At 44.1% G+C, this 132,693-nt stretch overlaps 1 protein-coding gene across 2 annotated transcripts; it reads left to right on the top strand.

Moving 5' to 3' along the window:
* The first annotated feature begins 16,542 nt into the window (after window positions 1–16,542).
* On the top strand, window positions 16,543–125,244 carry ATF7 (activating transcription factor 7). 2 transcript variants are annotated; one of them, XM_084610077.1, is made up of 12 exons: window positions 16,543–16,656; window positions 47,382–47,450; window positions 85,073–85,169; window positions 88,821–88,939; window positions 92,200–92,334; window positions 93,609–93,766; window positions 96,953–97,052; window positions 98,309–98,422; window positions 99,765–99,917; window positions 101,688–101,885; window positions 104,955–105,063; window positions 111,160–125,244. In XM_084610077.1, the coding sequence occupies exons 2-12, from the start codon at window positions 47,403–47,405 to the stop codon at window positions 111,375–111,377; spliced, it is 1,449 nt and encodes a 482-aa protein (XP_084466203.1). In that variant the 5' UTR covers window positions 16,543–16,656; window positions 47,382–47,402; the 3' UTR covers window positions 111,378–125,244. The 2 variants fall into 2 exon arrangements, with proteins under 2 accessions (XP_084466203.1, XP_084466204.1); XM_084610078.1 differs by lacking the exon at window positions 111,160–125,244 and adding an exon at window positions 110,508–110,554.
* The last annotated feature ends 7,449 nt before the right edge of the window (window positions 125,245–132,693 follow it).

The following is a 132,693-nucleotide window of genomic DNA, read 5'->3' as shown; positions in this document are numbered from 1 at the left end:
GGGGAGCTTTTAGGTGCTGCAGGACTTGGGATGGGTGACTCAATAGGGGACGTGCTCTCTTCTCAGAGTGGTGGGAGGTGCTGGTGAGCTTCAGGAAATAACATCTGAGGTTCTGACCATCTATGGTCAAGTTCCCAGGCTACTTTCCCACTAGAATCGGGGTGTCTAATCCTTGTGTCCTGGCCAAATTCCAGCTCTAGTCTTTCTTCAGGCTGACTCCCTTGTAATGGCACTTGGACACAGCAATCCCTTCAGTCCCAGGCACCTCCCCCCACCCCGCAGTCCAGAACAATCAGCATCAACAAAGATGTTCATTATTCTTGCTAAGAAGTGCCCATTAGGGAAGGAAGGGCATTCCCAGACTCTGGCCCCTCACAACACTTGGGCTCTGAAAGCCAAGCTGGGTTTTCTCTTCCTCTGACGACATAGTGGATAAGAAAGGATCCACAGTGAGAATGGCGGGGCGAGGGTGATGCTGCTCTGAATCTGTGCATGCTCCTGATGCCAATAGGTGCCAGTCTGTGGAAACCTAGTGAAATACCTCGGTCTAGGGAAGGGTCTCCATAACTGGTGCAGAGAGGCCTTTGCCTAAAACACCCCTGGCAAGAATGGAATACAAAGCAGGGATGCTAGGAATTGCAGGTGCTCTAGCTCAGGTGCTCCAGTTCTACCATAAGCTACTGGGTTCAGTGCAGAACTCCCTGGGCTATGTTCTGTGTCATGAGGCTCCCTCTGTCTCTGGGGTCTTCGCAGCACCTAAATGTTGGGGAAAGGCAACTCAGCCTCTTAACCTGCTTCAAAGAAGCAGCCACTCTGCTATGAACTGAAATGGAATCCATCTGCATGGCCACAGGGACTGTCTGACAGCATAAGCCCAGGGCTATAGCCTTGGGGACACTCAAAGCTTGAATCAAGTTAGCTGTAGAGAGGGTGTATTCAAAATGCCTAGCCAGAGGGCACTGGCATAACTCATTGGCTGTGCTGTGATAGTCCACCCTGGGGCACTGGAATGCTTAAGGTTATGTCTACACTGGCAATTGAATGACAAAACTTTTGTCTTTCAGTGGTGTTAACCCTTTTCCCCCCAACCCACCCCCCAAAAGACAAAAGTTTTGCCACAACAAGTGCCAGTGTGAAGAGATATCGGAGTGGTAGCCGTGTTAGTCTGTATCAGCAGAAAGAACGAGGAGTCCTTGTGGCACCTCAGACACGAACAAATTTATTTGAGCATAAGCTTTTGTGGGCTAAAGCTTCATCCGATGAAGTGAGCTGTAGCTCACGAAAGCTTATGCTCAAATAAATTTGTTCGTCTCTAAGGTGCCACAAGTACTCCTTGTTCTTTCAATGTGAACAGAACGTTGTTGGCAGGGGAGCGCTGTCAAACGCTGCTCGTTGGGGGTAGAAGTTTTTTGTCAGCAGGTGAGCTGACAAACAGGGCTACGATGGGTGACTTTTAGCAGCACAGCGGTGGTGACACAGGCGTGTCGCTAAAAGCTGTGTAGTGCAGTCATAGCCAAAGACTGGGCATCAGGCAGAGTTGGGGATGAACCCTGGCCCCAAACTTGATGCTTTCCAAACACACACACACAAGCAAGCTTTCTGTCTCTGAAGAGCTTGTCTTGATGTGACACAAAGCAGCAAACAGGACAAGATCGGTCCAAAAATCCACAGCGAAGGAGTATCTATGGGAGGCTGTTCCCACTGTGGGAGCTGCAGTGAAGTAGGTAGGAGAGTATCTGGGGTGATGTCAGACAGCAAAAGAAGACCGTGAGACTAGTCTTTCCTGGGCCCTGTGTGGGGAGCTATGCCTGGCTGCTGCCTGCCATCATACAGCTGGAGCTATGGATCTGCTCAGGGATAATCCAGTGCTGTGCTAGTAGGAGGAAAATGAGTCGGGGGAGCTAGCAGAGGAGCTGGGAGAGTCTTGCCTCCCATTTAGCCCCTGTCCAGGCTCGTTTAGGTTATAAATGGGAAGGGCAGCTTCCCAAGGTGTGTTTGCTGGGCAAATCCAGGCTCTGAGTTCAGCAGTCCAAATACTTCCAGGGTGGTTGGCAGCTGCTGAGACAATTCCAGCTGGAACCAGCCTAGCTGCACATTCCTTCGTGGCTGCCTTGTGCAGTCTGCGCTGGTCAGTCTTCAACCAGCAGCGTGGGAGGGAGACAAGTTGGAAGCAAGAGGATTTGCTAGCCCTCAAAGGTAGGGGCCTACCTCCCCAGAACCAGAACCGAGTCAGTAATTAGTGAATTAGCTATGCAGTGCCAATCCTGTGCTAGCTGCTAATGACACCTTGTACTTAGAACCCTGCCTGGGAAGCATCTCCCCCTCTCCCTGTGGCAGATAATGTGCTACACTTGCACTGTAGTGGGGAAAGTGAGGCAAAGAGTGGAAGAGACGTGCCCTAAGGTCTCCAAGGGAGGAGAAGCCAGCTCTCCTGCCTTGTGGGCCTGTGTCTCAACCTTCCCCCTGGCAGCAGGCTGGTGCCCTCTATGAGTCTGTGCAGGACGTGGTCTCAGTCGGTACATGAATGCCTCTGTCACACAAGCTGCCCTACTCACTGGCTTCCTCGCTGATGGGATCAGTGTGACTTGAATGAACCACAGGGCCGGTTTGCCCCTCACATAGACCCCCACCCCAGTGCACCCCCAATACAGGCTTGAGGCACGTTGGCTGGGTGCTGAGAAGCCGCCTACTGCCTCAGATGCACCTAGTGGGGATGGGGAACCCAGGCCCCCGCTGTGCTAAGCAGGCATCTTTCATCATCCCTCTGTCTTGTCTTTGCCAGTGGCTGATGCTTTGAAGGCCGCTCTGGGCATGCTATTTAGGTGTCAGTATTGTGTTAATTTGCACCTGGTCAGTGCTGATGTTGGAGGGGAAGGACGGCTGCACTTTGACCTCACTCTGCTTGGAGCACCCGCAGCTCAAAGGGAAATGGCCATTGCAACAAAGCTGTGGCCACCTTGACTTGGCATGGCTCATCATGGTACATGCAACAGCCACTGGAAACTTCGCAGCTAGTGCAGGCAAGGGGCAGTCTGTCTTTCAATTCTGTTTGTACACTGCTTAGCACAGAGGGGTCGTGGTCCAGGATTGGGGGTGCTAAGGCACTATAGTAATACAAATAACTCAGAGGTGGCCTTGACCAGGAACCACTTGTGAACCACTGTTAGTAGTGCAGGGCCTGTGACACACAGGCAAGTACATGTGATTCCTCTCAAAGGCCGTGGGGCATATGTAAGTCAGGATTTTAGAACTGATCATGCCTGCTGCACTCTGAACCCATTTCTCCTCCCTGCTACTGACTTGTCTTACATCTACCTGCCTGATTTTTATCTAGGTATTTACACAGCCCTCACTGCTGTGGTATCTGATCAATGGGTTTTTCCTCACTACCAATGCTGTGAGGTAGTAAAGAATTAGCTCCATTAAACAGATGGGGAACTGAGGCACAGGGTAGATTAAGTGATTTACCCAAGATCACACCAGGCATAGGGAACAGAAGCCAGGTGTCCTCAGTCCTAGCGCAGTACCCTTTCTGTTGGGCCATCCTCCCTACTCATCCCTGCCTCAACACAGAATCATAGATATTAGGGTTGGAAGAGACCTCAGGAGGTCATCTAGTCTAATCTCCTGCTCAAAGCAGGACCAACACCAACCAATCATCTCAGCCAGGGCTTTGTCAAGCTGGGCCTTAAAAACCTCTATGGATGGAGATTCCACCACCTCCCTAGGTAACCTATTCCAGTGCTTCACCAGCCTCCTAGTGAAAGAGAGTTTCCTAATATCCAACCTAGACCTCCCTCACTGCAACTTGAGACTATTGCTTCTTGTTCTGTCATCTGCCACCACTGAGAACAGTTGAGCTCCATCCTCTTTGGAACCCCCCTTCAGGTAGTTGAAGGCTGCTATCAAATCCCCCCCTCACTCTTCTCTTCTGCAGAGTAAATAACCCCAGTTCCCTCAACCTCTCCTTGTAAGTCATGTGCCCCAGCCCCCTGATCATTTTCGTTGCCCTCCGCTGGACTCTCTCCAATTTGCCTACATCCCTTCTGTAGTGGGGGGGACCATAACTGGACACATACTCCAGATGTGGCCTCATCAGTGCCAAATAGAGGGGAATAACCACTTCCCTTGATCTGCTGGCAATGCTCCTGCTAATACAGCCCAATATGCCATTAGCCTTCTTGGCACCAAGGGCACACTGCTGACTCATATCCAGCTTCTCATCCACTGTAATCCCCAGATCCTTTTCTGCAGAACTGCTGCTTAGCCAGTCAGTCCCCAGCTTGTAATGGTGCATGGGATTCTTCCTTCCTAAGTGCAGGACCCTGCGCTTATCCTTGTTGAACCTCATCAGATTTCTTTTGGCCCAATCCTCCAATTTGTCTAGGTCACTCTGGACGCAATCCCTACCCTACAGCTTTCTACAGCAGGAGTAAACTGAGCTAAGATACCTCTTACACACACCCGGGCTGCAATTAGAGCCGCAGGGAGTACCTCCTGCTGTTGTAAACCCCACAGCTGGTCCTGAAAGCCTGGTGTTGATGTTGCTAGGGAACCAGGCTGCCTGGGTGTTTATGACAGCTTTGCCTGTGTTTTGGAAACCCACCCTCGATACTGAAGCAAGCCAGCCCAGCGGTTGATAAAACCCCAGGCAAGAGGTGTTAAATGACTTAGCAAATGCTAAGTAGCTTGTATCTGTGCTGCATGGACGTCAAGGCTGAGCAAGTACTTCTTTCATCAACAGGGCCCAGAAGGGCCAAGGCCTGGAAAAGAGACAATTAGTGCTGGTAAGTCCCCGGAGGGGAGCCATCAGCTTGGTATAAATATACTCCATGGATTAGAGAGAGGTGTATCACACAGATAAAATACAAGCTGACAGCTGGAGTCTCTTACAGCAGGTGGGGTCAATACATACAAATTGAGATTAAACTTCCATTATCATTCCCTTCCCTGCTCAGGTTACTTTATAACTTTCGGAACCAGATTCCTTTGGGGATAAATTTTTCCAGGCTTTGGCTCAGCCCAGCTGTGATTGTTGGATTTTTTTAAGTTTGAGCAAGATTTGTTCGGCCATTTGGAGTTCTTTCTGCATGTGAAAAAGAGAACAAGGCAGGAAAATCCTCTTTCTCTTGTGTTCTGATCAGAAATGTCCTTGCAAAAGTTCAAAAGGCCTGACTAAATTTTGTTCCACCATGGCTTACTTTGTAGATCTTGGTGAGACCTAAGGAATAAGTCAAGTTTGAAAGTAATCACTGGTGTTGAGAAAGTATTTTTTTTTTAACAACAAAAATACATGTAGAATTTGTTGGGAGGTCTTTTAAAGTGCTGTCTGTCTAATGGGGTAACGTTGCCATAGTATCCAATCACCTCACCTTCTTCAATACCCTACTTCCCCCACATACATATCCTGTGAGGTAGGGTAGTGCTATTATTCCCATTTTACAGATGAGGGAGCTGGGGCCCAGAGAGACCAAGTTACTTGTCCAAGGGCCTAGACTCTCTAATCTATAGAGTGGATTTATCATAAGGCTGCAGCAAAGCAGGGAACTGAATGCAGGTCTTCCAAGTCTGAGCCCTGGTCTATACCAGTGGTTCTCATCCAGGGGTTCAGGGCCCCCTGGGGGGCTGCCAGCAGGTTTCAGGGAGTCCTCCAAGCAGGGACAGCGTTAGACTTGCTGGGGCCCAGGGCAGAAAGCCAAAGCCCCAAGGCATGGGGCTGAAGCCCAGGGCCCTGAGCCCTGTCTCCTGGGGCTGAAGCCAAAGCCTGACCAACTTAGCTTCGCAGGGGCCCCTGTGGCCGACCCTGGCTTTTATATGCAGAAAACCAGTTATTATGGCATGGGGGGGCATGGAGTTTTTATATCATGTTGTGGGGGCCTCAGAAAGAAAAAAGTTGAGGACCCCAGTCTACACTACAGAGTTAGGTCAAAGTAAAGCAGCTTACGTTGACCTAATTATGTCAGTGTACTACTCCAGGAGAGGAGTAGGGCTTATGTTGGTCTAGTTAGGGCTATCATCTGTGTCAATTTCATGGCTCCATGCTGGATCCATTTTCCCCCTTCCTGACTCTTGTATTGCTAAGTGGGATTTAAATTTCTCTCAGTGCAGGTCAGAGAAGTGACATTTGGGCTCTGTCACTTTGCAGACCTCCCATTTGCTTGAGGGATCATTTTGTCTTCACAGGCCTTGTAGAAATAAACTCATATGGGGGTTCCATGTTTATTCCCTGTCAGCTCTGTTATCAGTCTCTCCTGAAACATTGATGCCTCTCACAACACTTGGGCTCTGAAAGCCAAGCCAGGTTTTCTCTGCCTCTGACATCACAGTGGATAAGAAAGGGTCCACAGTGAGAATTCACCTGGATGATACTGTTGACCCCCCCCCGCCCCCGACAAAAGGGAGAAGTGCCAGAGACTTCATAACATCCCCTAGGGAATGGAGCGGGGGGGGGGGGGGAATCCCTCAGGGAATTCTGACATCTCAGAATTTGTTTTCCTTCTAAATCAGAATGAAAAGTCAAAAACATTTCTATTCGGAATCTAAACATTCTGTTTCAATAATGTAAAAAGATTAGAATAAAAAAAGATTAAATAACTATATATTATATATAATATAGATATGTTCAAATTAATATTTTAATGTACAAGTAGAAACAAAATTCATAAAAATATAAAGTTGAAAGAAAACATTTTTACTTTATCAAAATGAAACTTTAACATTATTGAAACTAAATGAGAAAGTTAAAATTGTTTTGACTTTTTCCCCAGTGAAAAATTTCACTGAAATTTACACATTCCTGTAAAGCTTGTCAAATTTGATGAAACTGCATATCCATCTGTTGTCTCTTGACTTAAACTCAAATTTGGAAGCTCTTTGGGGCGGGAACCATCTTGTGTTCTGTGTTTGTACTGCACCTAACACAATGGGGTCCTGGTCCAGGCCAGAGACTCCTAAGCACTATCACTATACAAATAATTTTGTATAACTGAACAACAACTGAAAACTGTTCCATCTACAACATTTTTAACTAGTTCTACTACAGATTTTGCTATCACTAAGGATTTTATGTGGAAAGTGCCCAGATATTGTAGTGATGGGCAGCAGGACACAATCTCCAGATCTGATAGATCCACAAGGCTCCAGTGTGCTGCCCCATAGCTGAGCTGGCTCTGCAGGGCCAAACACTTGGTTTTGTCAGTAAAATGAGTGCTATGGAATTAAAGGCTGTATAAACAAACACTGTAATTTAAGCAGATCTGACACACAGGGAGCCTCCCTGCTGAGTAACAAGGGGCTTTCTTTACACAGCAAACTTCTTTGGCTCTACCCTAAGCCTCCAGGCCATCTCCAGCTGCAATTAGAGAGGAGCTGGGCGAAACTATTGTAGGAAATTCTTAGTATTTTGAAACGTGTTTTTGTCTCCAATCAGGACAAAATGACAAAATATTGGCCTTTTTGCAGAACAGAAAGTTCTGAAAACTTTTGATTTGGAAATGTCAAAGTGGTCGGGGGGGGTTTGGGGGGAGGGGGGAAAGGCAGTCAGTCTGATATTAATCTGTGTCTGTCTCAACTGCCGCAATGCATCCTGGGAGCTGTAGTTCAGGTCCCCCTCTATGGTCTGGGCTCCCTGGCTGGACTACATCTCTCATGATGCACCATGGTTTCCCCTCTGGTTAACCAGCCACAGTACATTATGGGAGTCACATGATCACAGTGCTTCATGGGAGATGTAGTCCAGCCATAAAAATAGTGGCATGAAGCATCCGAACTACAGCACCCAGGAGGTACCAAGGCAGCTCGGGCATACATAGATTATGGTTGAACAGACTCAGAATACAACATTTTGATTTGGTTTGACGAACTGAAATATTTTGATTTGTCTTGACCCAAAATGAAATATTTTGATTAGATTTTCCAGGCAGAATATCAAAACATTTGAGGAAAAACACAATTTTCCCACAGAAAATTTTGATATTTGTTGAAAAAATAGATGGAAAGTTCCTGACCTCCCATAAATTAGAACAAATCCTCCTTAAGCATTTGCTCAGAGGAATGACATGTCCTAAACAGAGTTCCACTCAGATCTCAGTTATCCATTCATTTGTATAACCCTTAAAAAGAGCTGCCTGGCACAAAGGAAGGGTCTTGAGTAACTCCATTAATCCGAGTTTATCTGCTCAAAAACTTAAATTAATGTGAGAGGCAAAGATGTTGAGGTTTTTGGCCTGGAGCATGGAGCTCTCCCTAGAGTCATCTGGGTATATCTCACCAAATCAATTCCATACCTTTTCAGGGGTCTAGGACATTGGTACACCTTGCTCCCTCCTATTCTCTGCCTGTCACACACCAGTTCAGTCTGCAGAGGGCTGTAATACAGTCTAATCCAGGTTATTTGGGCTCTACACAGCAGTAACTGGGTGGGGTTTTGATGCCTGTGATGTGCAGCAGTCTAGACTAGGTGATCCGCTGTGGTCCCTTCTGACCTTCGAGGCTGGGATTCTACGACAATAGAAAGAATCTTGTGCATGGTCTTAGGGCTTTGACCTGGAAGATTTGGAGCACTCTAGCTTGATCCAACAAAGACACAGAAGTACCATTGCAGGACACCTCACTAACTACCTGACCTCCGCTCTGTAGTGGTCAATAGTGGCCATGCTCAGACATGTACCAGCCTGTATGAAGCAAGTTCACGATTTTCAGCCTAGTGGACCGGTGGTCACAACACACAAACACCACAACCGCTGACTGCTGTTCTAAGCACCTTGCCAATGGGTTAATCCCCACCGTGAGACAGGTCCGCATTACTGCCCCTACTTTACAGATGGGGAAACTCAGGCACAGAGAGATTGAAATGACTGGCCCACACCTTGTGGCAAATTGACGTCAGAGCCCAGATTAGAACCCAATTCCCTTTCACTGGACCCATCCACGTGTATAGCTTCATATTTAATCCGGAGAGTTCTTGCTCTGATTATTAAAGCAGGTTAGATTCAGGGGAGGCAGTATGATCTAGCACATGGGGCATGTCACTGGCAGTCAGTACACTGGGTTCTAATCTTGGCTCTGCTGTGTGACTCTGGACAAGTCACGTCCCTTCTCTGTGCCTCAGTTTCCCTTCCCACCCTTTATTTCTTTAGACTGTGAACTCTTTGAGATAGAGATTGTCCCTCACTCTGTGCCTGGGCAGTGCCCAGCACATTGGGGCCCCAATAATTAAATAATGGACTCAGATAATTAATTATAATTTATTTGTATTGCAGTAGCACCTGGGAGCCCCAATTATGGATCAGGATGCCATTGCTCTAGGCGCTGTACAAACACAGGACAAAAAGACAGTTCCTGCCCCAAAGACCTTACAATCTAAATGTACCCCTGGCCATAGGAATGGCACCACTTTCCAATAAGATGGGGGCTGTCAGCCAAGAACATGTCCATACTTAACCTTAGGGTGCTCAGATAGCAAGTGTGAAAAATCGGGACACTTTTTTTTGGGGGGGAGGGGTATAAGTTGCGTATATAAGACAAGGCCCTAATATCACCCTAGTTAACCTTAAGCATCCAAAGACAATTTCCCAATCCATCTGTTCCCTCCCTTGTTACTAGAGCCTGGGGAAGGCTGTATTGAGCCCAAAGGGCGTGCTGTTGCTTTCCCTTGGAGCACACAGAAAGCAGGCACATAATTTAAATAGCGGCATGGCTCATTAATTTAATTAATGGAAAGGATAGCAAGTAGCATTTAGCCCACTTACCTATCATTTGCTTAATCTTCCTCAATTTGGAGCCTATTATTCCTGATGACACTTTCTATTGTTAACAAGGCAATTACTGCTTTATAGTCAGTGCAGCTCATACCCAGGGCTCCTGCTCAGGTTAGGTATCCCTTTGCTTCCCCCCCTCTTGTAATTACCTGACACCAAATCCCAGTGCCCTCAGGCAGCTCTGGGCTATGATCAATTGCAGCTTGAAGCAGGGGACTGTGAGAGAAAAGAGGAGCAAATCTTTCACGTTTCCAATGGGTAAACAGGCTGCTTTGGCAAAAGATCTGATGTTTGGGAAGCAAAGAAAGGCCCTTTGTTTTTTCTGGGCTGGACACAGAGCATGTAGAGTTGTTTGGTTTGGCAAGTCCTCCCCACTTTAAAGGACTCCCCTCTTCTCCTGTATCTCTCTGAGGCACTTTTGCTTTGCTTTTTTTTGTTTCGCTTCCCCCTTCTCTCCTTCATTTTAGCATCTGCTTGACCACATCAGGATATGAAATACCCAGTGTTATTTCAAAACCACCCTCCCAGAGGCTTGCAATCATTAAAGAACCCATGGCACTTATGCAAACATCAGGGCATCCTGGATAAATTCCAGGCCAGGTTATTCCATTCTGGCTCCCCCAAGGTATCAGCTGAGTAAATCAGACTGTACCTTCCTGCCCTAAACTGTTGTGCTGAATGGCTGGTGCTAAATCATATGGTAACATTTCCCCTCAGAAATTTTCTTTCTTAGAAAGCTGTAGTGGTAAAAGTTTGGCTGGCATAGTGGTATTAAGCCATGCCTCTGAGGGGGTTTTGGACAATGGAGATTGAACCTGGGCCCTCGCCTGTTTGAGCTAAAAGATCCAGCTCTGAAGGGCCAAGACGGTAGCAGGCTAATCAACCTCTGCATGTGGCTCAGGCACCGCTAAAGGGGGGACAGAGTGGCGCACTGAGTTGCTCTGGATTACAGTGACCCCAGAAAACTATTTCAGTGAAGACCATTTGTATTTGGCTGCTTGTGACAGCATTTTCTGTCCATAGGGCACCAAGCTGTAATGGTGAAAGGCGCGGTGCACTGTGGGTAGGCATCCCACTGTCCTCTGTGAGGCCTTCAGACACACCCCTTGTGGAAACTGTCCCTCTGCATTGGAGGATACCCAGGCGCGTCTCAGAGAATTGTGGGGATCCGGTACCAAATGCCCACAATTCCCTCTGCTCCATCCCATAATTAGCCACTCGTGTGTACCATTTTCCAACTCGCAGCTGCAAACATGGATGTGGCAAAGGCACCGCAGTGCTCTTCTGCACTCTAAGGTCAGGGCATACAATTTCTCTTGTGTTTACAAGCACACAGCGCTCAGACAAAGCCAACTGAGGACAATTGGTCAGGGATTGCAGAGGAATTTGTTTAACTCATAAGGGGTTTTATAGTCAGCATGGATTGTTCCTTCCTGCTGGATTCTCTCCTGCCTTTCATCTGAACAAAATATTCCCTCAGTTGTTAGTTTACTCCAGTAACTGCTCAGTTAAGTCAAATCAGTGTAAAACATAGGACTAGTCTGGAAGGGACCTCCTGGATCACAGAGTGCAGTCCCTTGCTATTGCAAGCAACCCCTTCATATCATCCTATTCAGACATTCATCAAGCTCCATCTTAAAACTAGTCAACTGGTTTGCTCCCCCTGCTCCTCCTGGGAAACTGTTCCAGAACATCACTCCTCTGACAGTTACAAACCTTCTATTTTCCAGCCCTGTGAGAGAAACTCTGCACAATTCTCCATTGGCAATTTGCACTGCGGTAGTTACATTGATGCATATTTCTCTAATGCACACAGGGTAAGAAGGGTGCTCTGGTAAAAAAGACACTGGATCTGGGTTAAATTCCCAATTTAGTCACAGATGTCCTGCATGGCCTTAGGCAAGTCATTTAACCACTGTAAGCTTCAGTTTTCCCGGCTGTAGAATGGGAATAATACTTCCTTACCCTGACAGGGCTCCTGTGAGGATCAAAGCCATTAATGGCTGCCCAGATGTTACAGTGAGAGGGCCACACAATTACCTTGATAATCCCTTATTGCTCTATATTTTGTACACTTGTTTACAACAGTGGAAAACATCACCACTCTGATCTGCTAGCATTTTACCCCCATTTTGTATTAAGTCAGGAGAACAGTGAATCAGACCCTAATAGAATATTAACCCACTCTTGGGAGCTAACCATTTATCTCTTTTCTCCTGGTGTGGGTGTGTTCTAGGTGGGACAAAACTGTTAGCTCCACCTCTGATGCTTCCCTGTATAAATGGAGTTTTAAAGTAGACTTGTCTGAGGTTACTTAGGATTCCCAGATTTATTCTGCCCCAAAGACAGGCCTAATTTTCTGGTTCTGCTTAGAACAAGATTTTCCCTTGTCTCAGATAAGCAATTTCTGGTAGCTCCTGACATGCAGTAAGATATCCCATCTACATTCAGGGGTGCCCAACCTACGGCCTGCGGGTCATGCGTGGCCCACCAAAGCATTTCATAAGGCCCACAGCCTGCTTCAACACAATATACTAACAGGCAATTCATTAGTGTTTTGTCATCATGTTTACATCATTTTAGTTTACACAAGTGTGTAAATAGACAATACTGTACATAGAAACAACCTATCTAAATACATACAAAACAAGCTGAACTTAAAATATAAATCAATACAGGTGACTTTAAATCTTATTAAAATATAGAATCTGTTTGGCCCACACAAGGTTGTGCTTAGGTTTATGTGGCCCTCCAATATAATAAAGTTAGGCACCACCTGATTAAACGACTGAGTTTCACAGTATGCAGTGTTGTAGCCGTGTAGGTACCACAATATTAAAGAAGAGCTCAGTGTAAGCTTGAAAGCTTGTCTCTCTCACCAACAGAAGTTGCTCCAATAAAAGATATTACCTCACCCATCTTCTCTGTCTGAGTTTCACTGGTGTGTTTGAGAAATGTGTGGTTTAATTGATCAGTCCAAATTAGGCCTACCTGGGTCAGAATTTAGCTCTTGTCAAGGTAAACTTGTGGTCTTCTCTTTTGTTGTACCTATCTTTAATATTTTTAATTTTAAAAGGCAGTGGAGTGATCCTGGGAATTTCAGTACTAGGTTAAAATTGGCTGAACCAATGATTACAAGTAGAATAATAAAACCTCTAGGACAATGTGATATGTTGGGAATTAGTGTGTGGCTTCTGCAAAGGAAAATCATGGCTCTGTAATCTGTTAGAATTGTTTGAGCATGTCAGTACCGTATTAGATAAAAGGCAACTGGTTGCTCAATCTTTGTTTGGCCTTTGACAAAGTCCCTTGCAAGAGGCTATTTTAAGGAATCTTGAGATGCAAACTACAATCATGGATCAGAAACTGTCTAAGGCTGTGTCTACACTACAGAAGTCTGCCATGCAGATGCTCTATGCCAGTGGGAGAGAGCTCTCCCATTGACATAAAGAAACCACCCCCAACAAGCAGCAGTAGCTATATTGGCAGGAGAGTGTCTTCTGACATAGCACTGTCTACACCGGCACGTATGTCAGTCAGGGGGGTATTTTTTTCACACCCTGACTGACAAAAGTTTTACCAACAAAAGTGCTAGTGTAGACATAGCCTAAGAGACAGAAAACAGAGAAGGAATAAACAGCTTTCAAGGTGGCAAAAAGTTAAAAGCTGGGTGCCACAAGGTTCTGTACTAGCATTGGTCTGTATCTGCCTGTTTGTCTCGTCTTACACTGAGACAGCCAGCTCTTGGGGGTAGAGACTGTCTTCTTGTTTCTGTGTTTGTACAGCACCTAGCACTATGGGGGTCTGAGTCCATGAGTGGGGCTCCCAGGCACTTCTACAATACAAATAATAATATATTAGTTCTTTACAACAAAACCTACACTAAAAGAACCTAGTTAAAGTTGCAACATCAAACATTGAGAAGTTGCCCACACAGCATAATGTTGCTCCCTTGGGTATATGCATTAGGACAGTCTTTCTTTACACGATCACCTATCTTTTTCCACAGGACCCCTGCCATATACACTGCATGGGACAGATTTGTAACTGAGGAATTCAGAAGAAAGTGCATCCTGTGTGCTGGTTATTCCCCAAGTGTCCATCATGGGATTTCTTGCATGTAAATCTTCTAAAGCAGCTTGTACTGGCAACTGATACTGGGGCCATGTCTACACTACGAGGATTACAGTGGCATAGCTACAGAAGTGTAGCTATGTTTCTGTAGTGTAAATGCTTCCTACATTGATGGAAGGGGGTTTTCCATCGATGTAGGTAATACTCTACCTGAGTGGCAGCAGCTAGGTTGACAGAACAATTCTTTCACTGACCTAGCTGGGCCTACGTTGGTGCTTACGTTGGTTTAACTATCAGGTGCTCAGGGGAGTTCATAATCTAATTAGACAAAACAAAGGGTGGGAGGGGAAACAGAGTCATGGAGGGGAAGTTATTTGACCAAAGTCACCCAGCAGGTCAGAGACAGAACCAAGAAAAGAACCCATGTCTCCTGATTCCCAGTCTAATACCTGATCCACTGGATCATGCTGCTTCTCAAGAGGTCCCAGTGCTCAGCTTTCACACTGCAAGTTCCTAAAATGCTGAGATTATTATTTATTTGTATAGCAGTAGTGCCTAGGAGCCCCAGTCAGGGACCAGGATCCCATTGTGCTCGGCACTGTACAAACACAGACCAATAAAACTGTCCCTGGCCCAAAATGCATATCTGCTACATCATTGCCTTTTCCATGTTTTATGGTGGAAGGTGTTAATGGCTGCCATCAAGAGGGTCCTTCATATACAGACAATCACAGACCTGGTCAAAGCCAGTGGGTATGCAAAGCACTCTTCATTCAGTTTAAATGGAAGGAGCAATTAAGTCCCTTTATGTAGTGATATCTATCTAGAAACAATACCAGGCTACTGCCCAAGACACTGGGTCACAGAGTTGAGTTACTGGTTGGTGGGGGGCCCGGAGTTCCCTGGTTACATATCCAGGAGCAACTGGCAAGCTGTGTGCGAGGCAAAAAGCCTTGGGGCACAGGACTGTCTGGAGAGTCAAGCTTGGAAACTGCCTGCTGTTATTTATTGCTACTCTGTTCAGCAAAGAAGGACTTAGTTCAAACCTGTTTAGTTACAAAGAATATACACAGAGAATAGACCTGACTCACTTTATTCATTTGTCCTCCTAATGGGAGCAACCTGGCAAAATCCCAAATGGTGGTAACTACTCAGGGGCAAACATACATTTATGCATCTTGGGTGGCTTAGTTTTCAAATATCTCTTTTGCAAGGAGGGGTTGCTTTGAATAACCAGCAAGTTACATGGTGCTGTATTGTTATTATTGGTATCCAAAGGAATTAGAGTAATTGGCAAAGAACAAATCTTCTCAAAGCAAGCATTGTAACAAACCTAAGACTTCATGGATATCAGGTTTGGTGCTCACCATGGACACTGTAGCAAGGGGAACAGAATCCAGATCTTCATACTCCAAAAACACAAGCCTCTACCACTTCTGCCAAGAGCGAATCAATAGTAGCAGTATAGGGCTGATGACACACAGCTAAACAGGTTGATTTCCAGCTAGTAGAGAGTGGAGGTAGTTCAAAAAAACATGTACGCTAGCTAGCTCTTTATAGTTGGACAAAGGAAACGTAGTCATTATCTCTAAAAGTATCTACAAAGTGGGGTGTGTGAAGGGTGCTGGTGTGAAGACACACACTGTGCATGTACTGGGAGTTTGCTGTCCTCTCTTTGAAATCTGGGGGAGAGAGAGCAGTGGGGTCACCTGCCATCCCGCTGTGGGAGTTGGGGGTCGGTAGGTTGCCTCCATGAGAAGAATGTGGCCTTGGAGGGTTTGAGAACTGGTTGTTCCCCTTTGTGGGAGGCAGGATGATCATCTGCCCTCTATGGGGTATGGAAGGGGGGTGTCAGTGGCTTTTCCCATCCCACAGAGAGGTGCATGCCACCCACTCACCATGGGGTGGCGGTGAGGGGGGCTATCTCATTGTCCCTTTGTGGGGGGTTGTTGATGGGGGTCTCTTACTGTCCCTCAGTGGTGGGGGGTGACAGCACTGTCATCCTCTGTCAATGTCCCCTCTGGAGGGCAGGTGTCGGGGGGGCTCTGTCAATGTCCCCTCAGTGGTGGGGGGTGGTGGGGGTCTCTCTCAAAGTCCCCTCAGTGGTGGGGGGTGGTGGGGGTCTCTGTCAATGTCCCCTCTGGAGGGCAGGTGTCAGGGGGGCTCTGTCAATGTCCCCTCAGTGGTGGGGGGTGGTGGGGGTCTCTCTCAAAGTCCCCTCAGTGGTGGGGGGTGGTGGGGGTCTCTGTCAATGTCCCCTCTGGAGGGCAGGTGTCGGGGGGGCTCTGTCAATGTCCCCTCAGTGGTGGGGGGTGGTGGGGGTCTCTCTCAAAGTCCCCTCAGTGGTGGGGGGTGGTGGGGGTCTCTGTCAATGTCCCCTCAGTGGTGGGGGGTGGTGGGGGTCTCTGTCAATGTCCCCTCTGGAGGGCAGGTGTCGGGGGACTCTGTCACTGTCCCCTCAGTGATGGGAATGGGAGACTGTCGCTGCCTTTTCTGTGGGGGATCCCACCTAGAGGGCCCCGACCAGTAACGCCCCCTCATCTGAGGAAGGCAGACAGGGCGTGCACCCTCCACCCACTGCCTCTTGCGGGCAACGCCCACCCCTCCGCTTTGGCCCCCATCCCGGGCTGATGATTGGTTCTCCCTGATCCATGCCCCGCCCTTCTGGACGTCTCGCGAGAATCTCGCGCGTAGGGAGGGAGGGGGCACCCAGCGCGAGACCCAGGGACAGCTCGAGAGGGACGGAGTCAGCGCGAGATTCCGTGGCCAGCGCGAGGCAGAGGTGCGGACCTGAGGCAACCCAAGTGTTCCCCCCGGTCTCGAGGTGAGCGAGGCCCCCCGCTGTCCCACCAGAGTAGGCTATGGGCCCCCCCTCACCTCCCCGAGTTTTCGTGAGAGTACCGGCCCCTTCCGTGAGTGACAAGCCTCGTCGGCCAATCGGTACACCGGGCATCTTGGAGTGATGGGCGCCGCAACCAACAGCGTCCGGGAATGGTGTGGTCACACCCCTTTAGGGATGGGCGGGGCTCAGGGTTGCTGGAGGCTCCGAGGGGCCCGGGCGGTGGCTGGTTGGGGGGGGGGCCCGGCCACGGACAGCTGGTTGGGGGCGTGCAAATGTCTGCTCGTGAGGGGTCCTGGGCTCCTTAGTGGCGGGCTCTGAGTGCTTTGGTTTGGGGGGTTATGAGGGGACCCGTGATGAGAAGGGGTTCTGGGCTGTGCCGTTGGGGGTTCTGGGGGTCCCTATGCAGCAGGGCTGTTCTGGGTCAGCAGGTGGCTATGGGGCGGGTCCTCGTGCAGTAGGGAGATCCTGGCCTGCGTAAGGGCTTGGGGCTCTCTAGTGAAAATGAGTGAGTTAGGGAGATGGCAGGCTTGGGGGTAGAGGGGGCTCATGGGATTGGTAGATTGGGGGTGTCAGAAAAGCAACTTGATGGGGTTCTAGGATAATGCTGAGACTAGATATAGTGGGAATAACCCTTTAGCAGCCCCCCTCTTGGGAAGTGTATTGGAAGGGGTTGACTTCCCCCATCCCCAGGCAAGTTACATCAGTTACTCTAAATATCAGTAGGGTAAAAACTTAATATTTAAATTGCACAATCTTTGTGTGTGTGTATATATAACTACAGTTATTTAAGAAAATATATATATATTGTGCAATTTAAACATTAAGTTTTTACCCTACTGATATTTAGAATAACTGATGTAACTTGCCTGGGGATGGGAGGAGTCAACCCCTTCCAGTACACTTCCCAGGAGGGGGGAGTGTGTGTGTATGTATGTATGTATGTATGTATGTATCTATCTCACTGTTAAAGTTTGGGCTTCCAAAGTCTATGAGAACTTGTTGAAGCAATGAGTGTTTAATCCATTACTGCACAATTGCTTCTCTTTCACTTACATACTGTGGTAGACTAGGTGACAGTTTCTAGTAAATTAGAACTATTAAACAAACTGGCTCATTTGTCAAAAGGGTTTCATCTTTATTGCTAAAATTAATTGGGCCCCATTTTCTTTCCTTACCCTAAAAGAAAAAGACCAACAGGTTAGACTTTTCTTACATGAAATATTACATGAAAATAAAAATACTTGTTGATGCATAGAAAATCAGCATAGATTAATCAAATAAACTTGATTTTTTAAGACCAGACTCTGCTGTAATTTACACACTTCCACTGCGATCCTTCATAACCTCTTTCCATTCTCCTATCTGTACCTTTTTCTATGCTGCTTTCTATGCATGGAATGCCATCTCTATCCCGGTTCTGCAGGTAGTTACTGTCTCCATATTCAGGTCCCTTCTAAATACTAAATTTTTCTATGAATGAATTAATAAAATTACATGCATACTTTCTCTTGGCTCTTCAGCATGTCTTGTTTCATCATTGTGTTTTGTGGGGTAGGGACTTTTTTCAGTTTGTCTGGTACAGCATCAAGCACATTGTTAACCATAACCAATAGCACTATGCAAAGGGATTGTATGGTGCTTTACAAACTATATTTTAGTGAACGGGCAATAATTATATTTATATAGTCACTTGTGGTGTGGAATGCAGCAGCTATTCTGAATCACAAATTCTATAAAACAGTTATTTGACACAAATTAAGAATAACTTCACTGGAACAAAGGGGATTTTATGGGGGTAGAATATAATTGCCCAAGTTGGAATCTTGTTATTAGCAGGGTTAACATCCCTTTTTAAAAAAAAAAAAATTGTATTTGGCTGCTTTCATATGAATACATATTAACCGTTTATCATTCTGGCCAACCATAATCAGTTTCATGGCTGTAGTTTAACCATCACTGAAGTAAAAGAAGGTTGAACTGATGGAAGTTACAGGCCATAAATGTAGATGTAAAGTTTGTTGAAGTATGGTTAACTGTACTTGTATCTGCAGTAGCCTCTTTAGAGAGAGGGTTCTTCATTTGGACCAATTATTTCTAATCCCAGAATCTGATTGGGAGTAGAGAGGTGGAAAACCAGTCTTTCTGTTTCAGAACTGTGAACAAACAGGTATTGGATGAAGCTATCTTGTTCACAGAATCCTAGTTTACAAAACCTGAAGGGCCATTGAATTATACAAATTTGTTCCATTTTCACAGTTGTACTCAAGCAAAGACATTTGGGAAATGTCAAATTTTCTCTATATTTCAGGTGATAAATTTAGAGCGAGAAAATGTATGTTGTTTAATCATAGCGTTAGAGCAGGAAAATACCTTTCAGGATATCTGGTCCATCTCACTGGCCAGTGCAGGATTAATCCATTCTATATTTTCTTGAGACAATCCAGTTGTAAATGTCTCAAGCAAGAGGGTTTCTTTGTGGAGACTATTCCTGCATCTAACAGATTTAACTTTTGACAACTTTATTTGTACTTAGCCAAGTTTTGCGTTAAATTTATGCCATTATTCTTGGTTATACTTGTACAATGCTCCTTCTCCCTCACTGGCATTCACTCTTCAAATAATTGTAGACAGTTTGTGTCCATCTTAGTTGTCATTAGCCAAATTACACATGTAGCTACTTTAATGTTTCTTCATAAATCAGTCCCTTAAGTGACTTTATTGCTCCCCCCCCCCAATGTCCTCCAGTTTGTCAGTAGTAAGTGCTGATATTGGGTTGCTTAGAGCTGAATAAAGTTCACATCAGAGGTTTAGAGATGAGGACATAACCTTTTTGCTCTGGGTCACATTTTTTCCCCTTCCTTATCACATTACAAACTCCTGTCTAATTTACTGTCCACTATCACCTCAAGTATCTTCTTCCTTCCACCTATGATCTAGCTTACATTTCCCAGAGTATTAAATGCATTTATTTCAAGTTGAATTTCTTTTTGTGCATGCCCTTATTTCTAATGTTTCTAGATTTCTTACTGTTTCTTAGTTCTCCCTGGTGTTTGCAACACCTCCCAGTTTAGGGGTATCTGAATTTCTCTAATGCTCTGATTTTTCTCTTCTTGCCCCATCATCCACATTCTACATAGTGTACAAAGATGTCAAATGAAAATGAACTTCATCTTGACTCAGCAGTGCTCTTCCTGGTGCTGCATCCAGCTTGGTAAATTGCAATTATCATTAACCTTTTTAAAATCTGGTTGAAGGACTGCAGTTAGTCTGTGTGACAATGTTCTTATGAAGCTAATTTGGAATTGCTGTAAAATCCATGTGGCGTGACTCCTACTGTGATGGGGATTGCAAAGGTATGCAGTGCACAAAGTATTGGATAGCAACATATTGAACTGATTTGTATTGTCAATTTAATTATAGTGGTTTACAGTGAACTTAGTTCTTGTGACACATGGTTATAAATTCAAAAATGTAAGCATGATATGGGAGGGAGTGTTTAGCAGTTGGGATTCCTGGGTTCTCTTTACTGGCTTTGTCACTCTAGCCATGTGATACTGGGCAATTCACTTAAGCTCCCTGTGCCTCAGTTTTCCATAGGTAAATTAGTTCTAATACTCATCTTTGTAAAGTGCCTTGTGAGCCTTTTGTCGGGTGAAAGGTGCAATAAGTGCAGATTTGACATTGGAAATGTTGCTTTTAAAAGTTTTTAAATGGAAAAATAAAACAATCTCATTTAAAAATCAAACTTTTTTGATTGGATTTCTTTATTTTCAGATCTCTTCTTAATAAGGGTCATAGTGGTGGTTGGGAAGGCTGAGGAGGATAACCCCAGAATGGGCAAAGTGAGTTGACTAGAGTCTGAGGTTCTCAGACTGATGTATAGGGAAGTTATTAACTCTCCCCCTACTTGTTGCTCAACTTAAGAGATGAAGTGCTAACGGATATCAGGGAACAGTTGTGTGAAGGAAACTAGATCTCTGTTCCCAACCTCCTTTGGGATGTAGAAGGTAGGTTGTGAATCTTACCTGTTGTGGGTGATGGGGGTAGGGGATACGAGCAATCAACAGTAGAGTTCTTATGGAAATATGTAGCAGTGATTGGAGTTTGCTACCATTTGGGACATTTCCTTGTTCACATTCAGTAGTTGGCTCTTCATGGTAAAAAGTTTTAAAATTCCTCAGTAAAACTTCTTAGAGAGTATCATTCTACAGGTCTCCTGGTGTGGCAGGTATGTGCAGCATGTTCATCTGAGGACTGCAGTATTTGGATTCCATATTGGAATGATGTGTAGAATCGTATTTCTATGTGATATTTTGCTTTACGTGCTACTTAGCACTTGAACTTTTCCAGGGCAAGACACTTAAGGCCATATTTTCAGAACTGCTCCTATCCCATTTAGGCACTTAAATGAAATGGACATATTTTCAAGCGTGACTCCCAGTGGGAGCTGCTGGGTGGTGAGTTCTTTTGACAGTCTGGCCTCATGAACCTAATTTTTCAAAGATGTTGCGTCCCTTCTGCTCTCACTGACTTTTTAAACGTAGAGCAATTCCTTTTCTTGTTTTTTTGCTTTGAAGAAACTCCTAATATGGTGAGTCGACTAATTTTTCAACATTTTAAACTTCAATTAATAGTCTCATTTCCTTTTGAATTAATTGCTAACCTCAACTTCCAGCATTTTATGTTTGTTGCTGAAATGTTAGATCATAACATCTGTGTTGAACTTTTGTCTTGCTGACATATTTCCCATGATGTGTCAGTTAAACAATTGCCAGTGAATCAGTGGCCCCTTTGTTCTGCTCTTCCCCATTTCCCTTGATATAGCAAACTAGGTCTGAAATAATTAAGGCTAGTCTATGCACAGAATTGCTCTGGTTTAATAAAGACGTTCTTATTTATTGATTTTATTTTATTTTTTTTAACAGATTTAGTTAAACCAGTACAAAGGCTGTGTGGACAGCATAAATTGCTTCAGAACAGGTTGAACTAAACAGAAATAAGGTTAAGTCCACACTGTGGCAGCACAACTGCTGCTGTGTTGCTGCAGCACCGCAATATAGGTGCTTCTTATATTCATGGAAGAGGGTTTTTTTTTTGTTTTTTTTTTCCCCACTGATGTAGTTAACCCACCTCTCCAAGAGGTATTAGCTAAGTCGACGCAAGAATGATTCCTTTGACCTAGCTGCGCCTACAGTGGGGATTAGGTTGACTGCACATGAGAGACAGGTTTTCACACCCCTAAGCAACGTAGCTAGGTGGATTAAAGTTTTAGGTATAGACCAGGCCTAAATGTCTATGTAGAGGATTGTGCCAGTTTAACAAAAGAGGTGCAAACGTGTGTGGGGCCAACCCCTTAGCAGCAGCATTTTTGCAGAGGGGAAATAATTCACTCTAGAAGACAATGTGTTTTACAGGTGCTAGCTTCACAACTATTAGAGCTTCTGGCATCAAAGTCTCATCTCTAAAGTAGTGGATTAAAGTTCATGCCCTAGGGTGACTCCTCATTTTTAAATGCATGGAGATGGGATGGTTCTTAAATGTTAATAGGTAACAATTTGCTTTTGCTGTAGTTCTTTTGAGAGAAAAGGAGGACTTGTGGCACCTTAGAGACTAACCAATTTATTAGAGCATAAGCTTTCGTGAGCTACAGCTCACTTCCTCAGATGCATATCGTGGAAACTGCAGCAGGCTTTATATATACACAGAGAATATGAAACAATACCTATTCCCACCCCACTGTCCTGCTGGTAATAGCTTATCTAAAGTGATTTCCAGCACAAATCCAGGTTTTCTCACCCTCCACCCCCCCACACAAATTCACTCTCCTGCTGGTGATAGCCCATCCAAAGTGACAACTCTTTACACAATGTGCATGACAATCAAGCTGGGCTATTTCCTGCACAAATCCAGGTTTTCTCACCCTCCACCCCCACAGGAGAGTGAATTTGTGTGCGGGGGTGGAGGGTGAGAAAACCTGGATTTGTGCTGGAAATCACTTTAGATAAGCTATTACCAGCAGGACAGTGGGGTGGGAATAGGTATTGTTTCATATTCTCTGTGTATATATAAAGCCTGCTGCAGTTTCCACGATATGCATCTGAGGAAGTGAGCTGTAGCTCACGAAAGCTTATGCTCTAATAAATTGGTTAGTCTCTAAGGTGCCACAAGTCCTCCTTTTCTTTTTGCGAATACAGACTAACACGGCTGCTACTCTGAAACCTGTTCTTTTGAGAGAGAAATTTAGCTTAATTCTTTCTACAAGTTCATATTTTTCCCTCTTCCGTAACTGTTCATCATGGAGTTTCTTGCATTGTTCTCTGAAGCATGTATTCTGTCCATTGTTGGACAGAACACTGGTCTGCACTGCAGTCCCAAATGGGCTGTCATAAGCTAGAGAAGGAGCAACACGGAATTGAACCCCCAGTATGTAGTGAAGTTCCCTAAAGAAGGCAACGTGGTATGATTACGGATTGCAGATAGCAAGTAGTGCTTCAGCTCATGTTTCATAAAGGGAGATGCAGCTCTGTTAGGAAAGCGCTGCAGTAGTCTGGAATGTAACTCTCTGCTGTCCCACCCTTATGTGAAAGAATAAACTGGTGGCAAAGTACTGCTGCCAGCCATTACAAGCTGATTCATGAGAGTAAACAAAGTCTCTCTACCAGTTACAGGCCACATTAGCCACTGGTATTACCTTCTTATTCATGATAAACTTACAGTGCATCTCTTCCAGATATTTTCTGTGTACTTTTTGTGAGGCAAGAGAGGTATTATAGTATTGAACTGTGCTGAAGAAAAGTTTTTAGGTTCCTTTTATCTGAAATGCCAGTTATGAATGGAGCGTCAAGAAGTGTTGTCGTGAGGCTCCCACTTTCAGTGCATTGTGAGGGTGTGCTCCCACAGAACCAGGATTTGCTATGTCATTGAAAGTTAGTTCCTCGGATTTTGCTAGCCTGCCATGCTCACAAAGAATATTTTTCAGCTCTGTGTTGGCAAGGGTAAGGAGAGGAAATGATTCTGTTCTGAATACCACTGTTACTTTTTTTTTTAAAAGCTGCTTAAGGCCTAGTCTGCACTTAAAACTTATAATGGCATGGCTATGTTGATCAGGGATGTGAATAAAAACACAACCCCTGGTGACAGAGCTAAGCCGACAAAACCCCCAGTGTAGGCGCAGCTATGCTGACAGAAGAGGACTTCTGTTGGCATAGCTAATATCATTTAGGGTGATGGTGTTCCTACACTGGCAGAAAAACTCCTCCTGTTGGTGTACGCGGCATCTGTACTAGAGAGTATGGTGGAATAGACTCTGTAGTGTAGACATAGTTTAAGGTGGAACATAAGCTTTTTGTCTGATAGCAAAAGCTTTCACTTATGGTGGCAAAAAATAAAAACCTACCACAGTACAACCTTAATTATCTTACTATACTGGGGGATATTGAATAATTTCAGATAACTGAGGCATTGAATATTTGGGAGGATTTCCACTATAGTTGATGAGACATAATTCTGTTTTGGGTATTTGAGGGTCAGATAATCAGGGTTACACTGTAGAAGTACTTAATGGTACTGTTTTGGGGATTCTCTTCAGGGGTAATGTTTCACTGTCACCTTCCCTGCCCTCAAGTTGAAATATAACACATTTGGGCAGGAAAAACTTGAGTAACTAATCTGCTTCTAATAAATTTAAAAGTTTGTCCTTGCTGCATTACTTATTGCACTGGAATCTGAAGGTCAAGTCTACTCAACATCTCCTATTTGGGATGTATAGTCTAGATCAGATATAGAAAGATGGTTGTTTTAAAATTGTCAACATTGTGACAAATTTAATTAGAAGGAGAAGAGAGGCAGGTGAAGTCCAAATATAGTACTAAGTACGTCACTGGTAGTATCTAGGTAGATGTACGTTTCACTAATTTAAACTGCTTAATTCTTGACTTGTGAAATCTGACTCCTTTATAGGGGGTGCACAGATAGTTTAGGTCCAGGATTTAGTATTTAAATCCAGGCATGGTGAGTGTCACAAACCAAATAAAAATAAAAGTATTTTACACTTCCATAAACTTCAGTGAAGTTTTTCCCATGCACTATTGCAAATCTAAACAGAACTAGATTCACCAGTCTAGTTTTAAACTAAACAATGTTCAAAAAGTAAACAGTGAAGCATAAACTAAAACTTAAATTCCATCAGTTTTAATAATCTGAGGTAGTTCTAATAACCCAATATGCTATTTAGTACAGGTGTGGATATTTTTCATAATAATAGCATGACAGTTGATAACTTTATTCATTCCTCTTCAACCAGAAGTTCACTGCACAATGTACTTTGGTGAAGAAATGCATATAATCTTTGTTTTATTTCTTTGTTTTGAATCTCTGCAATTATAACACAATTGTGGAATATGTAAACTTTGATAATCCATAGGATGCTGTTATCTAACTTACATAGTGCCTTTCATCCGTAAGGATTCCAGATCCCCTCTATAGGTAATCACTTTGCTCCCTGCTAAAAGGTAGCTCCTTCTTAGGTAAACTGCAGCAGTTGTTTAACACATGCAGCAACAAACCTGGTCTCTAGACATTGTCTTGTTTATAAATGGAGCATCTCTTGCACTCCTCTGTGAGCACTATAGCATCACTTTAGCTCCCCATGCATCAAATAATCCACACTGTAGAATTTGAAGCTGAATACATATAAATGCCCACATATGTTATAAATAAAAACAGGCAATGTTTTAGGTGGGTGCGGGGACATATTTTCACTTAATGTTCACACGCATACAACTGCCTTATGGCTTCACTTAACTCCAACTCTCACACTGTGCAGTCAGGTCTAACGTTTAACAGTAGTTTTGTCCACAAGTCACTTAAAACTGGTTCTTATGGTAATATGCTATTTTCAACTTGGGAGAGCCTCTACTATTTAGCAAGACCCTGCCTTTACCCTTCTTAGCAGTTGTCTAAGGCACAGATAGTGATTTCAATCTAAAGGCCAGAGTCCAGGGGTAACATTTTCAAAAGCTTTTAAGGATATGTCTGCACAGCAACTAGATGCCTGTGACTGGCCCATGCCAGCCAACTTGGTCTTGCGTGGCTTGGGATGCGGGGCTGTTTCATTGCTGTGTAGACTTTTAGGCTTGGGCTGGAGCCTGGGCTTTAGGGCCATGTGAAGTGGGAGGGGCCTAGAGCCTGGTTCTCCAGCCCAACCATGGAAGTCTACATAGCAATGAAAGAGCCCCTCAGCCTGAACCCTACAAGCCTGAGTCAACTGGCATAGGTTAACTGAGGGTGTCTAGTTACTGTCTAGACATACCTTAAGTGACTTAGGAATCAAAGTCCTGTTTTCAAAGGTTGCTTAGGAGACTCACTCTAAGTCTACACTAGAGAGCTTACAGCGGCACAGCTGGACCAATGCAGCAAGAACTCTCCTGTAGCTGCTCTATGCCAAAGGGAGAGAGCTCTCCCATGGACATAATTAACACCTCCTCCCCCCCCCAACGAGCAGCGATCGCTATGTTGGCGGGAGAAGCTCTCCTGCTGACATAGTGCTGTACACACTACCATTTGTGCTGGCGTAACTTATGTCGTGCAGGGATGTGGGTTTGTTGTTTTTTGTTTTTCTTCACACCTCTGAGCGACATAAGTTTTGCTGACATAAGTGGTAGTGTAGACGTGGCCTCAGTCCTGTTGACTTACATTGAGACTTAGGTTCCTAAGTGCCTATAAGTCAACAGGACTGAGGCCACGTCTACACTACCACTTATGTCAGCAAAACTTTTTTGTCGCTCGGGTGTGTGACACAGCCCCTCCCAACAAGTGACTCAAGTTTTGCCTGCATAAGCGCTTGTGTGCACAGCACTATGTCTGCAGGAGATGCTTGCCCACCGATGTAGTTACCGTCACTCATTGAGCTGGTGGTATTCCGTTGATGGGAGAGCTCTCTTCCGTCGGCATAACGTGGCTACATGAGCGCTCTTCCAGCGATACTGCTGTATCGGCACAGCTGTAAGCTTGTAAGTGTAGACATGGCCTAAATGACTTGTGAAAGTGGGATGCAGGCTCCTAAGTCGTTCAGGCACTTCTCATAGTTATCTCTGTAATAATCAGTAGGCAGCACTGGGTCTCTTACATTATTTTTCTCCATTGTTCTTGCAGTTGTAATATAACTGCATGTGAATCATTTCTGCCCCAAATATTCTAGATGTCTTTCAATAGATGAACTTTAGTGTACATAAGGACATGCCACAGCTAATGACATAATCTCAGCCTTCCCCTGTATTTGTTCAAGACCAGGGTGTTGCTTAGGTGGTTATGAGTTCATTTTGAAATACCCTTTTTTAAAATGTATTTGTCTAGTCTGCAGGAAGCAGTGCCAAAGTTTCTAACTCTGTGACCTCTATATAGAGCACCTTCTGCAAAGGGTTACAAGGAGTCAGTGGGTCAGCATGCTCAACAGTTGCAGTCTAGTCTTAATACATCAAAATCAGTAATATGAGAAGCAGGTAAGCCACTAACTTTAGATTTTTAGTGAAGCCTTGTGCAGTGTCATTTTGGTTTGATGTTGGATGGCTAGATGCCTTGGATCTCCTTGACTTTTGTCAGCCTGGATTCAGACCTGAGTTCAGCACAGTCTGGTTATAAAAAGATCTGGGGTCCATGCTCATAATGTTAGATCTAATCAGCTTGTTTGATACCATTGATTATGAGGTGGTTTTGACTTGGCTGTGACTTCAATCAGAGTTCATTTGGGCAACTACTTTTCAGACCTGTATCCTTCACCTGTTACTTGAGTTCACTGTAACATAGAGATTGTACTACTGCAAGGCATGCTACATAGTGGTACTCCTTCAATCAATGTGGAAACGAGCTAGTGGGTTGCTTCTTCAATAGAGGTTTCTTCTATGAGTGCTTGACGCCAGTGTTCTGTGAATTGTACTTTCTGGGGAGGGAGGCAGGAATTTTGGAGTTGAGTATTGTCCCCCACTGATAAGTGCACTAGAGGTGGTCTTTCTAATTCTTCTGGTTTGGGAAATTGATGACTTGCTGTTGTGGTTAGGTTAGATTTATTTATTTATTTATTTGGTTTATCAGAAATATAAATAAATGACACTAGGCAATTAATAATCCTTACCTAACCCAAGTTAGGTTTGTAGGCATTTGGAAAGCAGTAATTGTTATAACTTACTGGATTTTTGCAGTTGGGATCCATGCTTTCAACATAAAACCAGGTTGGAATGCCTTTGGCTTTAAAACATTGAACTTATGAGGTACATGTAGGACACCTTGCAAACTGTTTAGCCATGTACCTGCATTGCAGGTGAGTTCCTTATTGACTATATGATTAGCACTTATGTCCCCTGGAGACTGTGGTTGTTCCAGATCATTCTAGCTTGCACATATGCTCAATGGCTTTACAGACACTTGTTCCTTTTGTATCTTTTTGTCAATTTCTTTCATTACTAAATCTTTTTAAAAAGAGAAACTTAGATCTTATGTCTTTCAGTGTCCTTACTCTGTGCTGATTATATACCTGATTCATTATCCCTTATCTTACGCTGATGCCCAGGTGCACCCATAAGGCTTCCACTGATGCTTCAAATGCCTTGCTCTGTCTCTAGCATTGAAGTTTCAACTCATGTCCACATTATAATCTTTTTGTGGTTGGGGTGTAATTTCTTCTTATGACGTTTTTATCTTGGTAAGTCCTAGGATAGAGGCAGCTTTAGTGGCAAAGAAGTGCTTTTGCCAGCATAACTTATTTCATTCAGGGAACTGGTTAGAAGTTCTACAGGCAAAAGCACTCTTGCCTGTTTAAATTGTGTCTATGCTAGGAAGATTTGCTGGTAGAGCTACTGGCAAAGCTTTTCTAGTGTAAACTAGGCCTCGTGTGACTGGTGCATTGGGTCTGGAGGCCATATTATTCCTTTCACTGGAGCTTGTTTTGTTCTTGGCTGAAATATGCTATTGATGCTTCTCTCTCATCATCCTGCCATAAATATGTTAAAAGAAAAAGGAGGACTTGTGGCACCTTAGAGACTAACCAATTTATTTGAGCATGAGCTTTCGTGAGCTACATCGTATCCGATGAAGTGAGCTGTAGCTCACGAAAGCTTGTGCTCAAATAAATTGGTTAGTCTCTAAGGTGCCACAAGTACTCCTTTTCTTTTTTTTTTCTTTTTTTTTCTTTTTTTTTTTTTTTGCAAATACAGACTAACATGGCTGCTACTCTGAAACCTGTCATAAATATGTTGAATGTCTTTGCAGCTCATAGTTAACAAAGGTGTATGTGAGGGTTGATAAACTTTAACATTTCACTTCCCTTCAACCCTCATTAAATAGGACCCAGTTTGTGCTCTGGATATTTAATTTGTTACATTATAAGCTTCCTTTAAGCCACTTTATAACTGTGAATTATTTTGCTGACGTGGAAGGTCTTTCTCCCGATGGCAGTGATTTTAGTATAGCATGAGTGAACACCAGCCCCTCTTCTAAATTTTAGAAGGGCAAGGTTTTCAAGGTCCTCAGGCCCATGCTGGGGAGGAGACGGCATTAGCACTGTACGCCAGAGCTTCTGGGCACCAATTTCTGTGCATGCACACAGAAAGGCATAATTTAATGGGAAGTCGTTGGACTTTGCTTTCACCCTGCATTATAGGGTAACTTGGAATAATTTGTTAAATACCATGTGGCTGTTGGAGATTTACCTCAAGTAAGTTTCTTGCCAATATTCCAGTTTATACAGTTGGGTTTGCTTTATCAAGTTTATAAAGTGTCAGAGTGTTGTGCCTCTAAAGCAGATTTTATAGCATTAGCTTTTGGTTTTCTTTCCCAGATGACAATTTAAAGCTTTCTTGCAGCTTTTCTGTTACAAAGCAAACATTCCCACTCCTTCCCCCACACCCCAAAATAACTTTAAATTCAAAGCATACTGCTAGCAATAGTCTATGCATATTTACCTTAGGTTCTGAAGTAGACTCTTTCCCAGAAAAACTTAAAAACTGTATGAGGATGTCTCTTGGTGTGTAACATTTAATGATGAATGGTCAGACTTCCAAAGATACTTCATGAGATTTTCAAAAGCACCTAAGCAGGTTAGGCACTGTCTCCGATCCAGAGGGTCTGGTCCATGCCCAGCATGTAACCAGTCCTTTGGGTGGGACCCCGTTAGTGTGCTAGGCCATTGTCTTTCATTTGTTGTGTTCTGTTCCAGGCCTGAAGCCTAGTGTCTCTAGTCTCAAATACTTAGCCTGATCTCCCATGTCCTAGGGAGAGAAGAAACTCTGTGTCTCTGTCTCCCCCCGTGCCCCCTCCCCAATCCCCTAATGTGTAGCTATGCCAAGGTGGTAGGTACAGAGTCATAAAAATACTTCAGGAAATTCCTGTGTTTGTCACAGGCACCTAATTCCACAAAGTACCTAATCTGCATGTTTAGGTGCCTAAAATACCTTTTGGTAAATCTGGCCTGAAGAGATCATGGGTGAAATCTTCAAAACTAAGTCTCATTTTAAAAAGTGACTTCAGTACTTAGGAGCCGAAGTCCTATTAACTTTCAGTGAGAGTTAGGCTCCTAAGTGCCAAAATCACTTTTGAAAATGAGACTTAGGTGTCTTTGAAAATTTTACCCTATATCGTGATGAGCTACAGTGCTTTTGAGTATTATTGTAGAATAATACAATATTAACCCACGGCAATGTGGTGATGTAGACAGGGCTGAGAACTGAACTATGGGCAAATCCCGAGGAAGGGTTGGCAGTCACTTATCCTATATTTTGTTTGTGGATCCTTGCATGTTGCCATTCTAATCTCCCAACCTGCCACCAACATATTCAGTGCATTATGCACTGAATGTTCATTTTGGTCAGAAAGCTTCAGGCAGAGATCTGCTAATCAGTATATTTAAATAAACAAAAACAAAAAGTACTTCTGGAACTCTCTCAAAGCAACAGGTTTCCTTCCTTGCGTTGTAGTGGGAAATCTTTTACTATTTTCGACACTTCCCCTAGCTTTCAATCTTACACTTCCTCCTTTTTTGGATAGCGACGTAGAAATGTCTGTTTTATTTTTTTGTCTCACTTATCACAGAGTAATTCCTCCTTAATTATAGTAAGTACTACACTTTCCACATTCTAGCTCCTGTTGGTGATCATGGGTTCTGCATTTGCTACCAGTTTACCTACATTTTTGTATATTCCATTGTAAGATATGTGCCGAAGTAAAGATTCTGTGTAGCCGTCTATAACAATCCAGTTTGTTTGTGGTTTTATCTGTTTTTCACAGTACCAGTGTATTGTCTTTTCTTAGGGATTGGCCTAAGAAAAACATCATTAGCATTTCTATAGGCTTGTTTTTATCATGGGTTTTAATGTTGTTGGCATGACTCCCAGGTCCCAGCAAAATAACTGGGATGGCCTTGCTACTCAGTGTGAGAATCAATCCCATATAACTTTTTATGAGATTTAACTAACTCCTATCTCCATTTTTAGGCTTCTGGCATGCAGTAATACAGTAGTGAGCCATAGGCCCAAAGCACCATATTCTGAGAACATGATTTATCAGAAAGATAAAATAGAAATTTAGACTTATTATAGTATCCATGTTACATCTTATAAAAATCACATGAATGTACCTTGGGTGGGCTGTTTTTTATATAGGTAGGCAGCGTTGTAGCCATGTCAGTCCCAGGATTTTAGAGAGACACGGTGGGGGAAGTTGGGTCAATAAAAAAAAAAAAAAAAAATTACCTCACCCACCTTGTCCCTTTTATGTAGGTAGTATTGTAAGAACACTATTTCTAGCTCAGCTTTCCTGACAGTCAAGTTTTGTTGTGCCTCTGCTCTTGCAATAGTTCAAGTCAGGCTCCTATATTTTATAAAAGCGGTTTTTAAGAAAACCCTTAAACCCCTTTATCTGAAAGAGTTGCCTATTTAAAGTGCTTGGGACAACTGCAAACAGGTTCTCTGCTGAACTGCATATCAATGTAAGGATTTTTTTTTTTTTTTACCTGTAACTTTCTCATTTGCTTGCTATGAAGCTCTTTGTTTGATCTAAGCGTACTCCTTTTCTCTGAGCCTGTTCCTGCCTGTCTAAGTCTGATGTCCACAATGGATTTCAGCCTTGACTGCAACTGCTCCGTTCTATAGAGTACTTTTTATTTAACATAATCCTTTGTTCATACTAGTACATGTCCTGCAGTAATTCAGGAAAGAGTAATCCCATTGTACAGTTTGGACTTCCTCAGGCTAAAGTCTCCTCTGTATTTGCTTGCTACTAGCGCTAATCCTCTGGTTGTTCTCCCAGTATGTATCTGTGTGTCTCTTTCTGCCTCCACCTCCCCAGCCATTCCCTAATCCCTGTTTCTTAAAATTTAATTAAATGTTTAATATCTTGTCTGCACATAGTGCCTTTCATTTATGAAGGTTCCCCAGATGCTGTTTATGCACAACACAAGTGATAGATATATACAGCCTCTGTGGGAGGGAGGCCAGTAGCCAGTTGGTTCATAGCACCCCTGGATAAGAGTATGAGGAGGGGAAATTTTGACCAAGGACATCTGGGCAACTCCCTACTTCTAGAAAAAGTGCCTAAGGATCTCTAAAGTCCCTGCTGAGGACACACAACTGGAGTTTCTAGTCTCCTCCTCAAATACAGTTCTTTGGAAGGGTGAAGGGCTAAGCCAGCCCTCCTAAGATATAAAATTGTAGTCTTAGGCCTGGTCTAAATCTAAAAATTAGATCAACCTAGCTATGTCACTCAGGACTGTGAAAAATTTCACACTGTGGTTAGGTCAACCTAACCCGTGGTGTAGATGCAGGTAGGTTGATAGAGGAATTCTTTCATTGACCTAGCTACTGCCCCTTGGAGAGGTGGATTAACTACATTGACAGAAGTGTTTTTTCCATCAATGTAGGCAGTGTCTATAGTACAGTGTTATCGCAGCATAGCTGCAGCACTTGAGCGGTTCCACTGTAGCGCTTGTAATGTAGACATGGCCTGAATGTCCCTCGTTAGGTGTCTCAAAGCCAGTGCTTAAACCTTCTAAACTGTCCTTTCCATAAATACAGTGTTTAAGCAGTTACATTTGTTCTTGACTCCCCTCAGTTCTCCAACTTTCTAGAATTGTATGCTGCAATTAGAATAATAAATTCACATTAAAATACCTGTTTTGCATCATTGATTCACAAAAATGAAACCAACTTTTTATTGAGGAAAAAAAACATTGCTAAAACTGCCTCAAATAAATATGATATACAGGGAATGAAGTTTATAATTGTACCTGTATTAATTCAAAACAAACTCTCAACCCAGTCATACCTGCAGCATGCCCTAATTTGAAGGGCTTAGTTTAATTTATGGCCAGATTTCACTCTTAGCACATTCTTCCTTCCCACATTCACATAGGAAAAAGAAAGTTGTTAGAAGTATATCTTACAGTTCATTCTTCTGTTTCTTTCAGCTTTTCCCCACTGATTAAATCCCACTGGGTCTTGCTCACACATTTAGGGTTAAAGTGATTTCCATACTCGGGATTGGATTTCCTCCAGGTCAGACTGGCATGACCCTTTGGAATTTTTCACCTTCCTCTGGAGCAGGGGTGGCCAACCTGAGCCTGAGAAGGAGCCAGAACTTATCAATGTGCCTTGCCAAAGAGCCACAGTAACACGTCAGCAGCCCCCCATCAGCTCCTAGCGCCTCCCACACACCAGCAGCTCTGCTGATCAACGCCTACCCCTCCCTCCCCGCACCTCCTGATCAGCTGCTTCCTGGCGTGTAGGAGGCTCGGGGGCGGGGGAGGAGCGAGGACGTGGCAGGCTCAGGGGAAGGGGTGGAGTGGGGGCAGGGCCTGTGACAGACCCAGGGGTTGAGCAGTGAGCCCCCCCAGCACACTGGAAAGTTGGTGCCTAGACAAGGAGCCGCATATTAACTTCTGGAGAGCCCCATGTGTCTCTGGAGTCACACATTAGCCACCCCTGCTCTAGAGCATGGGGTGCAGATCACATGGTAGGATCACCTGCATATATCTCACCTAATCAGTTCCCTGCCATTGTGCAGGCCTCTGGCATTGGTACAGCTTGGTCTTTCCTGTTCTTTGCCCGTAGCACACAATAGTTGAATCTCCGGAGAGCTGTACTACTTTGGTCTATTTCTGATTGTTGGAGTTGGTGTGGGGGTGGCTGTGTGGCGGTTAGCAGCCTGTGACATACAGGCAGTCAGACTAGATAATCTGGTGATCCCTTCTGGCATTAAACTGGTGATAAAGCTTCCAGCAAGCAGGTCTCTAAGGCCTGGTCTGCAGTTTTATATTGATATAACAATTTCAGTTAAGGGTGTGTGATGATTGCTTTACTGACATAGTTAAATTGGTTCAGCACAGACATGTTTGTACTGGTGTAAAAGGTGCCTTCTGTATCTTCTAAATGTACAGGAATAAGTTATACCAGTGTCTATAACTGTGTCCACACTTGGGAAGGATTGTACTGATGTAGTTAAAACCCAAAAATTTTTGTGTGTAGAAAAGCACTTGTTGAGATCTAGGCTGTTAAGACTAATGGGCCCCAGGCATTCTTGTAATAACAGTAGTCACTGGCAGTGTACAGTGCAACAATATAGCGATATTTTTAGAGCATTTTTCATGCAAACAGTGTTGCCCAACATTCTACAGCGATAAATCATGACCAGAGCATTTCCATCCTGGTACTGAGGCATGAGAGGGAGAAGGATGTTCTTAGCGAAGATTTGATGAGATGGAGAGATACAAGGAAGCTTTTCTAAGTGGCAGGAGTTGTGTAGGTTCTTGTATTGTGCTCATCACCATAGTATCTGAGGGCCTTCCAGTAGTAGATTAAGTAATGTGACTAAAATGTTTGTTCTCTTATCCTTTCTCCAGGCGGGAGAAGTATGTGCAGTTGAGTGTTCTGTTCTGGAAAGTTTTAAACACCCACCCACCCTCCTTAGAGAAGGCAAGGTCAAAGATCTGCCTGGTATTTAGAGTGGAAGGTGGTGAGGTTTGTGATGGTCTTTAGTTCCTGTGAGAATTCATTCCACAGTCTAGAGCTGGCTCCCAAGAAAGCTCTGTCTCCTGCAAATTCAGGCTTTATCTTTAATGTTAAAAGAAAAGGAGTACTTGTGGCACCTTAGAGACTAACCAATTTATTTGAGCATGAGCTTTTGTGAGCTATAGCTCACTTCATCGGATGCATACCGTGGAAACTGCAGCAGACTTTATATACACACAGAGAATATGAAACAATATCTCCTCCCACCCCACTGTCCTGCTGGTAATAGCTTATCTAAAGTGATCATCAAGTTGGGCCATTTCCAGCACAAATCCAGGTTTTCTCACCCTCCACCCCCCCCACACAAATTCACTCTCCTGCTGGTGATAGCCCATCCAAAGTGACAACTCTCTACACAATGTGCATGATAATCAAGTTGGGCCATTTCCTGCACAAATCCAGGTTCTCTCACCCCCCTCCCAAAAACCACACACACAAACTCACTATCCTGCTGGTAATAGCTCATCCAAAGTGACCACTCTCCCTACAATGTGCATGATAATCAAGGTGGGCCATGTCCAGCACAAATTCAGGTTTTCTCACCCCCCCACCCCCATACACACACAAACTCACTCTCCTGCTGGAAATAGCTCATCCAAACTGACCACTCTCCAAGTTTAAATCCAAGTTAAACCAGAACATCTGGGGGGGGGGGGTAGGAAAAAACAAGGGGAAATAGGCTACCTTGCATAATGACTTAGCCACTCCCAGTCTCTATTTAAGCCTAAATTAATAGTATCCAATTTGCAAATGAATTCCAATTCAGCAGTTTCTCGCTGGAGTCTGGATTTGAAGTTTTTTTGTTTTAAGATAGTGACCTTCATGTCTGTGATCGCGTGACCAGAGAGATTGAAGTGTTCTCCGACTGGTTTATGAATGTTATAATTCTTGACATCTGATTTGTGTCCATTTATTCTTTTACGTAGAGACTGTCCAGTTTGACCAATGTAAATGGCAGAGGGGCATTGCTGGCACATGATGGCATAGATCACATTGGTGGATGTGCAGGTGAACGAGCATCTGATAGTGTGGCTGATGTTATGTGGCCCTGTGATGGTGTCCCCTGAATAGATATGTGGGCACCGTTGGCAACGGGCTTTGTTGCAAGGATAAGTTCCTGGGTTAGTGGTTCTGTTGTGTGGTATGTGGTTGTTGGTGAGTATTTGCTTCAGGTTGTGGGGCTGTCTGTAGGCAAGGACTGGCCTGTCTCCCAAGATTTGTGAGAGTGTTGGGTCATCCTTTAGGATAGGTTGTAGATCCTTAATAATGCGTTGGAGGGGTTTTAGTTGGGGGCTGAAGGTGACGGCTAGTGGCGTTCTGTTATTTTCTTTTAGGCATGTCCTGTAGTAGGTAACTTCTGTGCCAGAGAACAAAGTTGTTGACTAGTCTTCATTACAGATATAACCAATTAGTTCATTTTATCATCCATTTATCATTGTGTCAACAGACTTAGGCTGTAGTGTAGACATAGCCTATGTCAGCATAATTTATGTCACTTAGATGTGAATAAACCACCCCCCTGAGTGTCGTAAGTTACACCTACATAAGCTCTCGTGTGCACAGCTCCTGTGTTGTCAGGAGAGCTTCTCCTGCCGACATAGCTTCTGCCACTCGCAGAGGTGGGTTTTTTATGCCAACGGGAGAGTTCTCTCCCTTCCGCATACAGCGTCTTCACCAGATGCGGTGCAGCTGTATCTGTACAGCTATAGCACTGTACGTTATAGACATGGCCTTAGTCATTGCATGCATTTTTATGATTTATGTATGCATGGGTAATTGTAACTTTACTTATTGCTTTTAATAAAATTTGTAGTACAGATAAGTCATTGTACATGGATAGCGACCCCACACATACTTGGACTTCGTGTGTTCCTAGAGTCTCCAAATTTGAAAAAAGCACCAGAGGTAATGTTCTCTCTGAGCTTGAAACTGTAGCAAGAAGAGCTGAACCCATGGTGGTAGTTAACAAATTACTAAATTCAATTTAAATACAATAAAAAAGCTACATGGAGCTGTCGGCTATCGTTTCGCTACCCTGACCCCAGACCACTGAAAATAAGGACACAGCGTAGACATTACCTTATTTTGTTGATTTGAGGTGATACTCTGAGAACTTGATTTGATACTCACTGGGAAGCCAGCGGAGGACAGGGTTGATGTGTTTGCAGTATCCCGTGTTGCTGAAAGTGCTTCAGCGTTCTGTACCATTGGAGTTCTGTAGCACTGAAGACTTCATGCCCAGATCTATTGTATAGCTGTAGTCCAGCCAAGAGGTGATGAAGGTGTGACTAAATGAAGCCAGATGGAGTCTTCTAGACAATGAGAGAGAGCAGAAAAGAGACAATATTGTGTCTGCAAACTCTTCAAAAAGTTTTCATCTGCCCACCAGCATTACCTCTGTCTTCCTCAGGTTCAGTTTCAACCAGCTGTTCTTCATCCATGAGCTGATCTTGTTCAAACTCTGGGCTATCTGGTCTCGGTAATGGAGTGGTCATATGTGATGACAGGTAGAGTTCTGTCATCTGCCTATTCTTGGTATGACAGGTAGTCCAAGTCCTCTGACCAGTTCATCTAGTGGCTGCATGTAGATGTTGAATAAGACCAGAGAAAGAATTAATTCTTATGGGACTCCACAAGTGAGGGGTCTAGTAGTGGAACTGCTGTTTCCCATCATCACTTGTTGGGTGCTTCCCTCCAGGAAGAATTCAAACATTTTAGCGTATTATCCTGGACCTCTGCCACACCTCTCATGGTTGACAGTGTTGAGAGCTGCAGAGAGGTCCAGGAGGATGAGAATGACCATCTGCCCTCTGTCCGTTAACAGGAGACCATCTGTTAAGCCACCAGTTCCAGGTCCTGGACTGAATCCAGATTTTCTGGTCTAGGATTTTAACTTCAATTAAATGAGCTTGAAGTTGGCCTTTGGGTAGCTTCTCTGAGCTTGCTCAGGAATGGAATTTGATACTGGGCGGTCGTTGGCCAGAATCAATGTATCCAGGATTGGTTTCTTCATTGTTGGTCATGCTATTGTGTGCTTAAAGGAGAAAGGGAAGATTCCTTCCTTGAATGGCGCATTAGGTATTTTGATCATGAGTGGCTCCGGTTGCTCATGATTCTCCTTCACAAGCCAGGAAGGGCATGGGTCAGATGCACAAGCCCTGGGCTGAGAATCCTATAGATTGGGGAGTCAAAGGAGTGCTTCAGGGTTGGGGGTATGTGGCATTTGTACATATGAAAAGAAAGTTGTCTTCTGTACAACTATCCACCAAGAATTAGATCGTAGTCCCCCTCACAACAACTATGATGTTGCCAACAAAAACCACTGACTCGCTCTGTGACTGTGGGCAAATGACTTAAACTCCCTGCCTTGGTTTTCCCATCTGTAAAACCTGGATATATATTGAAAGCACTTTATAGATCCCATATTCGGAGAGGCTCAGTTATTTCACACTTACAAGAAAAATAAAAAAAATACAGAAACCATGATATATGAGAAACTGTTCCCACATAGAACAGCTTCTGAAATGGTTTCCATGAGATGCCAGCATGTTTTTAGGGGGTGAATTTTCCTTGTGGCAGACTGGCCTTTCATTCCTGTTGTCAATAAGTTCTATACATCTAATTTCCTGTGAAGCCCTGTTTAAATTTTTCCCGTAAGGGACTGTCTAGAGTAGGATAAAATGTTTTGTTTTTGTGTTTTAATGAGTTAGCGAACGCATTTTGCGACTACTTCAGTCTGTGGTCTGAAATAAAGTGGGAAATTTAGCACTTGGTTGTGCTAATGTCCAAATTCATGACTGATTAGCAGCACTTCCTGTAGACCTAGAATCATACAGTTGTAGGACTGGAATGGAACTCGAGGTCATCTAGTCCAGTCTCCTGCACTCGTGGCAGGACTAAGTATTATCTCTAGACTATCCCTGACAGGTGTTTGTCTAACCTGCTCTTAGAAATCTCCAATGATGGAGATTTCACAACCTCCCTAGGCAACTTATTCCAGTGCTTAACCACTCTGACGGGAAGTTTTTCCTAATCCAACCTGAACTGTCCTTACTGCAATTTAAGCCCATTGCTTCTTGTCCTATCCTCTGAGCTTAAGGAGAATAATTTTTCTCCCTACTCCTTGTAACAGCCTTTTAATGTACTTGAAAACTGTTGTGTCCCCTCTTTTCCAGGCTAAACAAACACATTTTTTTTCAATCTTCCCTCATAGGTCCTGTTTTCTAGATCTTTAATCTTTTTGTTGCTCTTCTCTGGACTTCCTCCAATATGTCAACATCTTTCCTGAAATGTGGCACTTAAAACTGGACACACTACTCCAGTTGAGGCCTATTCATTGCAGCATTAACCTTATTTAAAAATAATTGTTTGAACTTTTGATTATTGAAATAAGCAAAAATGACTCCTCACATCAGTCTCCCAAATAGGATTCTCATCACAAGTAAGTAACGTGATAAGCACTTCAGTTTGCCATATAACTACAGCCATGTCTACACTGACGAGCTTACAGCATCACATCTCTACCACTGTAAGATCGCTTATGTAGCCGCTCTATGCCAACAGGAGAGAACTCTCCTGTCAAAATAATGAAACCACCTAAATGAGCGGCGATAGCTATGTCTGCCAGATATACTCTCCTGCTGACATAGTGCTTTGCACATGAGCGCTTATGCCGGCAAAACTTATGTCACTCAGGGGTGTTTTGTTTTTTTTCCCCACACCCCAAGCAACATAAGTTTTGCTAACATAATTGAAGGTAGACCTGGCCTAAACTTGTGTAGTAAGGGGAGATGTCATTTTATATCACACCTCTCCCTCCCTGCCACCTTTTCCCTTTCATTTGTTCTGAGAGACATATAAAGCCCTGTCTACAGGGGCAAAAATGCTTATTTTTCAATTAAATTAGCTGAAATTAACCCTCCCCCCATTCCAAACAGCTGTGTAGACCAGTGGCTCTCAACCTTTCCAGACTACTGTACCCCTTTCAGAAGCAAAAAGAAAAAGAGTACTTGTGGCACCTTAGAGACTAACCAATTTATTTGAGCATGAGCTTTCGTGAGCTACAGCTCACTTCATCGGATGCATATGAAGTGAGCTATAGCTCACGAAAGCTCATGCTCAAATAAATTGGTTAGTCTCTAAGGTGCCACAAGTACTCCTTTTCTTTTTGCGAATACAGACTAACACGGCTGTTACTCTGAAACCTTTCAGAAGCCTGACTTTCGTCATGCGTATCTCACTTAAATTGCTTGCTTACAAAATCAAAGTGTCACAGCACACTATTACTGAAAAACTGCTTACTGTATCATTTTTACCATATAATTATAAAATAAATCAATTGGAAATATTGTACTTACTTTTTTCAGTATATAATATATAGAGAGCAGTATAAACAAGTAATTGTATGAAATTTAACTTTGTACTGACTTCGCTAGTGCTTTTTACGTAGCCTGTTGTAAAACTAGGCAAATATCTAGATGAGTTGATGTACCCCCGGAAGACCTATGTACCCCCAGGGGTACATGAACTACTGGTGTAAACAATGTTCGACAAGATTGTTTTGGTTAATTGTGCTCTAGCTTAAGCAGAGTCTAGCAACAATGTAAATTGATTTATTCAGTTTTAAAGGTGTTAAATTCTGTCTGCACAGGTATTGGAGTGCTTAATCCTTTAAAGCTAACTTAATTGAAAAACACACACCTTTTTTGGCCAATGTAGACAAGGACAAAAGTACTTTTTTCTTTAACTTCACATATGGTGGTTTGTATATAGTTAGCTTCACTGTTTCCTAAATTTTTGTGTGAGTGTTTCACAGCAAAATGGTAAAGAATTATTTTTTTAGATTAAAATCATGGTTGTAAAACCACTGAAACAACTACTAAGGGAACTCAGCACCTGGGGTTTTATCTGAAACAGCTTTCAACTACTTGGAAGTGAGTCGGATGTGCAGGGTGGCAGGGGAATTCACTGATCGCATTGTGGGAGGCCAGGGATGTACATGGGACGGGGGCAAGTTATGTGCAGGGGATCCTGTGTGGGGAGACAGGCTGTGGCCTTGAATAGGGAGCACCCAATCCTTATTCCTCTGACTCCCTTGCATCGTGACTCAACCCCATTTCCTCTTCACAGAACCTACCATTTCCCCACTTTCCCATTTCTGTCTGCCTTCATTGTGAGGCATACAGACATTTCTTTTCTTTGGGGCAAAAACAATTAACACAACAACCTCTGAAGCAACGTAGGAAGCAAAGCAGACATCTGAAAAACCTGTGTAGTCTATGTTCTCAGAACTATATAATTTTACTCAACCCCCACCTAAAAATTGTATTGATGTAGCAATCAGTGGCCATGTCTACACTACTGGCTAAATGAGCACTGCTGTAATGTTGATTTAGTGGGTCTGGTGAGGACACACTGAGTCGATGGGAGAGTGCTCTGCTGTTGACTTCTGTACTTCACCTCCTAAAGAGGCAGAAGCTATGTTGATGGAAGAGTGTCTCCCATCAACATAGCGTGTTGTAGCGACCACTGTAAGTCGACCTAAGTTATGTCTACTTCAGTTACGTAATTTATGTAACTGAACTAGCGTAACTTAGATCGACTTACAGTATTAGTGTATACCAGCCCTGAAATATAGACAAGGTGAACAATGAGAAGAGTTGTCTAGAGCCAACCAAGGCTAGCCGCAGCTGTGTTTTAAAAAGACCTACCTCTTCCCTTGTTCATGAGTATTGGGAGATAAAGTGGGGACCTGAGCACGGGACCCGGAGTAGAATTCTAATTCCTTGGGCAAAACTCTTAACCTCTCTGCCTTTCCCCCTCCCCCAATAAAGGCTTGTCTACACTAGGATTCGTCGCAGCCAGGTAACATGTTAACATGCAGCTTGCCCTGTCTACACAAGTTTTCAAACACATTAGTTAAAATGTTTTAGCTAACATTTTTTTACAAATATACCTTTGCATCCTAGTTTAGACATGTTCCTTAAAATGGGAGAACACATTCCTCACGTGGGTGTTGCTAGGATTAACACATTTCTTTAAAGTGCTTTGAAGATACAAAAGTGCTAAGCATGAGAGTTTGTTTAGCTACTGTCAAGCTATATCAAAGCCTTTAGGACTGTTAATGTCACTTATGTGAGGGAATTTCCTCCCTCCAAGGCTGTCTCGCAGGTTCTTGTGCTGCATTTGCTGTGTCTGTCTGTCCTACTGTAGATTTTCAGGGGTGGGATGTCAAATGCTTCAGAAGTGATCCAGTTCCAAAGCAAGTCTGTGTGGTGGTATAGGTATGTCCTATTGTGATTCACGATCTGATACTTCGATTTGGTTTGAATTTTTTGGATGAACCATTCTAGAGAAGGGTGAGGTATTATACTGTTGTCTACACTCCTCTTGTGAAAAGAAAAGGAGTACTTGTGGCATCTTAGAGACTAACCAATTTATTTCATCGGATGCATCCGATGAAGTGAGCTGTAGCTCACGAAAGCTCATGCTCAAATAAATTGGTTAGTCTCTAAGGTGCCACAAGTACTCCTTTTCTTTTTGCGAATACAGACTAACACGGCTGTTACTCTGAAACTCCTTTTGTGAAGATTCATAAATCCTTTTGTGACACTGTAATGGTCTTGCTCTAGAAATGATGATATTTAAGTTGTTGACTGTCAGTGGGGGAATAAGCACCTTTAAGGAACAGGAAAAACTCAGAAACAAAGCCATTGTTTTCATATACTACTTAAGGATCTGAGGGGTGGGAATAGGAAAATATACAGGCTCTGGAAGCAGAAGCTTTTTCTCAGTAGAATGTTGGGGTCCCCCCCCAAACTTTCCATGAGGTAGCAGATGCTCTTCAGAAGTGCACTGACAGAATTTTAAAGAATGATTCAATAATCTAATTCTTTGCTTTACGTTGCATTTTCAAACATGCTAAAAATAATCAAAACAGCAAAATATGGTCCTGGGGTTGTGGGAAAAGAAATAAAAATGCTGTTCTCCCAGTATCCAATCATTTGATTGTTCTGCCTTTTTTCTTAAGAATAGAGTTTATTGAAGCAATTTATCCTGACTAAGTGTGATATAAATCTCTGTACATGTATTTACATGCCGGTTATTGTTCTTAGTGAGTGAGCAGTTAATAGTTTTTGAGGGACAAAATGAATCCTCCTAATATCTTGCAAGATCAGTTAACTGCAATTCTCATAGCGCACAAGTCTCAAATTTTTAAACAGAGCTGCTTGTTACACTGTCAGAAGTGTCTGGGGGGGAAACCTGAAATGTTGTTTTTTTGTTTTGTTATTTTTTGGCGCCCCCCCCCCCCAGTTTTGATTAGTTTTATCAAGCCCCAAGAGTGTCTGCTGATCCATTTTTTAAAATGTCTTAAACAGCTTTTACGTGAACTGGAAGCATAAATACCAAATGAAGAGAGAACCAAAATCTTAAGTATTGGTGGAAGAAACAAGCTGTTTGTGACAGATGTTTGACATTACATTAATTAAAAGTAAGGATTTTTGCCTTGTAAATTAGAGCAGCCCTTCCTATTATCCTGCAAATATAATAGAATTTATTAGAAAAAATAAAATCACTTCTCCTCCTAGCTAAGTATACCATGCCGCTCCATTTAAAACCCCAAACTGTGTTAAAGTTTTGACTTTATAACCATCTTCACCCTTTCACCAATCAGTAGCTTCACCATTTTTTAAGGAGGATTTTTGCAAAACTTGAAAGATAACTAATGCCACCTTTCATCCATTCCTTGTCTGCCATTCACCTGTTATCACAACATGATTGTTCTTTCTTCAATGGTTTAATAGCTCCAAAACCTGCTGTTTAAAATTGCTGATGAAATTCACCACTGGACTGACAGAGGACTTCATTCCCCGTGGCTGTCTTGACAATGCAATCTCCCCTCGTACACTGCCTCACCAGTGTACCTAACCCCTAGCTCTCTATGTGAGGGGAGCATAGTCTCCATAGGCATACAATCCTTGGTACTGAGATTGACAGCTTGAAGATTTGGCAATCATAGCAGTTTACATCTTCAAAGTGCTGTTTTAAACATTAATTATTAACCACCCTTGCTTCACAGAGTGTATCTCCTTTTACAAATGGAGAAATTGAGGCATGAAGATGGGAATCAACTTGTCAAAGACCACACAAGTCATTGTCTACCCAGGGATTAGAAATCTGGAATACTTGACATGCAGTTTTGGGTTGAGTCTTATAGACCACACTAAAATGGTTACTGACCTAATGTCTGGAGGTACTGAGGGGTCTTAGGACCAACATGCAGTCCAATGTCCTTTCTGTTTGTAAAAACCAGCTGGATATACTGGGACTATGCTTGGTGGATACCATTACATCCTTTTGGGAGAACAGGGTATCCGCTTCCTTTGAATAGACAATTGTTAGGTCTTGTCTTGGTATACTATCTTTTGATACTGATAGTCCTGCCAAATTACCATCCTGTTCCAAACTTTACCCTCTTCTGGGAAAGGTGGTGACAAAGCAATTCTAGCAAGATTTGGAGGGAGTCTTAACTTTTCCTTCACTCCAGTTAGATTTCCAATCTGGTTATGGTACAGAAACAGCATCCGTTGCATTACCCATCTAAAGGAAGAAATCAAAGATAAATTTACAATGTTGGCTCTTTTAGATCCATCTACTTCCTTTGATACAGCTGACTGCAAGGTTCTGGGGTGATGGTTCTGGTCCTTAGCTGGGGCTGATGGAGTTTGTCTGGTCACTTTGCTCCTTTCTTTCTAGATTTCAGAGAATTGTTTTGAGTGAATGAGCATGGGGCAGACATGCATGTTACTGCAGCATCTGACCTTGACATTCCTCCTGTTTGAAGACTTTGTATACACGTTAGTTCTTAAAGAAGCATGGACTTACCCTGCTTTCAATATGCTGTTGATAACACCCATATCTATATCTCTGTTTTGTGGGGTCATCTGATGCATATGAGTGATTTTACCCAATGCCTGAATGAGATTAGGCGTAGAATGAGGGCTAGATGGTTGAAGATCAGTCTGGAAAAGATTGTGGTGATGTTTCTACGCTTTGGTTAGCAACTCAAAGAAGTGGCGGAGATCAGCCCCCTTGATTTGAGGGAGTTCACTTGCCTTTTGGTTTCTCAAGTTAACAATTTGAGGTCTGAGTTGGAAGCTTAGACAGATGTGGCCGAGACTGGTTTGTCGTCTTCTCCTCCCCCCCCCCCCCAAAAACTGCGCTTGTTGAGGCTTTTGACATATTTTAGATACTCCTCTTGCTGTTATCTACTATGCCTTTGCCATGTCGAGATTAGATCACTGTCAGGAGCTCTCTAGGCCATAATCTTCAGATCCATGAGAAAACTCCTGCTTCGTGCTGTGATGGGGCTCCAGGATCTATATTAATTTACAGGTACAATTTAAGATGTTACTGTTGATTTATAAAGTCCTAAGCGTTTGTGTTCCAGCTGCGTCTCTTGTGGGGGTTTTCTGATCAGTAGATGCCTCTGAGCTGATAGTCCTGTGGTTTCTGAGGGAGGGATTGCTAGCAGGGCATTTTCTGTGAGGGGCCATTGCATTGGAACTGTTCTCCTTCCCCAACCACAAACGAAATCCCAAGCCAGTTTGCTTCTTCTAGGATCTTTGGAGCTTGTTAACCTTCAGTGCACTCTGCAAGGCCCATTTAACTTTCTCTGAGTTTTCTGGGAGGTGTGTGGGGGCTAATATTTGTGGTTAGCCTTATTTAGGTGCAAATTATGAAGCACCCTTGTTGTCAGTCCATTATATTTTTGTTTGGAGGCTATTTACCCATTGTTTTTTCATGTTTATATAGGGCATAGAGTTCATTTGCTTAATAAATCTAAACATGGTCCAAATTGTGATAGAAGACTTTGTAGATACCCTTTAGAAAGATCAGAATTGCAATCCACTCATTTCACATGGGCTGCTAAACAGCTATTGATGGGAACAGTTTTTAGCCAGGACCAACTTGGGCCAGATTTGATCAAGCACTCTAGGGAGAGAAAAGCACCACATCTCATCAGTCCTTTCAGATATGCTATTACTTTACACCCCTAAGCCATCTTTAGCTCCAATTAAAATGCAAACTTCTCCCCCAACCCACCACATCCCCCCCCCCCCCGTCTTGTTTTGTTGCACCACTAGAGTACTTTCCATATAGTTCCAAAAAATAACTCTCTCCACCCTCTCAGTGCTACTGAGGTGTTTTTACATGGTTAGAAATTTTAAAATCTAAACAAAAAAGTGTGGTTTTTTTTTATGAACTAATTTTGGCTGCATCCTGGTTCCATTTCTGTTCTTGGCTCCAGTGATGCATGTCGGCTTTCTACAGCCAAGAGCGTAACTGAGAGAGAGAGAGAGGCTAGAAGCAACATGAACAGTCAGGACACGTTCACACAGTAAACCCCCTGAAGAGATAACATTTTCTTTATTATAGCTTTTTAAAATCTAGCTATAAAAATATCAGTGGGTGGATGGAACCATTATTTCTAGAATTTGAGGTGGTGGGGGTTACTTTATTTACTCTTATTTTTTATTAATAAGAATAGCTTCACTTGTAGCGTAATAGGACAGAGTGCTTTGTTATCCTTGGCTATAATCTGTGATAAACTACCCTTGCCATCAGCCATGTAGTTTACCCACTAGGGAGCCAGATTATTGCCTTGTAAAATGGAGGCACCACTCCTATAATCCCTTAATTAATTAAATGACAAATTTTAGTTCTCTCCCATTGAAAATATAACTTGTATGTAGAACAGACTCGATTTATCTGACTGCTTCTGGGTTACACATTTTTCTGTAGAATGTTACTGTGTGTGTGTGTGTGTGTGTGTGTGTTGTGCACGTGCGTGCTTTGTATACTGTATTAAAAATCAATGAAGAAAATAAAGAATTTGATTAATACTTTGCTTTCTCTAGTACCTTCCATCTGAGGATACAGGAGTGTTTTGCAAATGTTTATTATTTCTTACAGTCCTACTGTGAGACATGTCGGTACTGTCTCCATTTCCAGGTGGGGGTTTGGGGTGAATACTGAGGGTATGTTTACACTGCAGCTGGGAAAGTTTCTTCCCAGTGCGGGTAGACAAACATGCATTAGCACAGGGAGGCAGCTTGAGATAGCCAGGGGTCCAGGTAGGTTTGTACTCAGGTGGCTAGCCCGAGTGGCAGCCTGTGCTGCCCCTGGCTACTCTGCTACTTTCAGTGTACTTATTTGAGCAGAGCTACCATGTCTGCCTACCCATGCTGGGAAGCATGCTCCCAGCTGCAGGGTAGACATACCCTGAAATGGAGAGAGCAGGAAGTCTCTTGCTGAGGCCAGGCCATGAAAGAACCAGGAATGGAACCCTGGAGTGCTGACTACATGTCCCTTATTCTGACCAGTAGACTAGGCTGTCATGGCTCCTCCTTTAACTATTAGACAAAATTTCCTCTTTGCAAATGCAAAAATTACTGGGTCACATTAATTAAGACTTTAACTGAGACTGGATTAATTCCTTCTTCTGTACATGTAATCTAAGGGGCACAGAAAGCCCCTTCTTCCCCATATCAGCAGTCTTACTTAATTATATTCCTTTAAAGAGCTTCTGCTCCTGATATTTTGAATTTTTTTAGCTTATTTAACAATTTCCATCCCTCTTTCCTTTCTCCTCAGCTTTGCCCAGCTATATAAGATATGGGAGACGACAGGCCGTTTGTGTGCAATGCCCCCGGCTGTGGACAGGTACTTTTACAGTATACTTTATTGTGAATGTGTTGTTGTGAATCAAAGTGTCTGTTTTTATCACTGAGGCAAAGAGTTTAGAGCCAGCATTTTACATGATCACTGAAGGTAATCAGATCGGAGGATTTGCAGTGTGTAAATCCAAGTTATGAGCAAGTGCAGGCACTACAAAGTAATGAAATCTGCCTTGCTTTGTGCCATATTGTTATTCTGCTGGTGTCTTTCATAAGACCCACACAGCCCAGAAACAACACGCTGATCTCCAGTTAACGTTTTCTGATAGCGTTACACACATTCATTCAAGGCTATTTAGCCAAAGGACAGATATTCCTTCTCTGTCAGGATGAGTTAGCTGTGATAGCATATTCCGTAAGGCAGCTGAGAATGTGACAGTTGATGGTTTGCTGCTATGTGAACCCCAAACTGCTAGATTCTATTTTGAGCTTTAAAAAAAAAAAATTTTTTTTTCCTCCATAGGTTACCTGCTAGTGTTAGTTGCAGCCTTGCAAAACTCTTTTTGCTCACTCACCTGGGTTGAGTGTTTGTTCGTTTTTTATGAATGAGTAAAATACCTCTTTTCATGTGATAAAGGTCAGGTGAGTAGACTTTTGTGCCTGGGCTGGTAAATGTCCATGACAAGTCTGTCTCCTCCCCCCCACCCCCCTTAGTGTTTCCTTGAAGTCTGACTTAATACAAAACAAACCTCTAAGAACAGACAGTGTCGTTTTCCCTTCATTAAAACACTAGTGCCTCCTGATCCTTTATAGCGCCCATTGCCCATACCATCTGGGCAACTCTCACTTTTCCTTTAAAAAACAAAACATATGAACTATTGAGCCATTCAAGTGGGGACTTGGTAAAATCCTACATAAATTCCTTACCGTAGTTACTGTTGGCTAATGAATTAAAAGCCTATGTGTTATGGTTCAAAAATTTCAGAAGGGGTGAACAGGCATGCCCCTAAATGGTTTGTGGCTTTTAACCAGATCTTCAGTGATTCATATCCACTTTGTTACATAATGGTCACAGTCAGGGAAATGGGTTGCCAAACTATTATGATTGACACACTTGGGAGCCATAACTAATTCCCTGGATGAACCCCCACAGCATAATTTAGGGTTTTTTTTTTAAAAAAAAATATTTTAATGCCTCTTCGGGTCTTTCATGATGAACATTGAAAGGGATAATTCTGTACCCTTGAGGCATGTGCTTTAAGACATGATAATATTTTGATACAGCTACTTGATTAGTGGATTAGATTTTTCTGCTACACAAAGTACTTTGCCTTTTCTAAAAACAAATGCAGTTGCTGTGTTTTAGTCTTTTTTTGCTTAAGAACATTTCTAGTATCAGTCTAATCTGATGCATTTTTTATTCTGCCCTTATGTGGACTTGATTTTGTAGCCTGTTTTCTCTCTCCTTTGTTCCTGAAATTGTGCAAGTCATCATAAACTGTACTTGCTGTATCTGAGCACTGACATGAAGACTTCAGTTATTTAACTCTAAAATCAGATTCATAAGCAAATGAGGCAACCCAAAACTTATTTAAATAATTTAAAAAAACCTACCCAAATGAGATATAAGGGTGGCTGCTTTTCTCTTTCATTGCTCAAGGAGAATCCTCCTCCTCCTTGTGTGTAATTCTGTCAATTCTTGATTTTTAATGTTGAAATGTTAACTTTACACCAATTATTATTATTTTTTTGTTATGGCAGTGCGTAAGGGCCAATCAAGAATGCAGCCCCATTGTGCTGGCTGCTGTACAAACACAGTAGTAGACAGCCTGTGCCCAACAGAATGATGCATACTCTATAAGGCTAGAAGGGACCATTGTGGTCATGTAGTTTGATCATGTGTATAACACAAGTCATAGGACTTCCCTGAATTTAATTCTGTTTGAAGTAGAGCATATCTTTTAAAAAAACATCCAGTCTTGATTGAAAATTTTCTAGTAATAAAAAATCCACCATAGCCTTTAGTAAATTGTTCCAATAGTTAATTACCCTCATTATTAAAAATGTGCACCTTATGTCTAGTTTAAACTTGTCCACTTCAACTTCTGGCAATTGGATCTTGTTGATCTATTTCTCAGCTAGATTAAAGAGCCCTTTATTATTCTTGCTGTTCCCAATGTAGATACATATAGACTCTGATCAAGTCATCTTTGTGTTCAGCTAAATAGATCGAGTTCATGAATCTTTTGCTGTAAGGCATGTTTTCCGATCCTTTAATCATTTTTCGGTTGTGCACTTCACGCTGAAGGTTTTCAAGCCATAAGCATGGCATTCACCGCTAAAATGCAACCACCTCTGCAGTGAAATGCAGCTGTTGAATAGCACAGAGAAACAGTAGACAACAGTCTGGGACTGGATGTGGAGGTGAATATCCAACTTTGAATGCATTTAGGGAGGCCATAATGTCAGCTGAAGTTCATTTCTCCATAGACAACCTTTTAATCAATGCAAACAAGGAAATACAGGGCCAGCAGTCTTCCACTTCCCCGGCTGTATATAAGATTGGTTGGTAGCTTTTAATAACTTGATTTTTATAGTAGAAATTGAGGGACCATTCTTTTAGGCAGACTGTTTTCAGTGGTCAAATTCTGACGACATGTGCTGCCATTTCTGGCACCAGACCCTGACCTTTGACAAGCTACCTAGATTCCTTCTATCAAAAGGGTTTCCTTCAGGTAAACATATAATCAAATATGGAGGGTCAGTTCAACTGTGGCTTCCATTATGATTGCACTCACTTATTCCATGGGTGAATTTGTCCCCAAGTTGCCTAAGAATCGGGACCACTGTTTCCAAATGTGGTTGGCTAAAGATAGACACCTAAATCTTTGTGTAGGCAGCTAGGTAAGTGGCATGACCTTTCAAAGGTCCTGAGCACCTACAACTCCTGATACAATCAGTGGGAGCTGTGGGGGTGGGGGGGAAGCAGCTTTTGAAAATCAGGCTTCTTTTTATTTCGATGCCCAACTTTAAGTTTGAAAACATGGGTCCAAGATTCTATTAATAACATGATTATATTGCTTACAGTGTTGTACTAACTAGTCCTTTTCCAAGGAAATAGAGACAATTCCTGCCCCCAAAGAACTTGCAACTCAAAATATTGAAGCTAATAACTACATTCAATATCCTATATGAAATAAGTCTCAGTCCAGCTCCCAATAGAAAGGTTATAGAAGTCACCATCACAGTATGACAGCGATCCTCCCTTTATTGCCAGTTGCAGCAGAGGCCAACGATTGGATGGATGGATGTGAGGGAGGGCTCTTCTCTCCACTATGGAGGACTGTCCCTTCAGGTCAGGGGTGAGGGACATTGGAAGATGAGGCTTTTCTTGCTGCAGTTCATACTTTCTAAACATCAGGCACCTGTCAGAGACCCTGGTACACTTACCTGCAGTGTGCCAGGTTACAGCCTCTCTTTCTGGCTCCTCCAGAGCCCCCAGCTGCACTTTACCCCCACATCTTTTCTTATGCACACACCCAGTCTGTGATCTCCAAAAGCCATGAGTTTGCCTCATTAGTGCCCTCTGGACAGTGTCCAAAACTGTCCCTCTGTCATACCAGAAGGGGGAAGCTTGACAGGGAGCCTCTGTGACTGTGGGGTCCCTATATGTGACTCTCTTGCATAGCTGGTCGTCGTTCCTTTGGATAGCGTCCTCTGACTCCTTTGCAGAGTGGTAGGTGCTGCCTGGAGTTCTCTGTTTACATGCCCCAGTCTTTTCCCTTGTTTTAAATCTTTGAATCATGCTCCCATTCCTGTGGTTTGTTTTTTTGTTTTTGATTTGTCCCATGGAATCAGTTGATCTTTCGTCCTGTGACCCATTTCTCAACTGAGGGGGTGAGTTAGGGTGACAAGATAGCAAGTGTGAAAAATTGGAACATTCCCCCCTTGCCCCTGGAGTGGTGGTATAGTTACATATATGACACAGCCCCTAATATTGGGACATCTGGCCAACCTAGGATGGGCCCTTAGGTGTAGGTGGGCTCTGCCCACCATTCATGAATAGCAAATAGGCTGGCACCTTTCACCACCATTGTATTTATATGTTTGGTCTTTAAAATAGTATGTATATACTATTTTAAAGACCAAACATAAATATAATGGTGGTGAAAGGTGCCAACCTATACTGACCAAACAGGTTAAAACTTTCATTATCCATGCATGTGCACAAATATGACCCTGGGCAGACAGCCACAAGCTATGTCTCGTGTTCTTATTTGCAGTTCAGAACTCATTTATGATCTTCAGTGACCCACCATTTGGAAACACTGCATTAAAGAGCATATGAGCAGGAGAAAGCAGAACAACGCAAATAGCTCTGAAAAGCAGACTTGGAACAACTGTTATGAAGCCAGTCACAAATTTTTTTTTGCTAAAGGGAGAAGTCCATCACTTCCTTATATGAGTTGTCAGTTGGCTCTTCTTTTCCTATGTGGTTGTGACTAGCCTCTCACTTTACTTCCTTTCTTGCTCCTTTTCCCTTCCCCTCCACTGCTTCTGTATAGAAATTCGAAAAATGCTGTGGTAAGGGCAGGTGAAGGGAGTGGATACCTAAAATAGATTAGAAGATCTTACAATACTCACCATATCATCAAAACTTGTGAGCTTGCAGTGGGTATGTAAACATGTTTTGGTTGCTAGGTCTTTAATGGCTGTTATTTTTGGATTCTGTACATGATTACTTCCCAACAGTGAGTTTGATGTGACCCAGCTGAGTGCTAAATGTGCTGCATATACTTTTTAAAAAAAAGATTCTGCTCAAGGTCGTTTATCTGGTTGGTTTGTTTTTTGTTTTTGTTTCTCTTGTTTAAGAGGACAGATGACACTCTCCCCCCCCCGCACCCCGTTACCCTCTCCCTCATTGCCAGAAAGAGGAGCTCTTGAACAAACAAGAATGTGTCCCTTGGCTGCAACATTCTCTGAAGGAAATGAAGAAAATAAAGCAGCATGTTAGTCTCTGTATTGATTATAGTAGATGCAAAGCTGTGCCTTGAGTAAGGCTTTTGTTGTGTGTAATGTGAAACGGATCCAGAAGGTCCTGTTGGGGAAGGTGTCATGCACTAGCTAATGATTATTAAAATAGTCTTCTAACCGCATTTAAAATACACTCTCTGTGATTAACTACACCCTTTGGAACTAAATGTTAGCAATAAACTTTAATGTTGTCGTTACAGTGGAAAGGTATTGACTAAAAATGTATAATGATACAGCACTGACTCATTAATAAAAAGGAAGATTTTAGCAGGTTTAAGCATCTTAGACATCTAGGGCAAAGGTCTGAGAGGAAGGCATGGATTCTGCTCACAATTCTGCCACTGATTTAGTGTGACCTGAGACAAGTCACTTAATTTCTGTGCCTGTTTTCACCTTCTATAAAAATATGTAAAAATACTTAGCTACCTATTAAAAGCACTTCCAAGATTCAGGATTAAAAGTGGAATTGAATCATTGATGGTGCAAAATGGTATGTGTTGGAATGGTTGGGGGGAGGGTGTGTGTGTGTTTTGATAATGGAATGTACCTCCCTCTACTTCCACCTGCTTTATAATGATATCTGTGAAGGTTGCACAGTTTTTGGATTTTTAGGAAGGGTTATAACGGAAAGAAGATCATTATTAATATGCTTCATCCATAACAGTTGCCTAAACTAGAGAGCTGTTTTAGTGGAGGTGTGATAATGTTGAATATATTCCACAAGAAGGAGGACTTTGGTCTGTTACCACCCCGAAAAACGGAATGTTTTATTTTTAAGTGACACACCGCTTACAGAATCTCATCACATCATATTTATACAAGCCATTTCCTCAAACCATCGTTTGGGTCTTAAATTCTTAAATTAAGGGTGGGTTTATTCCCCTCTAAGCCCATGCCATTGGGGTGATGTCCCTGGAAAGTCCAAGAAACTAGAAGCCCAGAACTTTCATGAGGGCAGAAAAATGATTTTTCTTTTTTGTCGCTTGTTGTATCCTCTTATCTTGTCATATAATAGAAATAATGTTTATGGCATTGAAGCCACAGCATCACTTGGCATTTAACCAACCTCAAAAGCAGTTTATTGCTTTGTATACTCTGCCACTATGACCATTATCCCTTAAATCTCTATTGCTTTGTAATATACGAGGCAACAAATGGCTTCTGTGATTGGCTAAATGTGGAACTGAAGCTAAGGTGTGTTTTATTGCCTGTATAATACAAATGAATATAGATTATTCCTGTTATACGAGCTCTGATATTAAAGAGAAAAAAGGTTCTCTTCTCTCTCTGTGTGAGGCTTTCTAGTGGCAGGCTGTCCTCTCCATGCTTCAGCATTTCCAGTGGCATAGAATATGTAGTTTGCTAAAGCCTTGCCTGCACTGGAGATGTGCTGTTTCCAGCCACCATGACAGCCACTGGTGTAAACCATCACTGTAGACAGTGTAAACAACGGTCTGCACCAGCACATTTTATCCCAATTCTGAGTAGGGGGTGAACTGCACCAATGCAAAGAACGGCTTTGCCTGCCTACAGTAGGATTTGTACTGGTGCAGGTACATCAATGGCTGGAAATCTCCAGTGTAGGGAAATCTTAAGACTAACTATACAGAAAAAACTCCATTGTGAAGCAGTTGTACACAACAACATGGAGGAAGAGAGGGTAAATACTACTACATGGCTTAATTTTTCAGTTCTGTGTTTGTGTGGGTTTGTGTTAGGCATAGTGTGTGTGAGTGACAAGCCTGAACAATGAAGTGTTTTGTAGATTAATTTCCTTGGGTTTTTTGAAGTGTTTAACTGGAGAAGGCGGGGGGCAGACCTGTGGTAGTAGAGTACAATAGGAGAATACCTTACCCATCAGCAACTGTGGATAGAATAAAACATGAGACACATGCTCCTCATGGTGAAGGTTGTATGTGCCTGGGCTCATCAATAAGGCCTCTGTGCAACTGGCCCCAATCAACTAATCAGGCATGTGTGCACAGCACATAGCAGCATTCAATTACAGGCTGAACCTCTCTTGTCTGGCACCCTCGGGACCTGACCGGTGCCGAACCTGAGAATTTGCCGAACCACGGGAGGTCAATACGGTATTATAGTGAGCAGGTTTCGTTTTATTTTTATTTTGCTGAGGTGAATAAACAGAACAACGTACTGATGTGCCCTTTTCCAATTTCTGCAACAATTCTACCTTTTGCTGTATCGATATTGACACATGCTTATGCTTAGCAGCATTACCAGCACTTCCACTGCTTACTGGTGTCTTAGAAGACATATTAAGGGGTAAATAGAGCTAAATAACAGCACAGAACACTGAGAGCCAGGACTGACAGCTGTAAACAAACTTTGCCGGACCGCGGGAAACTTGGCCCCACCCAAGATAAGCGGACATTCAGCTAACTAAAATCATGCTGGGCCATGGATGTTGCCAGACCAGAGTGCCGGACTAGAGAGGTTCAATCTGTGTAACTTTAATAACTAAAAATATCCCAGAATCCAGATTTTTTTTAAAAACAGCTTCCCATTATACCGGTTCTCCTCAGGGTCCACCTCTCTACCAGATTTTGTGTAGACTGGCAATTTTAAGAGGTCTCTATCTACAATAAAAATTTATGAAGATAAAGCAAACAGAAATTACAAAGAAAATTCTAAGGACATAAAAACTAACTCTCTGTGACTCTTCACTCCAGTTGTCCACCTACTTTTATTGAAAACAGGAGTTTACTCCCATTTGTAACCCAGCCCTAACTGTGGAGTCATTACCATGCATCTCTATAACAGAGCAGGACTGGAGTTAAAATAAAGATACACTGATCAAGGAGAGTGGCTTATGTGGAGAGGAGACTGAGGCTTTGTCTGCACTACAGAGTTTTGTTGATATAAATTTACCCGACAGTCAAAAACTGGTATAATTACATGTGCATGTTCACACAACGCTCCTTCTGTCAGCAGAGTGCGTCCACAATTAGTGCTCTAGCATTGACAGAGAGCAGTGCACTGTGGGTAGCTATCCCACTGTGCTACTCGCCACCTTCTGCCTCTAGGAGTTGTGGGAAGGCAAAGTGGATCTCAGTGCATTGTGGTTGCAGGCTCAGTGTTCCACGGTGAAGTTCTTTCCATCCCAGCATTCCATGGATTTCTGACTGCATTTTGTGGCATTTTTCAATGGCCACTGTTTTTATTGTGTGCCTGCCATCTCTGTCTGAAAGGATAGATTCCACACTGCTCTCTACTGTTGTGGTCATGTAGTATATCATGAGCACCCAATCTGAACAGGAATCAGAGTTGCTTGACCTGCTATGTGCCATGGAAAGAAACAACACCAGATTACTTTTAGCATTCACGGAGCAGCTGAACACAGTGGACCATCATTTTTGGGCTTGGGAAACAAGCACTGAGTGGTAGGATCACATCATTATGCAGGTCTGGGATGATGAGCAGTGGCTGCAGAACTTTAGGATGTGGAAAGCCATGATCCTGGAACGGTGTGTGGAGCTCTCCCCAGCATTGCGGAGCAGGGACACCAACATGAAAGCTGCCATCTCGGTGGAGAAGCATGTGGCGATCACTGTTTAGAAGCTGGCGACTCCAGACTGCTACCAGTCGGTCGTGAATCAGTTTGGAGTCAGGAAGTCTAGCATGGGGGCTGCGGTAATGCAAATGTGCAGGGCCATTAATTGCATCCTGCTACAAAGGACTGTGACTCTTGGCAATGTGTGTGAAATATTGGATGGCTTTGTAGCAATGGGATTCCCTAACTGGCGATAGATGGCATGCATATTCCAATTTTGGCCTCAGACCATCTTGCAACATAGTACATCAAGAGAAAGGTACTTCTCTCTGGTATTGCAGGTGCTTGTGGATCACCAGGGGCATTTAATTGACATCAATTCAGGGTGGTCCAGGAAGATGCATGATGCACGCCTCCTCAGAAACCATGGCCTATACAGAATGTACCTACCAGGGACTTTCTTACCTGACCAGAAGATTCCAGTGGGGGGGATGTTGAAATGCCCATAGTGATCTTGGGAGACCCAGCATACCACTTGCTCCAGTGGCTCATGGAAGCCTGACACAAGAAATCTGGACAGCAGCAAGGAGCGCTTCAACAATAGGCTGAGCAGGTGCAGAATGACCGTAAAATGTGCCTTTGGCAGATTAAAAGCGCGCTGGTGTTGCTTTTATGGTAGGTTAGCCCTAAAAGAGGAAAATATTTCTGTGGTCATAGCAGCCTGCTGCACACTCCATCATACTTGTGAGGCTTAGGGTGAAAAGTTTCCCCCAGGTGGAGCATGGAGGCGGATCGTCTGGCTGCTGAATTTGACCAGCCAGATACCAGGGCTATTAAAGAGGCACAATGGGGGGCTATTGGAATCAGGGAGGCCTTGAGGCACCATTTTGACAATGAGCCCCAGTAATGTGTTTTTTCTATACAGCAGTGGTTCCCAAACTTGTTCCGCCGCTTGTGCAGGGCCAGTTTGTTTACCTGCTGCATCCGCAGGTTCGGCCGATTGCTGCTCCAGGCCAGTGGGAGCCGCTGGAAGCTGCAGCCAGTACGTCCCTCGGCCCGCACCGCTTCCAGCAGCTCCCATTGGCCTGGAGCAGCGAACCGCAGCCAGTGGGAGCCGCAGTCGGCCGAACCTGCGGATGCGGCAGGTAAACAAACTGGCCTGGCCCTCCAGGGGCTTTCCCCGCACAAGCGGCGGAACAAGTTTGGGAACCACTGCTATACAGCACTCTGCCATGCTTTGTTAACTTGCTGCCTTGCATGAAAATTGTGGTGGTTCCTGACCAGGATTTGCAGGGAGCAAATGATCAAATTGACACTGTGTATTACTACCAGCAGCATCAACCACATGTAGGAGACACAAATAAAGATTGCTTATCTCTCAGACAGTTAGTTTGTTTTTATTAAATACCAATTAACAACACACCCTGCACAAGTGATTGCCGATTGGCACGGGAAAATTTCCTAGAATGGGGAAAGGAACAAAGCAGCACTGCCAAGGAATCTTCGGCAGAGGATTGGCAAGTACCTCCAGGAAAGTTTTTCCTAGAGAACTCTCTGGAGGATTCCCATGAAATCTGTGTGCATTAACACTGTTTAGCTGTACAGAGGAATGTGAAGGACATGCAAAAACAGCTAGTCTTGTACATTTCTACCCCTTCACCCTCTTCTAGAATATACAAAGCAAAGGTCAGCTCTACCTCATATAACTGAACAGCATCAGCTCAAAAAAGATCCCTTATCAGAGCTCTCATCTTCCATATCATGCACACCAGAGGCTGACTGCTTGGACTGGCTAGACCAGGGGTGAGCAATAATTTTTGCAGGGAGGCCACTCTATGAATTTTGGTATGTTGTCACGGGCCGCACATTTCTATTATATTAATGGAGAGGGTGTGGGTCTGGGAGGGAGTTTGGGTGCAGGAGGGGGTTGTGGCGCGGGAGGGGGTGTGAAGTGCAGGTTCTGGCCGGGAGGCGATTACCACAGGCGGTTCCCGGCCAGTGGCGCAGCAGGGCTCAGGCAGGCTGCCTGTATGCCATAGCCCCACGCCGCTTCCGGAAGCGGCTGCAGCCAGCACATCTCTGCGTGCCCCTTTGGAGGAGGGGGGCAGTGGGTCTCTGTGCGCTACACACACCTGCAAGCATTGCCCCCGCAGCTCCCATTGGCCAGTTTCCGGCCAATGGAAACTGTGAAGATGGTGCTGGGAGCAGAGGCAGTGTATGGAGCCACCCCCTGCCAGGGGCGCGCAGAGACATGCCGGGTGCGGTGTGGGGCTATGGCAGGCAAGCAGCCTGCCTGAGTGCCCTGCTGTGCCGTGGGACTTTTAGTGGGCCAGGGATCACCAGGGGGCAGCCAAAGAGCCTGGCAGGCCGACACAAATGTTAGATGGGCCGGATCCAGCCCACGGGCCGTATTTTGCGCATCCCTGGGCTAGACCCTTCTCGAGTGGAAAAGAGGTCTCAATTTGCCATGCTACTGGACGACCCTGCTGTGTGCGTTACATCGTCCTCCAACTCGACCTATTTATCCACGACTTGGTCCTCAGGCCTTTAAAAGGGAAGGGATGGATGCCTGTGTATTTGGGTGCAGGGCTGACCAGAGTGCTGGTCGAACTGCTGACCAGAGTGGTCAAGATGGGCGTTGTGGGATGCCTCCTGGAGGCCAATTATAGAGACGTAACCAAGCGCGGCGTCTACACTGACGCTTTGTCAATATTACTTTGCCGCAAAAAGCTCTAAGCCTCTCATGGAGGTGGTTTTATTTCGTCGGCAAAGCAGGAGAGTTTTGTCCGCAGAAGAAGCATTGCAGTGTGCAGACTTCCCCTGTTTTTTCAACAAAAGCTGACTTTTTTGTTGACAAAACTGTGTGATGTAGACAAGGCCTAAGTGTCAATAAGCCTGTTGGAATGATGTTCGCTAACTAAAATCTTTATTTGGCTGACAGTCCCCTCGTCAGAATTCTGGATATTAATGGTCAAAATTGAATAAAACATATGACCAGTTTAGAGGCAAAACTTCATTCCATTTTCAAGCTTTCATTCTTTTGCATGGGTTTTGTTGCCCAGTGCATGTATAGTATAGTTGATCATGAGCTCTTCTTGTATTGCTGCTGCACCTAAATGACTTAAAGATCTGAACCATAAATTGTAATTTCATTGCTAGCATTTAAAAAAACAAATTCTTCAAGGAAGCATCCGAGGATACCTTGAGAGATTCCTAGCAGGATAAATTCGGTCTTCCTCCCACCTCACTTATCCTTGTTTGAAACTGCCATAGCTGAATAAAACTAAAGAAATACAATTCTACAGAGAAACATCTTGGTTAAAATCCTTCTAGTATCTTACTGGAATGCAGGTTTACAGAAGTATTTTCTTTCAGATTAAGACCCCTACTACTTCCAGTTCACACATACCAAGCACAAAGTGGTCGATGGTACATTTGTATACTGTTAACGCTTGGAGACTTGAGAGCTCGTAGTAAGAGTAGTTCTTTTCTTTTAGTTTTTCAGTATTGCATTGATATTTTTTTTTTTTTTTTTTTAGACGTGGAACTCTTGTATTGTCAATGCAGTGAAATAACATGTCCCACCTCTCACTGAAAATTTATTTTTGGAAGTGGGCAGGTGGAAGCTAAAATTTTGAATAATAAGCTGAAAAAGGCATCTGAAACCAGTAAACTTATTTTTACACACCTATAACTTAACAGCCAAACCAATTTAAACCAAATTGGATAATAAAAAAAAAAAAATTGCTTCTAGGCTGAGTCCCTGTATGCCAAGTTCCAACCTAGAATGAATTTTTATGACCACATTATAAACCCCCTAGAAATGAAGGTTTAAAATGGAAATGTTGACAGACCTTTAACTACAAAGCACTATAATAGAACTACTTTTTATAAAATGCCTGTTTTAAAGTATAATTAAAGACTTAAATAATATTTAATAGCAACATTTCCTGTATTTTGTGAAACTTAATCATTCCTATGGTTAGTATTCATTGCAAATTTTAAGAATACTATTCTGGCTTTACATTTAAAGCATGCTTGCTGTACTGGCAGAGATGCTTGTCTGTCAAATGGAAGTGGGTCTGAAAAACTGCCTGAATTCCCCTTTTCTAAATGAGAACATAGATACCAATGTGCTTAATGGGATTCTACCGTGGGCATGTCAAGAAACTTCAATGTCAATCACCGCCTGAAAAAGTCAGCTTTTAATAACAAAAACAAACTATAAAAAATAACCAGAAATAGGATGTTCTTGCTAGGAGAACAAGTCTCTTTCCCTTCTCCTTATTGAGGTTTTAATCAGGGACTGCACTTTAATATGGTGGCTGCCATCTTCTCATCAGGACATGCTTCTAGGAATTTTGGGCAGTAACTGCACTTCAGAATAATTTATTAGATAGCAAGCCTACTAGTATTTAAAAAAAATTTTTTTTTAAATCATGGGTCTCCAGCCTGCTGCTCATAACATGCAGAACTCTCATTGACATTAGTGGGAGTTAAGTGCTCCAGACTGTTTGCAGGATGGTGGTGGTCAGGTTGTATATTGCAAAATCCCTAAAAAGGTCTGTGTGACTTTGACACCCCTAGAATTTGCTATCTCTTCCCCTTCTACATTCCTGCCTAAAGTTGGCAAAAGCCAGCTCTGATAGACTGTGTAAAATTACTCCCCCGTTCCGTATACAAAGGATATTGGCTTCCCCAACTTTGCGGTGTTTTCTGTAAGGATTTTTGCACCATTGCAATAATGATGCATTAAAGTAGGTGGAACCCTGAGATTTCTGTAATGTAGTACTGATCTTACTGTACAGTTACAGATGGGAAAGTGAATCTCTGTGTCACCTTCTTACACACCATACTGGATCTACTTTTGAGTCCTTGAGCCCTTATCTGCTGTCCTATTGACAAAAACAAGTTAAGATTGAGCTGGATTCCATTCTGCCTTTGGCATGGTCCACTGCTGCCAAATATGTACTGTGAGAGAAGCTTTTTGTTACTGATGATGATGGAGGTAGAGAGAATGCCGTTTGACCTTTGCCCTACATTTCAGAGTGCATTTGCAGCTCTAGCAGTAAGAGAACTTGTCTGTGAGCTAATTTGCTATGGAAACTTAAATATAACAATATAGTAAAATATATGGAACTCGATGACACTGAAAGGGCCTCTCCGCCCCGCCCCTCCTTCCTACAGAGACCCAGGGCAGGGATCACTTCCTCCTCAACCCACTTATGAAGGGCTGAGTGAAGAGGCCTACTATAGGGGCGGCTGCAGCACCAGTGACCAGAGGCCACTTTTGAAAGTACAGGAATAGGCTGATGGGTGTGCCAAGCACACCACAGTCCAGCAAAACTGGCTTTTTTAACACAGTCAAAAAACATCCTTTTAAAGAAGTTTTATAGTGAAGAAACATTCTAGTCTGTCAACTAAGGCATGATGTACACAAATCCCAGTTGTTCTACTCTTCAGTCATTTGTCACCCATTTTGATGGCTTGTCACATTGGCAGGTTTGAAGGTCGAGAGCTGTGATTTTATAAGAATGGAGTCTTCTTTTCTGAGCATATCTGCGCTGTGTGTGCGCGTAAAGCATGTTGATTTTCCCTGAAAGGTGCTTCAGAAATGTAATTTTATTTATATCTTTAGCTACTGTGTTACTGAAGACATCATGTCTGCCCAGTCTGTGTGGTCACACACATGGCACCATAAATCTTGGTGCCCCAAACAAAGGGGCTCATGGAGACTGCTGCAGACACATCACTGATGTAGCTGTAGAGAGTGTTAACTTTATAACACTATCAGAACAGCTACATTTTGAACTAGAAGTCAGTTCTGTAGCCTCCTCCTCCTGGTGGCATGAAGTAAATATTTATAGACACACAAGGAGTTAAGTAGTTTAAAAGAAATCACATTGCATTCCTGTCTAGCTATTAATTCAAGGAATATTCTTAGAAATGGATAAGTGGGATATATGTTTGCAGTGCTGTTGTATTGGGATGTGATCTTACTACCAAATTTCAATGAGTGAGGAGGTAACTGCAGAGATGAGTGAGGAGGGAACTAAAAGCCTTTCTGATGATGATTCTCTTTATAACATGGCTATCCATTCTGGTAAACTGTTATTCCAAAGTAATCCTTTATCAGGTTTTTCCAGCCATACTAGTTGCTTAAGATGCCTTAGCAATTAAAATCAGTAAAGTATTGACTTTGGCTCCAAACAAACCATTGCTTGGATTTTCTTCACACACACCAGCAATATTGGAAATGTTATGCTGAGGTTGTAGACCACCTCTTGAGGCTTTAAAATCGAGAGATCATCTTTAAATTTAAGTCCTGCCAACAGAACTGATGTAGAAAGATGATGTATATGTTGGGACATTTTCTAAAGCCACATCAGGTATGTGTCCTGCAATCAAACTCCCGGATACCTGGCGTCAAGTACAAGGCCACACCAGGGGTGAAAGTAACTTAAAGGACTTACTAGTACCCCGGAGTCTTGACCGGAAGAGGCGGGCTGGGCCCTTTAAAACACCCCCAGAGCTACCCGCTGCAGAGGCGGCTGGGAGCCCCAGGGCTCAGGGGCGATTTAAAGGGCCCCAGGCTCCGGCCGCTGCTAGTACAGCGGAGCTTCGGGCCCTTTAAATCACTGCTGGAGCCCTGCTGCTGCTACCCCGGGGCTCCGGCAGCAGGGCTCGGGGGGCACTTTAAAAGACCCAGGGGACCCCGCAGCGTTTTCCGTGACAGTATAGTTGGGAGGTATATTTTTGGCTATCTACACCAAGGCAACACCCCACCATTGCGCTTTTTATTGACCTCTTTGTTTTTACAGAGCAGAGAGAGATCTTCAAAAGTTCTTCTTAGAACTTATTCCTTTGTCTGTCCAAAAGAAGTATACAGAATCTAATGCTGCTGGAGTTTGAACCTCCGCTTCCAGGGAAGTGTTCATGTAGACTGTTAAGCCATTCACTTCTCATTGGGCAGCTGTGAAGGAGAAAGTTGTAGGTTTTGTATATACAGTAATGCTTTGGAGTTTGTTTTATCTGTTAACTGCTATAGAGTAGGTTCTCATTAAGAATTGTGCTTTCTCTGCGGTTTCTGATGCCATATCTATCTCAGAGGGGAGTGGGGAATGAAAACCTGCTGCAGTAATGTAATTAGTTTGGATACTGGTCAAGTAGATTGTACCCCTGCTTGGAAACTGGGCTTTCCACAATGCATTGGGATGCAGATTTAGCAGGAGTATTAGTTGATATGTGCTTTACTCAGGGCTTAATATTTAAAAGCGGGTATTAACATTCTTCCCTCTTATGGGGTACTGACTGTGAGCGGTCCCACTGCACGCATTTCACACCTGCAATGCCAGTTGGTTGTGCTGCAAGCAGAGTTTTGCAGGCCAGCACAGCTAATAGAACCAGGTCAGGAATATCTCATGTGGTGCCAGATTTCTAATGATTTTTAAATTTTTTGTTTTTGCTGAGTGTACCAAGATAATCATGAGCGCCTGCCTTGTTCTGATTACTGTTTCTGGTTATTCCTGATCCACAACAGTTGAGCATCCTTTCTCTTCGGAACCAGAATCAGTGCTGTAGGGAAAACATAGTAGTTTCACTTTCTAAGCCTTTGTAATGTTTGTCAGTTCTGATTTGAGTGGGTTGCTGTGAACAAACCCAGTGAAAACCCTACAGAGTTTCCTCTGGTTCTGTATCAGACCTGCAAACTTTATATGCTGTCGTTGTGAAGCCACAAATTGAGCCAAAGTCTGTCTTAACAACTTGACTGAATTGCTCTAAAAACATGCTCTGATTCTTGTTTGTGACAAAACGAGACAGTTTTCGCATGATTTCTGGTTTTTGTACACATTCTCACAGCTCTACTCAAAATACTGCATGTGGCTAACACATCAGTATTGATCACTACTCGCAAGTTCATTAACCTCATGTGATTTTCCCCCCCCTGTTTTTGATCTTTCCTATATGGATCTACCATTGCTATTTTGATCTACTACGACAGGGGTCGGCAACCTTCAGCACACAGCCCATCAGAGTAATCTGCTGGTGGGTCGTGAGACATTTTGTTTATGTTGGCCATCAGCAGGCACAGCCCCCTGCAGCTCAAAGTAGCCGCCAGCAAGTCCCTGCGGCTTCCCGCAGCTCCTGTTGCCTGGGAACAGCGAACCATGGCTACTGGGAGCTGTGGGGGGGCCGTGCCTGCAGACGGTCAGCGTAAACAAAATGTCTCATGGCCTGCCAGTGGATTACCCTGATGGGCCACGTGCAGAAGACATCTCAAATACCTGGAGTGGTTCCAGCAACGCTGCCTGAGGAGGATTCTCAGGATCAGCTGGGAGGACCAACGCATTAACATCAGCGTTCTCTCTGCAGCCAACATCAGCAGTATGGAAGTGCAAGTTGTGAAACACCAACTCTGCTGGGCTGCCCACAGTGTATGTATGCCTGACACTTGCCTCCCAAAGCAAGTTCTCTTTTCTCTCAGTTAAGTCAGGGAAGAAGGGCTCGCGGAGGGCAGCAGAAGTGCTTCAAAGACATACTGAAAGTACACCTTAAAAAGGGAGGCATCCACCCAACAGAGTGAGAGGACTCAGCACGAAATAGAACACAGCGGCACCACCCCATACACCAAGCCACAGCTCACTTTGAGGAGAACAGACATGCTCATGAGACAGAGAAGCAACAAAGGAGGAAAGAAAGCGTACAACAGTCCAGCCAACAACTGTCTCCTCCAAGATTACACCTGTCACTTCTTTGGGAAAATCTGCAGGGCACGAATTGGGCTCCTCAGCCACTTAAAAACCCACCAATGAACCCCTTTGGCAGACATCATTCTTGCATAGAGGGATAGCCAAAAACTATGAGCCAGTCCTAAAATATGTCACTAGTTCCTGAGGTTTAGAAGGGAGAAGGTTTGTAGTGGGGTCTAATTGCTTTCTATATTGAGATTTTGGCAGTCTGTCAGCCTTTAATTACTGCTAATATACAGTTGAGGAAGCTTGGGCCTTATCTTCACATTAGGAATCTTCCTCACATTAGCTAGTGAAGATAGGGCTGTTCGTAGTTTGCACAGGTTAGGTGAGGAAGTCTCAACCTGCTAACATTGTTTTCACGCAGTTTTACTGGGTTAGCTGACACCTTTTTTCCTAGGGTATGTCTACTTCAAAGCACTGCCACAGGAACGCTCCCACAGTAGCGCTTTGAAGCACGAGTGTGGTCATGCGCGAGCGCTAGGAGAGAGGTCTCCCAGCGCTCTTGGTAATCCACCTCCATGAGGGGATTAGCTCCGAGCACTGGGAGCCTGTCTACACTAGCGCTTTAAAACGCTCAGACTTGCTGTGCTCAGGGGGGGTGAATTTTCACACCCCTGAGCCAGCAAGTTAGAGCTCTATAAAATGTAAGTGTAGACAAGCCCCTAGTGTGGATACACCCTCAGTTTGGTCAGTGCCTTCTCAGCCCATAAAAGGTATCCCTACCTGGGGAGAAAAAGTATATTTTTATGTGATAGCTAGGATGTGTAGACAGGACAAATTGTCATTTTATCTCAGTGTAGCTGATTGAGATGGCCCTAGGCTTCTCCTAACACTGCTTTTTTCTCTACCAAAGAGACCGTACCAAAGAGACCCGCATTACTTCCCCGAAAACTTCCATTCTCTTCTGATTCAGAGTTTTGATCATATCTTTTCTGTTGGTCTCTCCAGTGACTGCATGCTAATTGTCACTGTCTACCAGAAGACTGTTAATGGTTTTTTAACAGTGGTGTTCTGCCCCTGCCTGTATTTTTAGGAGGATGTCTGTCTGCGTGCTTCCCTTTTAAGTTGGCTGCTTAGCCCCATAATACATTGTAAAGGTCAGAGAAGGACCCTTTAGAACTGTTCCTAGCAAACAGAAATGCAGTTTGAATCCATCTCTGTTCCCAAATTGACTCTCTCCCAAGGGGAGGTGGATAATGTGATGAAGTGGGAATATTTTGTAATATTTTTGAGTCCTATTTGTGCCTCAGTTTCCCCTATGTGCTGCATTGTTACCCAGTGACTGGAAGGGGTCTGTTTGCTCTCAAGGCAAGGAAAGAGACAAGTATGGATGTTGCCTAACTCTCTGGGCCTTAGTCTCTATGTCAGTGGAGCATTTGAGAAGACAATAGTGAATCCAGTCACCGGGATATTGGCACCTAGCAACCAACAACACAGAGGGATATGAACGTCTCAGCCTCTACTTAAGGAGGCTGAACAACAACCCACCTGCTCACGATCAAAGAACTGAAGAGAGATGAGGTGGGGGACAGGAGTTGGCCCCCGGAAGGAATCGTGGCTCTCACCTGGAGTCTGACAAAGGGTGTCTGATAGAGACAGAGCTAGAACCAAGGGGTTCGCTACAGCTTGGCTGGGCTCTGAGCTATCAGAATGGACTATGCTTTAACCGTCAGTTCTCTGTGCTAACCTAAAGATTTCCTGTGCTGCGTTCCAGTTAACGAATAAACCCTTCTGTTTTCACAATGCTGTTTGAGTGTCACTGCAAATGCTTGGTGAGGTGCATTAATCCCTGAAGATTGTACAAATTTGTTAGTCTCTAAGGTTCCACAAGTACTCCTTTTCTTTTTGCGAATACAGATTAACAGAGCTGCTACTCTGAAATCTCCATCAGAGTCTGTCTCCGTTGGACTTGCTGAACGGAGCTCACAGTGTGAAGCAGGAGTGCTGAAGGCCCTGAGGCTCAGTCTAAGGAGGTGGTGAAGCTGTGTGATATACCCCGAAGGAAGACTGAGACCAGTAGCAGGTCTGGCACACTGAAAGGGTTCCTCCTAGACACTGATCCTGGAAATCCCTGACAAGTATTGGGGAAGTATTTAAATTGATCTGTCTGGACTGATGATTTGCAGTGTGCAAGGTTGGAGACTCAAGTTTTGATTCCATGTCTGACTTTCTCTTCAGCCCAGCAATTACTAGGTATCTCTAAAGTAGCATGTTTAACAATTGATTGATCCATGTTTGCAGATGGTTTAGTACTGTCAAATGTGACCTTCCAAGTGAGGAGGAAAAAACAAGTCTTTTGTCCTTTTATGCTTAATTAAAAAAAGCCCTGAAAGACTTTCAGTGTGTTTATGTAAGTATTTTTTCCACCTTTTTTTCCCCATCTTTTTTTTTTTTTATTTATTAAATAGTATTTCAGGTTCTGGCAAGGCTGGAAGTGTCTAGATGGTGGGAGAGCTCATGTATCTGATAAGATCACAAAACGTAAAAATGAAAGAGCAATTCCGAGAAGGAATTTATAGGGACTGCTTTAAACTTTGGAGTGCTTTTGGTAGCACCTATCTAACCAATGGCTAAAGAAAACCTTTGTAAAAGGTTCAGCAGCTTCATCCCTTCGACTGAAGTGTTAAGAGCTCACAATAAACATCCCTTACTTCCTAGGGGTCTCCTTAAACAGTCCTGAGATTTCTAAGGGATTGTCTATACTTAAAATGCTGCAGCTGCGCTGGGGCAGGTGTGCTGCTGTAGCACTCAGTGAAGATGCTGCTTACGTCCACAGGAGAGTTTCTCCTGTAGGAGTAGGGACTCCACATTCCGAACATGCAACGCAACATGCTATGTTGAAGGGAGAAGCCCTCTGGTTGGCATAGCGCTGTCTACACTGGGGGTTAGGTTGGTATAACTCTGTCGCTTTTCCCCACACCTGAGCGATGTAGTTATACCAACATAAATTGGTAGTGTAGCCCAAACCTAAATGTTTATGTACATCAGGGTGTGTCACACCTGGGCTAGCCCAGCGTTATACCCGTGCAGTACGTCTATGTAGGGGAGTTTGCATTGGTATCTAGCTACAAGGATGCAGAAAGTACTGTTGTAGACACACCCAGGAGTTTAAAAAAACAAAACATTCAGGCCCTCTTCATCATAAAGAAACAGACAAGAGCACAAAGCCAGATTTTAGTATTCTCCAGAAGTCACCTTTGAAAACTCTTTTTCTGCTAGAATTTGGTGGCATACAGGGTGGGATATGAAAATATAGGATAAATGAGGTATTGGAGTTTCAACAGGGATACAAAGGGCCCATGCAGTTGGTTCATTTATGCTGTTCTGAAAAGATTCCCCGAGAACCTCTAGTGAGGGTGAATTTTATGAGGAGCATGGCATTGTCTTTATTTAACACCTGCTTAATGATGCAAGCTGAGAAACTGTACCACCACTTTGCAAGCACTTGTACCAGCTGTTTCTTTTTAGTGTTTGTTTAATGTTTTTACTGTTTTAATCCAGCATATAAAGTCCTAAAATTCCCCCTGAGTAAACATCTAGACAATAAAGAATTTTGTGTGTGTGTATGTGTATAAGGAATGACAGTGGAAGAATCCTGCAGCAGATCAAAACAAGCTGTAAATTAATCTCAGTGGTAAAGCTTGCTAAATTAGAACAGTTCATAAAGTGAAGCTAGTGCAAGATGTAATAGTCTGTCTTTCAAATGGTTAAAGTTTCTGCCTTTTGAACTTCTTCAAGTTATTTATAAATGGTAAATCTGTCTTGTGTAGTTTGTGCTACTTACTCATCTTGGTCATATAAGCAAGGTTTATTTTTGGGAGTAGACAGGTGAAGGTTTTATGGTTGCTAGTATAATTGACTAGGATTCAGAACATCACCTGTTGCCTTTTATCCACTTACTTGCTGAGAGGATTTAGTTCAGACTTTCTGGGCAGTCAAAGAGCATGCTTTTGAGGCAGTACAACAGAGGCAGGACTCTGTATGGAACAAACAGGTTCATAGTAATAAAGGAACAGCAAGGGACAGAGATTTAGCAGTCCAAACTTGATTGTAATCTAAAAACATGGTACCACATATTGCAATAGGGAGGCTAAAGTCTTGGTGTCTTGTTTTTGTTCATTGTGTGTGGCGTTTGCTGAACCTGGGTCTGAGCCCTGGGTTAGTGTGATTTGTGTGTAGACAGAAAGGGGGAGGGAGGTTAGGTTTTAGTCTGCATTTGAATCCTTTGTTTACATTGCAGTGTAGACATACTGTGACTGGATACTCTGAGTCCCAAAGATACAGGTGCAGTCTCTTCATTATGAAATCTCTTCTGTTGACACCTTAACTCTTTGCTTCTGCATTTATTTGTTAGCAATTTTTACATTAGGGGATTAATATGATCTTTCAGTTTGGCAGTCAGGAGAAAACATTTTACTGCATGTTTTGGTATTAGTTAAAAATAAATTGAGTGCTGTGTTATATTGGCTCCATCTTTTAAGAGAGTTGCATTATCTTTATTATAAATCTTAAACATTTGTACAACCTACAATAAAATTGAGGCACTCCCCTTTTACAGCAAGTGCATTTGTATCATAACTTGCATCTGATAAAATAGAAAAACAGCTGTTCAAGGTTTTCTGAGAACACCAGCAAAATAACTGGTGACCTGTATTTTTCTACATCACAAAAACAGTACATAGGTGGCACCTCAGATGTGTAATCTCTACTCAAGTGGGGTTTAGAATTATAAGCGTGGAAGGGAAGGAAAGCTGTAGATCAAAACCAAAGTGCAATTGGCAAAGCTATGTGGAGAAAAGCTTATACAAAGCCTTCTTGCATTGTGCTGGGCTCTATCAATTCTAATTTCTCTAGCACTTACAGTTTATCCACTTAATTTTTATTCAGGGGTTGCAGCTGGAAAGTAAAATGTTAAAAGGCTTTACCATTAGTCAGGAGTAGCTAAGAAGGCAATTAGAACTGCACATTAGTAAAGCACCAGACCCAGTTGAATGGCATCTGGGGATTTTGGAACAACAGAAAGAGGCTTTTTGTGGGATTTCACCGGCCTTCTAAGTACACAGATAATACAGAGGATTGGGAGCTCGCTAATATACTTCCCAAACTTAATCCTTTTGTGCAGGCAGTTGAAATCTCCCAGTTGTGAACTTATGAAAACTGAAAACATTCTAAGGAGTTAAGAAAAGAACACGAGAGGAGCAAAGAAACACTAGTTTACACATGTAAACCTGACTTGACTTGTAGTGAAGAAATTGGCAGCTTTTGAAAGAGCAGATTGCATAACAATTATAGATGACTAATGCAAGGGACAGCCAGACTGGATCAAGATATGGAAAACTGACTCGCACATTCTAATTTTGGGTATTTCACTGAATCCATTTATAAGGTGGAGCGGGTGAGGCTTTGAGGGGGACCAGAGTACGATGCAGAATGATTTGCACAGTCATAAAGCTTAAGATGCAGAATGGAAACTGTTGAGAGATCAGGGATTCTCAGACCTCTTCAGGGTCTGAGAATTTTTCTTTAGTGAACCTTTAATGGAAAGATTGTCCAATGTCCAGTCATTCATGATCTCCAGAACAACTTCCCCTTCCATGTGTGATCACATAATGCCCCTGTAGCAACTATAGTAATTCCTTACATGGGAAAATATTAGGAAAGTATCTAAGATTTGTAGCTGGCCTTCAGTATAATTTAGTAGCTGGAAATTAACTAGCACCATTTTACCAAGTCAGTTCTTTATACACTATCAGTGGTTCACAGATCACTGTTGATCAAGATTAAGAATTCACTTGGAGTCAGTGAATGGAAGTATCTCAAGCTCTACTTGAAATTCTCTTGGATTCATAAACAGGGGACTCTCAAGTAGGAGTAAAGAGGATATTTTTTCTCTGTATTTGGCACTGGTGTGAATACTGTGTCCTAGTGCTGGTGTCCATAATTCAAGAGGAATGTTGATAAATTGGAGAGAGTTAGGAGAAGAGCCACAAGAATGATAAAAGGATTAAAAATCAGGCCTTATAGTGATAGACTCAGGGACATTAATCTATTTAGTTTAACAGTGAGGAAGTTTGAGGGGTGACTTGATTAGTCTATAAGTACCTACATGGGGAAGAAATATGTAATGGTCTCTTCAGTCTAGCAGAGAAAGGTATAACACAATCCAATGGCTGAAAGTTGAAGCTAGACAAATTCAGAGTGTAAATAAGGCATACATTTTTAAGAGTAACTAGCCATTGGAATAACTTATCAAGGGTTGTGTTGGATTCTCCAACACTGACCATTTTTAAATCGAGTAGCTGGTTTTTCTGAAAGGTCTGTTCTAGGAATTCTTTTGGGGAAGTTCTGTGATCTGTGTAATTTAGGAGGTCAGTGTTCCCTTCTGGCCTTGGAATCTATGAAGATGGGAAATGATTAGTGAATGGGACGATGAGACAAAAGGGACAGCATTAGGGCCTCTCATTTATCTTGTATATGTTGCTACTTGAAGAGTAGCACAACCTGCTGGTAACAGAGAAAGAGGGGACAGAAAAGAAAGATATCCTGAAGAATCCCCACTCTAACACACCTTTAGTAGGAGAGATGGTCACAGCAACCAAGGTGCACCAACTGAGCCAACACCAACGTTTTAGTACAGCCAGATGCAAGTTAATTCATTTAGGAGCATAGGATATAGGCAAAGGGTGGCCAAACTTACTGATCTTCCAAGCCGCATACGACAATCTTCACAAGTTCAAGAGCTGGCTGTACCTGTCAGGGCTCGGGGCTTCAGTCGCATGGGAGGAACTTGCTGGGGTTTGGGGCTTCAGCCCTGCTCCTGTTTAAGCCCTGAGCACTGGCAGGTGCCCCCTGCTGGGCAGAAGCCCTGAGAGACAACTCTCACCCCCACCCCTGCTGGGCAGAAGCCTCTACCCCACCACCGTGCTGCAAGGCAGAGTCCTGAGCTCCATCCCTACCCCAGTCTGGTAGGTGGGGAATGGGAGGGACATGGAAGGCTCCCCGAGCCTCACTTTAACTGTAAAAGAGCCACATGTGGCTCGCAAGCCACAGTTTGGGCATCCCTGATATAGGCTATACTTACAACCCCACAATCCCCAATCTGGTGTCTGTATCCTGGAAATCAGTGACTCTGAAAAGGAATTAAGGACCATTGTGGATAATAAATTGACCCTGAGCTCCCATTGTATCTCAGGATATGTAAACAGGAATATTGAGTAAGAGTAGGGAGGTGTCAGAGTAACAGCCGTGTTAGTCTGTATTCGCAAAAAGAAAAGGAGTACTTGTGGCACCTTTGAGGAGCCCATCCAAAGTGACAACTCTTCAAGTTAAAATCCAAGTTAAACCAGAACATCTGGGGGGGGGGGGTAGGAAAAAACAAGAGGAAACAGGCTACCTTGCATAATGACTTAGCCACTCCAAGTCTCTATTTAAGCCTAAATTAATAGTATCCAATTTGCAAATGAATTCCAATTCAGCAGTTTCTCGCTGGAGTCTGGATTTGAAGTTTTTTTGTTTTAAGATAGTGACCTTCATGTCTGTGATCGCGTGACCAGAGAGATTGAAGTGTTCTCCGACTGGTTTATGACTATTAATTTAGGCTTAAATAGAGACTTGGAGTGGCTAAGTCATTATGCAAGGTAGCCTGTTTCCTCTTGTTTTTTCCTACCCCCCCCCCCCCCAGATGTTCTGGTTTAACTTGGATTTTAACTTGAAGAGTGGTCAGTTTGGATGAGCTATTACCAGCAGGAGAGTGAGTTTGTGTGTGTATGGGGGTGGGGGGGATGTGAGAAAACCTGGATTTGTGCAGGAAATAGCCCAGCTTGATTGTCATGCACATTGTGTAAAGAGTTGTCACTTTGGATGGGCTATCACCAGCAGGAGAGTGAATTTGTGTGGGGGGGTGGAGGGTGAGAAAACCTGGATTTGTGCTGGAAATGGCCCACCTGATGATCACTTTAGATAAGCTATTACCAGCAGGACAGCGGGGTGGGAATAGGTATTGTTTCATATTCTCTGTGTATATATAAAGCCTGCTGCAGTTTCCACGATATGCATCTGAGGAAGTGAGCTGTAGCTCACGAAAGCTTATGCTCTAATAAATTGGTTAGTCTCTAAGGTGCCACAAGTACTCCTTTTCTTTTTTAGTAGGGAGGTGATAATACTTCTGTATATGGCGTTGGTGAGACCACTGCTGGAATGTTGTCTAGTTCTGCTGTCTGTTTTAAAAAGGATGCACAACTTGGAGAGGGTTCAGAGAAGAGCTACAGAAATGATTAAAGGTCTGAAAAACATGCTTACTATGAGACTTGGGAGCTCACTATTTAGTTTATCAGAAAGAATGTAAACAGGTGATTTGATCGTGGTCTAAAAGCACCTGCATAGGGAGAAAAAAATCTGACATTTTGAGTGGTGCCTTCAATTTGATAGACATAACAGGATCCAAGCTGGGAAGGTGAAATTAGAAAAGTTTAAATTGGAGTGCAGTTGTAACTCCTTAACCGTGTGAGTAATTAACCATTGGAACTGCTTGCCATGGGATGTGGTAAATTCATCATCACTTTCACTCTTTAAATGACGTTGGATGCCTTTCTAATAGATATGCTCTATTTCAGCCATAATTTATTTGGCTTGTGTTTATAGTAGAAAAGAATTCCTTCCACTGCTGGGATTACAGAGGGAGATTCTTTACCCGTTACTATGTAAGAGGTCAGACTTGCTGATCATATTGGTTTCTTTTGGCCATAGTCTATTAAATCAGTGAAAACCTGAGAACTAGTTTCATCCCTTGGATGGATGGAAAGGGTGGCCAGGTGGGGAATCCAAGGGTGGAAATTGTCCTGTGGTATGAATGGATTAATTATATGGGCTGATAAATCACTTGTGTTGTCTTTGGTCTCTAATTTCATTTTAGACTAGGACAACTGTGGAAATTCAAGAGAGCCTAATAGCTTTTTTCTAAGCCAAAGATCTCTTCCATTTCTTAATTTCTATGATTATTAAGCCATCAAGCCCTTCCTGCTCCCTCCTGGAGCTAGTGCAGGACTGTTCTCTACAATATGTTATGTACTGTTTTGTCCAGTGTAGTTTTAAACGTCCCAAACAATGGGGCATCTATTATCTCTCTTGGTAGAGTGCTACTAACCTAAATTTTCCCTTTATCTCACCCTATAGCTCCAAGTTGTACCCCTGTGTGCCATACTGCCTTTAATAATTGCTCTCCCTCCTTGACATTTAGACCCTTCAATAATTATGCGCTCTCATATTCTGTCCACATATCCCTGGCCCACTACCAGTTATTTCCATAGTTCTGTATTTCCATGCAACTAATTCTCTTCTGCCCTCTAATTGGAGACGTAAAACAACAAACTCTCTTCACTTTAATAATGCCTTATTGGTAACAAGATACTTCATGAAATAGAACAGACCATTAGAAAGGGCAGGTCTACACTATAAATTTATTTTCAGTATAACTTCATCACTCAGGGGTGTGAAAAATCCACACCTTTGAGCAACAAAATAATACTGACCTAACCCCTGGTGTAGACAGCGCAAAATCGATGGGAGGGCTTTTCTCGTCAACATAGCTACTGCCTCTTGTAGAGGTGGATTAGCGTCTTCACTGAAGCGCTACAGCGGCGCAACAAGTGTAGACCTGCTCAGAGCGCCGGGGGGATCATGGCCAGTGCATTAAAAGCATCTATATAATATTTGGCTCTAAGGATAGACTGACAGATACGTAGAATATAGGTACAAGATGTCGTGAATGTATCCAAGAAAAAAGAAAAGGAGGACTTGTGGCACCTTAGAGACTAACAAATTTATTTGAGCATAAGCTTTCGTGAGCTACAGCTCACTTCATCGGATGCAGCCTTCCAGGGCATAACAATTTTGTTTGGAATACTGCATCCACTTCTAATCAAGGGTGTGAAAAGGATACTGCTGAGCAATGTGTGAAGTTGTGACACAAGAAACAAACTGGAAAAATACTCATTTTGCCATTGCCCCATTAGAGTTTTGTCAAGGAGAGTTAACTTCTAAAATTAACTTTGGGGCAAAGTTTTGAAACAGTAGCCCATCCATCTAAACCTTAGTAAAGTGGTGCGTGGTATATTTGGATAGGAAGAAAACTAAAGCCATTCTGGGTGAAGAAAGCCAAGTCATAATTAGCCTGTACACCAGTAATCTGGGAGATATATAAAACTGTTTCAGGTGGTAATTAATGTGACAGAATCCAGGGTATAGTAGCCCTTAACTATTAGCAATGAGAGGAGATGAAGACTTTACACTGCTGTTAGTTGTTTCATCCACTCATCAAGGATCTTATGATTGTCTTTTGCCCAGGCATGCCGAGTGTGTGCAGTTGATATCTCTAGGCACTAAGGAAAAGATCTTAAAGCCCAAGTTCTGGCTCAACTCCCTGAATCAAAACAGTATTTTTGCTTTAGTAACATCTATTTTTTTACTCCACCCTGCTTCAAGAACTCAGTTCATCGCCTTCCTGGCATTGAGGAAGGACTTCTGGCTATTTACTGCAGAGCTCACTTTCTGCTAAGCGTTGCAGCATCTCCACCAGGTGTGGAAGCATGCTTGGTACAAACCCTCCATTGTTACCAGCGATTTAAGGTTTGCATATTGAACAAGTGTGAGCACTTAACTTAAATGTACTGTTTGGCAGGGAATTTGAAAGTCATTCTGACTTGCACCAGTGAGCAGTTGTAACTGCATGTGCTAGCACCTGCTGCCAAAATCCTTTCTTGCCTGTACATTATTGATGGACTGGGCCATATGCCAGAGACTTTTTAAGATCCCAGTACAACCTCCCAAAGCACAAATCCTCAACCCTGTAGACAAATTAATCAGCTCCAGTTCTGATTTAATTACTTTTACACACACACATTCTTGTTTCTTTGGGTATTTTGGGAAGGAGTTTCCTGTTCTTTTCACTCTATAAATTCTCTCTCATAGTGCAGGGCTTGCTGCTGATGCTGTTTGTTTGCTGAGAAAGATTCTTCAGTTCCAGATTATTCATTCAGGAGCTGTCGAGTTCAAAGCAGGAAGTGTGACTCACTTAGTAAACAGCAGAGTCTTGCAGTGGAAGGCAGAAACCCAGTATTAGATTTCTGTGGTAGATCTGCCGTCTGTTTTTGGTTGTACACCACCACCACCACTGGGTCTGATTGATTTTTTTTTTTCCCCCTGATTGGATGTGGGCAAGGCCCCATACATAACATGATTGTATGGCTGTGAGATGGCTGCATAATTCACCCCTTTCCTCCTAGATGCCACAACTTCCTAAACTGCACTAGAGAGAAATGCTGCTGTAGAGCAGCTCATAGAAGATCAGCGTTGGACGGGACCTCAGGAGGTCATCTAGTCCAACCCCCTGCTCAAAGTAGGACCAATCCCCAATTTTTGCCGCAGATCCCTAAATAGCCCCCCTCAAAGATTGAACTCTTAGGGAGTCCACTCTGACAGTGTCTCCCTGTTCCCCACCCAAGACATTGATTCTGCCCCATTTATTTAGTCCCCACTCCCTAGCTTTCAAGCGGTGCAGGAACTGCTAAGATCTTAAACTAACTCTCTAAATGGCCCCTTAATGGGGCAAATGTATATTTCCATTTCATTTTTAATTTCTATAGTGTTCCTGATCAGTATCTTAGCACACTGTCATGCCATTGGATTTATCCTCACAGCACCTTAGTGATGCTGGGAGCATTATCTTCATTTTATGTTGTGTACTAGGGATGTAAAGAGTCAATAATTTACCCAAGGTTACACAGGAAGACCTTGGTCCTGCTGGGATTAGAATGCAGAATGTAATAATCCTTATTTACTTCCTCACTGTAGTGCATTTTTAGATTTATTTCAATAAAATTGAAGGTTATTGAATAAATTTTTAATTAGCTACCAGTGTCACATAATGTAAAGCTGTTCTATTGCACAAAGAAGCAGCGGCATGGTGCTATGGATGGGACACTAGACTAGGAGTCAGGACACCTGATTCTGTTTTCAGCTGTTCCAATGAATGCTCTTTGACCTGGCCAAGTTACCATAACTTTCCCATGCTTCAGTCTTCCCAACTGTGAAAGGGGGTTAATAATCAGACTCACCTTTTGTAGAGTGCTTTGTATTCTACAGATCAAAAGTATGAAGTATTATTGGCCAAGGTTTATTTTAAATGGTTGCCTAAAGTTAAATACCCACATGCATAATTAGGCATCTGAACAAAAGTAGCCTGACTTAGTGCTCATCACCCACAAATTGGGTTTGAATCCATGAGAGAAACTGATGTTTATCGTTGAAAATCTGGCTGCTTTTATTTAGTAGCCTAAGCGTGGATTTAGGAGCCCAAATTCAGTCAACCATGCTTGAAAACTTTTGCCTATTTTTTGTTTAAGTTGGGCAGCCTTGGTGCCCAAGGTATGTCAGAATACCCATTCCATTCTAGGATGCAAGTCACTGGATGCTTTCCTTCTATGCCATCCATACAGCATCTCAAATTTCATCTTTCTGTCCACCCTCACCTAGCTCCTCAGCACTCCAGGAAATTCCTTTTTAGCTGAAGGGTTGGCTTAGTGACCTAAGCTTCACATATTAATCACTGGTTCAAATCATGACGGAGTGGAACTCCTTCCAGTTAGACAAACTTGAGTTCCGGGCACTTTAAGATACATGGGCTTGTCTACACAGGAAGTTAGTGCAGAATAAGTTCAGGTGTAAATTGAAAGCGCAATAGCTATTCTGCTCTGTCCCTTCTGTGGGATGTGCTTATTCTGCACTAACAGCGCCATTGTGCAGTTTAGCTTAATCCACTTTAAAGCCACTTTTAGGGCAATATATGCTTGTTCCTAGGTAGAGTTAGCGCAGAATAAGCTAATGTGTGAATTTAAATTGCAACAGCTATTCTGTGCTAACTTGATGTATACAAGCCTGTAGAAGCTGCAATCCTCTCTGCTGTGATGGACATTCAAGGTGGTAGGTGCCTTTCAGACAAGGTAGATACCTTCTTACTGTGTAGCACTTTAAATAAGATTTGAGGTTTGTATCTTGTGGCCTTGGACAACAATGTTCTGTCCTCACTACTGTTACGTAGTGTACTTGAGTGGTTCTAACTTATTTGATTGTGCCCCTCCCTTTATTTGTGTCTGTAGTAGTTTATGGCCTGCCCTCTTCCCCCCCCCCCCCCCCGTACATATATGGCCACCCAGGTCTGAAGGCAGAGCGGTGCCTGCTCTCTGGTCATGCCCCTCAGTTTGAGAACCTCTGGTGAACTGTGCACGGATGGTTACCACCCACATTTCAGTGGAGTTGCATGTGTACCTGAAGCCCTTTGGGATAAGAAGCTATAGAAATGTAAATTATTTACCCACTCACATTCAAAGGCACTACCCTTCTGGCTAAGGAGGGGCTAGATGCGACTTTCTCCAGAACTTGTTATCTCTGTTGCCTAACAGTCAGGAAAGTCAGCCCTTGAGTAATCTAAGATGCTCTGTCCCCCTGTGGACTAAGTGTGCCACCTCTGCAGTGCTTCCAACCGGTGCCAGCTGGCAGAAGAAGAAACTGCTTCTGGGAACAAACCTGGGTCTACTAAGTGGCAGTAGCCACTACACTGATTATCTCTCCTTTCATGTCTAAGTTTTACTGCGTAGAATCATTTGAGTGCAGATTGTAGCTGCCATGTTGTCTGATGTAAATCTCTGACAGTTTATGGGCATAGTGAGATGCACAGCTGCTTAAGAAAATGGCAGATTTTGTAGGTTGGTCATACCAGGAGTGGCAAACGTCCCAATTTTTTGCATGTTAACCCCAACTAAAGCGATTGAACATCAAAAGAGCCAGTTAGCAGTCTTGGTGTCCTAATAACAGAAATAAAATGTTGCCTGTGAACAGAGCCTGAAGTTTCTGATTATTTTTTTTAAACAAGGAAAGAAATGTGAATTAATCATAGTCCAGGATGTAAGCACATTTTTAAAGTAAAAGACATAGCCACATGGGTCTCTGGAGCTGCCTGAGCCAAAAATAACATTTAAAGACTTAATCTGGATGCAGTCTGAGTGAGTGAGTGTGTGTGTGTGTTGTGCCCAGAAATGCATCAGACATGCTGTTTTCAGGTAGTACTATACTAGCCAGGGATTTTCTGATTTTCATGGGACGCTAATAAACAGGGAGGAAAATGCCTTGTGCTGTGCTACTGACTTTAAAATGGGAAAGGCACTTTATGCCTAACCATTTGGTGGTGCGGACACTAAAGACAGAAATGTCCATGCTCAAAGACCAACAAAGAAAATGGCTTAAAACGTATACTCTGACTAGATCAGTTTAGACTGTCAACATATAATTCTGCTAGAAAAATATCGTAGCATGATCACCACCTAAGTGATACATCATGAGAAAATGTCCTTTCAGCTTCTTACCCTCATTCTCATTATTTACTGATTTAATCCTTTGTCACATAAGTATATTGAAGGGCTTTACAGGCATTAATTATGGCTCTCAGTACTACTGCGCAAGTCATAATTGTCCCCATTACGTAGAAGGGGAAACTAAGTCACGCTGCCCTGGTCTACACCGGGGCGGGGTAGGAGGGGGGAATCGATCTAAGTTACGCAACTTCAGCTACGTGAATAATGTAGCTGAAGTCAACTTACTTAGATTGACTTACTGTGGTGTCTTCACCTCAGTGAGTGGACTGCTGTCACTCCCCCCGTCGACTCCACCTGCGCCTCTCGCAGTGGTGGAGTACAGGAGTCGACGGGAGAATGCTCGGGGGTTGATTTATCACGTCTAGACCCGATCCGGCGGGTAGCATAGACATACCCTCAGTGAAATGAACTTGGCTCCGGGTCACACAGCAGGTCAGTGGAAATGCTGAGAATAGAACCCAAGCACCCAAATTCCCCTTCCCTGCTCTAACACATACTCTGCACACTGGTTTTGTTTTGCTTTTTGGTTAGGATTAGGTCGCTCTCAGCTCTCTTCAGAACAGTCTGTTTATCCCCATGGTAGGAACATTAAGGTGTATGTGTCATGTACTTTAAAGAGGAAAATCTGTCATTAGGAACTCTTCAGTAACTAGCCCAATAACTTGTGAGCATCCATTCTTTCCTTTTTTCACTCTGCTTTCTCTGACTTAATTCACACACTTGGTGTCACCTACTCCATCAGAAGGACCCATACAAGTAGAACCACACTCTCAACACTCACACCAGCCTGGCCAGTTGCTCAAAAGAGCTCTGCTCCTGTTTAGCCACCAAACCAACTTGCCATGTTTTTAAAATAGCGCGGTACATTGGGTGCTTTTGAAAATGTGCCCATAAGTGTCACAATGAGAGCGGAGGGCCACTTCTGAAGATCACTCTTCATGTGATAGTCTGTCTGCCTGTGAACCTTTATGTTGTAACAGTGGGAACGAGCCAGCGTGCAGGGGCACGGGCAATCTCTGAGAAGATTCTCCTTGAACTCAACTTTGTGCACCTCCACAAATAAGTGTAAAAATATACAAATCAGCTATACTATTGGTATAATAGAACGCAACAAGTCATTCCAACACCAGCTATGTTTGCCCCAGCACCTGCTCTACAATGAAAACAGGTCTGTCTGGGTGCTACTAGAGTCCCCACTAGATAATTGCAATGGTCCAGTCTGGCCTTAGAATATATGAATCACTCTAGCGTCTGAACACCTTACAAACATTAGTGAATTTATTCTCATAACCCGTCAGTCAGACAGAGAATTATTCTAATCATTTTACAGAAAGGAAATAGATGAAGTTACTTGCCCAAGGTCCCATAGGGAGTCTATGGCAGATCCGGGAACCCAAATCTCCAGAACCTTAATCACAAGCTCATTCTTCCTTATTATTAGCAACTAAAAGGCCATTCCGTTATAAGAATTAAAGCGAGGGTGGGAGGAGGGGCAGGTGAGCTTCCTGAATAGAGCTTGGCTTTCTTTGAACGTTAACTACTTCTGACTCATTGTATCCGCCCTATGCTGCCTGATGCATGTAGTGTAAGCAGTGCCCGGAAATTTACTACTGCAATAAAGGGCTTGTTTTAATTCACTGCGAACGGTGCCCATCAAGATATTTATACCCCTGCTTTGCCATTAGCATGGTATCTGCGTGCTGCAAAATCATTTGTGACACTGTAGTTAGTTAGGTTGGGTCAACATTTCATTTTCCCACTATTAACAAGGGTTTATTAATGTAGCTGTAAAAACGTATTGTGGGCCGCAGCTTGGTGCAAAAGATCTTGGCTCCCAGTCTTTTTTCATTCCAATGAAAATGTGCTGTCTGCTCACACTTTCACTTAAAATTTCCTTTTACAAGTGTATTCTGTGGCACAGTTTGCAGCCTTGTAATTTAGACCCATTATGTTTTGTTTTGGTTTGTTTTTTTTTTCCCCCAAGGAGCTAATGCATTTCATAGTTGGAGTTCCTTTCTTCTTAAATTTACTTGAAAAATAGGTCTTTAAGGCCAACAGATTTCTGGATGTGTATGTTAAGCTGTTGGGCTTGACACAACAGATTTAAAGGTGCTTTGAGAACTACTTCCATGCCAAATGCAGTCCGCTACCATTTTCCTCTTCATTACAGAGCTTGTCCCCCAAAAACTAGTGGTCCCAGCATGCTCCACCTTGATGTTTGTGCCCTGGCTGCATTATATCCTGGGATTTGCAGGTTGTCCTAACAAGCAGCCAGTGTAGCTCTCCCATTGCCTGTATCAGTTTTTTGTGGGCTTTGTAAGTGCAGGCTAAGGGCAAAGTCCTTGCTTTTCTTTTCTTACTCATTCTTATTGAGTTGACAGGAGTTTTGCCTGTGTAAAGACCTATGGTTTGGCCCAGTGTACTTATTCTCTATCTCCTTATTACATTACTGAAATGTTCAGCCCATCTGGAGTTATTGTAGCTTTTTAAATAAACATTTTAAAATTAGTGCATTTAAAATTACCAAAATGTTTATTCCGTGGGGCTGTCATGGCCTGTTGGATAAAGAATGCAAACTTTCCAACCTAATATGCCCCAAATCTGTCTTCTCTGGAAAACTTTTACTGTCTCTTGGGTAAATAAATACAGATACTTGTTTACCCAAACTCTAAATAACCATGCACACACTAAATACATTGTACCAGGGGAACTATGGGTCTCTTGTAAGAGCATGCGGGGCCAAATGCAGCCTGGAGACTCCTAAAAATGAGCCTGGAACTGCAGGAGGATGAAGCTTCTCCACTGAAGTTGTGTAATCTAGTGAATTCAACCGCCATCTTTCAAGGAAGAGAGAAATGCAAATACTTATGTCTGAGTGCATTTATTTTTAAAATGTAAATTTATACACCAATCAGGTAGTGGCACTGCAGCTTGGCCTGCAAGGGCCACATTTGAAATAGTGGGGTACCCCTAGTCTCTTGGGTTTTCTGTCATAAGCTGTTTTTTTTCTCCCCTGCTTGATGCCTATTTAATGTTTATATCGCACTAATAACCCAGAAACTCCTAACAAGGCCTTGATCTTGATGTCGTAGCCTCTGTACAAACACATTTAAACACGTGATCCTTGCCCCAAAGAGCTGCCAATCTACATCTTCTTAATTTGGGGACAGGAGGGAAACAGCCAACTTCAGGCTGAAATAACACGGAGGATGTGACAGATGCTGATGGAAGCAAATTAAATATTAAAGCTGATGCTGTGGCTGTAACTCATTGTTTGTTTTTTGTTATCCTCCACTTACTTTTCCCTCTGTGTTAAATGACATGATTTAGGACTGAAGTGCCAGCTTTCAGCCTCTAGGTTTTGGTGTTTGGAAATATACGTAGAGAGATATATTGTGTCTCTGAGCATTTATGTGTAGAGGAAGAGAGCACTCCAAAGCCTGTAAGACCACATAAAGATGTTACATAGAGCTGTAATGCAGAACAAAAACATGAAAAGTGCCCTAAAAATTCCCAAGATGGAACAAGACACGATAACTGGCAATTAAAATAAATTCTAGAGTACCAAAGCTGCAGAACCCAAATCATAGTTGACTAAAAGGCCTGGCTCTTCCAGAGTGTGGCATAGTTTTTAGGTGGCTACAGAGATCTCATTACTGAAGCACACTGAGCTATAATGTGATGTTACCACACTTTCTTTAAAACTCATTGCCACATAACCATCCTTTATGGAAAATAAATACCCTTGATTCCCACTCCCAATGGCTTCTAGTCTTCTTGCTGCTGCTTGCAGTCTCGTCAGACTTAAAAAAAAAAAAAAAATCTTTCCACGTTTTTACCTAGCACCAGATTGTAGTGTCAAAGAAACAGGACTTGGACCTGTGGGGTTTCATTTTTGGTGTAACTGCATTTTTACCATGTAAAGCCACTGCTGAAATAGTGGCAGTCTTGCTTCTAGGTACAGATTTGAAACTCCTTTCCCCCTGCCCACATGTATTCTTTCTTTCTCTCCTTGTCTTAACCTACTTATTTTCCTCATACAACTACTTGTCATTGTCTCTCTGAGGAAGAGCAGGACTGGCAGCTGAGTATGTTAGAAGCATACCAGTAAATGGTCAAAAGCAGCCTGCCAAAAAGACCACCCCTGCTTTATGGCATGATTTAAAAAAATGCTGGAAAAAACCCTTTCCCTCTTGAAAAAACAAACCCACCTACACAGGCTGAAAATCGTGAACAGTAAAAACCTTTTTCAGTCTTTTAATTTTTCTCCTCCGTCTAGTATTTTCTCAGCATAAATTAATTTGGCAGATGTAGCTTCAATTGAACATTGAAACAGGATCTGCTTGGACATCATTAGGTTTCAGGTGGCTTCTCAAACTTTGAAGAGAGGGTACCCCAGGAAGAGGACAAATATATTTGTTAAACTATTGAGAAATATTACAGGGGGAATGTGGAGAGTAAATAAGGTGGCATTCATACTTAAATCCAGTATTTTACAAACTTCTAGAGGTAGAAACCCTTTTGATAGAACTACTAAAATGCTTTCAGGACCAACAAATTTTTTAAAGCTGTGACCATGGACCACCGTTCACAGACACTTTGAGACACAGTTTGTTTGAGGGATGTTCTACAAAATATCTTCTATTATAATAAAGGAAAAATAAACTTTTTGTTTTGTGTAAACATTAATACCTATGTTTCTCTTTCCCCCCACTATTATAAACCTCCTCTCAGCAATGCTTATTAAGGAAAGCTGCAGGGTCAACATGTAGCTTTCAGGGACATGCATCTACTTGAAAAAGAATCTAGACCCAAATGAGCATATAGAGATCAAACTACCGGTTTGCGCTTTAGCTAGTTCACAGAAACAGGTGTTCTTTTTCTTTTTTTTTTCCTTTTCCCTTTCCTTATAAAATTCTCTGCGATGCAGCAGCTATGTCTAAAAGCAAGAGAATGTTAGAACAATACTGCACAACTACTGGATGAATAAAAATCCTGCAGTATGGCCCCATGAAATGCTCTGAAGCTAACAGTTTGTCGCAGTCTATTAGGAGAGGCGCAATCCATTCTCTGGTCTTTATTATTATTTAGCTTAACTCTTTCTCTCCTTTTGTACCTTTTATTTCAAAAAGGCAGAAATTGAGACAATGATTTAAAAAACGAGTCTGCACGTAACGCTCCTCCAGGAACAAGAAGGGGGTGAATCCCTTTGTTTGTTTTTAAATGAGACTGCCGTATCCCCAATACTCCCCTTATCCTCTTGAGCTATTGAAGCAAAGCCAAGTTCAGCAGCAGCACCCAAAAGCCCTTGCATGCACTTTTATTCTGTAATTATGCTGCAGGTGGAATTTAGATGGCATCTTTATTGCGCTTGAAATGTGTCCTCCTGGTTCTGTGGGAGCAGCATTTGTGCAACTGTGCTCCTCCATGCCGTTAGAAATAGCCATTGGGCATCGATCTCAGGCAGTCTCGCTCTGTCCTGCTCCATAAAACCTGGGCCCGAATTGCCTTGCGGATGCCAGTTCCATTACACATGATCCAAGAAGTTAACTGATCCCCCTAATAGTGAATAATTTATCTCTCCATTAGGCAGTAATAAAGTGGTACACTTCACAGAGCACTGCGGTGAGAATAATTTGCATTTCCTCTTTTGGTTACAAGCGACTGCATGGCCCCCACCATTTTTTTTTATATTTAAAATTTGATTGTTCAAAATATTTTTCCCTGTTCACCAGAAGCCAACATAATGGCTTTTTCATTTAGAGCGATGTGCTCACATGCCGCTTCTCAAACAATCTGTCCTGTTCTGTTTTTGCTTAATGCTATGTAGCGATTATGTTACAGCCTCTCTCAGGTGGCTTTCTTCCCTCCCTTTCTCCACCCCACCTCCACTGCAGGAAGTACCATAAAATGCATTTATTCACTCTTTTAAATTGTTTCATTTCAGAGGTTTACAAACGAGGACCACCTGGCGGTTCATAAACACAAGCATGAGATGACATTGAAATTTGGTCCTTCTAGAACCGATTCAGTCATCATAGCAGGTATGTGCTGCTCAATCCTGGTCAGCTCTGACAATGGTGCACATTAATATAGCCTGACTGTAAGATTAATACCAGGGACCAGATGTACTGAAAAACGTCTCTACCGCCCATAAAAAGCTCTTGTGATCTGCATTTAATCAGGGGGAAAGGAAAGCCAGAGGCTGCTTCCAAGTTTCTACTTTTTTCATTTTTTATGGTAGTATCAGGTTTTGTAGGATTATTTATTTATTTTTTTTATACTCACCCTTTTTATCAAGACTCTGGAAGATTTACAGACAAAAGGTCTTTCACATTTCTTCATGCACTTTGAGGATGATGAACAAAAGCCGACAAACTCAGTTTCCTCTCCTCAGCCCAGGTGTCAATTTTCTTGAGCTTTTAGGCTGGCAGTTAATAAATTAAAACTCCATCTAGTGCATTGGCTACTGCCGAGAGTGCATTTGTGAAGCCCAAATGAGTTGCTCTGGAATTACTCTACGTAGTCCATGCAGCCTTTATAAGATTTGAGAAAAATGTACATGGCTGTCTGGCAGCGGATCATTGCCAGTTATGGATATTCTCCCACCCTGTCAATCCTCCTGCATTTTGGTTTCTTAAAAGGGGGCAGGGATTGTGTCACCCATTGAATGAAACTGCTGTTATATTGAAAATGTGAAGGGAGGAGGAAATCTTTTTTCTTTTCTTTTTTAATTTTATTTCAAAGACTTCATGTGAGAGCCCAGTTTGATTTCTCCTGGGGGCAGAGGGGAGCTCACTAAATGGACAAACACTGTCACTAGATTTGGGGCTGAGGAAAGCAGTTGTAACTCAATCCACTTCTTACGGCCATGCGATTAATCACTACATAGGGTGGATCTTTATTGAGTTTATCTACTTTGGGGAAATTTGTGGTAAAGGCAGAAAATGCTTCCTAGTGGGGGACATATTGTAGTATCCATAGAGAAGTGTTGGAATAGTTGTAAATCAGATTGTATAGAACCCTGGCCAGGAAATGCTGGGATGAATATTGAAGATACTTGGATAGTATTCCTTTCATTCTGTGAAGTTGGAGGCTAAGGGAGACTGCATGGTGCGCAAAGAATGTTCTTTCTCCATTGCCCTACCTTCCCAAAAGGGGTATGGAGGACAGGTTGTAGTTTTCATTTGATAACTCTGAAGTATAAACTGGCCAACCAGTGATTTGGGGGTTGCAAATTAATAATGATCAATTATGTTTTAGATTTTCTCAGCTCTGACTAAGGTCCTATCTACACTATAGAAAGAAAAGTGTAAATACAGGATTCTGTTTCTGTTAGCGGTGTCATGATTTAGCATGTATCTTGTTTCCTGGGTGAGCAGAAAGTCTGTTATAATCATCCATGTTGTACCATAGGTCTTGACTCATTTTTCTAATGCAATAATAATAGGGTTTTCTGTCCATTCAAGAATACAAGAAAAAGAGCATTACACAGCTACATCACACCTGACTCTAACTGAGATTCATATTGGCACATGGTTCTTTCTGTCTTGCAGTCTGAAAAGATTAGGCTGTAGAACTGCTTGTCTACACAAGTAAGTCTTCTCTTCACTTCTAAACAGGATGTATCTGTTGGTTTTTTTGTAAACCTCGGAGTAGCTAATGTTTGAGATATCCCAACATAAAACCACAGTGAAGGCAGGGCACTTTCATTTTTACTTTGAGGTAAAATAGGTGAGAAAAGCAGTATACCCATCCTTGGGATTGACCTTGTTTACTTTGCCGTAAAAATGAAGTGCTGGTCTTCACTGTGTTTACCGCAGCCCTGTACTCATTAGTTACCCCAAGGTTTAAAAAAAACACACACACACACTTTTTTTTAAGCTGTGAAAACTGGGCCTAAAACATGCAGAAAAGACTGAGTCATGTCTTAACACTGTGTGGATACCACTGCATTGCAACCAGGTCCAAAAGCCTTTTCTGTTTGATATTCATGTGGTAAGTAAAGGACTGTTGGTAGGGCCCTCCCAAATTCATGGCCCTGAAAAACACATCACAGACCGTGAACTCTAGTCTTTTGTATACTTTTACTCTATACAAAACAGATTACACGGGGTAGACCAGCGTTTCTCAAACTGGGGGTCCTGACCCAAAAGGGGGCTGTGGGGGGGGTCACAAGGTCATTGTAGGGGGGTCGTGGTATTGCCTACCTTACTTCTGCACTGCCTTCAGAGCTGGGTGGCCAAAGAACGGCAACCGCTAGCCAAGGGCCCAGCTCTGAAAGCAGCAGCACAAAAGTAAGGGTGGCAGTATTGTGACCCTCGAACAATAACCTTGCAACCCCCTCACAGCCCCTTTTGGGTCAGGACCCCTACAGTTACAGCACCGTGAAATTTCAGATTTAAATATCTGAAATCATGACATTTACCATTTTAAAAATCCTATGACTGTGAAATTTACCAAAATGGACCATGAATTTGGTAGGGCCCTAACTATTGGAATACCGAAGAGCACATTAGTTATAAGCAGCTGGATCTAGGACAAAGCATAATTTCCTGTGTTCATAAATCCTTCGTAGGACAAACACCATTTACAGAAATGTTGACCCTTCCTTTTCTTATTGATAGCCCCTGTTTTTGTGCTGGGTAGTTGATACAAGGTGGCCTCCACTGAAAGACAGGAGGTACAAATTATTTCTGTTTCAGCAACTCTGAAGTAAAGCAGAAAAGGGCTGTTTTCCTTAAGCTTCCATCATCAACAAGCAAACAACTTTCTGCTTGATAGATTCAAACAGAATAATATGCTAGTGATGGGCTCCTGTTAATAACTGGACTACTGACTAACATCACAAGCAAAAATGAAACTGACTGGGTGATGTGTTCTGGATAATCAGGAGACTTTCTGCTGTGTAGACTGAGCTTCAATTACAAGCTGAATTGTGGCTCCATGGCCAGCTATATTAATATTGTATCAAACTGGCCATTTCAGTCTTGCAGAGAGATGATTATAGTGAACTAAGGTGCTGGTGGAGGTAATTTGCACTTCTATATGGCCCTCCATTCCAAGGATTTCAGAGTAACTTTGTGCACGCTAATTAATCCTCAGCAATTCCTGTGAGCTGAGTAACATCCCTATTTTAGAGATGGAGACACTAACGCACAGAGAGGGTTAGTGACTTGCCCAAGTTCACACAGCAAGTCAGTGCCAGGGCAGTTACTTTAAAAATCACAGTACCATGAGGAATTTCTGCTTCTTCAGACTATTTTTTTTTTTTTTATATCTATCATCTTGAGGGTCATGCACAAAACATTCTGCTTCCCTGCAGCACCAATTCAGCAACAAGTACCCTGCACTGATGCCAGGGTAAGCCCTGTTTTTAAATAAGGAAGGTGCAACAATACATTGTTTTCAGTTGTAGTGATCTCAGTGCAATTTGAAATACGTTATTTTTGTTAATACCACAATATTTGCTGAAAGGACAAAATTAACAGAAAAGTATTGTCGCTTGCTTTGTGAACACAAACAAAAATCCTAGATGAAAAAATCCAAGCTTCCTAAAATAACACAACTGAATCTAAATGTTAGGTGTATATTCCTGGTCTGTCTTGTCCTGTGAGATGAATAGAATGGTTAAAATTAATCCTGTGACCTCACTTTGATTCTTTTGGTTATTTTTTTTGTTGCAATCTGAACAGATCAGACTCCAACTCCAACCCGTTTTTTGAAGAACTGTGAGGAGGTGGGGCTCTTCAATGAATTGGCCAGTTCCTTTGAGCACGAATTTAAGAAAGCCACAGAGGATGATGAGAAAAAGGCAAGAGGCAGAAACTACCATTCCAGTAAAACTGAAACATTCACAGATTGTAGGGGCTGAAGGGGGAATTATGTTGTTCTGATGAAAGGCATATGTTGTAGGGTAACGAAGTGTTGTTGTCTCATAGATTTAATAAGCTCAATCACATAATTTATTTAGTAACTTGTGTGACTCTGGCTGTGCTACAGTCCGAGTCCCAGTTAGATCTGATTTTAATAACCTTTTGTTACTACAGCTTCCCCCCAACCCCCGCCTTTTTTTTAAAGCAGTACCCACAATATCTGATCTCACATGTCCTGGCAAAGGAATGCCTGAGAAGTACAAGTACTTGTTAACCACTTAGGCTCTGATCCAAAGCCCACTGGGCATCTCTTCATTGATTTCAGAATCATTAAAGAGCAGTTCCCAAAGCTATGTCTTAAAGGCATGGTTGTGGAAATAACCTTTTTGACCATGTTCTGCCTTTCCTGTCTCCAAAGGATAGGAAAGAGGCCAAGCTTTTGTTGTGTACTTCTTGAGTTCTGAACAGTTGCATGCTGCATACAAATAGAGTGGAGGTTCCATGACAGAGTAAGAGTTTATAGATCTAGAAGACAGCAAGATCTCAAGCAACTTAAGAGATTCTTTCCAACCCCTTCCATCACTGAACAGCAGCTGATGCATATTGTACAACTGCATTGGTATTTTTTAGACTGGCTTTTAAGTTTATGAAATTGGTATATGTATGTACATTTGTACGTACACGCGCAATTGGCAGCTGTGTTCAGAAACACGGCTGCATAAATCTGTTCAAATATAGCAAGTTCAGAGTTAAAGTAGAAAATTTTGTCATTCGCTCACTCATTGAGTACCAGGTGTCTTTCAAACATTTGTTGATCTTGCATCCTGCATGTGCTGCAGGCCGAGGCACAGTGCGGTGGCGTGTCATGCTTAACTCTGAGTTCCCTGCCTTTCATTAGCTACAGCCCAGAACTTCAATATTCTTTGAGGGTAGCTAGATTTTGTGGTTTTGTGTATAAATGGTTGAGCAACCCACAGTCTAGCCAGTCATTTTATATGTAAGACCACCCATCTCCTATGCTGCCTAATAGCTATAGTTAGGATTCTGAGACTTCTGGGTGTTTTTGCTTTTTGCTTTTTTTTTTTTTTTTTTTTTTAAACTGCAGTCAAGATATTTCCAGCAACAGCCAGGAGAATGCAGCAACTCAAAGCTTTGGCTGGCTTCAGGCGTAGGGAAAGAATTATCCCTCCTAGAAGGGCCCTGCGCACACTAGAGCTCAGACCCAGATGGTTTGTCGCTCAGTGAGCCTGGCTAGAGATGCATTTGTGAGATGCTTTGAACACTTTGCTAAGTTGAGCCCAGTTACTGCTGTTTTGTTTTGTCCTGCTGTTCCAAGGGTGGCCTGGACACCAGCATGTGCATGTTAATTAAAAACATTGGCATAGTGGGGGCTCCCGTGGACACGTTTTAAGTGGTTTGAAATGTTCCTGAATTTTAATCCCTTCTCTTCTGTGATTTAACAGTGAAACGTCCCTGCTTAAGAGGGCAAGTAAATGGTTACTTCATGTATTGAAGGCAAGGCTGCTGCATAACTCGGCTATAACAGGGGCCCTCTAGGGCAATACCATTCAACTAGAGAGATGGCTCATCAGGGAGAAGTGGATGCCTATTTTGACTCTATTTCAATTCCCCATCCCACGATGATAAAGTGTCCCACCATGTTAGTGTCCCCCCTGTGACTTGGCTTTTTGCCACTCAGACACATCTTCTCTCTCTTCTCCTATTCCTTGATGCCTGCTGCAGAGGCTTGGCTACTTAGCTCTCCCCTGCAGACTCACGTAAGAGCTGCTTCTGATGTCCCTGGCCTTTATGGGATCCATGAACTCCATAAGAGCTAGGGTACTGAAGGAGCCACATCCAACTCTAGAGCCACAGGCTAAGTGTCTCTTGCCTTTAGAACGGGGTGGGCAAACTTTTTGGCCCAAGGGCCACATCTGGGTATGGAAATTGTATGGCGGGCCATGAATGCTCATGAAATTGGGGGTGGGAGGGGGTGAGGGCTCTGCGGTGGGGCTGGGGATGAGGGGGTTGGGGTGCAGGAGGGTGCTCTGGGCTGGGACCGAGGGGTTTCGAGGGCGGAAGGGATTCAGGCTCCAGGCAGCACTTACCTCAAGCAGCTCCCAGAAGCAGTGGCATGTTCCCCCTCTGGCTCCTACGCACTGTCCCGTCCACAGGTGCCGCCCCTGCAGCTCCCATTGGCCATAATTCCTGGCCAATAGGAGCTGCTGGGGTGGCGACAGGGTGTGGAGCCCCCTGGCTGCCCCTTTGCATAGGAGCTGGAGTGGGGACATGCCACTGCTTCTGGGAGCCAAGCAGAGCCACGGCACGCGCGGAGTGGGGCAAGCCCCCAACCCCGCTCCCTGGTTGCAGTGTCGGAGCAGGACAAGCCCGAGACCCTGCTCCCCGGAAGGAGCTCGAGGGCTGGATTAAAACGTCTGAAGGGCTGGATGCGGCCCCGGGGCCATAGTTTGACCACCCCTGATTTAGAAGTCTGCACTGTACACAAAAAGGCCCCTGTCCCTTGACAGGTCTGTTTTTGTTGTTTGCCTGCATGTGCCACCAACTAGGCAGTTCCCTCATGCTGTCATGAGTGCGTTTGCCTCACCCTTCTTCTGGGCAGAGTCTGGGGGAGCTAAGAAGTCATTGCTAACTAGTTAAAATGGGGCATATAGTACCCTTGTAAACTGGTGTGCTGGTGGGTTGCCAAATTCAAGCATATGGTTAGGTTTTATTTTAATGGGGTGCTCATAGGTATTTAATAACTTGCATGGCTCTTTGTTTACTTTTGATGATTGGTCAATAAAATAATTGAGGCTGATTTATACAATGCTTTACAGCTCTTCTGTGAGTGAAAGTGCCTTCTGTAACTTGCAGGCATTTGACTTTGTTACCTGTTCTACTTAGCGGAGCCTTTTTACTAGTAATAAGAATTCCATGTGTATGTGTTACTGAGGAACCACAAAGCACTGGCCTTCCGGCCCAGGGGATGTCTGGTTTTTGTTCTTTGTTTGTACAGCACCTACCACCATGGGGCCCTGGTCCAGGACTATGGTTTCTGGGTGCCATGGTAATGCAAATAATTAAAAAAGCCTTTGATAAGTGCTGCTAGGTGCAGCTAAGCAGTGGCCCTGGAAACTAGTTGTGTTTCACTAGTGGTATGAAGTAACTTTCATTTAATGATTTAATCTTTTCCCATTAGAATGCTGGACCTCTGGACATGTCTCTGCCCTCAACCCCAGACATCAAAATAAAAGAGGAGGAGCCAGTTGAGGTGGATTCTTCCCCTCCAGACAGTCCTGTATCCAGTCCTCAATCCCCACAGATCACAGAGAAGGTAGGTTTCCTGGGCCATTCCCACTGGCTGTAATTTACCTCTTTCACCAGGAGAACTGATTCTAACTACGATAGAATAAGCTCTTTCTTCACTTAACTGTCAAGGCTTGAGTTGAAGGTTCTGTTCCCCTCCTTAAGCAGGAGAGTGAAGAACTGATTTTACATTAAGACAGATTGTCGTCCTTAAGTTTCCACATAAATTCCAAAAATGAACTGCTACCTTTTTTAAAAAAAAAAAACCTGAGAAGTCACGTTCCTGGGGAGGCTGGCATCGTACTAACGGGGGTAAATCTGAGGGGTTTTTGCAGTCACTGGGGCATGGGTGATCAAGCCTTGTGGTTGGAGCAGGAGCTATCCCTAATGGTCAGAGCTGAGGGTCAAAACCAAAGACCGCATCAGCTACCAAGCCGAAGGTCAGAGCCGGAGACAGTCAGGTGCCAGGCCAAGGGTCTGAGCCGGAGACAGCGTCGGGATAAGGCAGAGGAGCAGGAACTGGGAGCACACGGGTCTGGGATGGGAAGATAGGAACCAGGAGCAGGCAGGGAAGCAGGAACTGGGAGTAGGCAGAAATGCAGGGCTCAGGAGTCAGGTAAGCAGAAGGGGTCCGCAGTGGCAGCTAGCTAAGGATTCCTCTAGTTGCTCGGACAACTTCCTGTTTTTACGTCCTGGTTCATATTGTACTCCTTACCCAATAGGGGAGCTTTGGGGGCAGGCTAGTCCTTCTCTGGATCTTTCGCTAGTTACTCAGGTGAGCTGCTGGGTTGCAGTTGTGGCCTGAATGCTACCTGTGGGCCTAGGTTTGAGGACTGGGATCCCTCACAGGTTTCTTCAGATGAGAAGAATCCCTGAATAAGTTAAGCAGTTTTTATAGGGATGGGTCCACTGTGCCCTGGTGATTGTTGTAGTGGCCTAGAACATGCACTTATAGAATAATATAGGTGGCAAAACTGCTGGTTGCATAATTACGCTTTGTACGTATTCCAGCTTGGGCTGGAGCCACTAGTTTTTAGAGGAGGAGGAGTGTCTAACAATTTCTGCAGGACTCTGGGGGTCGGGACTTTGGGGTTCTATTCCTGGCTCTGCCACCGAATCACTGTGACCTTGGGTATGTCCCTTCCCCACTCTGTGTCCGTTTCCCTATTGGGGTGTTGTGAAAGTTGGTTTAATGTTTCTGAATCACTCAGATTCTCAGAAGAAAGATGTGAGAGAAGGCACATTATTACGATGAGGCTGATAAAGTATCTGTCCTTACTTTTGTTTGTTGATTCTCTTTAGGAGATCACTTCAAAGCCTGTTATAATTTCTACTCCTACTCCAACCATCATGCGTCCAGGGTCACTGCCACTACATTTGGGATATGACCCGCTACAACCCACTCTTCCCTCCCCTACCTCTGTCATCACCCAGGCTCCACCTTCCAACAGACAGCTTGGGTAAGAAAGATGCTAAGACTTGACCAAGATTTTAAAAATTTGGTGTCTAAAGTCAGGCTTTTAATTCTGTATTTAAGTGCCGAAATGTGACCTGATTGTCAAAAGCGCTGAGCTATGTGCAACTTCCACTGCAGTTCCATGTATAACTGTAAACGCTGTCATGAGAACTAGTTATAACATAAATTAAACATTTATGGGGCAACCCCAGGGAAAGAAAAACAGTCCAGTCCTGATATCCTTCCACTGGCAATACCTTCACTGCCTGTAATATAGGAGGTTTGCCCAGCTAAGGACTTCAGAACGTACTTTCACAGATTCATTTTGCCAGAGGATCATGAGTTGCCTTTGCTACCTGATTAAAAGGATAAGACTTAGATAAAACTGCAAAGTTGTTGAATCTTTAATAGCTTTGGGGATTTTCCAATACAGCTGTTGCTTCTGAAGTGAAACCTCTACAACCTTTTGGCCTCCTTCAAAGTCGGGTTTTGCTTCTGTAGCTATTTGTTTTCAGATAACCCAATGATCTGCTCTTCTTGCCGCTGGAATAATCTAGACTCGAGGCTCAAGGGCATGCAGTGAAGTGGTTATGAGCGCATTGCATTGTGGGGTAGTTTCAACTTTATATATAAAAGGAAGGCGCCTAAATGATCCAGGAAATACATTACAATGGGCCTTCAGGAGAGGTATATTTAGCCCTTGCTCTGTTCTTTGGTGTCAGGATGCTTCTGTTGTGCCATGGTTGTTACTTCTTTCTAATTACCCTCTTTGAATCTGGGTCTTTGCATTAACAAGGCCATTTTTTTGGCTGCCAATTCATATTTTTGTGTGTTTGTTTTGACCCCTTGGCACCATCAGTCCAGACTTCCTGACGGAAAGTTCTAAATCCTGTCTCCAGGCACCCTAAGGGTTAAATGATTGTCTTTGTGTTTTGAAAGAGTATTGTGTTTGTTTTCCATAAACTAGACTCAAGCTCAGGTGTAATGCTGTCTTCTGGAATTGAAGCACCAGAGCATTGCCCTGCTTGGAGAAATAAAATGAGAACAGTCCATGTATTGAAGCTACAAAGTTAGGCCTGTAGTGCAACTCGCAGGGATGTCAGTGGGACAGAGAATGAGGGCAGGGTATGAACTTTCTGTAGCTAAACTTTTACACTGGGATTTTCAAAGTGGCCTGAAGGATCTGGATTCCCAGATTCTATGAGAATTGAATGTCTAGATTCCCTACATGGCTTTGAAAGTCCCACCCCTAGTCGGTAAAGGTATGAACTTGAATCTGGCCCAATTTACCCCTGTGACTTTCACTCCCATCCCATCTCGCCATTACCTCAGCACAGAACCCACAGTGTAAATGTTCTTAGCTTAGCCAGCAGCGGCCCATCATCCCTCTCATCAGGGCTAGGAAGAAGGGATGGTAGCAGTGGATTTTGTCGCCATTCCCCAGATGCCTGCTTAGCACCAGCCCTGCTCTTCCTCTCCTAGCTGTTCTCTCTGCCTCTATCTTATGCTGTCATGAGCAGGGGAGGAATAGGAGAATCTCCCATAATAAAAAATAGGGGAAAATGCAAGGAGAACAGTTTTTTTTGTCTCCGCTCTGTCCTGACCATGTCAGTTCAGAAGCCACTCTTTCTTCCCTCTCCCACACTCTTTGAACAGGGACTTTTCAAATGGTGGGCCCAGGCATGGTGGAGTCAGAGGGAGAGGGGACATTACTGCAAGTCATCATTTTAAATAGTAGGTTTCAGAGTAGCAGCCATGTTAGTCTGTATCCGCAAAAAGAAAAGGAGGACTTGTGGCACCTTAGAGACTAACACATTTATTTGAGCATAAGCTTTCGTGAGCTACAGCTCACTTCATTGCCCGATGAAGTGAGCTGTAGCTCACAAAAGCTTATGCTCAAATAAATTCTTTAGTCTCTAAGGTGCCACGAGTGCCGCAAGTACTCCTTTTCTTTTTTCTTAAATAGTAGTGCACTCTACGATTGAGGCAGGCTGCCCCCATCCCTTATTTGTCACTGCATTCAGAAGCTGGATGAGCACATTAGCCGGGTGTTTCTGCAAAATGATCAGCAGGGGGAAAGGTTGTTGGCATTTTTACCTGTCGTTCTTAGGCTACAGCGTAAACACCCCTTGGCAGTGAATGGAGCTCTTCATGTTTCTCAGACCTACTATCTCAGGCGTTCTGCAAACAGAGCTGTCTGTTTAGGATGTTTTCTCTGAGGGTTAGCAGTGTTTTTAAATGAAAGTTAAATTAGTGCACAACCTCATTCTGCCATGAGGGCTGTATTAATGCATCTGTCTAGCCAGAAATTTATCAGTATGTAGGAACAGTTGATCTAGTACCCCAGCCTGCCTCGTGCTTCTGTGGATATGCCAGTAGAGGGCACCAGAGCAGCAGCAGGACTCCACTGAATAGCCCAGCAGCTACAGCAGAGCATCAAGGGCACTTTTACGTGTCCTGGTGAGTAAGCCCATGTGCCGGCACGGAGTGTTACATCGCTCCCCTGAAACCTGTGACTGAAACCCAGCATTGGTTCTGTTTGCTTTGCTGTGTGTTTTGGAGCAGAGCTTCTGTTTGCACTGGCACAGGGAGAACTCACGGTGGACTAATTCCTCCTCCTCCTAAAACAGAGAGCTCAATGTGTAATATTTGGTTATCCTCGCCCTCTGTTCAAATGTGTCCAGCTTATTAAAGTCCAACATCCCTTCTTAGGGGCATCTGGTCTTTGTGCTTTAACAGCCTTATGCTTTTTGGCAAGCAGGCCCGCAAGCTTACATAGAGGAGTTAAATAAGGAGAGTCGTAATTCTTCCATCAGCATGTCCTGCCAGCGCCAAGCAACAAATGGTTATCAGACAACTTTGCCTGGATACCCAAAATGTGATGTTAGCACACGTCAGTTAATACATGTTAAGAATCTCAGGTAGACAAGGCAACGTATACTTGAACACGTGCTAAACTAGGCTTTAATTTGATCAATTTAGCACATGCTAAAGGCGCTGCACTTTGTCTATGCTAGACTTTTAAAACATGTAAGTTAGCCTGTGTTAGCTAACATAATGCCTTAAATCCTAGTCTAGACAAGGCTAGAAATCGCCTGTATCTTGGTGGGGTTGGGTGGGGGCTATTTAGTCTTGTCTGTACAGTATAAACTTGAATTGACATATGTGAGCTTGAATTGTGTTTCTCCAGGTCTCCTACAGGCTCCCTCCCACTTGTCATGCACCTTGCGAATGGACAGACCATGCCTGTCCTCCCTGGCCCTCCTGTACAGATGCCTTCTGTTATATCGGTAAGAGAAACTTCTAGCACATTCTCTGTGGTAAAGGAGGGGGCAGTTTTTCTCCTGCCCAACATATGCAGATGCTTTCATTTGCAAAATTAAAATACATCTACCCCTCTGTGTGAGATAAGCCTGAAGTGGAAGTGGGCAAGGGCTGATGCTAGCAAGGTAATAATAACATGCCAGTCACACTAGAGGCCAATAAGGCTGAAAAATAAAGCCTGGTCTGGGCAGATGGCTCACACCATTGATCCAGGACTGGGAACTGCAGGATTCCTGATTAGTTGGTTGCATTTGGAACGGAATGCCTCAGTTGAAACCATTCGAGCTTACAGAGAACATGTTAATCTTTGCAGGCCAGGAAAGCCGCCCCAGCCTGGGCAGTGCGCGAAACGGTAATTTATATTTAACACTGCAGGTTTTACTTCAGCCTAAGGAGAATTTTTCAGGGTATGAAATTCACAAATAAATATACCTTCTGATGGGCTTGTGTGTGTTGAGTGAGTCAGCCTGTGCAAATCCCGTGTCTCCTGCTTGGCGGGTATTTTGTGTACTGAGTGGGTAATTCCAATATACTAGTTCCTCAGGTAGTAGGACTGCTGAAGTTGCAATCCACCAGTGGGGATAGGGGAATGCACGTCTGAATGGCCAGTGTGCTAAGAATTTGGCATGTAGGACATCTCCGTATTTTCTTGAAGTATAACTCATGCTCCTAGCACCTTTCATCAAAGTATTTCAGTGTGTCTTCTAAAACAGAACTAAAGCTCCATTTCCCCTGTTTAGGTAAGCCAGGCAAATATGCCTGCTTTACAGATGGGGAAGCTAAAACTTAACCAGGGTGGTGCTGCAAGTCCATGTTAGAACTGGGCATAGAACCCAGATGCCCCAGTTTTCCCATTCCTCTAATGGCCACCTGGCAGCATTGCACCCTTTGGGATACAGGTTTTCTGGGTGTGAGGGAAATGAGAGACCTTTCACGATATTTTGCCACCAAGTATATTTCGCTTTCTGTCCTCAGCTATTGGTTGCCATTGCTGTGTTCTCTTAAATAGCAGCTGTGGCCACCACAGAGGTGACTGCCCACCTTTGAGTGACTGACGAAACAATCCCCGTGGCCATAGTTTATAAAGTTTGTCAAACGTTCTAGGCTCTCTGCATTAAAGATGCTTTGTCAAGTGATTATTATGATGCCATTTCATGCGGGACGCTTCCAGTAGCAATGACATAACTTCTCAAAATGTGTGTGCTCTTCTCTCTACATGTAGCTGGCTAGGCCAGTGTCCATGGTGCCCAACATTCCTGGTATTCCTGGTCCACCCATCAACAGCAGTGGTTCCATTTCACCATCAGGCCTTCCAGTGCACTCTGAGGCTAAAATGGTGAGTTCCAGAACATAGAGAGAAGCCTATTGACCTGTGCCGGGGAGATTGCTTTGGGGGATATATTCATAGAATTGTCGTAAAATCCTTCACTTATCTCCATTAGACCCTCCAGAAAAGAGTGTATTTAGAATCTCTATACTCATGACCCGCTCATCCTTCTAAAGAGACACCAAAAGCTCTTGAATAGATAAGCCCAAATTAGTGAGCTTAGACTGCTCCCCACTGAAATCCTTTGCAGCAGTAAGAGTATCTTAAACCATTGTAGGAACACTGAGAGCAGGTGTTATAAATATATAAGAGTATTAAGTTGTTCTTCATTAAATCACCCAGCACCGCCCGTCTGCCATATGGACCTTACATATTATTGTCAAGGCAAAGATTCCTGATCCCATCTTAAATATGGGACATGTTGTAAAGCAGTGGATTCCTGTTCCAGTATGACAGATGGGGGCAGGGGGGAGAGAGCCAAGAGGGGAGCGGCTGTGGTGTAGTGATCTGGCAGAGTACTCTAGTAATGGTTTTCAGTGGGATGCTCTTCCAACTGTAGATTTATGAAGGAATTTCTTTCTCCGCCTCCCCGGCTCTTAGAGCACAAGTGCTCGGTGCACACAGGAGGAAGAAGGAAAGTAGGGATGAGGCGGAGGGAAAAGTAAGTTTGGATACAAAGATGGTGAAACCACGTTTGTCTTGCTGAAATAATATTAGAGTGGACTTGTTTGCAGTGAGGGCTTCCACGTTATTATGTGCTCCATTGCTGCAGTGACCTTGGTGCTTCCAGGAACGGCTACTACAATTCCACACTAGCTAGGCATTTGCAAAGATTCATTCTGCATTCGTGTACTGAGCTGAAACTAGAACCATTGTGGGGGATAGGAGGGTAAGAATTCTTAAACTCTGTTATGTGTGTGTAACAATATGCCCATGCTTCAGTCTCCTTTCATCTGGGTCAGTGATTGTGTTAGTGAAGACCTCCCTTCTGTGTCCCTCCCCATGTGTGAGACCCACCTCTTAGCATCTGAAGGCTGTTCAGTCTCCACAGTCCATTTGGTCCATTGTCCTTCTGCAGAGACTGCCAGCTGGGGAGCTGATGAGTGCCAATTGCTGTAGTGATTTTGTGATGCAGACACCTGTCTGTTCTGAACTGGATTGAGAACCACCATCTATCTTCACGTGGGCCACCCAACACCTGCCACATGATAACAGCTTTTGGCTGGATTTGAATCCTCCTTTGAAAAGTGTGAAGAATAAGTTATGTTAGGGCCTGTGTCTCTGAGGCGAATGGAGAAGGCTGGTTAAAAGCACTGAATCCCATTGATAGTTTTGTTCTCTCATTTTACAGAGACTGAAGGCCAGCCTGACGCACCAGGTTTCTTCCTCACTGAATGGCAGCAGCATGGTTGTGGGGTCAGCAAGCACGATGGTGACCTCACGTCCAGAGCAGGGTCAGATACTTCTCCAGCACCCAGATGCACCTTCTCCCGCTCAGCCACAGGTCTGCTCCTTCTTAATCTTTGAAGATATGATGGCTTAAGATGATGATGGAGGAAGCAAAGATACTGGGAGTTCTAGTCTGCTAGGAAAGGAGTGGGGAATAACCTCATGAATCTGTCACTCTCTGCTCAGACCTATATGCTATCCAGAGCTGTGGGGTTTGGGGGTGGGGTGGTTGGGGGTTGGGGTTTAATGTGTGTGAAACACTCCTTTTTGTAGTTTCTGTTACCATCACTGTCAAACAGTGCAAGTTAGATTTAGGCAACAGGCACAGTTACTTGATGTGTTCTAGAGTTTAGAAAGAGTGTTTTGCTGTCTTTTCCTTTTTAATTACTAGGGTTAAACACTCCCCTCTTAGGCAATCAACCCCACTTGCTCCTGCCAGCTAACCAAATGCCAGCCTTCCATCAGAACTGCCACCTGCTCCATCAGTTAGAAAGGCTTCCAAAAGTTTAATATCCATATGCTGTCTGACAGTGAGTAGTGAAGTGTAACTGTGCTCTCACATTGTGGCTGTGTAATTATAGAGCCTATGCAGTAGTGCTGGGAGGACTGAGTCTGGGGTGATTTGTCCTTGTTGGTTTTTCCTTTGTTCCCTCAGAATACAGCAGGAGATTGCAGTGTTACAGAATCCACTCTTAAGTGCCTGTCAGACTTTGTACAATGATGTTAGAGCACAGCTGAAGATTGGCTGTGTTACACAAAAGCCCATATTCCCTTGCAATAGTGTCATGTATATCTGTAAAGATGGCTCTGTTGAGTTGTTTCCCTCTCACATTGTAACCTGTGGTAAGTTCCAACAATATGAAGCTGAATAGTCCTTATTTTTTTCTTTTTTTTAACTTTTTTTTTTGGCTGAGGCAGATGCTAGGGGCTGAATTCTAGTGCTGGTGGAAATAAGGATTAAACCAGACGTGTTCTGCAGGCTTCTCCCTCACAACTCCTCCCTGGCCACGGTTCCAACCAGCAGCATTGCCTCCTGCCCATCCATGATACTAACTCCGCTCCTCACCCTCCCAGCTTCCCTGCTGTTCTAGTCTTGAGGCATTTGTCCTTGTAAATTGGGGTGGTGGCTTTGTGATATGGACAAATATCTACTGAAGATCAGTCTGAGGCAAATCAACTTCTTTTCACTTAATGAGCTGAGGTGGGATTTAAACTGTAGTCTCGCTAGAAAAGTGAGCATATTTAATCCACTACAAGAAATACTATCTGGTTCCTCTCCTAAACCCATAATAATCTAATATCCACCACTTGTCTAGAGATCTCCACTGTATGTTAAAAATATTCAAATCATCCTGACACCGAGATAGTCGCCCAGAACTGAAACTTCATTGTGCATCTAGGACATATTGCCCATCCATCAACACGTGTCACAAGATTCGGTGTTTGGGAGGAAGGATGGGCTTTTGGATAAGGTGCAGGACTGAGAATCAGGGAATCTGGGTCTCCATCAGAGACTCCCAGCGTGACCCTAAGGGAGTCACTTAATCTCTCTCCCTCACTTTCCCTGTCTGTAGAATAAGTCTCAACAAATCTGTTTGGACCTAATTCATTAATGTCGGTAAAGTACCTTGAGAACACTGGAAGCTGCTGTGGAAAAATGGAGTGTTTTTTAGTTTCAGAATCAGCATCTGACGGATCCTACATCCTGACTCTCCAAGCCAATTGGAATTTGCTCTGGACTCAGTACAATCAGCGTGGATAACTGTCTGGTTTAATCAAGTGTATGTTTGTTTCAGTAATTCTCTTCCTTCTGTCCGAACTCCAGGTTTCCCCTGCTCAGCCCACGCCCAGCACCGGTGGCCGGCGGAGACGCACGATGGATGAAGACCCGGATGAGCGCAGGCAACGTTTCCTGGAGCGGAACCGCGCTGCAGCCTCTCGTTGCCGTCAGAAACGCAAGCTGTGGGTATCTTCCCTGGAAAAGAAAGCAGAGGAGCTCACGACACAGAACATCCAGCTGAGTGTGAGTATGTAACCATGGAGTCAGAGTCCATCTGCTTGGCTGCATTGCGTCCTCCACTCCAAGGAGGACGTTTTTACCGTGGTGCCAGAGGCACTGTGTGCTCTGGTGGTGGTCTTTAGTTTGTGAGAAACCAGAATCCCTAGGGACAAGTGGCTAGAAATGTTGCAGGGTTTTTTTGTAAGATGTTTACATTTTTTGTGCTTGATTCGCAAAAGCTTGTGTATGTGCCTCTGGCAATGGAAACCAGTATTTATAAAGGATCATCAAGTCCTGGATAAGCCAAAGGTGAAAGAAAAGGAGCAAGTGGAATTTTGTATCAGCATTTCCAACCCCCTCCGCCACACACAATAAATAAGAGCTGCGCACCCAGTCTTGCCCTGAGAAGGATGAAGCGGGTAAGGGAGAATTTAGCATTGTGCCCTGCCACTCATCCTCTCAAGACTGCACCCTGGAACATTCAGCTGCTCCAGCAACGTAAGATAGGTGCTGGAACAGTGCAAAGGCACCAGGAAGCTGGTGTATCCTAAATGAAGACTCCCCTAACTTGGGAAGAGCTGTCAACTGGCACAAAGTCAGTGTAACTGGTTTCTGCTCTATTTTCCACTGCTTGGGACTGGAACCACAGGCCAGCAAAGAGGGAACTGCAGCTGAAGCCCAGGGCAGTTCAGATTCTCCTTGAAAATTGGGGAGCTATAACTAGCTCCCTGGCAGCCTCTCTCCTGCTGTGCCAAGCAGAACGATGCGTAATTCCCTTCCCATTGCAATTAGTCCCTTCTCAGCAGACAGACCAAGGACAGAAAGGGTTCTGAAGACTGAACTCACGTCCAGTGTGGGCTGTTTCCCCCACTGGCTTTCAGTGACTCATGCAGTGTGCTTCAATAGCACTAATTACGATATTTTCATCCTCTTTGTCACACTGTCTGGAGTGGCTCACAACTGTGAATGCCTGCCACAAAGCAGACTGTCAGAAACAGGGCAGATCCCCCAAGCTGGTGCTATGTTCTATGATTAGATTTCACCAACCCAGTAACAAACGTGAACTCCTGGATCACTGTACCAGTCTTACCATGGAGTCACAGACCAACTTAGACTCTCCAGACTATTTGGCCACCCACCCAAACAGAACTTTGTGATAATGGTCACTTGAACCAAAAATCACACCACATCAGGTTGCTCCCAGTCCCAAGAGACCAGCCACTTACCCCAGATCAACTGGTACTCTGAATCTTACACCAAAGACAACCCTGGCACTGGCAACCAATAGTAAATTAACTAAAGGTTTATTAGCTAAGAAAAAAGAATGAGAGTTATTGAGAGATTAAAGCAGCTAAAATATCTGTCCAGGTGAATCACAGTTTGTAACTCCGAATGGTGGCAGCAACATAGTAAACTGCCAGTTTCCCAAAAGTCTTTCCAGGGTACCTAGATTGTCTCTGGGGATTTCTGCTTTATATCTGGTACACTTCCCTGTCAGAGTCCAAAGATGCAGGATCTTTTTTTCAATCCCTTCTTATAGCTTCTTCTCACAGAAAGCAAGCTGTCAGTCTCTCTACCCACCTGGGCTTTTCCTTTGACAGTGAGTGAGGAATGCACTTTGAGTCTCAGACCTCCAGTCATCAGACACAATGGCTATTTGCTTTGTAATTAGCACTTTTTCTGATAAAGTCCTTCATTAGCATTCCACAAGGCTTCTTTGATGTCTGATGAGTTATTTAGTTACAGCGGTATTTACAATGTAAATGTTTGATGTCGCATCATAACAGGATACAGATGAGAGAAAATAATGCACTTAACATCCCATTAGTTTTATGAAGTTTAAACACCCAAAGCACATATACATTTAACAATTGCTTTGATCTATACTAATACACAAGTGCATTGGCCTGAATACACTCTGACATGACCTGGTCTGCCAGCGTCATACTTGTCACAAGATAATTGTAGAAATTGTTTTCCTAGCCAATTTCAAAGTGCAGTTGACTGGGTTTTCCAGATACAGGGGGGACAGATGTTAAGCACATCTCAAATTTCAATTACAAACATGCTCTCTGAAATTCTCAGGGGGAAAATTTTCCACTAATAGCTGAGAGTTAACCTAAAGTTTTTGAAAGCATGAACATTTTTTGGTTTGGTGTTGAAAGGAATGAGAAAGGTATGGAATTGGCTTCAGAATGGACCGCTGCTTGCAACCTTATTTGTGGGGAGGTGACAGAAAGAAAGGATGGCCTATTGGTTACTGTGCAAACCTGGGACCTGGATTCAATTTCCTCCTCTGCTACAGACTTTCTGTTAAAAGAAAAGGAGTACTTGTGGCACCTTAGAGACTAACAAATTTGTGACCTTGGGCATGTCAATTTGTGACCTTGGGCATGTCACTTAGGCTCTCTGTGTCTCAGTTCACCACCTATTAAATGGGAGCCATAGTAAGTACTTTAGATGGATAGATGTAGGTCTGAGCAGCCTCCACTCAAGTATATAACAGGCTGACACCTACAGACTCCTTCTCCATATTAAAGGTAAGAGTGGCTGTCATGTTCTGAACAACCTGAGGTGGGACTTGAGGTCCTATTTTGTTGCGGGTGTGGCCCTTGATATATCAAAGAACAGATGTCCCTGATACGGTTTTACTCTGTATAGCTGTTCATGGTCAGTCCTCATTAATGGTCCTCTTAGAAAGCCTTTTTGGCCTTCAGAGAGATGCCACTTGAATTTTTAGCTTTCCATCAAGTTCAACAAAATATTGCATTGACTCTTATTATTAGCATTTCTTCCATTGGTGGTGGTGGCAAGCGCATACAGACTAATTTTACATCTGGAACGTGGGATTTCCTGGTAAGGTACGGGTCTGTAAGAGGACAACCTTGCAAAGCTTGTTTTGAATACACACTCACTCACAAACACAACTTTTTATTAAGGGTTAATTTGTGATGACCAGAGTCTGTAGACCTCAAATGACGCAAGAGTTTGGAGGTAAACTTTGAAGAGTCTACATGTTAGTATTCTGCCACAGCTAAGGGATATTATTCTGAACACTCATGATCCCTGTACATGTTGTTTTCTTTACCTCAGAATGAAGTTACACTACTGAGGAATGAAGTTGCTCAACTTAAACAGCTACTGTTGGCTCACAAGGACTGCCCAGTCACTGCACTACAGAAAAAAACACAGGGGTATCTTGGTGAGTTGTGACTTGCCCTTGCCAGCACTGTACCTTAGGGTACATCTGAGTAGAATTAAACCCGAATACAAGACTTACGTGAACTTAGTGTTCCTGAAGGATGCTAGATTGACAGCCCGGTGGGCTGGTGTCCTCTCTCCACAGGACCAGGTAAAGCACAAGCAGTGGCAGCGCAGGCTTCTCGCATGCTGTACCTGGCCAATGTGCCTTATCCCTGCACTGGAGCAAGCCACCTCAAGGTGGTGACAGGGGAGTTCTGCCCTGGGTTTCTCTGATGCTCCCAACAAGAGCTCCAATTAGTGTCAGTTGTTGTGGCGGTTCTTGTGATGTGGTCCCCTGTCCATTAGAAACTGAACTTGGAACAGACAACTCACTTTGTGTAGGAACAATAACAGTGGTAACATTCTGTCACTACCAATTTTGCTCCAAGACCTTGTATAGCAGGCGATCAGATATCATGGTGATGACTACAGTGTAAAAGCTTTGATAATATAACGTATTTGTCCTTTTGTCAGTATGTTTCCCTGAAGCATGAAATATTCTACATGCATCCATCACTCAAACTCCCATTTCTCCCACGAATCTGGTCCAGAGTTGCCCCGAACACTAGGTGTCCTTCTCCACTGTATTATACTGCTCAGTGTTGGAAACTAATGCTGCTGTTTAAGTGCAGTTGCAGTCGAAAAGTCCAGACTCTATAAATGATATCATGGGGTTCCATATTCATGTTCTCTGCAATTCACATCAAACTGGTTCAGTTTACAAGTGAGAAGACATCTTTATTTTAAACTGCTTGCCAGTAGAGAGACATGATGGGTGAGGTAGCATCTTGTCTTGGACCAGCTTCTGTTGATGTGAAAGACAAGCTTTCAAGCTTACTCAGAGCTCTTCTTCACATCTGAAAAACATACTCAGTGTCACAGCTAAATACAAGATGGAACAGATAGTTTAGCATAAGGAGTTAATACACGTTTCAAGGGGACCATTCAAGGCGAAGTGGCCCATTACCACCTCTCCAGTCATAGGGAGTCTTAATTCTCGCTATGACTGGAAGGGTGTTAGTGGACCACTTCACCTTGAATGGACCATCTGTTCCATTTTGAGGGCTTGTCTACACTACAAAATTAAATTGACCAAAATTACGTTGACGTACAGCCACCACAGTAATTAAATCGCTTTTGCATGTCCACACTATGCTCCTTGTGTTGGGGTGTGTGTGTCCTCACTAGCAGCGCTTGCATCGATGCTGAGAGCAGTGTACCATGGGTCGCTATCCCACTGTGCAACTCACCACCATGTGGTGCAGGGTGTTTTGGAAAGGATTTGCAAAGCCTCATGGGGCAATCGACTTGCGCAGGGATGACTGGTAACATGGTTTCACCATCCCATGATATCTGCATCCTGTGATACTGGTAACATGATATTCTCCGTCCCATGATATCTGCATCCCCCAATGTTTCACGCCTCTTTTCAAAAGCCTCACAAACCTGCACATCTGCCATCTCTGTGAGAGGCATGGATCCTTCACTGCTTTTCAGTATTGTGCTGACCATTATAAACACAATGCGCCTGGTCCTTCAGTATTTTCAGAGCCACCAAAGGAGCTGCGAGGGATATGACAGTCCCTTGCAGGCTGCCTTGCTGATGGACAAAGAAAGAAACAATTCAAGGTTGTTGGCATTCACCGAGCAGTTGCCAGATGGTGAAGCACTGGTTCTGGGCCCAAGAAACAAGCACTGATTTGGGATGACAAGCAGTGACTGCAAAGCTTTCAGATGCTCAAGGCCACATTCATGGAATTGTGTCCCCAGCCCTCCAGCACAGCACCACTAAAATAAGAGCCACGCTCTTGGAGAAGAAGAAAGTGGCTATCGCTGTATGGAAGCTGGCCACACCAGATTGCTACCGATCAGTCGGGAATCATTTGGAGTTGGGAAATTTTAGCTGTCTCATTCCTGAGCGTAACGGAGGCTGTCAGGGAAGAGGTCCTGCATGCGTCTGCTGCTAGCCTGTGTGCTGCAATGGTGCCTGCTGAAGTATTTGCTTACTGGTGTGGGAAAGCGTCCTGCTGGGGTAGAAGAAATAAGGCAGCCCTCCCCAGAAGCCTTCGGCTGAGGATTGCAGACTCCCTCCAGGAAAGTTTCCTCGAGTTCTCTGTGGAGGATTCACAGGACATCCCAGTGCATGTAAACAAACTGTTCCACAGGGCCCCCTCTGCCTAGCTGTACAGGGGAATGAGAAGCAGATAGGAACTCTGCCTCTATTGGTTGGTTCACTACCTCTTCTAGCCTGACTGAAAAATAGTAAACGAATAGATGTGTCTCCGCAATATCAAAGCAAACGGCATACTTACCAGAGGTTCTTTCCCTGCATCAGGCTCTCCAGGGCTGGACAGTAGAGACCCGCTCGACTGCTCTGGGGTCAGAAAGAGGTCCTGGCTCGCCGCGCCACTGGATCCCCAGTCGTCTGTCCCCCATGTTCCTCCTCCTTGTCCAAAACCTCACTGTGCACTGCAGGGGCCTTTGATTCCAGTTTCCGCAAAGTATCCACTGGGCTCTTGGCAGTTGTGGTGGGGTCTCCCCCAAGGATGGCACGCAGCTCCTTGTAGAAGCCTTGTGTCTGCAGCTCAACTCCAGAGCGACTGTTAGCCTCCCTTGCCTTCTGGTACGCCTGCTGCAGCTCCTTGATTTTCACGCAGCGTTGCTGCATGTCCCTGTTGTAGCCCTTCTCCCCCATGCCCTGAGTGACCTGCTCGTAGATATCAGTGTTTCTATGGCTGGATTGGCACTGTGTTTCCACAGACTCAGGAGTTCCATCACTTCCTCTGTACTCCAGGCAGGAGTGCATTTACTGCATGGAGCTGGCATGGTCAGCTGGCAGTTACTAGGTGAGCTCTCCATGCTGAGAAAATGGAATTTAAAATTTGTGAGGTTTTAAAAGAGGAGGAGCTTGTACCTACGTACCTGGCCGTCTCACAGTGGAGTTCAAAATAGTGACCAAAGCGGTCACAATGGGGCATTGTGGGACACCTCCTGGATGCCACTAAAGTTAAGGTAAGTAACGCAGCGTCTAAGCTTTCACTGCATCAGCCTAAGTACTACGCCTCTCACGGAGATGCAGTTATTAGGTCAACGTAGTGGACAAGTTACGTCGTCGGGAGCAACATTTTAGTGTAGACGCTTACAGGTTGATGTAAGCTTCCCTCAGCCAGCATGAAAAGCAGCTCCATCCCACCCCTTCCGCTTTCCAAGGGCCTGGCTGCCAGGGAGAGGGGCCGAGCAAGCTGACGGGGAAGCACAGGAGGAGAAGAACAACGCACCCTCCTCCAGGTAACTCTGGTGAGGATAGTGCAGCGTCCCCAGGCCGGGTGCAGGTGGGGGGCGATGGGAAAGGCACTAGGAGTAGGCTCCCTCTGCTCAACCTGAGTTAGGATAATTTCCCGCATCCCATGTCTCCCCTGCTGATGTGTCCATGAGGGCATGGGAGTTCTGGGGAGACCCTGTGGTGCTGTTACTCTCCCTAGGCCAGGGCCTGCCCAGCCCAGAGGCATGTGCTCCTCGCTTCTGTGGCCCCAACCCCTCAGGAGCCAGCAGATTGGCTGCTGTGGCCCACGGAGATGGGGCTGGAAGATTTCTCCCAGAGGCAACACGTGGGGCGGCTGTCCCACCTTCCCAGTGTGCCCCCCCCCCCCAGCATCAGCTAGTCCCAGTTGTCTCTGGGAGTAGACCAGGCCTGAGTAAGTTTCCCAGACTTGAAGAAGAGCTCTGCGTAAGCTTGAAAGCTGCTCTCTCTCACCAACAGAAGTTGATCCAATAAAAAATATTACTTTACCCATCTTGTCTCTCTAATATTCTGGGACCGACATGGCTACAACAACACGGCTTGCTTCACAGTAATCAGCCTGGGATCTAAAAAGCTAACTGGATTTTCTGCCTATTACATTTTCCCCACTAACAAAGATTTTGTACTCCTTGGAATTTGTCTGAAGGCTTATTGATGATGCTGAAGACAGAAGGGCTCTGGCTGGCTATCCCCTAGCTACATCTGCTTGTGTCAGCCTTATGAGAGTTGGAAACTTGTTTGGGTCAGTAAAATAAGATGGAGGGTGCACAGAGAAAATAGGAGAAGTAAGAAGGTGCCATGCCTCCATAGTCTCACTTCTGACTCCCACCCCATTCTGAATCTCCAAAGCATTCCCCTCTGATGAAATGGAACACGTATATTTGCCTTGCAGGTCCCTGGCATCGCCAGTTTATTTTCAGTCATTACAGTGACTCACAGCTTGAGTAATGTGGTCGTGAAATTCATCCCTATCCCCCAGCCTTTGCAGACAGGTGTTCTTTGTGTATAATGCAACATGATTTTTCCTGTTAACTTCCAGAGTTTACAGTTCCTATTTTTATTCCTCAGTCTGTCTACTCCAATAATAGGAATTCATCACACATCTGAATAATAAAAATGAAATTCACACCTCTCCCTTCCCTATCGCACTTCTCCCTGGCTGCCTTTTTTATTATAAAGATTTATGACTAAGCATGTCCTTAAACAAAAATGCCAGATTCCCTTGATGGAATTACAGCTGCCTTATGTACAGTTGGGTTGTTTTATTTGTAATACCTTGTAAATCTCCTTTTTGGGATGCCAAACTCTTCTGTTTCTCTGCTCGACCCTCCCTCCTCATCCCCAAATCAAATTTTTGAAATCTACTGTGCTAGCTGTATCTTTCGATATGTTAGCTGTGTCCTAGCCAGCACCTCACTTACGAGGGTGAGGTGAAACCAGTTTGGGGAAGGGATACAGAGCAATGTGAAAGGACCTAGTGGCAATCTGAATCTTAAAACACACCCAGCTGTGCACAATGAGGCTGTAATTTCTTCTCTGGTTTCTGGTGACATGGGATTTACACTTTTGGTATGTAAGAGGAATCCCGTGTATCCAACCAGAGGTCAATACTGGCTGCTTCAGAGGATGATAACCATATCCTCTCCATAATTCATCTAACCAGCTGTGCAGGAGGGAATTTCCTCTTGATTTAGGCAGATAATGAATGAGCTTATACCCTCCCAAAGCATGAAGTTTGATCACCCTCACTGTAGCATGAGATCAGTCACAAATCATCCTTTTTGTCTAGCACCCCTGCCCAAACACAGTGGGAGAGAATCCAAAGTTTGGAAAACCAATCTGTGTTGGTCATTATATGACTGCAGAAGAAGCTTGCTGGCTTTGTTTGTCTTGTCCTTGCTTCATTGTCCACAGCTTCAAGTTACAGAAAAGTTTAGTGAGCAAGTGGTTTGTCATGAGGTCTAACTGATTTTAATGTTCTAGAGAACAATAAAGAGTAAACAAGATAATTTATATAAAATTCAGAAACACTGCTGTAACGGGATGCTATCAGCTTGTGGAAGAGTTTCTGTTACATACCTCTCTGTGTGTTCACCCAACAGATGGTAAGGACTCCGAAGGAACTGTTCAGTCTCTGGGCTAAATGGCCTCGAACCAAGTACTATACCAGGAAACAACATGTAGGAAAGTACATTTATTATAATGAGGACATAGCTGTATTATAGAAAAGTTAAGCTAGATCTATGGTCCGTGCTTTGATGTTAGCACCTTTTTGCTAAAGATCTCTTTCTAACTCGAGGTTCTTTAAAAATTCCCCCCACTGCTTTTTGTATTTAAATGGGGTGGTCTAGCCAGATCCTAGTTTCGTTCATTGTTTTCTGAATCCTTAGATTGTCCCTGCTCTTTTCACGTGGCTCTTATTCTTTTTTACTTCCTGTCCTAGGTAGTTGTTATAGAATTAGTGCATGCTGTTAACAGCTGCTGCACCCCCTCTTAGAGGTGGATGCATATCAATGTTGGGTTAAATGGTTCCTGCATATGGATCCGTGCATCCATTCTCAAAAGTGCTTTGGGATCAGGCAGGTTGAAAGGCCTCCATGTAAAAGTAAAGCATAGTATCTGATTAACTCTCTCATCATCCGGGGATGCTTGGTAGAGTTAGTCTCGCTTTCCACAGCCCAGTCTTAATGTCAGTAACATCATGATGGGTTCCGTTCCAATTATTATTTTTTCTTTTTTTCTTTTTGAAAACAGAAAGCCCAAAGGAGAGCTCTGAGCCCACCGGTTCCCCTGCTCCTGTCATCCAGCACAGCTCCGTGACAGCATCCCCCAACGAGCTCAACGTGCGCTCTGCAGCTGAAGCTGTTGCCACTTCGGTCCTCACTCAGATGGCAAGCCAAAGGACAGAACTGAGCATGCCCGTACAGTGGCACGTCATTATGGCTCCACAGTCTCAGTCTGCTGGCAGATGATGTCACAAACCACGTGACAGAGAACTAACCCATAAGAACTTGCAGACCGAGAGACTGATCATAATTAAGTCCCTGCTTAATGGGGGCAGATACAGATTTTTTTTTTTTTAAAGTGAGTTAAGGGCAGCTATGGAAGCTTCTTTATACTGCATATCCTATACAGAGCCTGGCCCAAAACCTTTGTCACATGATCACCTGTCCGTACAGGATGGCTTCCGATTGAGGGATTTCTGGTCAGTCAACTTACAGAATCATCAGATCACAAAGAGCCTCATTTTGAATGCATCTTGAAAGGTTCATTTTCAGGTATCAGTTACGTTAACACTAAACCTCCCCTGGCTTGTGGTTTCTCTTGGCATTATCGCTATTTTAAGTTTCACCTGTTAGCAAAGGAAAGTAGCTGTTGGGAGGCTGTGACATTTACTGGTGCTGTCACTTTATTTTTAACAGCATGCTGCTTCCAATCATCTGTTTCCCCACCACTGCTCTAGCTGACCTGCAACGTTGCACCTTGGCACAAGAATATTGTCCGAGTTTTCCACTTGGGCTATTGAGGTTAAAAAGGCTTAGGATAATGGGCTTCCTAACTCCATGGGTTTAACTTCCCTGATACCAAAGCTTTTTGGTTCCGAAGCAAGCCTGGCACCTCTGATTCACCTGCAATTAACCATCATTAACTGCTGTAACTTGTGGGGTTTTTAAGTATGTGTTCGCAGTCACTGGTGCAGCCGTAGGAACTGTGGACGTTTCATGTGCTTCTCTCTTAATTGACACCATAGCTGCTAATGATGCAGGTACCTTCTTCAGAAAAGGGCCTGCTTGTAAATCTTCCGTACAACAGTAAAGCAGAACCAAGCTGCTGTCTGCCAGGACTGCGTGCAAAGCTGTTCTGTGTGATGCATGAAAGGATGAGCTGGGGCAGATTGGATATAATGCAAGTCCTAGAATTAACCGGCTATGAAATCCACTACCCATCTCAATAAGTCATGAATTTAAACAAACAAACCCCACACATGTCAAAGGATTGTTTCCCATACATTTAACCTGATGATCTTATAAAGTGGTGGCCTTGAACAAAGGGAGGTGGAAGCATATCCCACTCGCCTGGCCTTTTACCTCCTTTAATGGTTTTCTTCTGCTCCTAGTAGTGGTATATCTATTGCTTTTCCTCAAGAGTAAATGTAGTACTTTTAGAGCTTCCAGGTTCATGGGGTAGATTTAAAACCAGCCTTGACATTTTAAAGGCACTTGGAATTGTCTGCTTATTGCCAAAGTGAGTGTGTGTGCGCGTGTGCGCGCGTGTGTACTTTCTTTAGGTTGTCATTGACCTTTTGCTTGCTGGGTAATAGTTGTGGTTTTGAATTTGTATTTTGGGAGCCGGAAAGGGATGCTGTGTGAATTTGTGCTACAGCAAACCCACCAGTCTGTGAAACTCTCAGCACTTCATCTTTCTTTCCTTCTTTAAAGACACTTTTCCTTCCGTTGAGCTCTTTGACATCTTCACCCTGAGCTGCCAGACCACCTCAAATTGCACTTGCCACTTTTGACCCAAGTTAGTTTGGCTGAGTCAGTAGTTTGGTTTATCTAGACTTGGAATATTTGCCAGGGACAGCAATACCCAAAGCAAAATCTGAGCATGTAGAATTTGACCCCCCCCCCCCAGATACAGGGAAGTTCCATTTATTGCTTTTCTAATTAGGGGGTCTCTTCTCCCCCTTTTCTCCCTCATGTTTCTTCAGGCCTCCCTGCCATATTCTCTAATGTATTTCATGGTCCTAGCTGTCTCTTAATACACTGCCATTGTATGTTTGTCTCACACTGTCTCACACATGCTCACACACAATTATTCCTGAGATTTTGTGTCCCTTTGCCCTCTGTTTCTTTGCCCTCTTAATATTCAAAGACACTGGAGCTAGTAGCTCTTGCATCTCTGTTCAGAACCTGTGTGTAGTTACTGCAAGAGGCATTCCAGATCAGGCACTTCATTTTTTGTTTGTTTGTTTGTTTTTTTCTTAAAGCTGTTTCTATAGAGAATTTGCATATAGGAAAGTGCTTTGAGTATAACTATCCCAACAGGGTGTCTGTTTCCTTGATGACAAAGAGCTATACCATCAGCAGGGTTTTCAGGATCGTGTGAGGATAATGCAACAACCGATTTCCGCGATTTCCGATTTCCATTATAAAGTCTAATGGCCTGATTGGACAAGACACAGGGCCTTTATTTGGCTTAGAATCCAAGACAGAAAGGGATCGTGGCCATGTTGTCAGAGGTCTAATACGACAGCAGGGAATCTGTAAGTATAACTAGTTTAGTCTCTTGCAGACACCGCACTGTCTTGTAAAGGAATAGCTTGCATAGCTCTGACGGATTCATTAGAGTAGCTGGATTCATATGTGTGGCTCAAGAGGCCCAAACAGCTTCTACATGATAACTGATCATACTCCACTTCCAGCCTGCAGGCTAACATTAGTGTCTGAAAGCTAGTGGATGTTTAGCAAGAGGTAGGGGAAGCCCATTTTAACACCAGTCCCAGTGCATGTTGAGACAGCACCGCTGGGTAAATACTGCCTATTGATAGCCTTAACACATGCATAAAGCAGCCTTCAAATACCTTCCATTGTTAAGAGACTGGCAGCTCAAGGATACAGCTGCACAATAGACTGTACAGAAGGGGATGGGGTGGTAAATACAGTGCAAGTTGGACAAGTGTGAAAAGGCTTTAACCGAAAGTAAATTTGCTTTGGTGCTCGCAAACCTTATTAATTTCCATGGATACTTGTACAAGGGACCATTTTTTTGGTCCGAGGAAAGCAACACGCATGTGCACGTATGTGTTTGCACAGCTATCTTGGACTCGTTTATTTCCTTCTTCCTGCTCCTTGAACTCTTAGTCAGGATTGAAACAATACCATGTGACTTAGGTGACCAATCACATTTCAGATAGGGAATAATCAAAGGCATAGTAGAATAGAATAGCTTCCCAGCACCGTACAAACTGGAGTTAGGGTGACCAGATGTCCTGATTTTTATAGGGACAGTCCTGATTTTGGGGTCTTTTTCTTATATAGGCTCCTATTACCCCCCATCCCCTGTCCTGATTTTTCACACTTGCTGTCTGGTCACCGTAACTGGAGTGGATTTGTGTAATGAGTTTGAAAGCTTCAGATTGCAAACAGACTTGTAAAAATCAGTCCATTGAGCAAAAATGGACAATGTTTTTTTTTTAAACAGATTCTGTTCTAAATAGCTCACTCTGCTACAGTCACAACTAAGGGTCTGTCTGACCAGTAGAAGTTGCACATGGGCTAGCTGAATCCCACTACTCAAGACAGCACTTTGCGGGGTTCAGTGCTGGCTAGCAAGCCAGTTATGTACCCAGGGTCCATACTGGGCTTGCGCTCCCCTGAGCTGCAGCTTGTACCATGCTGTGTTCGCCGCTGCAGTTACCTGTGCTAGCTGGCTTAAAGCTAGCTCAGGTAGACTAGCCCATGCACGGCTTTTGCTGTGTAGACAGACCCTAAATCACTGATCCTTTTCTTCCCAGCACCTGTCTTTGTAATGGGAGGGGCTTACGAGGTTCAGAAAGCAGGGAGACACTTGAAGTGGAAAAACTCACCAAGTGTCAGTGTAATGGACTCTGGTCCCTGCTCACTACTGGCCTCTTGTGGTCAGTGGTGGTGGTGTAAGATCCTCCATCTTAATCCCTCCTTCCTAGGGCTTCCTGTACGTTCAAAACAGGCTTTGTATGGCAAAACAGCCCTTTTTTCAATAGAAAATCCCCCAAACAAGGAAAAACCCGTCAGGCCCCTGGTCCCATTCTTGTTCCTTCTTAAAACGGCCAGTCATCCAGACACAGAACAACCCCATCAAGGGTGTTTCTCACACTCCTCGGTCTCTGACAGTCTGAACTGTGGGGTTGTTTCTCCCTGGGGTCTGGAGGCAGACCAAGGGATTTGGCCACATTCAAGGAGCTATGGTAATGGGTGATTTTGCTGTACATCCTGACTCAAGGGGTTTGAATGAGCAGGAGAAAGCAGAAGGATTATAGGTACTATAGTCTTTAGTCACTACAGCTGTAAGTACAGCAACCATCATATTCGTTACCAAAATGATGTGGAACTGATTGAGAGGTGTGTGAACTTGCTCCCTGGGACAGTACAGCATTATTGTAAAATCTGTCTGCCTTTTGCTCTCCTTACTTAACCACTGGAGATCAAAAACTACACAAGTCTGTGATCTGGGAGTTGCTACCAGGTCCTGCCAGAAAACTACGGCTGGTCAGACAGAGCAATGACTGTTGGGGGCTGAGACCTCATGCCCTGCTGGGGGCTAGAAACATACAGTGCATCCATGGCATATTTCCTGCCCTGACAAATCACCAGAAAACAGACCTTAAAATCTTGTCCTTCTGATTACCATCTTGTGGCCCACCCACTTCAGTTCTGACCTGGTTTGTGTGTATGCTCTCCTGAACTTACAGAGCTATAAAGTAATGTTTTCTACTATCTGGAAGCAGCAGGCAATTCCATCTTTCAGATGGCGTGTAAAGCATTAATCTTTATGGGGGTTCATGAGCAGCTACTAAACATCCAGCCAGAATTGAAGTTTAGAGGAGGGGAAAGCAAGATGATAATTTGTATGTCATGATTTTAAATGTACGCTGTCAAGTTAAATCACACTTCAGTCTGACAGTTTTTACCTCCTCTTGTTATAGGTGATGCCTAAGATTGCTAGCACTTGGAGATAAATAATTATTCTTAAACTTTTTTTCCCCTGTTTATTTACTCTGCATATTGAGCAATATCTTAGTCAGGTTTCAATATTTCTTCTCTGTCACTTAGTCAGTTCCCGTGTACGTTTGAGTTGTCAGTGTGTTAAAGGGAGAAATGTCTTGGAAAAATAGGAAAATGTGCCTGTAAAACTGCAAAAGTTGGCAGGAGTGCTCAGGAGACATGTAGACTAGAAACTGCTTTTAATGGTAATTAACTAGATTTCAAGCTGTTTCCCCTTGAAGTGTGTTTCACTGAACATACTAAAACCATGTTCAGTGTTTAAAATATTTTTATGTATTTAAAAAGAAAACTCAGTAGTTTCACAGAAGAGGTGGAAGTGAGTTTAATCTCCAGCTGGTTTTCTGTCTCCCAGCAGAGTCTGAGCATGTCTGAGTCCCAGGCTGCTGAAGACAAACTGTTTCTCTTTCTGTGTTTAAAATAGACAACTCCCTTCATGGGGCCTAGGGAGGTCCTTGGTAATGAGCTTAGCACTCAGATGTCCTCTCTGACTTCCTGGGAGAAGGAACTGCAGCAAGGAGACAAAATTCTAAATGTGTCACCTTTTGAGATGTTCTGCAGAACCAACTCAGGATAGCAAACGTATTGCAAATAACTTCAGTGCTTTGGTGATACCTGTATTTCTAGGTCCAATATCTTATAACCTGCTACTTCTGGAAATATGGGCAGGAGCAGAACAAATGCTGTCAGGACCAGAAACTCCACCCCCTGTCTCCCTCAGCATGGTTCCTGGATCAGAATAAAACATACTCTGTTCCTACTCAGTGTCCATTTCAACTAACGTTTGCCACTGAATGAAAGTATCACAGAGCAGCTCCAGATTTGGTGGCTCCCCACAACTACGTAGCTAGCTTAATAGCATACAAGACAGCTTAGCTTTCACTGACAAGCTGATCTTTGCCTGGCCTTATTAAAAAGGACAAATCTAGAAGTAAACAGGAGTTTCAGACGTGTAAATGTTGGAGGTCCCCTTCATTATGGGGGACACACCTGCCTGGTGCTACCTTGTGAAAAGCAATCATGACTGTGCAAAATGTTTTAAACAGGTTAAAGATTTTTTTGAAAGTATTTCATTTTATGTCCCCAATCCTGATTTCAATATCAGCCCTTCTCTTCCTTCCCAAGTCCCTTGCTGGTAGCTAGCTTGAAATGTAAATAGGCTGCGAGCTGCTTCCCATCCATTTTGAAGCAGATACATCTATATAGAATGTTCTCATCCTGAATCTATCTATGAATCTATTCCACTTCACTTAGAAGGCCTGATCCTTGGAGATGCCAAGAGCACTCCTCTCCCATCGAAACCAGGAAGAGCTAAGGTTGCTAAATATCTTGTAGGAAGCATCACTGGATTGAGGCCCATAAGGGAGAGATGCTACCAAAGAGCCCTGCTAGCTCCAATAACCTGTGGCAAAATCCTTTGCTGTTTTCTTACCAAGATGAAGTGCTGCAGTGCATTGCATGCAGATAGCACTTCCTGATCCGCTCTTACCGCATAGGAAGGATGTCCATCTGTGAGTTGTCTGTCAAGCAAAGGATTAATTGTGCTCTTAACTAGATAACTCCCATACAGGTGACTAATCAGGGCAGTAACCTAGGGAGAGGATGGGCTCTGGAGAGTTGCAACAGATGCCAGAAAAAAACCAAAAAAAAAAAACAGATGACATTATGGGATTTCAGATTTGTTGGTTTCAATGGACAACTACTTCGGTGCTAAGATTTTAATTTTAGGGGCTCAGTTTTTCCATTAGGATCTCATTTATTCACAACTGCATGGATTTGCTCATGCAAATGGCTGTGCTTGAGCAAATAAATACTGCCGACATCATTAGAGGAGGCCTGCTGAAAAGATGTGGCCCATGTGAAGTTCTGTCCTTTAGCCAAGCAGCGTTTACAGCCCCTGAGGAGCCTTTATATCATGAGGAGTATAAGTCACTGACTGTTGAGTGTGTGTTTAGAACAATTATGCAACCAGTTGCTAGGTTATTCCTTTAAATCACCAGCTTCTCCATAATTGCATCTTTTCCTAGAGATGATTTCCTATTAATCTGTGTGTAAAATTACTGATCAGTGTCAAGGAAATCCCACCTTCTTGTTTCAGAGTAGCAGCCGTGTTAGTCTGTATCTGCAAAAAAAAACAGGAGTACTTGTGGCACCTTAGAGACTAACAAATTTATTAGAGCATAAGCTTTCGTGGGCTACAGCTCGCTTCATCGGATGCATTGAATGGAACATATAGTAAGAAGATTATATATAATACACACATACAGAGAAGGTGGAATTTTCCATACAAACTGTAAGAGGCTAATTAATTAAGATGAGCTATTATCAGCAGGAGAAAAAAACTTTTGTAGTGATAATCAAGATGGCCCATTTAGACAGTTGACAAGAAAGTGCGAGGATACTTAACATGTGGAAATAGATTCAATATGTGTAATGACCCAGCCACTTCCAGTCTCTATTCAAACCCAAGTTAATGGTATCTAGTTTGCATATTAATTCAAGCTCAGCAGTTTCTTGTTGGAGTCTGTTTTTGAAGCTTTTCTGTTGCAGAATTGTTACCCTTAAGTCTTTTACTGAGTAGCCAGAGAGGTTGAAGTGTTCTCTTACCAGTTTTTGAATGTTATGATTCCTGATGTCAGATTTGTGTCCATTTATTCTTTTGCGTAGAGACTGTCTAGTTTGGCCAATATACATGGCAGAGGGGCATTGCTGGCACATGGTGGCTTATGGCTTTCTGTGATCATCCTTGCTGCTAATGAGGGTTGTACATGTTGGGAATTTCCTTCTGGATCTATAGATGGGGATGCCCTTTTTTATCCCATTTTCCTGTGCTGGCTCAGCTACCCACATCAGTGCTGCGCAATCTCATGGACTTGTTCGGTGACCGCTGCTTTTTCAACCTAAAGTGAAGAACTTTTTTTAGAAAGCAAAACCTTAGATTCCTGAATAGATGGAAATATCCACAGACGGCTCAAACTCCACGTAGTCCGCAGACTTGCTGCACATAGGAGTTATTTTGTCCTCCTAGTCCCAGGGCTTTTCAGACAGCCTTCCCAATATCATCTTAGGGCTTGGAGTTAGCTAAAGCAAGTTTCACTGGCCATCCCTGTGGCTTTAGAAGAGCGTCAGCAATTAGTTGTCTTAGGCCAAAGGGGGCCCTGACTAATTTCAATTTTTAATTAATTGACTGCCCACACCTACTCTTCATGAAAATTTCTCCTCCTGGGAACGACACAGAATGTTTTGGATTGCATGTGATCTTTGGCCCTTATGTGTGGCCTGCTTCACAGTGGGAAAATGATCCTCTTCTGGCTTATTTCACGAGGCCAGGAAAAATATTGCAGTGTTTAAAAGGTACGTGTAAGTTCTTATTGAACAAGGGCTAAGCACTAGCTGTAGGATCATACTCTTTCAGAGCAGTATTTTTTAATCAGTTAGTGTTTACCTTCATTATAATAAAAACAAATAATTAAATAATAAATTAGAGGCAATTAGGATAGACTTGCATTTCTTTCCCTACAACATCAGAATATCGAACCCCATGACATTCTCAGCAAGAATCCAGCCTGGCCCTCAGGGGCTCATAGCAGAGAGAAACTAATTTTCTCCTTTTGTTCTCCCAAGCCCATCCAATTAAGACTAAAAAGATCAGATTCCTCTGTATATTCTTAAATTCTACTGTTGCTTTTTGGTACAATTAGGTGTGGGGTAGGACCTCAACCAAAGAATTAGTGTTGCCTCTTCCTTGTCACTGTGGCTTGAGAACATCCTGATTGTTACAAAAATTTAAAAAATTAAAAATCAAAAGTGAACAACAAAACAGGGCTCCTGATAAGGAGCTCTTTGATGTGAGAGCAGCTGTCACTAATTTCTTGCCCTCACTGTAGCTTTTCTCTCATCTTTGTCATGGCCTGCTATATTTTTACACTACACATACCAGGGGTCGTAGTCTTGTACTCAAAAGCTCTTGTTACTATTAGGGTTGAGTATTAATGGTCATGAAATGACTAGCACTTTTAAGAGATCATCTGACAGAATTGTGGTGCCTTTGCTTTAAGATTTCTTTTGGTTGCCGGCCAAAACAGATGCAAGTTTGTTGGGAGGAGGGGTGGGTTGGAGGACCAGGCAGGGCTGGGTTATGAAATTTAGTAAATCCCATGCTCTGTGGGTCTGCAGCCAAGTACAAACAAAAATCCCCACTTTTCAGCTCAGTTCCTTTTGCTCCTGTATTAGCAAATTCAGGGCAATAACTGGGAGGTCTCGAGTTATCAACAGTAAGCTAGTGAAAGAGCTAATTTCTGAGTACTTTTGATTTAAATATATCATCCAGATTGTGCTACAGTTCCCTGGGAGCAGGAGCACTTTGCTGGTCTCATTCCAAGAGGCAATTTAGTGTAGATCCTCGGACTAGAGAACTGCATGGCGAGAGAGCTGTGGGTTTTGTGGGTTAATCTCTGTGATTGTGGAACTCCGTCCGCATGGAGGAGCCTATTTTGTAACTGATTTTTCTCAAAGATTCGCCGTCTCCTTGGGAGAGGAGGGGAGAATGGAGTTCGCTTTTGTGTTATAAAACCAGGTGGGCCTTTTACCCAGTTTAATAGACGGGGTAGATAAAGTACACAGGAGTCCTGTGACTTGGTTAGAGGACACAGTGAGCCCAGGATGCTCCCGAATCCTCTAGTCCCATGCTGTAACCACTAGTCAGTGTGACTTTCCACTTTGCTGGGGGTACTGTTAACCACCCCGTTAAGCAGGTGCTTGATTCCTGCTCTGAGCTAATTACTGTCATCCACCCCCAATCCAGAGTTCTTAAATCACCCTGCCACCCCCACTCCATGACCTGAACGACGACATACTTTTTTTCTTTTAAGCTTTTCTCCAGCAGGAGACCTAGGATTAACGTTTCTGCACTAAACATACATTTTCTACTTACGAGAAGCGGCACTAGGAGACCTCAGGATAGGAGAGTCCTGAGGCAGCATGGGTAGTTATGTGAAGCGTTTCCTTTTTCCACCCATAATCCATTGTTTACCCAAATGAAATGTAAGGAACTCTCTAAGCCAACCCACCCCACCCCACATGTGTGTTTCTTACACATTAGACACAAGGCTCAGACTCCTTCTGACAGTCTGGCCTAGCTTCAGATAAGAAACATTAACGAGAGCCACCTGGAACTTCAACATCAAACGTTCTGGGCTCTGTTCTGAATCTAGAATTCTGTGGCTTTAGAGCAGGTTCTGCATTTGTCAGAACAAGTTCTCCTTTGCTCCGCTCAAACCACTGTCCATTCATACAGCCCGTGAATCTATATCCCCTCAATTCCCAGGCATCTGGATAAAAGGATAGCCTGAGAGGTGGGGGTGGGGGTGGGGGTGTTCCTTTTACAGCCCATATTGACAAAGCAGGAGTGAGGTAATATTTTTTTTATTGGACCAGTATCTGTTGGTGAGAAAGACAAGCTTTCAGGTGACACAGAACTCTTCTTCAGGTCTGGGGTATCTCTCACCAACAGAAGTTGGTCCAATAAAAGACATTACCTCACCCACCTTACCTCTCTAATGTCCTAGGACCGACCCAGCTACAACAACACTGTGTACAAAGGTTTGATTAAGCAGGCCTGGCATTGGACTTACCTGAGAGATTTGCTTACTGGGCTGCAGGCTGGACAACAATCCCCTTGAAACTTAATCCTATAGCATTACCTAGTGCACCTTGGTTGCAGCCGCAGTTATGTGGGACACAAATGAAGAGGTCCTTGATTTTGCATTGTGTCTGACTGGTTAATTTCTAGCCCCAGCTGTAGAGGTATACGGTGCTTCTGTTTCAGAGACAGACTGAATACACAATTCAGCGGTGTCAGTCTGAAGTTCCACTGAGGTTTGGAGCTCTGGTGGCTCTAAATCCACATTTCCAGTTGGGACCTTGATGCCCTGGTGGTAGCTGCCAGACTGTTTCTGGCTGCTGCTTTGGTGCCCTCTACTGGAAGCTGTCACACGGTACAGGCTGAGGCCTTGGAAAGCTGACCCCTTATAGTTTCAAGTGACAGCTGGTTACATGAATTTCACTTTGATTCTAGTCTCCTTAGTCAAGGCTATGCCCTGGGCACTTCTGGTTTGGAGCAGAGCTTAGGCACCTTCGTTCAGGTGTCTTGATTTCCAGTTTTGGTGCTATTTCTGAAACATAGGAGGGCTTTGCATACCAGAAACCTTGATTTCTCTCCCCCCACCCCCTTGCCTCAAGCACCCAGGTGGGATGTTGTAGAGCAACAAGGAGAGAGAGGTCGTTGCCCTATTTGAATGAAATCCGCTCTTCCTCCTAAAGCCAGTCTCCATCTGGGGCATTTTATACCATGCTCATCACCCTTTTTTTATCTGATCTTTGAGATACTTCTCCACTGATTTTTAAAGGTGCTAATGACTTGGAAGGGTCCAGAGATGCTGTTGTCTGTGCCCCATGGAATCTAGCACAAACACAACCATGGTGCTGTAATGAGAAGCTGCCTTTGTTCAGCTGGGTTTGTCCCCCGTTAGCCCTTTTCTCTTATTTAGCATTGTGTGCTGTATACTGAAGGACTGAATCATTATCATCGTGTTAAAAAGTCCCATACCGGGAGTGCTGTAGAGTTCTGTAACACCATACATTCTGCATTTGTTGTGCTGTATTGCTTTTATTTGGGGAGGGAGTAGGGGACATGGGAGAAGGCGCTGTGGATGCTTTCGGCATGGGGCAGTTTCCCAGCACACCCTGGATCCATTAGCGGCCGCAGCTGCACAAAGCCAGCACCTTCTGTCTTGAGGGAGACTATTACAATAGCAGAAAGGAGTTAAGGGAAGGGTATGTTGTAGGTAGCCATAGGTTGTCTTAGCCATTTTCCACCTAAGGCATGGGGAGGGGAATTTATCTCACACCTGGCATGGTCTATTACAAGTGGTACCTGACCAAGATAAGGGCTGGATGCTTGTTAGCTTTTCTCTGGAACTCCAGGCTGATGCCAATAGTGGATCTGGTTTTCGTTGCACTGAGGTTTCTTATGCAGCCAGGCAGGGAGCCGCACTCTGACCCCAAACTCAGCCCTGGTCTACACTACAGAGTTCGGCTGATGTAAGGCAGCTTACATCGACCTGATGACGACTTAATAACTCCACTTCTGTGAGCAGCGTAGCGCTTAGATCGATGCAGAGTCAGTGTAGACATTGTGTTGCTTCCATCGGCTGTTGCTGCCTTGCACAAGCCCTCCCACGACGCCCCACGCTGACTGTTAAATCGGTGCAAGCGCTCCTGGTGAGGATGCACACTGCTGACACAAGCAGCGTAGTGTGGATGTGCAAAAGCAGTTTAATTACTGCGGTTGCTGTGAGTTGAAGTACCTTAGGATGACTTAATTTTGTAGTGTAGACTTGCCCTTGGCAACTTTCAATCCTAATGGATTGGGGAAGGAATCACTTAATGAGTAATGGGAAGTAAAGGTCCACCTGTCCCTCAAGCTCCCGGACCTGTTAATCTCTCCCTTCCTGTGGGACATTACGAGACCACCACTTGCTGCTTTTGCCATTTGCCACACAGTACTGAGCTGCTGAAGCAACTCCATGATACTTGGCAGTCACAAGAAGCCTTTGCTGTTTGGTTGGTTGGTTTTTAAGGGGCTAAGTCAGTTGACAGAGGTTGGCCGGAGTGGAGAAAATCCACTTGTGGGTTAAAATGGGGTGTTAATTTTTAACTTGTTGAGAGATGGGGGCCCAGCCGCAAGGTTTTATGGATATGGAAACCTGGAGGGGAGTGGGTTTGGCCCACTGGAGATCAAGGTAACCCAGATCCCTCCGCGTTCTAGACTGCCCAGAGCCAGAGTTTTCATTGGAGCTTAACGACCTGAGGGACCTACAGCCTCTGAAATAACATGGTAGCGATTTCACCTTTAAATCTGCTCCACTAGCTTTGCGCTAAAATTCTGTCGGTCTTAAAAAGTCTCGCATAAATGAGGCCACCCTGACCTCTGCTCCCCTCTCTCTTCTAATGCAGATGGAAGGAGTGTTTTAGCCCAGGCCAAAGCTGCTCCCTTGCCTTGGAAGAGAGAACAGATTATTCTTGGCTCCTCCAAAGCAAGGGCAGCCCATCCAGTAGCCTTGATTCTCATTAGCAACCCCTGGGGATTCAGGAGGACGGGTGTCGCATGCAGGGCCTGCAAGACAGGTGACCTCTCCCTTCCGTCACTGGGCTAGAGGCATAATGAAAGGAGTGACCTTTGTCCACGGGCTCCTGCCAGTTGTCCCTGGTGCTCTCTGGGAGCAGGACGGCGGCTCTTTGACACACGGCTCTCCAGGTCGAACAAGGTCTTGCTCTCTGTCCCACACCTCACAGCAGCAGCCCAAGGAACCAGGTCCCGGGATTTGCCTTCCCACAGCAAAAAACAAAACAAAACCCCAACAGTCTTCGTTTGCATGGGACTGCAGTAGTGCAAGAATCCACCTGACACCTTTCCTTCAACCAATAGCTGGCTGTTTTATATGGAGAGCTTTTACGATCAATAATGGAAGAAAATAAAAAAACCACAAAAATAAATCCCTGAAAAGCTTAACCACAAGAGTGTAGTATCTCTATAAAAGAAAATACCTATGTATGAATATATATAGAAATATATCGACATATATCAACTTTCCTGAATGGATGCACAATTCCTTATGCAATGAAATTGTTTTTAGATGTATCCAAACCTGGACTCCCTGACCCTCCCTCCCTGCTACAGGTTTGTTGTACAATTCTTGACTTGCTCTGCCTTTTGCAACAAAACGAGAGGAGGTGCAGGCAGGTCACACTAGCAAATAAAAAATGTTCTTCACCTAAGTGCTCCTGTGAGCAGGTCCTCACAATTTCGCATTAGCCTGTGCCATGGATTCCTGTTGACCTTTGTGTCCGCAGGGGCGGAGGAGAGTCGTGGCACAGCCCTGTGTTGTATTTTGCTGTTTAAAAACAAAATCCTGGCACTTATCAATTTGTTCCTTCAGCCACTGTTCTTACCAAACATATAATGTGCCTTTTATTTATGCTGCAAATATAACATTAAAATATTAACAAGGATAAACTCTCTGCTGTGTGATTCCATTACAAGAAGACCCCAACAGGCATACGCCGCGGGGATCTTCACTGTACAGACATTTCTCTCTCTCCTAGTTTTCTATCCGTTGCTTTTTTTCCGTGTGTTGTCATCACAGGCCTGATGTTTGTGAACAGGCAGAAGGTTGCATAGATGACCCCTTTCCACACCAGAGGCAGCTGCTCCCAGAATAGCAGGCCACCTGGTGTAGGGTCACAGCATCTATTCCACCCTGCCTTGTCCAGGAGTGTCTGACCCGGAGAGAGCTGTGATCCTTCCACATTCCACTAGCTCGGCAGTATCAGCCTGGTCAGTGCTTGGATGGGAGGCCATCTGAACGCACCCAAGTGCTGCCCAGAGTGGTGTTGCTGCCCCTACAGGGGGCATTCCTTCCTGGGAATTGACACTCACCCAGTATCCCATGGCATGCTTGGCTGGAATGATTTAGTTGGGGTTGGTCTAGATGACATCCTGAGGTCTCTTCCAACCCTAATCTTCTATGATTCTGTGCTCAGCAGCTGGAAGAGGTTAACGGAGAAATAAGAGGAACCAGACTGAACTCAGTTTTGGTGCTCTGAGGGCTAATGCCCTAAGAGAAGAAGCTTGGTTGGTTGATTTATTGCTGAGTGGTCAGATTTAGCCCTGACTTCTTAACGGCAGAGGGGCCGGGCTGACCAAGTTCACAGCTGTGTTGTAATACAAGGTGCAATACTATGTGATTGTTACAGACTCTGGGCAACCTGTACATCTCCGGGCAAGCCCTAGGTTAGATTGCTGATGCGGCTCCATTTCCTCTGCAATTGTGGCTCTCTGAAGACCACCATAAGGGTACGTCTACACTGCCATTAGACACCCAGGCCTGGTCCATGCCAGCTGGCTTGGGCTAAGTGGCTGTTCAGTTGCAGTGCAGACATTCGGGCTCTGGCCGCAGCCCGAGATCTGGAATCCTCCCACCTTGCAGGGTGCTTGAGCCCAGGCTCCAGCCCGAGCCCCAACATCTACACCACAATTAAACAGCCCCTTTACCTCAACTGGACCGCTGCTTGTCTAATGGCAGTGTAGCCATACTCCAAGTGTGTTGCTCAGCAAGATCTCCTCATTCCTGTAGAAAGCGGGAATAACAGGCCCCTTCGAACAGGAACTTGTCCTGTACCCAATCGTCCTGACACCCCAGAATCTCTGCAACATTAGCAGCACACCGCTGTCCTCCAGTGGGCTGCTACTAGAAATAAGGCACAAATTTGTAACAGGGTGATTGGCTACTGGAACAAACTACCACTGGAAGAGGTGCATTCTCCATCTCTTGAGGTCTTCAGACCCAGACCGGAAGAGACGCTTTAATCACACACCAGTTCTGAGGCTCAGTATAGGAATAACTGGATGAAATTCTCTGGCTGGTGTCATTCAGGAGGTCAGACCAGATGATCTGTTGGTCCCTTGTGGTGGTAAAATCTATGGATCTCTGAATTTAGACTTTGAAAAAGTTCCCTCATAAGAGGCTACTAAAGAAGTTCAGTGGTAAGGCAAAGTGGCGCAGAAACTGGCTAAGAGACCGGAAACTAAGAATAGGAATAAATGGTCAGTTTTCATCCCGGCCAAAGGTTGTCACTGCTTTGAGGTTCTGTGCTAGGACAGGTGAGCTGTGAGGTTCTCGGGAGGGGGCGTGGCAGGGGAGAAGGAAGGTCCAGAGAAGATGGTGAGGAACTTGAGACAGACCTGACCAAGGTAAGTGAGTGGAGAACACAGGCACAGAATGAATTTAATGGTTAAAGTAATGCACGTCCGAGGGAGAAAAAATTGGAACGCTTCCTGAATCTTACTGAGTTTTGAATCAGGAAAGGGGCTGGGGCGACATGGGAGCTAGCTCCATGAAGTCCTCTGCTCAATGTGCTGTTGCAGTTGAGAAAAACGAACCGGGTTAGAACACAGAAGGAACGAATGGTGAATAATCCTGAGAAGATGTTGCATTAGAGGAATCAGTGGTGCAGCCTCATCTGGCTATGGTGTGCAGCACTGGCCAGCCCATGAAAAGGAAGGAGAGTGCAGGCCCAGGGGGGTTCCAAGAAGGGTGATGAGAATGACCAGGGGCCTGGAAAAGTTCTTGTAGGGACGGTGGGATTGTTTACCATCGAGAGGAGGCGAATAAGAGCAGACCGGATCGATGTGCACAATGCAGTGAATGGGAGGGAGAAGGGGCGTTGGGAGCTTCTGTTCTCCTTGTTTCAAGAGACAAGAGCAAGGGGACATTTAGGGAAAGATGACAAACACTGATCAAAGGAAATATTTCCTTATAGAATGGGATGTAGACTCTGAAACTCCCTGCCCCAGGACACTGCTGAGCCCAAGAGCTGTGCATCACCCAGAAAGGCACTGGACATTTCTCTGGCCAACCGGAGTAGCCAGAGCTAGACTAGCTAATGCTGATAGTGGAAGGCTGATATAGCTAATCTCTGTCAGGGGGGTTGAAGAGACTGCTCTGGAGGTAGATTATCCCCCAGCAGCAGCCTATTGCAGCTTTAGTGCCTTCCTGCTGGTTCCCGTCAGAGACAGGACACTGGACGCGGGGGACTTCAGTCTGGCAATTCTGCCATTCCCAAGGAGCTGTGCCTCGATGGGCCTCGCGGGTGAGTCACATACACAACTCCCACGCACTTCCTCAGCAGCTGGCTTCAGGCTCTCTCTGCACCTGGACCCATAGATCTCAAGGGGTGGAGCGTTCTGAGCCCTGCAGCCCTCCCCTGGGGCTACCCTAGATGAAGGTACCTGCTGGGAAGGAGCGATGTGACAGGGGTGAAGGCAAGAGCTGGCAGTGATTACTCAAGCTGCATGGGCACGGCCTGGCCCCTGGCATGCAAGGGGTTAACTCCCGTTTCCCTTCTTCTGTGGGACACGGTGCCTGGACACATGGGGCAGAGGCTTGCAGTAAGCGGGGTTCTCTCGCCCAGGCTCGGAGGGAGAGCCCCAGCTGGGGCAGTGATTCTTCTGCTCCAGAGGTGGCGGCTGCTGGACAGGCCACTCTGTCTTCTGTTTGATTCAGTCATACCCCAGCTCTCGTGGCTTCCAGGCCCCTGATCTCACCCCTCAACCAGCTCCTGCCTTTGGCCTTGGAGCCCGAAGGATGCTGGCAAGGGGCAGAACAAGCCCACCCGCTGCCTTCCTGGAGGGGGGCTGTGGGTTCAGATGGTGCCCTGCTGGGCCTGGGGGGAGGGGGGGGGGAGGCCAGGGGAGAGACCCAGCTGAGGTCTAAGGGAGATGGGTTGGTGCAAAGGCAGCAGCCTCTGAGGCTGTACCGCTGCAGAGCAGTGACAACACCCCCCTGTCTCCTCGGTGTGATCCCCGGGCGCGCCGGCCTCAGCCCCCTCTCCAGTCAGTTGAGGGTTTGGAGAGGGTTCAAGGTTTCAGTTCCCACCCACACTCCCATTGGAGCTACACCCCGAGGAAGCCTCTGTGTGTCCTTTTTCCTGCTCCTCTACCTGGTGCCTGTCTTGGCAATTGCGCGGGGACAAGGAATCGGTGCTAATACAGTGGGGCCCTGATCTCAGGTGGGCTCTAGCCCGCCACTGTAATAAACACCATTAACATCAGAATGGCCAGACTGGGTCAGCCCAAAGGTCCATCCAGCCCTGTGTCCTGTCTTCCGCCAGTGCCCGGCGCTTCAGAGGGAATGAACAGAGCAGGTCATTGTCAAGTGATCCATCCGCTGTCGCCCATTCCCAGATTCTGGCAAACAGAGGCTAGGGCACAGGTGGGCAAACTACGGCCCGCGGGCCCATCCTGCCTGGCCTTTGAGCCCCCAGCCAGGGAGGCTAGCCCCCGGTCCCTCCCCTGCTGTCTCCCCTTCCCTGCAGCCTCAGCTTGGCAAGCTGCCTGCAATCTGGACGGCAGGGCTTGCTCCAACTGGGCCGTGCAGCTGTGAGCTCCTGCCGCTCTAAGCAGCACGGTAAGGGGGTGGGGAGCAGGGGAGTTGGATAAGGGGCAGAGGGTCCCGGGGGATGGTCAGGGGACAGGGAGTAGGGGGGGTGGGGTTTGGATAGGGGTTGGGGGTCCCAGGAGGTGGCAGTCAGGGGACAAGGAGTAGGGGGGGTTGGATGGGTTGGAGGTTCTGAGACGTGCGGGAAGTGGGGGGGGGGCAGATGGGACCAGGGGCCAGGCTGTTTGGGGAGGCACAGCCTTCTCCCCCCCCCCCCCCCAGGCCCTCCATACAGTTTCACAAGCCCGATGTGCCCCTTGGGCCAAAAAGTTTGCCCACCCCTGGGCTAGGGCCACCTAGGCTAATAATAACGAACAGGTGCTAAAATTATTTCCACTCCACCCCCACCTTACAGCCATCTTCCTCAAACGGCCGAAAACCAAGTCCCCGCTTCAGGAAAATAAGCCCAAGGTAACCGTCCCGTGTGTGTGTTACAGGTCCCCCGCTGTACCAATGTGCACAGCATAGCAGGTGTTGCAGCCCCCAGCTCTGCTCTTCAGCTCCAGCTCTTAGTTCTGGAGGGGTCTGGTTTAACCTCCGGGGCACTGGCCCAGAGGGCACCTCTCATGTATTCACCTTTCTGCAATCTGGCCATGTGCTGCTCAGGGCTGACCCATCTTAGCTGAGCCCTCTTCCACCCCTTCCCCCAACCTCAGCCTTCATCCCCCACATACTTTGGAAGGTGCCAGCAGAAGTCTTCAACATGATCCTTCCTCTCCTTTGTGCCATGTTCTGATGAGCAGCGAAATACTTCACAATGTTGCATTTAAAAAGCTAACTGGGATGTGAATAGCGACACCCACTCAAATGAGCCAAGGTGTGACCTACATGGAGCTGTCCTCTGAGACTCTCTGCAAACTCTGGCAGGGGGTGGGGTGTTAGTTACACTGCTCAGGACAATTCCCCCATCTCAGAGCCATTGTCTCAGGCTCTCTGCAAACTCAGACCAACATCTTGGCCTCAGTCACACTGGGATCATGTCCTCAAAGATTTCTTTACAACTCCAACAGCTAGAGAATGATTAAAAAAAAAAAATGATAAAAGCCGAGATGCGGGGGGGACAATTGGGAAGTTGGTCTGCTCTCTCGGGCTAGTCCTTGGCCCACACTCACACCTGTCAGCGCCCACCCCACCCCTGAGAAACACTGCCCTACAGGAATGCATGGGGAAACAGGCTTTGTAGGTTGTCCTAAAAAGTCCCAGGATCCAGGGGTTGAGGAATTAAGTTCTAAAGTCTGGGCCCTGAGCTGTTAAGCATTTGGAAATCAGTTGCACCCAGCATCCATATTTGGGCTTGGGCACAACTACTCCCATTGTGCAAACCCAGTGTGCTCTGAATTTCAAGGCAGACGCGATCACTTTAAGACCTGAGCTTGCGATTGAGCACAGTGTCCACTAGATGGCAGCTGTGTTCCACCACCACCCAGAGTGGCTGCATTTTCTTTAACCTGTTTTTTAATTTTTCAAGGGGGCCAGAGGGAGGAGAGGAAACACAACCCACAATGCACCTGGGCAATTCATTTAAGACCCTAAACCCCTGATCCCGGCAAACCACTGCATGCATGCATGTAACGTAACCCAGACGTCACTGAAACCACTCACGGGCTGTGTTAACAGGAGTGTTGGAATTGTCCTGCTCTCTTGGGCACTGGCGAGGCCCCAGCTGGAGCCCGGTGTCCAGTGGACAAACTGGAGAGAGTCCAGAGGAGAGCAACAAAAATGACCAGAGGTTTAGAAAACCTGATCCAGGAGGAAAGGTTTAAAAAATGGGCTTTTAGTCTTGAAAAGAGAAGATGGGGGGAGGGGGGAAGCCGCTAAAAGTCTTTATAGACTTTAAAGCCAGTAGGAACCGTCACGGTCATCAGTCCGACCTCCTGCACGTCGCAGGCCACAGAACCTCACCCACCCACCACAGAAAGAGAAATTGCTGAAAGCTATGATAGAATTGAGACAGGCCGTTGATTTTTAGAGCAGCAAACAGAGGTTAGTAAGAGTGGCTTATCAGATGTTTCCTCATACACAAGTACGGCTGCTGCAGCAGTAAATTCTGTCGGCAGGTGTCCCTACACTGGATGTTACGGGCCGTTCTAGAGAGGGCCGTGTTCGATTATGCTCCATGTCCGCTGGAGGTAGGACAAGCAGTGATGGGCTTAATCTGCAGCAAGGGCGATTGAGGTTAGCTATTGGGAAAAGCGGGGAGTTCAGCTCGGGAACTGGCTTCCGAGGGTGGTTGTGGAATCCCCGTCACTGGAGGGTTTTAAGAACAGGTTGGTCTAGGTTTGCTTGGCACCGCTACGGTGCAGGGGTTGGATGGGGTGATGCCTCGAGTTCCTGTCCAGCCCCGCATTGCTAGGATTCGCTTCTCACACACAAGAGCAGAAGCATTTGCAGGATCCGAGGCCTTGCGCTGAACTTTGAACAGTAAGAGTCTGCAGGATGGGCGCCTTCAGCAACCCTGTGCTCCTGCTGACCGACCTCTGCCCCCAGCATGGCCAGGATTTGCCTCTGCCATTGTGACACTTCCAATGACACAATAATCAATGCCCAGCTCTTACCACCATCTGTCCCACACCATCAGCTGCATGAGGCAGGAGTTCAAAGGTGGCAGTCGTCCCTAGCCTGGGCTTGTTTTTCCGGGCCTTCTAATATTCAGCTGTAATAATGCCACTTCAGCCATTATTGTGCTAGGGTGCGTGACTCTCTGGCTTCTCTGTCCCTTGTCCTGGGGCCAACACAGAACTGCTTGCTTAGGCAAGGTTCTGTCAGGCAGTCTTAAAAGATCCATCTCTTCCTCCCGATCCTGGTATCGTGTCTATTCATAGAAGATTAGGGTTGGAAGAGACCTCAGGAGGTCATCAAGTCCAACCCCCTGCTCAAAGCAGGACCAATCCCAACTAAATCATCCCAGCCAGGGCTTTGTCCAGCCAGGCCTTAAAAACCTCTAAGGAAGGAGATTCCACCACCTCCCTAGGTAACCCATTCCAGTGCTTCACCACCCTCCTAGTGAAATAGTGTTTCCTCATATCCAACCTAGACCTCCCCCACTGCAACTTGAGACCATTACTCCTTGTTCTGCCATCTGCCACCACTGAGAACAGCCGAGCTCCGTCCTCTTTGGAACCCCCCTTCAGGTAGTTGAAGGCTGCTATTAAATCCCCCCTCACTCTTCTCTTCTGCAGACTAAATAACCCCAGTTCCCTCAGCCTCTCCTCGTTAGTCATGTGCCCCGAACCGTTAATCATTTTCATTGCCCTCTGCTGGACTCTCTCCAATTTGTCCACATTCTTTCTATTCTGTCCCTTCTATCCATCTATTCTAGCACCTCTTTATTATTCCTCCTATCAGTGCAGCTTACATAGTTCTTCTTCACACAATGCACAGCCAACCTGTGGAACTCCTTGCCAGAGGATGTTGTGAAGGCCAAGACCATAACAGGGTTCAAAAAAGCACTAGATAAATTCATGGAG

The sequence above is a fragment of the Lepidochelys olivacea genome (assembly GCF_965140295.1).
Source record: "Lepidochelys olivacea isolate rLepOli2 genome assembly, chromosome: 20".
Classification (NCBI taxonomy): domain Eukaryota; kingdom Metazoa; phylum Chordata; order Testudines; family Cheloniidae; genus Lepidochelys; species Lepidochelys olivacea.
Note: the sequence above shows the minus strand (reverse complement) of the source record. Positions and strands in the feature narration are given on the sequence as shown.

Bases quoted from the DNA above. Each gene is read 5' to 3' on its own strand.
- ATF7 (XM_084610077.1), top strand. From the start codon at position 47,403: ATGGGAGACGACAGGCCGTTTGTGTGCAATGCCCCCGGCTGTGGACAG. The intron at 47,451-85,072 runs GTACTTTTACAG...GTTTCATTTCAG, and splicing joins ATGCCCCCGGCTGTGGACAG to AGGTTTACAAACGAGGACCA. The intron at 92,335-93,608 runs GTAGGTTTCCTG...GATTCTCTTTAG, and splicing joins CCCCACAGATCACAGAGAAG to GAGATCACTTCAAAGCCTGT.